Raw genomic sequence first — 130,345 nt, forward strand, 5'->3', positions numbered from 1 at the left:
TCTGCACACGGTGACAGTCTGAACATACATCTGTACATACGAATTGGGAACAGCCGCTGGCCTCTCGGCCCCTCTGGTTTGCTCCACCATTTAACAAGATCATGGCAGATCTGATTGTAACCTCAGCTCCCAATGAACATTCCCAATGAACCCCATAACCTTTGATCCCCTAGCTTATCAAGATTCTATCTATTGCTGTCTTAAAAATACTCAAACACTCTGCTTGCGCTGTTTTGACAAAGAGAGTTCCAAAGACCGATGACCGTCTCAGAGAAAATAAATCCTCATCTCTGCCATAAATGGGGGGAACCCCTTATTTTTAAACAGTGATCGCAGTTAACAGTAAACTCTGCTTCCACCTTTTCTGTTCTAGTCATCAGCCCTGTTTCTCTGTCTCATATTTCGATTCTGAACTTTCTTCCTGATCAGCTCCACTTTCTTTGATACCATCCTCCTGAATTCACTGAAAATCACCCCAGGGATTCTCTCTCCAGGCTCCATTCCCCCTGATACCATCCTCCTAAACTCACTGAACATCACCCCAGGGAGTTCGCTCCACCTCCTCAGAGATTCCTTCAGACCCTCCCAGTTACAGGAATATCAGCAGAGATTTCTGTTCAGGCCCCAATATTTTCCAACATTTTCCTTCTAATGCGGTGCCAGTTTTCCTTTAACATACCCTCTGTAAGGCAGCAGTCCAGAATAGATTTTAAATTTAAGTAGCAAGCAAGCAAGTTTACCACAGCACCTACTCGATAGTGGAATTCCAAAGGCAATCCTCCACCTTTGGTTGCTGGATATAGCAAGTGTCTGCTAAAGTGGCTGGAGTCTTCCCCAGTGTTGTTTTACAAAGTCCTCTTAAGTTTTACATGGCCCACCAACATAGCCTTCCATTCCTCTTCATGTATGTTCCTCTGTCTTCCATCGTTCTATATGCCTTTCAAAATTTACTTTTCTCATGATATAAAAATGTTTCATGTTGCAAATATGGCCAGTACCTTTGGGAAAATAAATACACTGCTTGGCCTTGCTTATCTTCCTTCACTTTTCTAAAAATTCGAATTTCCTTCATACTGTACATGCTAAGACCTCATCCATGTTTACTCAGTAGCATTTAAAAAACCTTTTCCCCCTAATTTCTTTTGATAATTTCAAGCTTGCTGTCTATCTGACTCTAATTCAATTAAATCACACAGACAGAACCATCTATACGCACACCCATAAACTTGCTTTACAATACACCACAATAATATAATGAAAAGATCTGTCAGTTTCACGACACTGCTGAACTGTCTGCTCTGTAAGCTTGGTCAACGATAGAGTCCTTGAGAGACGCCAGGTGGAATTCTATTTGCGAAATATCGACTCTAAATGAAAATATTGGTGAATATTGTTGGGTTGTCATTTTGGCAGATTAATATGATTTTATTGTGTTGATTTCATTGTTATTGTAACTGTTTCCCTTTTGTACAGTATGTGTTGTATTGATTCCGAGATTATTTGGCTCAGTTTTCTTACATTCCCAACTCAGAAATGCAATACATGTCCAGTTGCATAAAATAGATGGACTTCACTTTAATTGGTCCACAATTGGTAATGTTTGCTTGTTGATTTCATGAGAATGAAGCCTTGCCATCTCCCTAATCATCAAATGATGGCATCAATCAAAATTGGTTACAACCAATGACGTTTACTATATTGTTATGGATGGTTAATCGGTATTTTGAATCAATTGATTGTGTGCGTCTGCCTGTCTGTGCGTCTGTTCCAGTGTGTCTGGCTGTGTGTGTATCAGTGTGTCTGTCTGTGTGTCTGTGTGTGCGCCTGTTTGTTCCTATGTGTATGTCTGTCTGTGCATGTATCTGTGTGTCTGTGCCTTTGTGTTTGTGTGTGTGTGTGTGTGTGTGTGTGTATGTGTGTGTATGTGTTTGTGCCTGCCTATGCCTTTGTGTGTGTGTTGCTTGTGCGTATTGTCTGTGTGCCTGTGCCTTTGTGTTTGTGGGTAGTCTGTGTGTGCATGTGTGTGTGTGTGTGTGTGTGTGTGTGTTTCTGTGTGTGTTTGTGCGTGTGTTGGCCAGTCTGTATTTGTTTGTTTTATTGTTTTGTGGGTGTTTTTGTGTGTGGATGTGTTTGTGTATGAGTGGACTGATATAGTCGGGGATTATGACAACTTGGATATTTTAGCATAACTTTTTATATCAGAAGACTGAACCCTTTAATTCAGGTAAAATGCCATTCAAATGATGTAACGTCTTCATTACTGCTTTTTCTTAATACCAGTTGTATAATATCCACAAATTAAATGGAGCTTCACACGGTGCAATGGTGTGCTCCAGTTCTATTAATATATTCAGAGAATTGATTTCTATTCGCTGCTTTGAATCGTATATTTCTCAGGAATTTGATGTACTACGCAGTTGAATTATTTTTATTCTCGTTTTATTTGAAATTAATATTTATATGACTGTGTGGGAACTTACTGGATAACAGCAGGGCTGACAACGTTTGGGGAACATTTCCATCAGATCAAAGTGCACAACCCGGAACTGTGTCAGCAATGGGAGTAGAAAAGGAGGAGGGTGAGGAAGAGACTTTGGCCGTTGTTGGGTGATGTCAAACGACCAACTTTTCTGATAATGTCGGAACGCACTCACCATTTATGCCACAAAGACGGGGTACAGCAAAGGAATCAAGGGCTATAGAGATCAGCCGGGAAATTAGTGTTGAGGCCCAGGATCCGCCATGATCTTATGAAATAGCTGAGCAGGCTCGCGGAGCCTTTTGGCAGGCTCCTGTTCGGATTTCTTATCTTCTCATTCACTTCCGATACCAGTCAAGACGATGACGGGTTGCAAGCATCGTGGTAGTATGGTCGAGTGGCCTAAGGCGCTGGGCACAAGTTCCAGCCACTCAGCCACACTGCCACGATGCTTGCAGCCCGTCATCGTCTTGACTGGTTTCGGCAGTGAATGAGAACATAAGAAATCCGAACAGGAGCCTGCCAAAAGGCTCCTCGAGCCAGCTCAGCTACTCCATAAGATCATGGCGGATCCTGGGCCTCAACACGAATTTCCCGGCCGATCCCTGTAGCCCTTGATTCCTATTTCCGTTCATCTGCAAGCATTCACGGAATTTGCTGTCGGATTTGTGAAAACAAAACTGAGCCAATTTGGTGATATCTTTGTTTTCTGAATGTTTGCCTGTCCTTGGGTCTCTGTCACTCTCTGTCTTATATGTATGTGTGTGTTCCTGCGTGTGCGTCAATGCGCTTCAGTTCCCCACTTTTACCAATCAAAACTTTATTTATATTAGTTAGGTAGCTTCATATTAAAATCGTACAAACAAAAAAGAGCAGCTTTAAAACATGTAAGAGGGGAATTCCGGCTCTACTTGTTTTTGAATGGAGACTGCTCAGCCCCTAAGTGCCCGTATGTTACAAAGTGGGGGGGATGACTGACATTTGCATTGAGCAACATTAAAACAGACAGAAACCGAGTTATTGTGGTCAAGGAGTTAAGGCAATGGACACACGGAGAGAATAAATTTGTAAATACAAATAGTCCAAACTGAAATTCCTCAGGCCTTAGGAACTGTTTCTACTATGGTCATACCTCAGAACGAACAGGAAAGTAAAAGTTCAATCCCAAATGTTATAATCACCTGGAAAGGCTGAACAGCCTGAAGCTCTTTACTCTAGAAAGGGGAAGGGTGAGCGCTGATCTTATAGAAATGGAATGTTTTGTCCCTGTTTTGTCAAGGATTCTACCTGCTGAATCTGATCAAACAAACAATGAAAAAATTAGAAACATAGAATGAAATGTTTACATTGAGGTGTAGTTCTTAAGATCACATTTTTTTCATTTGCTGGATCAGCATTTTTATCGAACTGTCCCTCTGTCATTAAATTCCAACACTGACTACACTTCAAAAGCACTCCATCGTCTCTGCAGCACTTTCTGTTGCCCTGAGTTCGTGAAAGGCTCTGTTTAAATGCAAGTATTTTATTCTCTTCTTCTTTTCCATCTTTCAATCTAAGTTATCAATCATATGGAATGAAGTGTATCTGTTCTTTTCGGTGTCTAACCAACTCTCTGTCTCTATCGGTCTCTCTTTGTCTCCGTATATCTGCGTTCGTCATCACAGTTTCTCTGTCTCTGTCAAGGTCTCCTTTTCCTCTTTGCAAAGTGTGAAATTCTGAGACAGTTTGAGGGTGTTGATGGTGAGAGGCTGTTTTTCCCCTGGCTAGAGCGCCTACAACTGGGCTCACTTTCTGCGGATAATGTGTCAGCCATTTAGCACTGAGATGAGGAGACATTTCTTCACTCAAAGGGTTGTGAATCTTTGGAGTACTGTAGCCCAGACATCAACAGATCCTTAGTCAATGAGTACATTGAAGGTTAAGATGGATAGATTTTTTGATTCAACGGAAATAAAGGAATATCAGGATGGGGTAGAAAATTGGTGTTGAGGCTGGGGATCCGCTATGATCTAAGCAAGTGACAGCGCAGGTTCGAGGCGTCTGAAGGCTGCTTCCTGCCCTTTTCCTTACTGTCTATATTTCAATGGAAATACCAGGTAAGGTAAAAGGCGTCCATTGTGTTATCGTAGCCGAGTGGTCTAAAATGCTGTGTTAAAACCGCTCTTTCTGTGGGGGCGTGGGCTCGACTCCCACTGTTTCAATGAGCTGGTAATCGCGACGTGTCATGAAGTCTTTAGACGGGGAAGCTTCATTTGAAGTGGAGTGTGCTGTATTTTATTTTGATGGGAAGAACAAGGAGAGACAATACAACTATGATTTCTGTGGGGGAACGGGAGCCTGTGTGGAACCAGTTGATTCGCTTTTCCAGAGAGCTGGCACGAACACGACGGGGCGAATGTCCTCCTGCTCTGCAGTAGCCACCTATTGTTTTATATGAATGACGCTAACATAGTTGTGGCCGAGTGGTTAAGGCGATGGATTCGAAATCGTTTGGGACCTTTCCACGTAGGTTCGAATCCTGCTGACTACGTTTCCTCATCGTTTCCAATTTCAACCGGAGTAAGTTATTGGTAAATTGTAGAAAATGAGCTCTCCCGCATTTGCCTATTTCCGTTCCTCTGCCACATCTCTCAAGGAGCGTGGAAATCTCAAAAGGCTTTGGGATTCTGGGAGACTAAAGCGAAAGAGGACGTGGAGGGATTTGAAAACAAGCAGAATTTTAAGCTAAAGATAGCACTTGACCAGGTGCCAATGTAGGTCAGAAAGCACAGGGGTGATAGGGGAATGGGACTTGCTGCGAGTTGAGAAACGGGCAGCAGTGTTTTGAATGACTTCAAGTTTACAGAGGATAGAATGTCCACTCACATTCCAGAACTCACATCTTGGTGGATCAGCGCTGCCCTGTTTCCGAGATCAATACTGATCCTTTATTAGGTGTCATTCTCTGAACTATACACAGTGCTGCAGTAAAAGCAGCCCCATTCCCATCCATATTGTGTCTTGTACCAACATCGTTGTAGCCAGCGCTTTGCAACCGATCACAGCCTTTCTCTTTCATTTTTTTACCTTCCAGCCCGACAGCTACATTTTTCTCGACCTGCTGCACATGTGACATTTTCATTTCTGATGCGGAGCTTCAGTTCCAACTCCACTGATTCGGGCAGAGCTATAACGCATTTTCTGTTTTCAATCAGTAACTTAATAAATTCGTTTTCACAAGATGATTAAACTGCTAGCTTCAGACAGGGATGCAAACACAGGCCGCAGCGGCAAAAGCGCCGAATCCTAACCACTGGACTATCAAGGAAGCTGCTTGCTGCGCTTGCATCTTGGGATATCCACGCAGCTTTTGTCATTTTCTTCATTCTGGACCATTTGCTACTAGCTGGAACATGAAATCGACAGTGTGGTGAAATAGTACCAAAGCTGCTGAAATGCAAATTTCAATTTCCAAAACCCACCAACCTAATCACCGCGGCTGCTGTGAAACTCACAAGGCAGCGTACGGCAGATTCATCACTAAAAGCAACTGATAGACATCAAATTCTTCCACTTTCACGTCACATTTTTTAACTCGTATTCTCCATCTCAGACATTTTCAGTTCCAAAAGATACAAAAGGAATCTTTCCAATTTCCCTTTTCTCTCTGAACTATTTTAATATGAAGCTACAAAACTAATGTGAATGTAGTTTGGGATGGTAAAAATTCGTTCACCTGCTTGTGGAACTGAGCCGCATTGATACATTCCGGATCCTAACCACTCGCTGTGCAACATAAATCTGGGAGCTTTATTTCCTGTTGCCTCTCATCTCCGACTAAAATGAATCACTTCACATTCCTTACATTAAATTTCAGATGCCACTTGTCCGCCCAAGTGGATTTGTTGAAGAGCCCAAAAGGGCAATCGGCTCCAACTGGAAATGGAAGACTGAGAATGAAAGAAGAGAAATGACGGGTTTTGTTGATCCCAGGGGAAAGAGACTCCAGGATAAAAATAAAAGCAAAATACTGCGGATGCTGCAAATCTGAAACAAAAACAGTAAATGCTGGAAAAACTCAGCAGATCTGGCAGCACCTCTGGAGAGAGAAACAGAGATAACATTTCGAGTCCGTGTGAAAAGTCCGCCTGAAGAAGGGTCATACGGACTCAAAACGTTAACTCTGTTTCTCTCTCCACAGGTGTTGCCAGGTCTGCTGAGTTTTTCCAGCATTTTTTGTTTTTGTTTCAGACTCCAGGATCAGTTCGTTGTGACTGTTCGCACAACAAGAAAACAACATTCCCTAATGAAGGCCAACCCCGGGCGGTAGGAGAGGGAGCGCCGAATAGCAGCATGCTCAGTTAAAACATCGAAGACTTGTTCAGCCAATAAGAGCAATCAGTGTGTTGGGCATGAACATGAAGTGAACAGTGAGGGGAAATAGAGCCACAAGCTGCGGATGTACAACTTTCAATTTCCAAACCCACCAACAGAATCAATGCAGCTCCTCTGAAACTTTCAATACAAATTTTAATCTTTTATAAAGTGCCGTTCCAAGAACTATCCACAGATCTAACCAGAGCTTTGTGTAGCTGCAGCAAACCCTTCCCTCTTTTCTATAACAGCCTCTGTAACAGGTTGCACAGCGAGGTGAATTAGAGTGTATCGAACGACTGAGAAAAATGAGGATACGCTTGATCTGATTAAACTTCTTTTCGAAGTTCGGTATGAAATCAGCCCATAAGTATATATTTTTGGTTCAAAAACTATATCAGAATTTAAAGTTCAACTCTTCATGTCATTGGGTCAGGGAAACTTTGTTAATGATCACACAGTGCGCATGGGCACTGCAGAAACCCCTGCGCCTCTTTCAATATTGGTTTTCTTTATTCAGGTTTTTCAAAAGGGAATTGGACAATGACTTGAAAATGAGAAAAATGAGGAATATTGAAAAGGAGAAGGATACTAGGGCTGATTGGAAAGCTCTTTGCAAAAAGCTGACATAGACATGATGGGCCGAATCGCCTCCTAATGATGACATTGTCAAATCAGTCACTTTCCAGCATTCCTAATGATAGCAGCTGAATTTCATTTCTTCACAACAAAAACCCAAAGTGCTGCTGCATGGCCGCGCAGGTTACCGTTTCAGCCAAGCCCACTGAGGGTTCCGCAGCGCAGTGTTTCTCTCGTGTAATGGCCTAATAGGCAAATAGTTTCCCGGTTCGAAACCCGATACAAACATTACCGAAATCTCCTTGTTTAATTGCACTTGCGTGTTAAATAGCTTACCCTTACGGCCCCGTGGCAATTGCTCTTTTCGAAATACTAAAGAACATCCCACAAAATAAAATCAAGGCGACAATTCATCACTCCCGATGCAGTAAAGTTTGTTAATCGCTTTCAACTATAACTCGACAGACATATCAACAGTTCATTCAGTTAGTAAAATAAATGAATCTGTTTATTTATGCAGGTTAACATGCTTACTCGTCGTCTCAAAGGTGAATAATAGTAATGTGTTCTCCTAAAGACAGACGCAGGTGATACTGTAATTGAAACTGAAGAAATGGCAGACACGCTACATCATCACTTTATATCGGTCTTCAGCAGAGGAAAAGTAAAAACTACCAGCGTGTCGAGGAAACCGAGGCTCAGTGCAGGTCGGATGAAACCCCTCCTTTCTTATTCAGTAGGGAAAGAAGAGACATGAACGGGATTTAGGCGCCAGAATGTAAAATATGCCAAGAGCCTATTTGAAAGAAGAGCAGGGGAGTTCTCTCCGCTTCCTGGTCAATGTTTATCCCTCAATCAACGTCACAAAGACACATTCTCCGCTCATTATGACGTTGCTGTTTGTGGGATGAGCGATGACTGGCTGCAGTGTTTGCTACATTACAACAGTGACGATACTTCACAATGTTCTTCATTGACTGGAAAGCGATTTGAGACGTCCGTTGGTTGGGGAATGTGCTATACAAATGCAAACCAGTCTTTATTTACTTATCATAAACCCCAGTCCTCTGGTGATCCTCGAGAGTGGAACATTGTGACGAGATTTTGGAAAACGTTGGTTCGCAGGTGGAAAAATGGAGGAGGAACCAAAACAGAAACCCAGTTTCCAGTTCTGTGAATATTTACAAACTGTTTGGGAACCGGAATCAGGGGGGAATGAAGGGTGAGCTGTCCGATTGACCAGGGCCTATCCGGAATGTTAAGCCATACTGTCATGCAGCAGCACTCTGGGTCTCTGTTTCGGTGAAATGGAATTCAGCTGGTAGTATCAGGAATGCTGCAGGCAGACTCATATAACATAAAATGGAAAAGCACCATCTGTCCATTCAATGGCATAAGGGGCCCTTCCATAATCCTATCTCTGTCTGCTTTTTAAAGGAGCAAACGAATTATTCTTAGGTTCCTTCCCTCTTTTAGTAATCCTGTTATTATTCTGAATATCAATTAAATGCAAAATTCGCTTTTGAAAAAGAAGTTTCTGCAGATTCCATGCCTAGTTTACTTTAATTAACATTGTTTCCCTCACCCAATACCATGAAGATTTAGACTTGTGTTCCTTGCATAGTTCTGCATAGGAACATTATTTACTTTTCTATTGATTTCATATCGAATTTACAAAAGTGCTTATTTTTCTGATCAAACATCTCATTATTTCTGAGTTGATTTATATATTCTAATTATATTTTCTCCACAACCCACTAATCGAAGGTGTTATATCACAGAGGGAAATGATTATCACAATTGAACAGAGCCCTGCCAAGACCAAATGCTGACATAGTTTGTTTCGTTCATTTGGTTTAAATACATTTGTTCTTGGAATAAAATCTTACAGAGTATGTATTCATTTAGGAAAAGGGGCAGTGTTGAACTACCAGAATGTTTGGAGGATTCTAATGGTTAGGCTGAGAGGTCATGACTCTTGTTACAGGAAGACAACTTTTGGTTTCCACTTGGTGCCTCAGTTTGTTTTGAATTTCATAATGCAGAAGGCTCGGTTCAGCAAATGTCTCAGGCAGCAATGCTTTCTGCTCAATCATTAGGAACACCCTTCTACTCCTCAGCAGATGTAATTCAACAAATGTTTCTCAGCAGTTTTAAATGTTATTCAACGTTCAGTATTAATATATTTGATATTGATGCCCTCTGTTGACTTGAGACTTTCTGAAATATGCAACAACATCGAATTGCAAACTTGACTGGCAAACAAATGAATGCCAGACACCAGGTAATGCACTTGATATGGGTCTGATTTGAGATTTAGCACAACAGTCAGCATTTCAACAAAATCAAAGAATTTTACAAGGAACAGGCTTGAGAATGATGCATTAATTAGATCTGGTCCCTCTTTATGACCACATATTACAAAGAGACATCTTTGACATGGTGAGTAACTGTTAAGCTGCATTGAAAGATACATTAATTTCTGTTGTTGCCTGAACGAACTGCAAATGTGTGAGCATCGATTTCCACTCAAGTGTGTCATGAAATCTCAGCACGCACTGATTTTGCTGCCTTCATTTTATGACTTCGGTAAGAGCAATTGCAACATCGGAGATTCAGGTCAGCTTCAATGATGCAAATTATCCTCACTATCTAATGAAGAAGTTTTCATAATGTTTCTGCGCGGTTTTGAACCGGGGACCTTCCCCATATTAAGGGAACGTGACAACAACTACACTGCAGAAAATGCTATGACTTTACCAAGCCTTTTTGGAATGCTAAACTGCGCTGTAACGCAGCAGCAATCTGGATCTCTGTTGCGGAGAAATGGAATACAAATACAGCTGCTATTCTCAGGAACGCTGTAGCGAGACTGATGTAACAATGTAATTATAAAATGGCCGTGCACCATGTATCCATGCAATGGCAAAAGACGCCCTTCCATCATCCGATCTCAGGCCCCTTTTTAAACGAGAAAACTAATTAATCACAATTTGTTTCTCTCGCTTAATAAACCTGTTATTTTTCTCCCTTTTATTAAATTGCTCAATTCCTTTTTGAAAATGTCGTTTCTGCAGAATCCATACTTAGTTTGCCTTAATTTACAAGGTTCACATAACAATTTGGACTTGGGTCCCGAATATACTATACCAGATGAACATGATGTAATTATGCAATTGATCTCATATCGAATTTATGAAAGTGTTATACTTTCAACCTTACTATTATTAGAATCGTATTACTTTTGCTCCACAGCCCTTCAATCGAGGGTGCGATATTACAGAGGAAAATGTTTGTTAAGTAGTTCAACAGAGCCCTGCCAAGGTCACGTGCTTCAATTGTTCGTTTACTTCATTTGGTTTGAAATAATTTTGTTCCTGGACCGGGATCTTACAGAGGATAAATATTTGTTTGGGAAACAGGGCAGTGCTGAGCTACCAGAATGTTTGGAGAGCTCCAATGGTTGGACTGAGAGGCCATGTCACTTGTTGCAGGAAGACAACAGTTGGTGCCTTAGCTTTTTTTCAATTTCAAAATGTAGACGTGTCCATCCAGCAAAGGTCTCCGGGAGCATTGCTTTCTGCTCAATTATTAGGAACATCCATCTTATCCTCGGAAGATGAAATTAAATAAACTTTACTCAGTATTTGTTCCGTTATTCTCTATTTAATATTTAATTTTTTATCTGTTATTGATGCCTTCATTTGAATTGAGATTCTGAAATATACAGCAACCTCAAATTGCAAACATGACTGATAGATGAAAGAATGCCAGTCAGCAGGCAATGCAAATCATATGGTGCTCGTTTGAAATTGAGCGCAGTTAGCTTGTAAACAAAATGCAAGAATTTTACTGGGAACAGTTTTGAGAATAATACGTTCATTATATTTGATTCCTTTTTGTTCTAGGTCATAAGCCTTCTTGCGCCTCAATCGCGTCCATGTTGAACACAGGAGGGAAGCCAGCAGGTCTGCACTGCGCCTCGGTTTCCGCGACTTCCTTGGTCGTTTTTCCTGAAACTCTATTCTGAATACCGATTATTTAAAGGAGTGATTCTGTACCAGCTCTGCCATTTCCTCTGGTTCAATTACAGCATCGCTTGCGCTTGTCTTTATGAGCGCACTTTAGTATGAGACATCTTTGAGGTGGTGAGTAATGATGTAAATCTGCATCGAAAGCCCACTAAATTCTGTTGCTGACCGGATGAACTGCTAAAATATGTGCTGAGTCAAAAAACGAACATCTATTTCTACTCAGTATGTCATGAATTTTCAGCGCTTCTGATTTTGCTGCATTCATGTTAAGGCCCAGATAAGAGCAAAAGTAACATGCCTGTAGCATGCGAGATTCAGTCAACATTCAACAATAAACCTAATGACGCAAATTTCCCTCTCTCAAAATTAGCGAGCTTGGATTAGGTTTCTACCCAGTTTCAAACCAGAGGTCTTTCACATGAAAGGTGAACGTGATAACCACTACACCAGAGAAACACTGGGCAACTGCTGTGGCAGTGAACCTGCCCAGAACTGTGCTGTCCCGCAGCAGCTCTCTGGCTTTTTGTTTGGGAGAATTGGAATTCAGCTGCTTTAATTAAGAATGCTGCAGATAGACTCATATAATGATGTCATCAAAAAATGGCATAACACCATGTATCCATACCATGGCCCTTCCATTGTTCTGCCTCTGTCAGCTTTTTAAAAATGAGAATGAATTAAACTCAGTTTCCTTCTCTCTTTTAGCAAACCTGTTAATTTTCTGAATATCAATTAATTGCATAATTCCCTTTGGTAGAAGGAGTTTCTGCAGGTTCCATGCCCAATTTGCCATAAATAACATTGTTTCCCTCAGCCAATGCCATGAAGCTTTAGACTCGTGTTCCTTACATAGCTATGCATATGAACATTATTTACCTTTTCTCTTAATTTCACGTCGAATTGACGAAAGTGCTCATTTTTCTGATCAAATATCTCATTATTTCTGAGTTATTTGCACAATTACATTTGCTCCACAACTCGTTATTCGAGGGAAATCATTGATACAGTTAGACAGAGCCCTGCCAAGATCACGTTCCATTCATTTGATTTGAAAAAATTTTGTCCTGGGAATGAAATCTTACAGAATACATATTTGTTTAGGGAATAGGACAGTGTTGAGCTACCAGAATGCTTGGAGGATTCCAATGGTTAGACTGAGAGGTCATGTCACATGTTACAGGAAGACAACTCTTGGTTTCCACCTGGTGCCTCAGTTTGTTTTAAATTTCATAATGCAGAAGGTCCAGTAAATGTCTCAGGCAGCAATGCTTTCTGCTCAATCATAAGGAACATCTTTCTCCTCCTCAGCAGGCAAAATTCAACAAACTTTACTCAGCAGCATTTTTTTCAGTTATTCAGCATTCAGTATTATTATTTTTAAATTTGTTATTGACGCCCTCGGTTGACTTGAGAATCTCTAGAATATACAACAACATCGAATTGCAAACTTGACTGGCAAACAAAAGAATGCCAAACACCAGGACGCACTTGATATGGGTCTGATTTGAGATTTAGCTCAACAGTCAGCATTTCAACAAAATCAAAGAGTTTCACAGGGAATAAATTTGAGAATGATGCGTTCATTATATCTGATCCCTCTTTGTCTGCCGTTATGAGCACACATTATCTTTGAGTTCTGATGAATAGTCATCCAGACTCGAAACGTTTACTGCATTCCTCTCCGCAGGTACTGTCAGACCTGCTGAGTTTTTCCAGCTATTTTTGTTTTTGTTATCTTTGACATTGTGAGTAACTGTACTAATCTGTGTCAAAAGGCAGTTTAATTCCTATTGTTGACTGAACGAGCTGCTAATATGTGAGCGCAGTGAAATACGAACTTCTATTTCCACTCAAGTGTGTCATGAAATCTCAGCACATCCTCAGTAAGAGTAAATGCAATTTGCCTGCAACATAGGAGATTCAGCTGTGCTTCAAGGATGCAAATCACCCTCACGATTGAATAAGGAAGTTTTAATAATGTTTCTGCCCAGTTTTGAACCGGGGACTGTTCGTGTGGTCGATAGACATGATAACTACTACAGAACCTGCCGTAACTCCAACGAGCCTACCTGGAACCGTAAAATGTCCTACCGCCATGTATCCTTACAATGGCATAAGAGGCTCTTCCACCATCCGACCTCTGTCCCCTTTTTAAACGAGCAAACTAATTAATCACAATTCGCTTCTCTTTCACTAAATCTGTCTTTTCCTCTGTGTAATTAAATTGTTCAGCACCCTTTCAAAAAGGTCGTTCCTGCAGAATCCATGCCCAGTTTGCCTTAATTCACAAGGTTCACATGACGATTTGGACTTGGGTTCCGAATATACTTTACCATATGAACGTGGTGTAATTATGCAATTGATCTCATATCAAATTTGCGAAAGTGTTATTTTTTTCAACCTTACTATTTTTACAATCGTATTACTTTTGCTCCACAGTCCTTCAATCGAGGGTGCAATATTACAGAGGAAAATATTTAAGTAGTTCAACAAAGCCCTGCCAAGGTCATGTGCTTCAATTGTTCATTTACTTCATTTGGTTTGAAATAATTTTGTTCCTGGATCGGAACCTTACAGAGGATAAATATTTGTGTAACAAACACGGCAGTGCTGAGCTACCAAAATGCTTGGAGGTTTCCAATGGTTGAACTGAGGGTCCATGTCAGGAAGACAACTGTTGGTTTCACCCTGGTGCCTCAGCTTGTTTTCAATTTCAAAATGTAGACGATTCCGTCAAGCAAATGTCTCTAGGTGGAATGCTTTCTGCTCAATCATGAGGAACATCCTTCTTATCCTTGGAAGATGAAATTAAACAAACTTTACTCAGTATTTGTTCCATTATTCTCTATTTAATATTAATATTTTATCTGTTATTGATGTCTTCGTTTGAACTGAGACCCTCTGAAACATACACCAACCTCGAATTTCAAACATGATCAATAGACGAAAGAATGCCAGTCAACAGGTAATGCAAACCATATTGTGCTCATTTGAAATTGAGCACAATTAGCTGTTAAACAAAATGCAAGAATTTTGCTGGGAGCAGTTTTGAGAATGATGCGTTTCTTATATTTGACCCTCCTTTGTTCCAGGTGATAAGCCTTCTGGGGCCTAAATCATGCCCATGTAGAAGACAGGAGGGAAGCCAGCAGATCTGCACTGCGCCTTGGTTTCCACAACTGCCTGGGTCATTTTTCCTGATACTCTATTCTGAATCCCGATTATTTGAAGGATTTGCAGACCAAATGAACTGCTAAAATGCGTGCTGGGTCATAAAATGAACACCTCAGTGTGTCATGAAATTTCAGCATTTCTGATTTTGCTGCATTCATTTTAAGGCCCAGGTAAGAGCAAAAGCACCATGCCTGTAGTATGCGAGATTCAGGTAACATTCAACAACAACCCTGACATGCAAATTTTCCTCTCTCAAAATTGGTAAGCTTGGATAATGTTTCTGCCCAGTTTCGAATGGGTGAGGCGAGAGTGATAACCACTACACTACAGAAACATCAGCCAGTCACGACTGCAGTCAGCCTATCCGGAATGTTAAACTGTGCTGTCATGCAGCAGCTCTCCAGCTCTTTGGATGGGAGAAATGGAATTCAGCTGCTATAATTTGGAATGCTGCAGACAGACTCATATAACAATGTCATCATAAAATGGCATAACACCGTGTATCCATACCATGGCCCCTTCATCGTCCTGTCTCTGTCAGCTTTTTAAAAGAGCAAATGAATTAATCTCAGTTTCCTTCTCTCTATTAGTGAACTTATTATTTTTCTGCATATCAATTAATTGCACAATTCCCTTTTGAAAATGGAGTTTCTGCAGATTCCATGCCCAGTTTGCCTTCATTAACAACGTTTCCCTCATCCAATCCCATGAAGATTTAGACTTTGTTCCATACGTAACAACACAAGTGAACATTATTTACTTATACCTTGATTTCATATCGAATTGATGGAAGTGCTTATTTTTCTAATCAAACATCTCATTATTTCTGAGTTATTTACACAATCTAATTACAGTTGCTCCATGACTCATTAATCAAGGGTGTTATATCACAGAGGAAAATGATTGTTACAGTTAAACAGAGCCCTGCCAGGATCACATGCTGAAATAGGTCGTTTTGTTCAGTTGGTTTAATATAATTTTGTTCTGGGAATATAGTTTTACAGAATATATATTTCTTCAGGAAACAGGGTCGTGCTGATCTACCAGAATGTTTGTAGGATTCCAGTGGTTAGACTGAGAGGTCATGTCATTTGTTACAGGAAGACAACTCTTGGTTTCCACCTGGTGTTTCAGGTTATTTGAATTTCAAAACGCAGAAGGCTCGTTCCAGCAAATGTCTCTGGCAGCAATGCTTTCTGCTCAGTCATTAAGAACAGCCTCTCCTCCTCAGCAGACGAAATTTAGCAAACTTTCCTTGGCAATTTTAAACGCTATTCAATATTCAGTATTAATATATTTGATATGGGTGCCCTTGGTTGGATTGAGAATCTCTGAAGGATACAACAACGTTGAATTGCAAACTTGACTGGCAAACAAAAGAATGCCAGACACCAGATAATGCATTTGACATGGGTCTTATTTGAAACGTAGCACAACAAGTCAGCATTTCAACAAAATCAGCAGGGAACAGGCTTGAGAATGATGCGTTAATTAGATCTGATCCCTCTTTTGTCTGTCTTTATGAGCACACATTACAATGAGACATCTTTGACATGGTGAGTAACAGTGTTAAGCTGCATCCAAAGACCCATTATTTTCTGCTGTTGACTGAACGAACTGTGAGCGCAGTGAAATACGAGCATCTATTTCCATTCAAAAGTGTCTTGAAATCTCAGCATTCATTTTATGACCTAGGTGAGAGCAAATGCAACATCAGAGATTCAGGTAAGCTTCAACGATGAAAATTATCCTCACCATTTAATGAGTAAGTTTTAATAATGTTTCTGCCCGGTTTCAAACCAGGGACCGTTCGCGTATGAGGTGAACGTGATAACCGCTGCACTACAGAAACAGCCATGGTTAACTAAGCCTGTCTGGAATGCTAAACTGCGCTGTAACGCAGCAGCAATCTGGGTCTCTGTTGCGGAGAAATGGAATGCAGTTGCTATTCTCAGGAACGCTGCAGTGAGACTGATGTAACAATGTAATCATAAAAGGGCCTCGCACCATGTATCCATGCAAAGGCATAAGAGGCCCTTGCACCATCCGACCTCTGTCCCCTTTTTGAACAAACTAATTAATCACAATTTCCTTCTCTCTTTTAATATACCTGTTTTTCCCTCCTTTCATTAAATTGCTCAATACCTTTTGAAAAAGTAGTTTCTGCAGAATCTATGCCTAATTTGCCTTAATTCACAAGGTTCACATGACGATTTGGACTTGGGTTCCTAATATACTTTATCATATGAACGTGATGTAATTATACAATTGATCTCATATCGAATTTGCGAAAGTATTATTTTTTCAACCATACTATTTTTACAATCTTATTACTTTTGCTCCACAGCCCTTCAATCGAGGGTGCGATATTACAGAGGAAAATGTTTGTTCCGGAGTTTAACAGGGCCCTGCCAAGTTAGTGTACTTCAATTGTTCGTTTACTTCATTTGGTTTGAAATAATTTTGTTTCTGGACCGGAAACTTACAGAGGATAACTATTTGTGTAACAAACAGGGCAGTGCTAAACTACCAAGCTGTTTGGAGGTTTCCAATGGTTGGACTGAGGGTCCATGTCACTTGTTGCAGGAAGACAACTGTTGTTTTCACCCTGGTGCCTCAGCTTGTTTTGAATTTCAAAATGTAGACGTGTCCGTCAAGCAAATGTTTCCGGGTGCAATGCTTTATGCTCAATCATTGGGAACGTCCGTCTTATCTTTGGGAGATGAAAGTGAACAAACTTTACTCATGAAATGTGCCATGAAATTTCAGCGTTTCTGATTTTGCTGCATTCACTTCAAGGCCCAGATAAGAGCAAAAGCACTATGCCTGAAGCATGCGCGATTGAGGTAACATTCAACAACAAACATGACATATGCAAATTTTCCTCTCTCAAAATCGGCGAGTTTGGATAATATTTCTGCCCGGTTTCAAACCAGGGACTTTTCGCGTGTGAAGCGAACGTGATAACCACTACACTACAGAAACATTGCCCAGTATGCTGTGCTGTCACACAGCAGCTCTCTGGCTCTTTGAATGGGAGAAATGGAACTCAGCTGCTTTAATTTGTAATGCTGCAGACTGGCTCATATAACAATGTCATCATAAAATGGCAAAACACCATGTTTCCATAGCATGGCCCTTCCATCATCCTGTCTCTTTTAAAAGAGCAAACGAATTAATCTCAGTTTCCTTCTCTCTGTTAGTGAACTTATTATTTTTCTACATATCAATGAATTGCATGATTCCCTTTTGAAAATGGAGTTTCTGCAGATTCCATGCCTAGTTTGCATTCATTAACAACATTTCCATCACCCAGTGTCATGAAGATTTAGACTTTGTTCCTTATTTAGCTACGCAAATGAACATTATTTACTTATCTCTTGATTTCGTATTGAACTGACGGAAGTGCTTATTTTTCTGATCAAACATCTCATTATTTCTGAGTTATTTACACAATCTAATTACATTTGCTATACAAGTCGTTAATTGAGGGTGTTATATCACAGAGGAAAATGATTGTTACATTTAAACAGAGCCCTCCCAGGACCACATACTGCAATAGGTCGTTTTGTTCTGTTGGTTTAATATAATTTTGTTCTGGGAATATAGTTTTACAGAATATACATTTTTCTTCAGGAAACAGGGCAGTGTTGATCTACCAGACTGTTTGGAGGATTCCAATGGTTAGACTGAGAGGTCATGTCACTTGTTAGAGGAAGGCAACTCTTAGTTTCCACCTGGTGCCTCAGTTTGTTTTGAGTTTCATAATGCAGAAGGCTCGGTCCAGCAAATGTCTCAGGCAGCAATGCTTTCTGCTCAGTCATTATTAACACCCTTCTCAACACACTTTACTCTGCATTGATTTTACGTTTTTCAACATTCAGTATTAATATATTTCTATTTGGTATTGATGTCCTCAGTTGACTTGAGATTCTCTGAAATGTACAATAACATCGAATTGCAAACTTGACTGGCAAGCAAAAGAAAGGTACTGCACTTGATATGGGTCTAATTTGAGATTTAGCACAACAGTCAGCATTTCAACAAAACAATCAAATAATTTTACAGAGGACAGGTTTGAGAATGATGCGTTAATTATTTTTGTTCCCCCTGTGAGCACACATTACTATAAGACATCTTTGACATGGTGAGTAACTGTTAATCTGCATCAAAAGACACATTAATTTCTGTTGTTGACTGAACGAACTGCTAATATGTGAGCGCAGTGAAATACAAACATCTGTTTCTACTCAAGTGTGTCATTTTGCTGCATTCATGTGATGTTATGACCTTGGTGCAACATAGGAGATTCAGGTAAATTTCAACGAGGCAAATTATCCTCATTATTTAATGAGGAAGTTCTAACAATGCTTTTGCCTGGTTTCAGACCGGGGACTTTTTGCGTGTTAGGTTACATTACAGAAACCGCCGTGGCTGCAGTGAGCCTGTGTGAAATGTTAAACTGTGCTCTTACGCAGCAGCACTCTGGGTCTCTGTTTCGGAGAAATGGAATTCAGCTGCTATTATGGGAACACTGCAGCAAGGCTGATATAACAATGGAATGATAAAATGGCCTCGCACCATGTATCCAAACAATGGCAAAAGAGGCCCTTCCATCATCCGATCTCAGACCCCTTTTTAAATGAGAAACTAATTAATCACAATTTGCTGCTCTCTCTTAATAAACCAGTCTTTTTTCCTCCCTTTCATTAAATTGCTGAATTCCCTTTTGAAAAAGCAGTTTCTGCAGAATCCATGCCTAGTTTCCCTTAATTCACAAGGTTCACATGACAATTTGGACTAATGTACTTTATCACATGAACTTGGTGTAATTATGCAATTGACCTCATATCAAATTCATGAAAATGTTATTTTTCTCTGATCAAACATTTCATTATATCCGAGTTGATTTATACAATCTTATTACTTTTGCTCCAGACCCCTTCAACCAAGGGTGCGATATTACTGAGGAAAATGTTTGTTCCGGAGTTTAACAGAGCTCTGCCAAGATCACGTGCTTCAATTGTTCGTTTCCTTCACTTGGTTTGGAATAATTTTGTTCCTGGACCGGGATCTTACAGAGGATAAATATTTATGTATCAAACAGGGCAGTGCTGAGCTACCAGAATGTTTGGAGGTTTCCAATGGTTGGACTGACCAGGAAACCTGACAAGTGAGCCTTCAAAATCACTGATGATCATCTCTTTACCTGTTACTGCCCTTCCATTCACTGGCACTGCTGACAGGTTTCTCACACAAAATGGTTTGTTTGGTTAACCTTTGGTCACCGGCCATTGAGCCCAGGCCGTGATGGAGAAAGCATTGACTCTGAACCACCCAGGGTCCACCAACACCAGCTCTGTGCTGCCCTGTCCATCATTCTTGTATCAGTTAATCTATCCTGCCTTGCTCTCTATCACAGACCTTCCCTTTTGTTCTTTTCATGGAGTGACTCCTGACTTTTCAATCAGAAAATGCTGAAAATAGCAGGCGGAGAGAGAAACAGAGTTAATGTTTTTTTCTTAGTCGTCCATGGGATGTGGGCACTTCTGGCTAAACCAGCATTTATTGTTCATCCTTAAATTGTCCATTTTTTCACGGGGCAGTTAAGAATCAGCTACATGTAGGCTAGTCCAGGTAAGGACAGCAGATTCCCTTCTCGAAAGGACATTAGTGAACCAGATGGGGTTTTACAGACTTATAATTCCAGATTTTTATTGAATTCAAATTTCACCATCTGCTGTGGTGGGACCACCAGAGCATTACCCTGGGTCTCTGGAATACCAGTCCGGTGAAAATACCACTGTGCTACATCAAAACTGGTAAATGTTAGCGATCTAACAGGTTTGAAAGATACAGAGGAGAGCAGGAAGAAACAAAAGGGAAGGTTTGTGATAAGTTGGTAGGAGCAGGAGAGATGGAGGGGGCAGCGGACTGGTATTGTCACTGGACTAGTACTCCAAAGGCCCAGGTTAGTGTTTGAATCCCACCATGGCAGGCGGTGAAATTTGACTTAAAAGTCTAAATGATGAAACCATCAATTGTCCTTAAAAAACCCACATTTCACAATTTTCCTTTCAGAAACCTGCTGTCCTTACCTGGTCTGTCTGACATGTGAGTCTGGACACACAGCAATGTGATTGACTCTGAAATGTCTCAGCAAGCCACTCAGTTCTCAGGAGCAATTAGGGATAGCCAATAAAATGCTGGCCCAGCCAGTACCGCCTACATCCCATGAATAAATTAAAAAAAACACAAGGGATGATGGTGCCATTCTGTCTCAATCAGTTCTCTCTGCTCTCACTTCTGTCCCACACTGAAAACTCTCAATCCTTCCCCTCTGTTACCTGGAACAAACTTTTCATTGAACAAGCCCACACAAGTCACACAAGAAAAGAAATCTTCACTGTGACTTGGATAATTTCAGTTGCAGTTCCCTAATTTCCCTCATGTAATCTTATGAATTAGACCATTTTCATCTGGATCCCATCGGATGTGGACCCGATGCTATCAGTCCTCCAGGAAGTGACTATTCTAATTCTGTGACTCTGAGCAGTTCTGTTGGTGCAGGGGCTTGAGTCGAACTTGCCACTTTTAAACTGTCATAAGAGCATAAGAAATAGGGACAGGACTAGGCCATTTGGTCCCTTGAGCCTGTTTCGCCATTCAATAAGATCATGGCTGATCATCTTGGTGTTTCAATTTCCGCATTCCCATCTAACCCTGATAACCTTTGATTGCCTTGCCTAACAAGAATCTATCTACCTCTGCCTTAAAAATACTCAATCGTCATTCATCACATATCAGACCCGCACCTACAAACTTCTGTCCCGCACTTCCAGTGAAGCAAAGGGCAGTTTGCACTCCAAGCCCAATAACTGTGATGTTATCTGATGGAGACAGACTCCCTTCCAATGCAGTGACACTACTGGAGGAATGGAAAGCTGGGGTTAACTCCTGAAAACAGCAGCAATGTTTAAAGTTAACAATATCCGAGTGGAGCTTGAACACAGGATCCTGAGATTAAGAAGCTGATGTCGCGCCGGCTTAAGCAGCCGGGCATGCATGAATCAGGCTTCATATCGCAAAATACAGGGAGACAAATGTTGGTTTCCAACCAGCGTCTCAGTTTGTTCTGAATTTCAAAGTGTAGAATGTAATTGACTTGATAGAAGTTTACAAAATTATGAGTGGCATGGACAGAGTAAATAGTCAGAAGCTTTTTCCCAGGGTGGAAAAGTCAATTACTAGGGGACAAAGATTTAAGGTGAGAAGAGAAAACTATAGAGATGCCGGGGCAAGTTTTTTACGCAAAGGGTAGTTAGTGTCTGAAATTCTCTGCCAGAAGCAGGTACGATAGTGGTGTTTAAGAAGCAGCTTGAAAAACACATGAATAGGATGGGAATAGAGGGATATGGACCCCGGAAGTGCAAAATGTTTTAGTTGACGGGCAATATGATCGGCACAGGCTTGGAGGGCTGAAGGGCCTTTTCCTGTGCTAACTTTTCTTTGTTCTTTGCTCTTGTTCTTTGTAATTGACCTACAAAAGCCCCAGGGTGCAATGCATTCCTCTCAATCATCAATAATATCATTCTCATGTTTCACTACATTGCTGCACCTCTTTCCAAACATTGCAATCCATTTTCAAGGCTTGTTTCAGGATTTCATATACAACATTGATATTTTAATGTTGGTGTGTAAAAATGTCAATCTGCTTCAACAACCCATACATTTCTGTTGCAGGCTGTAAGAAATGCTAATGTGTCGGCTGTGTGACAGTCAACACTTTCATCACTTTATGTGCTCTTAGTGCCATGCACTTACATCACTTCTCGTTTTGTGGACTGTATTTTAAGCGTTTGGTTAAAAAGGTTCTCAAGACATGAATAGTCTGTTGCAAATGTAAAAGGATTTTAGCCTCTTTCACAAAAGTGAAAACGTTCGTGCAGAATAAGTTTCCACAAGTTGTATCAGTTGAGGTTCTCAATTAAAGCTCAAGAAAGTTTCACTCACTCAAGTTTTCTGTGAACACTGCTTGTGGGTTGATTGATTGGAATATAACCTCCTTGTGTTTTCCTGAGTCTGTGCTCAGTGTATTTGGAGGTTTGGACCGGGTTGCAGTATCTTGCATCCCAGGGATGGGCAGTAACCTGTTGATTGAAGCTGCTATCGCTGCTTTCAGTTGGCAGCGGGTGATTGGAGTGTGCAGGGCAAAATCCTAAACAAAAACAAAAACAGAATTACCTGGAAAAACTCAGCAGGTCTGGCAGCATCGGCGGAGAAGAAAAGAGTTGACGTTTCGAGTCCTCATGACCTGCTGCTTGTCCCTGTCTCACTCACTGTGGAGCAGGGAAGACAGAATCATTGATGCGTTTGTTGCCCCATCTGAAACGTAGCTTTGACCAACTGTTAGTGATGGAGGTCATGCTGCAGGAGCCTTTAATAATCTTACACAAATCAACATCAATCAGCCAGAATGTGCAAGTTTGAGGGAGGCTTTCTGAGCCATCAGAACTGGAAATGGGAGCAAGTGGAAGATTCTGTCTAGTTTCAGTGTGTACAGACTGTAGCGGGGAAGAGCTAATATCACATGGCTGTTCTTATATTCAGTTAATATTTAACAATAAAGGTGAATCATTGCTCAGACTTAAATGCGTTTTGATAATGTTTCTGCCTGGTTTCAAACTGGGGGCCCAGGAACTCTAGTTCCTATTTATTATGATTGATAATCACTGTCTATCGATAAACCTGTAGCAGACCGATATACTCTGCATTTTAATTGGATGTGTGCACCGCTATAAGCTGGGTTGTGGACTGTAATGTCTTCACTCTTCTCTGGTGATTTTCTCCAGAAAGGCTAGTGTGGATAGAATCACTTGGTCTGCAAGATACGGTCACTGTGAGGATGATAATGGAACAATTTTGTGCCAAAGTTCAGTGACACCCGATCACTTACCAAGTGATTATGTAAAAATCTAATTCAAATAATCACAGCCACTGCTGGTGAGGGAGGGAAGTAGCAGAGGCAGCTGATCGGATTGTCTCAAACTTAGTGACAAAGAAGCTCCATGAGCTCCACACACTTGTTGTTGGAGGTGAGGGTGGAGGAGATAGGGGAGGGAGAGCACTTCAAAATGAACTAACTTAGGTTTGAGATATTAAAAAGACTCAAGACACTGTATATTTAACACAAAGCTGATCTATTTGACCTTTATCTACAATATCAGCCCAAATAACTGGGCTGGAGTTTATTATCATCAGAAAACAGACCCCAATCCTGGATATGTTTAACAGCAAAATCCAATAATTGTCATTACTTGTGAACTTGCTGGTGTCTCTGCAGTGTAGATAAAACAGCAAACCCCTTCCCACATTCAGAGCATGTAAATGGTCTCTCCCCAGTGTGAACTCGCTGGTGTGTCAGCAGGTTGGATGACCGGGTAAAACCTTTCCCACATTCAGAGCATGTAAATGGTCTCTCCCCAGCATGAGCTCGCTGGTGTCTCAACAGGTTGGATGACTGAGTGAATCCTTTCCCACACACAGAGCAGGTGAACGGCCTGTCCCCAGTGTGGCTGTTCTTGTGTACAGTGAGTTGAGACAACCACCTGAATCCAGTCCCGCAGAGAGAGCACCTGAATGGTCTCTCGTCAGTGTGAACACGTTGATGGCGCATCAGTTCCGTGGAACCTCTATAGTACTTCCCGCAGTCCGGACATTTAAAAGGTCTCTCGTCAGTGTGAACTCGCTGGTGGGTCCGCAGGTTGGATGACTGAAGGAATCCCTTCCCACACTTAGAGCAGGTGAATGGCCTCTCCCCAGTGTGAACTCGCTGATGTATCAGCAGATAGGATGAACTCGTGAATCCCTTCCCACACTTGGAGCAGATGAATGTTTTCTCCCCAGTGTGAGTGCGGCAATGACGTTCCAGGTGAGACGAGGATTTGAATCCCTTTCCACATTGCCATGGTTTTATCCTGTTGTGATGGCATTTATGTTCTGACAGGCCAGAAGATTGGTTGAAACCTTGTCCACACACAGAACACGAGTACAGTTTCTCCTCACTGTGAGCGGTGTTTTTTCCTTCCATGTTCAAAATTCAGTGATATTGAGGTTACGATAAATTGGGTGACTCTGTCAGATTCTGATGTGATGTTTAGTTTGAGTTGCCTGACTGCAAATCCTCCCCTTCTAATACCCTGTGAAATTGATTTAAAACAAAGTGAGTGAGAGAGAACCTACAAAAATACAAAGGCAGGTTGTGAAACTGAGCAGAATGAATCTGGTAATTTATGGACTGGCACCAGGGAAAAGTGACCATGAAAACTGCTGGATTGCCATAAAAACCCAACTGGTTCATTAATGTCCTTCAGAGAAGGGAATCTGTTACGTGGTCTATGCCCACTCAGGACTCTGTCCACAAATTTCAAAATTGTGCCTGAACACTAAGGTCTGGATCATTTATATGTATCAGGAACAGCATGGGTCCGAACACTGACTCCTAGGGAACCCCACTCTTAACCTTCGTCCAGTCTGAAAAACATCCATTAACCATGACTCTCTGTTTCCAGTCAGCCAATATTGTACCCATGTCGCTTCTGTCCCTTTTATTCTATGAGATATAAGTCTGTTGCATGGCACTTTATCTAATGCCATTTGGAAGTCCAGGCACACCACTTTAACAGCATTAGAAAGAACAAAGAAAAGAACAAAGAAAAGTACAGCACAGGAACAGGCCCTTTGGCCCTCCAAGCCTGCGCCAAACATATTGCCCATCAACTAAAACATTTTGCACTTCCGGGGTCCGTATCCCTCTATTCCCATCCTATTCATGTATTTGTCAAGCTGCCTCTTAAACACCACTATCGTACCTGCTTCCACCACCTCCTCTGGCAGCGAATTCCAGACACTCACTACCCTCTGCATAAAAAACTTGCCCCACACAACTCGTTTATAGTTTTATCCTCTCACCTTAAATATATGTCCCCTACTAATTGACTCTTCCACCCTGGGAAAAAGCTTCTGACTATCTACTCTGTCCATGCCACTCATAATTTTGTTAACTTCTATCAAATCGCCCATCAACCTCTGCCGCTCTAGTGAGAACAATCCGAGTTTCTCCAACCTCTCCTCATAGCTAATAACCTCCAGACCAGGCAGCATCCTGGTAAATCTCCTCTGCACCCTCTCCAACGCCTCCATATCCTTCTGGTAATGTGGCGACCAGAATTGCACACAATATTCCAAGTGTGGCCTAACCAATGTTCCATACAGCTGCAGCATGACTTCCCAGCTTTTATACTCAATAACCCTGCCAATGAAGGCAAGCATGCCATATGCCTTCCTGACTACTTTATCCACCTGCGTTGCCACTTTCAGTGACCTGTGGACCTGTACACCCAGATCCCTCTGCTCGTCAATGCACTTAAGGGTTCTGCCATTTACTGTATAATTCCTGCCTGTATTAGACCTTCCAAAATGCATTACCTCGCATTTGTCCGGATTAAACTCCAGCTGCCATTTCTCCGCCCAAGTCTCCAAACAATCTATATCCCATTGTATCCTTTGACAATCCTCTTCACTATCTGCAACTCCTCAACCTTAGTGTCATCTGCAAACTTACTAATTAGCCAGTTACATTTTCCTCCAAATCATTTATGGATACATTACCCTGAACAACGCTCTCTGTTACCTCATCAAAAAGCTTAAGCAACTTAGTTAAACACAATTTTCCCTTAACAAATCCATGCTGGCTTTCCTTAATTAACCGACATTTGCTCAAGTGACTATTAAGTTTGTCCTGAATTATCATTTCTGGAAGCTTCCCCAGCACCGAGATTAAACTGACTGGTCTGTAACTGTTGGGTTTATCTTTGCACCTTTTTTTGAACAAAGATATAACGTTTGCAATTTTCCAGTCCCTGTGTCAGCAACTCTGAATCTCAGGAAGGCTGGAAAATTATGGCCAGCACTTCCACAATTTCCACTCTCATTTCCCCTCAGTATCCCTGGATGCATCTCATCCAGTCCTGGGGTTTTGTCAACTTTATCAGACAGCCTATCCAATATCTCCTCCTTATCAGTTTTAAACCCCACAAGGGTGTGAATTATCTCCGCTTTCACAATCACCTGTGCAGCATATTTTCCCTTGGTAAAGGCAAATGCAAAATATTCATTTAATACCTCAACCATGACCCCTGTCTCCATGCCTAAATCACCTCTTTGGTCTCTAATTGCCTCCACTCCTCCTTTTACCACTCTTTTACTATTTACGTGCCCATGGAAAACTTATTGATTTATTTCCATGTTTGCTTTCAGTCTCTTTTCATGCTCTCTTTGCTTTTCTTATTTGGTTTTCCAAATCCGTCTGAACCTTCTCTATTCAGCTTGGTTCTTGGTTTTATTATCCAGCTAATATGTGTCATAAGCACACTTTTTCTCCTTTATCTCAATCTCTATCTCTTTCCTCATCGAGGGGGCTGTGGATTTGTTTACCCTACCTTTCCCCTTCATGGGAATACATCTTTACTGTGTCAGAACTCTCTCTTCTTTGAAGGCAGTGCATTGTTCAGTTACAGTTTCACCTGCCAACTTTTGATTCATAAGACCATAAGAGGTAGGAGCAGAAGTAGTCCATTCGGCCCATCGAATCTGCTCGAGGTCATGGCTGATCTGATAATCTTCAACTCCACTTTCCTGCATAGCCCATGATCCCTTAAATGTTAAAAATTTGTCAATCTCAGCCTTGAATATACTTAACGACCCAACCTCTACAGCCCTCTGCAGTAAAGAATTCCAGATTCACTACCCACTGAGAGAAGAAATTCTTCATTGTCTTAAATGGGTGACCCTTTACTCTGAGATTATGCCCCCTGTTCCTAGACTCTCCCATTCAGCATCTAACCCGTCAAGACCCCTAAGAAGCTTATATATTTCAATAAGATCGCCTCTCACACTTCTAAACTCCAATGAGCACAGGCCCAGCCCACTCAACCTCTCCTCATAAGAAAATTCCTCCATACCCGGGATCCACCTTGACAGCCTTCTCTGGACTGCCTCCAATGCCAGCATATCTTTGCTTAGAGAAGGGGACCAGAACTGTTCACAGTATTCTAGGTGTGGTCCAACTAGTGCCTTATATAGTTTGAGCAAGAACTCCCAATTTTTAAACTCCAGTCCCTTTGAAATTCCAACTTACCTGGGTCAGATCCATTCTTACCCCATTGAAGTTGGCTTTCCCCCAGTTAATTATTCTTACCCTTACTTGAAATCTTTGCACACAGGTAGAACAGATAAGTTATTTACCTTCCACGTTAAAAGTTTGATGATCTTCAGGTCCTGACGAATCAAATGACTCTGTCATATCTTGATGTGATGTTTGGTTTGATATTCCCGTCCGTCAATCCTCTGCCTCTAATACCCTGGAAAAGAAATTTCCAAAATCCATGACTGTCAGTCCAGGAGAGACATTGAGAGGAAAAATACATTTCTCTTGGTTTGAGTTTGGTGTGTGTAAATCCTCCTCTTTTAACCCCCTGTAAAAAGAGTTTTCAAAATCCATCCCTGTCAGTCCAGGATAGACATTCACAATATTCTCTCCTCCTGCTGACAGGGAAAGGGACGAACGCACATGTGGGGGTGGGGGGTGGGGGCATTTTAGTGATAGCAACCATAACATGGTACAATTTAAGCTTGTTTTGGACAAAGAAATAGACAAGTTGCAAAAAAAATGTTTTGAATTGGGGGAGAGCAGATTTTAGTAAAAGAAGGCAGGATCTGGCCAAGGTAGACAAGGAATAGCTACTTGTGGGGAAATCTACAGAAGAGCAGTGGGGGGCGTTTGAAAAGGAAAATGGGAAAGGTACAGGCTCAACATGTTCCCTCTAGGGTGATAGGAAGGAGTAACAAGCCCAGAGAACCATGGATGACCAGAGATATTCAGGATACGATGAGAAGGAAAAGAGAGGCTTTTAGCAAGTACAAGGGAAGCAAATCAGTGGAGGCATTAGTGGAATAAAGAAAGTGCAGGGCGGAGCTTAATCACAGAATCACAAAGTGCAGAAGAGGGCCTTCGGCCCATCGAGTCAGCGCCAACACGTGAGAAACACCTGACTACCTAATCCCATTTACCAGCACTTGTCCCATAGCCTTGAATGTTATGATGTGCCAAGTGCTCATCCATTTTAAAGGATGTGAGGCAACTCGCCTCCACCACCCTCCCAGGCAGTGCATTCCAGACTGTCACTCTGGCTCCACCCATAGATTTCTCCCTTGGTCCATAATGGGCCCAACCCTTTTCCTGGTTATCCTCTTCCTATTGATATACTTATGGAATATCTTCCCTGCCTTTCCAGCTAGAGCTTTTTCATACCCAGTTTGCTCTCCTAATTGCTTTGGGAGTGTCTTGGGCTACAGGAAGATATAGACGGGATGGTCAAATGGGCAGAAAGTGGCAGATGGAATTTAACCCTGAGAAATGTGAGGTGATACACTTTGGAAGGAATAATTTGACAAGGAAGTATTCAATAAGCGGCATGACACTAGAAAGTCCTAAGGAACAAAAGGGCCTTGGCACGTGTTCATAGATCTCTGAAGGTGGAGGGGCATGTCAGTGGGGTGGTAAAAAAGGCAGATGGGGCATTTGCCTTTTTCAATTAAGGCATAAATTACAAAAGTAGGGAGGTTTTGTTGGAGTTGTGTAGAACCTTAGTGAGGCCACAGCTGGAGTACTGTATGCAGTTCTGGTCGCCACATTATAGGAAGGATGTGATTGCACTGGAGGGGATGCAGAGGAGATTCACCAGCATGTTGCCTGGGATGAAACATTTAAGTTATGAAGAGAGGTTGGATAAACTTGGGTTGTTTTCATTGGAGCAGAGAAAACTGAGGGGCGACCTGATCAAGATGTACAAGATTATGAGGGGCATGGTCAGGGTGGATAGGGAGCTGCTGTTCCCCTTAGTTGACGGATCAGTAATGAGGGGACACAAGTTCAAGGTGAGGGGCAGGAGGTTTAAGGGTATGTGAGGAAAAAGGTTTTTACCCAGAGGGTGGTGACGGTCTGGAATGTGCTGCCTGGGAAGGTGGTGGAGACGGGATGCCTCAAATCCTTTAAAAGCTAGAAATCTCTTCTTGGGCCTCCACCAATCACTGGCCCCTGTCGAGCTCTCCTGCCCACCCCCTTCTACCAGCTTAGATTTCATCCCATTTCTATATGTCTTAATTCTGATGAAGGGTCATACAGACTCGAAATGTCAACTGTATCCCTCTCCGCAGAGTTTTTCCAGGTATTTTTGTTTTTGTTCTAGATTTCCAGCATCCACCGTATTTTGCTTTTATCCTTTAAAAAGTACCTGGGTGAGCACTTGGCACGTCATAACATTCAAGGCTACGGGCCGAGTGCTGGTAAATGGGATTAGGTAGGTGGGTAGATCAGGTGCTTCTCACGTGTCTGTGCAGACTCGATGGACCGATGGGCCGAAGGGCCTCTTCTGCTCCGTGTGATTCTGACTCCAGCCGCACGTTTCCCACTGGAAAGATGGCGGCGGCGCATGCGCCCTGCTGCACATTGTCCCCTATACAAATGGCGGCCGTTTACTTGGGGCTCTCTCCGAAGGCAAAGCGGGCCCCACCTGTCGCCGCCTCGTTCGATGCAACCGCAGGACCGGTAGCTTCTTATTCACGGTTTCAGACCTCTACTGGTGTTTATGAAGATCCCCGCCATCTCCGCCGCGTCCATTCCTCCCCACTCACCGGCTCCCTCCACTCGCCTGTTCCCGATATTTCTCAATCCTTCCGTCAGCTCCGGACTCTGGACTGCGCATGCTCCGATTTGAGCTCACATTGCGCATGTTCGTGTCGCTGCCCGGTACCGCCCCTGCGCAAGGATCTTCACTAATGGCCGGGCCGGCAACGCCCACATCCCTTGAATGAATTAAAAAAATAGGGTCCATTCCGTCCCGCGGCGAATGCTGGGTAAATATGCTGCCATTGAAATGTGATTTTGTTCAGCAGAAAATTATGTTTTGTGACCCGATGCTGATTGGAACCACAGATCCAAGATATAAAATTATCATAAAAGCAAAATTCTGCAGATGCCAAAAATCTGAAACAAAAACATAAAATGCTGGAAAAACTCAGTAGTTCTGACAGCAACTGTAGAAAGAGAAACAGACTTGATGTTTCGAGTCTGTATGACTCTTCTTCAGTTCTGAAGAAGAATCACATGGACTTGAAGTGTCAAGTCTGTTTCTCTCTCCACAGATGCTGTCAGACCTTCTGAGTTTTTCCAGCACTTTCTGTGTTTGTGTTATATAAAATTATTAAGTCCATTGATACGGCAACCAAAGTGCACTGGCCCTCCACCATAGCTCTGTCCCGGTATAATTAACAGCAGAACATGTTAATTGTGAGCTCACTGGACTCTCAGGAGGCGGTTTGAACAAGTGACTTTTCTTCCCATACACAGAACATTCAAACTCTGTGTTGTCAGTAGAAATGTAGCAATTTTGGATCAAAGCCTCTGAAGGTTTAAGACTGGTGTGTAAACAGGTGGGCAAAGTGCGTCAACCCCTTTGCACAAATGCAGTGTCTGAATGGTCTCTCTCAGGTGTAACTGTGTTGCTGTGTCAGCAAATGGGGTGACCAAGTGAATCACTTCTTCTGAAGAAGAGTCATACCGATTTGAAACATTAACTCTGTTTTCTCTCCACAGATGCTACTAGACCTGCTGAGTTTTTCCAGCATTTTATGTTTTTATTTCAGATTTCCAGCATTCGCAGTATATGGCTTCTATATGAGTCATTTCCACATTGAGCTGGTGAATGACCTTTTCATGATTTTACCTATGATTTTCCAGCTCAAACTGGGTTCTCAAATCCTTCTGATAATCACAGAAACACAGAATTGTAATGGCACAAAAGGAGGCCATTTGGCCCAACGTGCCTGTACTGGCTATCCAAATGATCATTATGACTTAGTGCCATTCTCTGCCTTTTCCCTGTAGCCTTGCACATTGTTTCTATTCAGGTAATCACCCAATGCCTTCGAATGCCTGGATTGAGCCTGCCTCCACCACGCTTCCAGGCAGTACATTCCAGACTTGAACCACTCGCTCAGTAATTTTTTTTTATCAGATCACGTTTGCTTCTTTTGTAAACCATTTTAAATCAGTGCCCTCTTGGTCTCGATCCTTTTATGAGCAGGAACAGTTCACCCCCAGCCCCCAATCTACTCTATCCAGCCCCCTTGTGATTTTGAACATCTCTATCAAATCTCCTCTAACCTTCTCCTCTCCAAGGAGAATAGTTCCAGCCTCTCCAATCTATCTTCATAACTGAAGATTCTCATCCCTGGAACCATTCTTGTAAACCTCACCTTCACTCTCTCCAATGCATCACATCCTTCCTATCCTGTGGCACCCAGAACTCTACACAATACTCCAGGTGAGGTCTAGCTCGTGCCTTATATACATTCAGCATAATCTCCATGCTCTTGTACTCTATGCCCCATTAAAAGCCCAGAATACTGTATGCCTTATTAACGGCTCTCTTCACCTGTCCTGCCACCTTCAATTATTTATGCACGTATACACCCAGGCCCAACTGCTCCTGCACCCTCTTTAGAATTGTACCCCTTATTTTATATTGCCTCTCCATGTTCTTTCTACCAAAATACATCATCTCACACTTCTCCACATTGAATTTCATCTGCTATCTATCTGCCTGCTCCACCAACTTGCCTATGTCCTTTTGAAGTTCTATGCTGTCTGCCTCACAATTTACAGTGCCTGCAAGCTTAGTATCATCTGCAAACTTTGAAATTGTCCCCTGCACACCAAGATCCAGATCATTAATATTGGTCGCAAAAAGCAAGGGTCCCAATACCGACTTCTGGGGATCTCCACTAGAAACCTTCCTCCAGCCAGAAAAATATCCATTGACCATAACTCTCTGTTTCCTATTACTCAGCCAATTCTATTGTCCTTTTTATTCCATGAACTATAACCTTTCTCACAAGTCTGTTGTGCAGCACTGTATTGAATGCCTTTTGAAAGTCCATAAACACATCAAGAGCATTACCCTCATCAACCTTCTCTGTTACCACTTCAAAGAACTCCAGCAAGCTTGTCAAACATGATTTCCCCTTTAGAAATACTTACTGGCTCTTCCTAATCAACCCACATTCTTCCATGTGACGACTAATTCTATCCCAAATAATTTTCTCTGGAAGGTAAACCACCAACGAAGTCAAACTGACTGGTCTGTAAATGTTGGGCTTATCCTTACCTTTTTGAGCAAGGGCATAATGTTTGCAATTCTCCAGTCCTCTGCCACCTCTCCTGAGTCAAAGGAAGATAGAATGATTATGGCCAGTGCCCTTGCAATTTCCACTCTCACTTCTTTCATTATCCTTGGATGTATCTCATCCAGTCCCTGTGCCTTGTCAACTTTAAGTACCAACAGTTCAACCAACACTTCCCCCTTATCAATTTTGTGCCCTTCCAATGACAGAGGTTCCCCGTCTGTCACCATGGCCTGTGTAGCATTTGTTTCCCTGATAAAGTCAGATGCCAAATATTCATTTAACACCTCACCCTGCATCTATGTGTAATCCACCCTTTTGGCCCCTAATCGACCCTACTGCTCCATTTACTATCCTTTTATGTAGCTATAGAAGACTTTGGCATTCCTCTTTATGTTGGCTCCAGTTTATTTCGCATGACCCCTCTTTTCTTCTCTTATTTGCATTTTTACCTCCCTTCTGAACCTTCTGTTGTCTGATTGGTTCACAATTGTATTATCAATCTGACACCTGTCATCGGCACACTTTTTCTCCTTTATCTAAACTTCTATCTCATTTTTCATCCAGGGAGCTCTGGATTTATTTGCCCTACCCTTCCTTTTTGAGGGAATATACCTCGAACCATTTCTTCTTTGAAGGTAGCCTATGGTTCAGCTACCTCTTCCCACCAACCTTTGGTTCCAGTCTATTCAGCCCAGTTCTGTTATTGCTGTAATGAAGTCGGCCCTCCCCCAGTTAATTATTCTTACTCTGGATTGCACATTGTCCTTTTCTACCATCATCCTAAACCTTATGATAGAATGATCATTGTCTCCTGAATACTTCCCCACTGACACCTGATTAACTTGGCTCACATCATTTCCAAGAAAGAGTGCTTCCTTACTTGTTCGGCTGGACACATGCTGTAGAAAATTTGCCTGAACACACCCTAGGAACTCTTGCCCCTCTCTACCCTTTACACTACCACTATCTCAGTCTATATTCAGGAAAATAAAGTCTGCCATTATAACTACTCTATAATGTTTGCACTTCTCTGCTGTTTCCCTGCAGATTTGGTCCTCTACATCCTTCCCACTAGTTGGTGGTTGATAGACTACACTGAGCAATGTAATTGCACCCTTTTTGTTCCTTAGCTGTAGCCAAATTGATTCTGTCTTTGAACCCTCTGGGACATCCTCTTTCTCCAGCACTGCAATGCTTTCCTTAATCAGTACAGCCACCCTTCCTGCTTTTCTTCCTGCCCTATCTTTCCTGAACACATTGTTCCCAGGAATTTTTAACATCCAGTTCTGCCCTTCCCTGAGCCAGCTCTCTGTCATCGCCACAACATAACATGGCAATCTGCGCCGATACTCAGCAATCTTATCTACTATACTCCATGCATTCACATACATATAGTGTAACCCTGATTTTGAGTGCGTTACTTTCTCCCTCACTCCCTTTTTGCTATTCTAGTGTTATCTGTCTCTCCCAGTATTTTGTGCACCTTGGTATCACTCTCTTATATTCTGTCCTGATTCCCACACCCCTGCTGAATTAGTTTGAAGCTCCTGCCACCACCACACCCCCCGCCCCCCCCCACCAACAACAGGACAAGCAAACACATCTCAAGGAGCTCAGTCCCGGCTCTGTTCAGCTGCAACACTTCCGGCTTGTACAGGTGCCATCTTCCCTCAGAACCAGTCCCAGGAATCTAAAGCCCTCCCTCCTGCAACATCTTTCCAGCCACACATTAATCTGCCTTAACCTCCTATTTCTATATTCACTTGCACATGGCACTGGAAGTAATATGAAGAATACTACATTTGAGGTCCTGCTTGCTAATTTTCTACCTAGCTCCCTAAATTCTGTCTACAGGACAACATCTCTCTTCCAACTTAAGTCATTGATACCAACGTGGACCACGACCTCTGGCTGTTCACCCACCCCCCCCCCAGAAGAATGTCCTGCACCCACTCGGTGACATCCTTGACCCAGGCACCAGGAAGGTAACATACCATCCTGGAGTCATGTCTGCAGCCGCAGAAACACCTCTCTGTTCCCTTAACTAATGAATCCCCTATCACTATTGCTCTTCCTTCCTTCTTCTTCCAACTGCTCTTGTAGCTGGTGTATGGAGAAGATCATGTCTACTGTAGAACTACCAGCAAGAAACATTACTGTGCTTCTCCATAGACTCGGTCTGCAAAAAGATAAAGTCTTTAAAGCATGACCCTAGTGAAGGTCTTCCTAGTGACGCTAAGGAGTGAGATGGCCCTGTAGTCACAATCCCTTCTGTCACCTTTTGTTTTTGGTTATTGTGATGATTTTTTTGTCATGCACATGGAATGGTTCCTACCTCCCGACAGAGAAGTGGGTGCTAACAGTAGATGGGACTTTCCGTGCTTGAGCAGTTCAGCTGGAATTCCATTAGGCCAGGTGACTTTCTGTTTGCTGAACAATCAATGGCCTTTTCAAGCTCAAGTGATGAGGTTTCCTTGTACATCTAACCATGACAGGAAGTTACTTGAGAGTCAAACAGAAACTAGGAGATGTCCATCTCATTGGTGTACAGATCAAAGTAATATTCAACTCAGCAGGACATGTGATTTCTTCTGTAGGTGAGCACTTCACCATATGATTTCAGTGGGAGGCAACTTTGGTGATGGTCGGACAAGTGCTCTGTTCATCCAATCACTACATAGCACATAGATTTCCTATGTTACAGGCTGGTTGAGTTTCTTGACACAGGTCGATCCAGTGTTTATTTGATGTTATGACCAATGCAGTTGGTAAAGCAGAGTTATTTAAAAATCCCAGAGGGGAACTTTAAACAACTGTCATAACCTATTATTTTAAGTGTTATGTTTGAAGTGCGACCTTAAATTCAGGAATCAGACCATCAGTTCTCGAGGTTTTACATTAAACTAATTGAAACATTTATTAATTTACACGGATTAAAACATATACACATGACTACAAATTACTACTGTTATAGCTTTTAACAAATTCCCAAACTAATCTCCATTAAGGCAGCGGCAACCCATAGACTTAACCAAACACCAGGCAAAGCATTTTCACCTTATGAATTCAAAATGAGGTTCTTTTCACTGTGGAGCCAGTTGGAGGCTTGAAGCTGCCTTTTGACCTTACATTGCCTCTATCTGCACACCCAAAAACTACTGAAGTTATACCTACCAGCCCCATTGAATGTTAATTCTCATTGTATCAACAACCTCTTTGAACTGCACCTTTTAACAATGACACCCCTTTCATAATACCAATTTTATGAGTAATATGAACATATTGCTTGGTAGCTGCTAGAAAAGTGTAATTTTCACCCACTTGTTTAATGATCTATTCAAAAAATGCAAATGCATGCTCTCTCTCTCTTGCATAACAAAACTAGTACATTTCAAAGCACCCAGACTAGCTTTTATCCAATTAAGACATACCCACAGACTAAACCTCTATTTAAAAGAAAAATATTTTCCAAAATATTATAGAGACTAATAGCTTCTTGACATTGAACAGTATTTCCCTGTCTTTTACACGACTGTCTAGGCGACATTCAAGTTACAGAGGGTTCTAGCTGTTAGCTCTATGTTGTGCATCAGGTAGGCTTTGCTTATTTACTTAAATAACAGTTGTCATCTCTGCTGAGTTGGTCTCAAACCAGTCTTTGTTGTGGGTTCCACCTTTACCAAATGTTGCTGCTGCTGTGTCAGAAATGATTGAACTCAGCGACTTCCAAACTTCATCAATGTCAATGTTGATTGATGAAGCTTTTATTGATGTGCCTTGTAAAATATTTTACTGTTTTGATTCTTCTTTGATAGCTTAATTTCATAACAGAGGTGTCACTGTGAAGAATGTGAAAGTCAGTAAGAATTATCAGCAAGGATTAAACAGCATTTTCTAATTGGAGATGTTAATCAGTGAAACCTTTCAGACACTGAATTGTAGATTTTGTACCAAAGACCAATTTAGGATTGAAGTGAAAGTTCATTATTTTATTGTAAACGAGTTCCAGTTGAGAGGGGAAAGATCACAGATGGGGCTTTTAAAAAGGGACACTGCAGCCACAAAAATCAGTGACATCTCCAGAATATTAAACTCCAGCCAATTATAGGGGTTGTTACCATAAGCAGGAACAAACCTGATACAGAAACATAGAAAATAGAAGCAGGAGTGGGTCATTCGGCCCTTGAACCTGCTCTGCCATTCAGTATGATCATGGCTGATCCTCTATCTCAACACCATCCTCCCAATCTCTCGGCATTCCCCTTGATACCTTTAGAGTCCAGAAATCGATCTATTTCCTTCTTAAATATATTCTTTAACTCGGCCTCCACAGTCTTCTGTGGCAGAGAATTCCACAGGTTCACCACCCTTTGAGTGAAGAAGTTTCTCTTCATCTCATTCCTAAATGTTTTACCCAGTATCCTGAGACAGACCCCTTGTTCAAGACACCACCCCCCTCTCCCCATCCCAGCCAGAGAAAACATCATCCCTGCATCCAGTCTGTTCAACCCTGTCAGAATTTTACATGTTTCAAGAAGATCCCCTCTCATTCTTTTAAATGCCAGTGAATACAAGATTAGTCAGCTCAATCTCTCCTCATACAACAATCCTGCAATCCCAGGAATCAGTCTGGTGAACCTTCGTTGCACTCCCTCTATGGCAAGTATATCCTTTTTTAGGTAAGGATACCAAAACTGCACACAATATTCCACAATACTATCAATCTTGGATGTGATTAACAGCAGCAATAACAACAGAATCCAACCCCTGCAGTCACTGATGAATTTGCCTGTGTCTCAGCAGGCTGGAGGACCTTGTGAATGCTTTCCCACATGAGGAGCAGGTGAAAGGTCTCTCTCCAGTGTGAGTGCGCTAGTGCGCAGTGAGGGTGGATGACTACCCGAAACTCTTTCCGCAGTAATTGCAGCTGAAGGGCCTCTCCTCAGTGTGAATTCTCTGCTGTAACATCAGGTAGGTTGTCTTTGTAAATCCCTTCCCACACACGGAACAGAGGAACAGTCTCTCCCCAGTGTGACTGTGTTGATGGATTTCCAGCCAAGATGATGAAGTGAACCTTTTCCCACAGTCTGCATATTTCCATGGTTTCGCCATGGTGTGGCTGTCCTTGTGTCTCTCCAGGTTGGACAATAAGTTGAAGCCTCACCGACACACAGAACACGTGTATGGTTTCTCCCCGCTGTGAATGGTGTGAATTTCTTTCAGGCTGTGTAATTGGTTAAAGCTCTTTCCACAGTCAGTTCACTGGAACACTCTCACTCGGGTGTATGTGTCTCGGTGCTTTTCCGTCACACGGATGTTTGACATCTTTTCCACAGACAGGAGTGGCAAACATTTCTCCTTGCTCATTCAAAGGTTCATGATATTCAGGTCCAGAATAATCAAAATCAAGATGCTTGTTTAGATTTTCCATCTACAAATCCTTCGCTTCTAACACCTGCAAAAAGAGTTTACAAAATTAATCATTGTAAGTGTAAGCAGGGTGTAGAAATTCAGAGTAGACAATTCCAGTTTTTTTTAAATATCCTTTCTAGTGATGTTGGCATCGCTGGGAAGGCCAGCATTTGCTACCCATCCCTGATTACCCTTGAACTGAGTAGCTTACTAGGCTATTTTGATGGGCATTTAAGAGTCAATCACATGTAAATCAGACCAGGCAGATTTCTGAAAGGTCATTACTGAACCAAATGGGTTAATACAATGCTCAATGACAGTTTTATGGTCACCATTACTGAGACGAGCTTATAATTCCAGATTTATTAATTGAATTTAAATTCCACCAGCTGATGTGAGGGGATTTGAACCTTTGTCCCCAGAGCATTACCCTGGGCCTTTGGATTACTAATCCAGTGACCTTACCACGACATCATTGCTTCCCCTTGATGGAATATATTTTCCTCTTGTTCCCCAAAACTGTAAATCCACGTCCCATACACAGTCCCACCTCCATGGACTAGAATCTGAACCCATCACACCATCTCCAACATTTCTTTTCTCAACTCCCAGTTTTTTCCCTCCCTGCAATCTGGCTAAATTCCACTCTCTGCAGATGAATAAAGTCAATCATTTTCTTTCCTGCTCACTGGGACCCTGAAGCCCCGCCCACTCTCTGTTGTTTCACCAACATGGCCGCACGTAAAGCATAAAGTCCCAGAGCTGCAAACGCGGGACCTGCAGGTTCTTGTTGGGGATTTGGGGCCTCCAGCGGGTGTTTCTGAATCCTCCCCGCCCACCTCCCAGGGTTTCCTTCCTTCCCACAGATCAGATTCCTCATTGATTTGAGCCCAAAGTGCAACCTCTTATTTACTGTCCCCCCCCTCCCCCATCCTCTGATGTGAACCGTCCTCCACTCGCTGACCCAGGATGGCGGCCGTTAACCTGGGCCTGTTCCCGGGAGGGAGAAGCCCCGCAGCTGCAAACCAGGAGCTGACAATTATTCCTCAGGGTTTGCGGATCCACAAAGTGTTTCCAAATCCTCCCTGTCCAGCCGCTGGCTTTATCACTCCCTCCTCCCGGGCCTGTCACCGCGGGGTAAACACGGGGCCTGGGGCCTACCACAGAAGTTGATCCAGTTCCCAGTCCAGCCACAGTTTCCATTCCTACCCTGTGCTCACAATCAAAAATAAAAATACCTGGCAGCATCTGCGGAGAGGAACATAGTTAACGTTTCGAGTCCGTATGACTCTTCAACAGAACGAAGAAAAAATAGAAAAGAGGTGAAATATAAGCTGGTTTAAAAGGGGATGGGACAGTTAGAGCTGGATAGAGGGCCAGTGATAGGTGGAGATAGCCAAAAGATGTCATAGACAAAAGGACAAAGAGGTATTGAAGGTGATGATATTATCTAAGGAATGTGATAATAGGTGACATTAAGGGTAGAAAGCGGAATGAGCAAGGTACAGATAGCCCGAGTAGGGGTGGGGTGGGGTGAAGGAATCAAAATAGGCTAAAAGGTAGAGATAAAACAATGGATGGAAATACATTTAAAAATAATGGAAATAGGTGGGAAAAGAAAAATCTATATAAATTATTGGAAAAAAGAGGGATCGGAAAGGGGGTGGAGATAGAGGGGAGAGTTCATGATCTAAAATTGTTGAACTTAATATTCAGTCCGGAAGGCTGTAAAGTGCCTAGTCGGAAGATGAGGTGTTGTTCCTCCAGTTTGCGTTGATCTTCACTGGAACAATGCAGCAGGCCAAGGACGGACATGTGGGCATGAGAGCAGGGTGGAGTGTTGAAATGGCAAGCGACAGGGAGGTCTAGGTCATGCTTGCGGACAGACTGAAGGGGTTCTGCGAGGCGGTCACCCAGTCTACGTTTGGTCTCTCCAATATAGAGGAAACCGCATTGGGAGCAATGAATGCATTAGACTAAATTGAGGGAAGAGCAAGTGAAATGCTGCTTCACTTGAAAGGAGTGTTTGAGCCCTTGGATGGTGAGGAGAGGGAAAGTAAAGGGGCAGATGTTGCACCTTCTGCAGTTGTATGGGAAGCTGCCATGGGAGGGGGTTGAAGTGTAGGGGGTGATGGAGGAGTGGACCGGGTTTTCCGGAGAAAACGATCCCTGTGAAATGCCACCGGCAGGGGGTTGGGGGTGGGGGCGCGGGGTGTGGGTGGGGGGGGGGGGGGCTGAAGGGAAGATGTGTTTGGTGGTGGCATCATGCTGGAGTTGGCAGAAATGGCAGAGGATGATCCTTTGAATGCGGAGGCTGGTGGGGTGATAAGTGAGGACAAGGGGGACCCTATCATGGTTCTGGGAGGGAGAGGAAGGTGTAAGGGCAGATGCGTGGGAGATGGGCCGGACAAGGTTGAGGGCCCTGTCAACTACCGTGGGTGGAAAACCTCGGTTAAGGAAGAAGGAGGACATGTCAGAGGAACTGTTTTTGAAGGTAGCATCATCATAACAGATGCAACGGAGGCGAAGGAACTGAGAGAATGGGATGGAGTCCTTACAGGAAGCGAGGTGTGAGGAGCTGTAGTCGAGGTAACTGTGGGAGTCGGTAGGCTTGTAATGGATATTGGTGGACAGTCTATCACCAGAAATTGAGACAGAGAGGTCAAGGAAGGGAAGGGAAATGTCAGAGATGGACCATGTGAAAATGATGGAGGGATGGAAATTGGAAGCAAAATTAATAAATTTTCCAGGTCCAGACGAGAGCCTGAAGCAGCACCGAAGGAATCATCGATGTACCGGAGAAAGAGTTGTGGGAGGGGCCGGAATAGGACTGGAACAAGGAATGTTCCACATACCCCATAAAGTGTCATGGCCGGGTTACCCGGGCAACCGGCCGCCGCCATCTTGTGCTGAGGGTTTTCCATCCGGGTCTTTAGTGAAGGACAATGAGCTGGAGTCAGTTTGAAAACTGTTCAGAGGAAGGTCTGAAATCAGATTTACATCCAGATCCCTGTAAGGACAATAAAGTTTACATCAATTATGTGTTTAAAATGAAATCAGAATGCTGGAAATACTCAGTTCTGAAGAAGAATCATATTGGATTGGAAATGTTAAATCTGTTTCTCTCTCTTCACAGAAGCTGCCAAACCTGCTGAGGATTTCCAGAACTTTCTGTTTTTATTTCAGATTTCCAGCACTCACTGTATTTTACTGAAATTATTGTGTTTCTTTGCAATTTTGTTGCATATCTAGTTAAGAGTAAAATAAATGTTACCATTTAAATGTACAAATCAGTGATATTTATTTGTGTAACTGAAACTCAGATGCTCAGGAACAATGTCAGAAATCACTTGACAGAAAATATAGTGGAAATCTGGAATTCTGTTGAGATTTGCTCAATTGAAAATTTAAAAACTGAGATTGCTGGACGTTTGTGAGGCAAGAGTATTAAGGGTTATGGAATCAAGGGAGATGGATGGATTTAATGTAGAAATCAGGCACCTACATACTGGAGCTCAGTGTCTGAGGTTGGACTAATTCTGGTTTTGTTTTGAGGGTGGTGTAGGTTTCCCGTTTGTTCTGTAAATTATCTTCAAGCCTGTGGGTAATTTTCTCAAAGTGAGATGCAGAGAGGAAATTGGAGGAAAGTTTCGTGCAATGACACAGCCTTGTCTGATCCCAGTCTTCACTGTGATAGGGTCTGTGGTGGTTCCATTGATGAGGATCACAGCTTTCATGACATTGTGGAGTAGGCGGAGGTTGGTGGCAAATTTCTGAGCGCAGCTAAATTTGAGGCGGATGCTGCTTAAAACTTCATGTTTGACAGTGTAAAAGGCTTTTGTGAGGTCGCAAGAGTCTAAGTACAGCAGTTGGTGCAGTTCCTTGCAATTTCTTGGGTTTCCCCTGCAGTGAAGGTGAAGCCTTTCGATGGGGGAAAACTGCACTGCGATTCTGGAAGGAGCTCTTCAGCCATTGGGAGGACGCAATTGAGGAGGATCTTTGCAATGATCTTCACTGTAGCAGACAGCAGGGAGACTCCACTGTAATTATCGCAATGGGACTTATCTCCACTTTTGAACACAGTCACAGTGTCCCAGAGATCCCCTGTCATGCATCCCTCTTCCCAGGTGAGGGATATGACATTGTGCAGCTGTGCCAGGAATGTAACTCTGCAGCGTTTCAGAATTTCAGCAGAGATTCCATCTGCTCCAAAATGTTAATGTTGAAATTGTGCTGCAATGGAATACAAGCTTTAGGTTGGTAAGCACAGCTATCCCCAGAAGGGGAACGATTAGGGAATCTTTGCAACTGTATATAAAGTAGTTTACTTTGGGTGTCTGGGAGACTCTGTTACTTGACTCTGCTGTCTTGGAAATAAACCTGTTTTAAGGTACAGGCTCACTTCAGACTCATTCTTCTTCAGCATACAGTTATTGGAATTAATAAGGGGAATCTGGAATTGATAGTTTTCACATACACTTGCTCTCCTGGTTCTTCCAGGAAGTGGAGGTTGAACGTTTGGGAGATGCTGTCATAGTTCTGGTTGAATTGTAGATATATAAAATCCCTCTCCTTCTCCCTCTGCCCTCCCTCTCTGTTTCTCGCTCTCTCTGTCTCTATCTCTCTCTGCGTCTCTCTTCCTCCCTCCATCTCTCTCCCTTTGTCTCTCCCTCCCTCTTTCTCTCTCCCTCCGTCTCTACCTGTCTGTCTGTCTCTCTCCTTCTGTCTCTCTCTCCCTCTGTCTCTGTCTCCCTCTCCCACTGTCTCTGCACATAGATGCTGGATCTTGTGCATGCCCAGACTGCGTGGCAGGTTGCCTTCCCTGAAGGACATTAGTGAACCAGTTGGGTTTTTATGACAATCCAGCAGTTTTCATGGTCACTTTTTCCTGGTGCCTGCCCCACAAATTACCAGATTCATTCAGCTCAATTTCACAACCTGCCTTTCTGTTTGTGTGGGGTCTCTCTCACTCCTTTTTTTCTGTTTTCAATTTCACAGGGTATTAGAAGGGCAGGATTTGCAGTCAGGCAACTCAAACCAAACATCACATCAAAATCTGACAGAGTGACCCAATTTATTGTAATGTGAATATCATCATTGGATTTTGAATATGGAAGGAAAAAGCACCATTCATGGTGGGGATAAACTATACACATGTTGTGTGTGTGGATGGGACTTCAGCCAATCATCTGACTTGTCAGAACATAAATGCAGTCTCAATGGGCAGAAACCACTGAAATGTGGGGACTGTGGGAAGGGATTCGATTACCCATCGAAGCTGGAAACTCATCGGCGCAGTCACACCCGGGAGAAGCCATTCATCTGCTCCGAGTGTGGGAAGGGATTCACTACCTCATCCCACCTGGTGAGACACCAGCGAGTTCACACTGTGGAGAGACCATTCACCTGCTCCAAGTGTGGGAAGGGATTCAATCAGTCATCCAACCTAGCGTTACACCAACGAGTTCACACTGGGAAGAGGCCATTCATCTGCTCCCTGTGTAGGAAGGGATTCACTTATTCATCCACCCTGCAGACACACCAACGAGTTCACACTGATGAGAGACCTTTTAAATGCACAGACTGTGGGAAGTGCTATAAAAGTTCCGTGGACCTGATGTCCCATCAACGTATTCACACTGACGAGAGGCCATTCAGGTGCTCTCACTGCGGGACTGGGTTCAGGAACTCATCTCAACTCACTGTACACCAGCGAATTCACACGGGGGAGCGACCATTCACTTGTCCCCAGTGTGGGAAGGGTTTCACTCAATCGTCCAACCTCCTGACATACCAGCGAATTCACACTGGGGAAAGGCCATTCACCTGCTCTGAGTGTGGGAAGATGTTCACTACCTCATCCGGCCGGCTGAAACACCAGCGAGTTCACAAGTCACTACAGTGATTGGATTTTTCTGTTAATCACATTTGGAACTGGAATTGGGGTCTGTTTCTGCTGATGTTAATAAACTCCATCCCAGCTATAGGTGTTAATATAGTTGATAAATGTAAAAAAAAAATCAGTTTTGTGTAAACACACAGTGTGGTGAATCTTTATAGTATTTCTAATGCAAGTTAGTTCCTTTTGAAGTGCTCTCCCTCTCCCCTGTCTCCTTTATCCTCACCTCCAACAACAAGCATGAGGATCTCATGGAGCTTCTTTGTCACTAAAATTGAGACAATCCAATCAGCTGCCTCTGCTGTTCCCCTCCTTTCCACTAGCCCACTGGGCCAAATTGTGTCTAAAGTTCCTCCTTGTCTGAGCCCTGAACTCCCATCTTTTTCCATGCAGCCTTCACACACACCAGTGAGTTCACACTGGAGAGAGAGGGTTTAAATATTTAGACTGTGACAAGAGCTTTAAAAACCCTATATTCACTGATGATGCACCGGTGCATTCACTCCGGATCCACTCCATTCACCTGCTCTCAGTGTGGGCAGAAGTTCAGGTGATTGTCTGTCCTGCAGCAACACCGGTGAGTTCACACCGAGGAGAGGTCATTCACCTGCTCCGTGTGTGGGGAGGGATTCCCAGTTCATTCAACCTCTTGACGTACCAGCTAGTTCACACTGACGGAAGATCTTTTAAAAGTCTGGATTGCTGAATATGTTATGAAAGATCTGTGGAGCTGACATGTCATCAACATGTTCACACTGACAAGAGACTGATCAGGTTCTCTCACTGCGGGACTGGGTTCAGGTGATCATATGAACTCAGTGTCCACCATTGCACTCACGCTGTGGAGAGACCATTCACCTGCTCCGTTTGTGTGAAGAGATTCACTCGGTCATCCAACCTGCTGAGAAACCAGTGAGTTCACAGGTGACAGCAGAGGTTGTATTCTGCTCTTATTGCTGCTGTTAATCACATCCAGGACTGAATCATGTTAACAAAACATAAGAACTAGGAGCAGGAATAGGCAATTCAGCCCCTCGAACTTGCTCCGCCATTCAATACAATTATGGCTGATCTCCTTTCAGCTTCAACTCCAATTTCCCGCCCTCTCCTCATAACCTTTCAACCCATTACTAATTAAAAATCTGTCTGTCTCCTCAAATTTAATCAGCGCCCCGGCATCCACTGAACTCTGAGGTAGTGAATTCCATAGATTCACGACCCTTTGAGAAAAATAATTTCTCCTAATCTCTGATTTTAATCTACCACCCCTTAGCCTAAAACTATGGCCTCTCATTCTACAATGCCCCGCAAGGGGAAACATTCGCTCCACGTCTACTCTGTCTATCCCCTTTAGCATCTTATATACCTCAGTTAGATATCCTCTCATCCTTCTAAACTCTAGTGAGTATAGGCCTAAACTGCTCAATCTCTCCTCATAAGACAAGCCCCGCATCTCTGGAATCAATCTGCTGAGCCTTCTCTGAACCACCTCCCAAGCAACGACATCCTTCCTCAAGTAAGGGGACCAAAACTGTGCACAGTACTCCAGGTGCGGTCTCACCAATGCCTTGTACAGTTGCAACAACATTTCCCTATTTCTATACTCTATTCCTTTCGCAATAAATGCCATGTTCATTCTGACACTTGGGGTTTGCTTCTACTGATGTTAGTAATCCCTCTAACTGGGCTGAAGCTTAATGCTCTGGATAAATGTCAAATAAATCAAAGCAAAATACTGCAGATGCTGGAAATCTGAAACAAAAACAAAAACAGCAGGTCTGACAACATCAGAGAGGAATACAGTTAACATTTCGAGTCCGTATGACTCATCAGAACAGTTCTGATAAAGAGTCATACAAAATCAAAATGTTAACTGTGCTCCTCTCCACAGATGCTGTCAGACCTGCTGAGTTTTTCCAGCTATTTTTGTCAAATAAATCAATGTTGTTTGAAACACGTTGTTGTAGATGTTTCTCTTTCCCACCTGAGTGTTTAACATCAGCTGGCTGGAACTCAGAAAGGACAATCTGGGGGAGGATCATACGGCAAGAACAGAACGTCGGCCTGGACACAGTCCTTCAGGGTCACACTGAGGACAAGCGGCACTTTGGTCTTTCTCATCTCTCTTCAACTGACAGCAAAGTCCGTGTGTGGGTTAACCATTTTAGGTAATTTTGTGAAATTGTGCATTAAAATAACAGATGGAAGAGTTCATAGGAGCTGGTTAACTGCTGGGATAATTATGCCTGTACCCACTTATGTCCTGTACACAAAAAGCAGGACAAGTCCAACTCGGCCAATTACTGCCCCATCAGTCCGCTCTCAAACATAAATAAATGAATGGAAGGGGTCATCAACAATACTATCAAGCAGCACTCACTGAGCAAGAACTTGCTCATTGACGCCCAGTTTGGGTTCCGCCAGGGCCACTCAGCTCCTGACCTCATTACGGCTTTGGTTCAAACATGTTCAAAAGAACTGAACTCTCGAGGTGAGATGAGAGTGACTGCTCTTGACATCAAGGCCGCATTTGACAGAGTGTGGCATCAAGGAGCCCAAGCAAAACTGGAGTCAATGAGAATCAGGGGGAAAACTCTCCACTGGTCGAAGTCATACCTAGCACAAAGGAAGATGGTTGAGGTTGTTGGAGGTCAGTCATCTCAGTTTGAGGACAACACTGCAGGAGTTCCTCAAGGTAGTGTCCTAGGCCCAACCATCTTCAGCTGCTTCAGAACTTCCTTCCATCTTAAGGTCAGAAGTGGAGATGTTCACCAATGATTGCACAATGTTCAGCACCATTCGCAACTCCTCAAATACTGAAGCAGTCCATGTCCAAATGCAGCAAGACCTGGACAATATCCAGGCTTGGGCTGAAAAGTGGCAAGTAACATTCACGTCACCCAAGTGCCAGGCAGTGACCATCTCCAACAAGGGAGAATCTAACCATTGCCCCTTGACATTCAATGGCATTACCATTACTGAATCCCCCACTCTCAACATCCTGGGGGTTACCATTGACCAGAAACTGAAGTGGACCAGCCATATAAATACTGTGGCTACAAGAGCAGCTCAGAGATTAGGAATCCTGTGACGAGTAACTCACCTCCAAACTCCCCAAAGCCTGTCCACCATCTACAAGGCACAAGTCAGGGGTGTGATGGAATACTCCCCACTTGCCTGGATGAGTGCAGCTCTCTCAACATTCAAGAAGCTTGACACCATCCAGGACAAAGTGGCCCACTTGATTGGGACCACATCCACAAACAATCACTCCCTCCACTACTGATACACAGTAGCAGCAGTGTGTAGCATCTACAAGATGCACTGTAGGAATTCACCAAGGCTCCTTTGACAGCACCTTCCAAACCCATGACCACTACCACCTAGAAGGACAAGGGCAGCAGATAGATGGGAACACCACCACCTGGAAGTTCCCCTCCAAGTCACTCACCATCCTGATTCGGAACAATATCGCCGTTCCTTCACTGTCGCTGGGTCAAAATCCTAGAATTCCCTCCCTAACAGCACTGTGGGTGTACCTACACCACATGGACTGCAGTGGTTCAAGAAAGCAGCTCACCACAACCTTCTCAAAGGGAAACTAGGGATGGGCAATAAATGCTGGCCCAGCCAATGAAGCCCACATCCTCTGAATGAATAAAAAAGAGACAGACACTTGATCTCCAGATAAAGAAGGAGCTGCAATGTGTTTCCAGTAATTCCCTGTTTTATTAATGTGTGTGGGAGAGACATCAGGAGAACTAAAAACACCCAACTCGGAACACCCATGGCAGTGTGATCCCGACAGTTACTCTGGGATCACTCCCGCTGTGGAGTTCCACCACTGACCCTGCTGAAGGTTGTGGGCTCAGGGAGTGGGGTCTCCAGGAGTGGACTGTAAGAAAGCTGGATTTCAGTATCCTGACTAATATATGGTGACAAACCAGAGGAATCCTGACTGAGGAGCTGTTTGGGATTTTACCTGTCAGTGTAGGTCTAGGGGTGAATGATTCTTGACTCCTTGAACTGTCTGACACTGAAAACACTTTAGAACAAGATGGATTCAGTGTCCAGGAGAATAGGGACAAATTTCACCCACAATTGAGGGAGAATTGTTAGAGAAGTGAAGCGATCTTTGGAAAAGAAGGTGGTGAACAATTATAGGAATAATAGTGACAACTTTTCCAGCTCCATCAGGAGTGAGAAGATGGTTAAAGATAGTTTTGAGTCACTGACAGTCAGTTCAGGACAGATTGAAGCAGATTGCCAGGCTATGACAGCTTTTAAATGACTATTTCACATCAGTCTGCACTCCGGTGTATGATGTTCAGATTCCAGCTGTGGGATGTGCTGTTGACAGTAACATCATCAATATTAAAGTAGAAAGTGAATGTCATCCTGGATAAAATAGGAAATCTCAAACTAGATGGTGCTCCAGGTCCAGATGATACTCACCCAAGGCAGCTTATAGAGATGGGACGGCTGCTCTTTGAGCCCCTTGGCCGAATCTTCAACAGCTCAATAGAGTCGGGGATTGTTCCCTGAGATTGGAAGGCAGCTCATTTAGTTCCCACTTTCCGAATTGGAGACAAATCAGAGCCAGGGAATGATAGGCCCATCAGTGTGCTATCGATGACAGGGAAGATGCTTGAAGGGATCCTAAGAGATGCTGTTTCTGATCACTGGGGAAGAGAAGGAGCCATGAGAGATCCTGAACACAGCTTCCGGAAAAGGTCACAACTTTGCAAACCTGTTTGTGTTTTGTGGAGAAGTTGTTGTGTTTGTGGATGAGGGGAATCGGGTTGACATTGTCCATCTTAGGGTGTAATCCAACAACAACACCTTGTATTTACACAGAGGGTTGTGGAGCTGGAGGAAGTTACAGAGACTCAGGAGTGTCAAACTCATTTTCCATGGTGGCTCTGATCTGATATCCTGGCACTGGAGGAGAGTCACATTGAGCAGAAGTTATTAAAATGGAACTAGATACAGATAAACTATATCAGTATTTACTGACATTTCCATTTATTTACTGCTCTTGCTGCTCCCGACACCTGACACCTCTTAGCTTCAAGCATCACATCAACACTTGGAGCAAATGACTGGGCTGAGGCCTGTCTCGGATAAAAACACAAGGACCACTTGTCATCACAGAAATTTACAGCACAGAGGAGGCCATTGAGCCCATCATGTATGTGCTGGCCGAAAATTAGTTATCCAGACTAATCCCACTTTCCAGTTCTTGTAGCCCTGGAGGTTACACCACTTCCAGCTGTATATTGGAGTGTTTCTTAAATGTGATGAGAGTTTCTGCCTCTACCACCCTTTCAGGCAGAGAGTTCCAGATCCCCATCCACCCTCTGGGTGAAAACATTACTCAGCTCCCCTCTAATCCTCCATCAATTAGTTTAAATCTTTGCCCCATGGTTATTGATCTCTCTGTTAATGAAATAGGTGCTGTCTGCTCTATCTGCGCCCCTCATAATTTTAGACATCTCAATTAAATCTCCCCTCAGCCTCATCTGTTCCACAGAAAACAGTCCCAGTCTATACGATCTTTCCTCACAGTTAAAATTCCCCAAGCTGGGCAACATCTAGATAAATCTCTTCTGTACCCTCTCCAGTGCAATCACATCCTGTAATGTGGTGACCTGAACTGTACTCAGTACTCTAGCTGTGGTCTAACTAGTATTCTTTATAGTTCTAGAATAACCGCTCTCTCACCTTCCATTAACTTCAATGTAATGGAAACTGACAGTTGGAACCTGTCAACATTTGAAAGATATTTACAAATGATTCAAGGGTTTCTTACAGTTGGGATCTTTCTCTGTTCTGTCCACCCGAGGTATTAGATAACAGACTTTCTCCTGGGAATATTGAGCTGGAATATTGGGTCGTGATGTGTTTCCTTGTCCATCTTGTTGACTCTAAATATGGAATCTTGTGGTTTCAGACACCAGATAATCAAACTCACAACAATAGATTGTCTTTTCCTGACTTTATTAACAGCACTGCAATCATACAGAGTATAGTTCCCCGATCCGGGGAACACGGGTAATGTTAGGGTAGACTCCTCGTTGTTCGAGTATGTCCAAGCTGTCAATGATTGCATTGTTTTCTGTGGCTCATCTCATGACTGAAGAGTCCAATATGGGATTGACATGGACATCCACAGAACTGGCAGTACATGGTGTCGTTGTTGATGCCTGGGGGATCTTCTGCAGTTGCTCCACCTCTGGGCATATCAGATGTTGTGAGTCTGCCGTAGATGATCCTTGAAACATGTTGAACCAAATTTCAGTGTTTGCCTCCACATGGGCCGATCGGCTGCAATGTTTTCCTTGGAGAGGTGGTCTGCAATGCACAAGTTTGTAAGGCTCTTTTTTAGGGTGTCCTTGTACCATTTGTACTGACCACCTTGATGTTGTTTACCCTGAGACAGTTCCCCATTGACGATCTGCTTGGGAATTCTGTCATCATCCATGAGGGGGACATGGCCCGGCCATCCAAGTGGAATTTTTGGGAAGGTCGTCTCCGTGCTGTTGAGCCCAGCATGATGGAGACCTCATTGTTTTGTGATTTTGTCCTGCCATCGAATTCTCATGATTGACCTCAGGTGTCTTTGGCAGAAGCATTCCAGAGTTTTGATGTGGCTCCGTTAGCAGACCCAGGATTCTGCTCCATACAGCATGGTGGTAAGGACAATGGCCTGGGAGAGTCTGAGTTCAGTCTTCAGATTAATGCCATGCTGCTTCCAGACAAAAACAGAAATAATACAGTGGATTCAGAGCTCAATTACATGGGATTACAGAGGATATAAGGCACAGAAACAGGCCATTCAGCCTAACCAGTCTATGATGGTGTTTATGATCCACTCGAGCCTCCTCCCATCTTTCCTCATCTAAATCCAACACTGTGACCCTCTACTCCCTTCTCCCTCTTGTGCTTATCTCGTTTCCCCTTAAATACATCTATACTATTCACTTCACCCACTCCCTGTGGTAGCGCATTCCACATTCTCACCACTCTCTGGGTGAAGAAGTTTCTTCTGAATTCCCTGTTGGATTTCTTGGTGACTATCTTATATTGATGGTCTCTCTTCCCCACAAGAGGAAGCATTGTCTCTGTATCCTCTCTGTCAAAACCTTTCATCATTTTAAAGGCCTCGATTAGGTCACCTCTCAGTCTCCTTTATCCAAGAAAGAAGAGACCCAGCCTGTCAATCCTTTCCTCATATATAAACACACACATTTCTGGTATCATTCTTGTCAAACAGCGCGCCCCTTCGGCTGTTCACAACAGACAAAGTGCTGACCATAATAAACCGGCCCAGGCTTGCAAATCTCAGAACAAAGTGTCCAACATGATAAGTGACTCTGCAGTTGGACAGCACTTGCTAAACAAATCTGATTGTGCTAACAATGACGCTGACAAACAATTTTTAAAATTATCAGTCATGCTCACAGTATAGCTCACTTACACATGCTAGAAACTCATGTATTCAAACACAGGGTCCTGTCCTTTGCAAACGGAAAAAGCATGTCCACATGCTGCGCTTTTTCAACAAAACAAAAGCCTAGGGACAGTCATTCCCTGGTTCATTTCCCATGACCAATCAGAGTTGACCTGCCTGGTTTGAATTTAAACAAAAGCTTGGCAGTTAATTACTGCCTGGTGCATTTTCTATGGTAACACCTCTACCAATCAGAGTCCTCTTGCCAACCAATCAGCCCCTCTTCTCATGTAGTATAAATCATTGTTCCATTTACAATTGGTATTCTTACAAATCCGTCCTGATGAGTGCAGGATGAAAAACTTCAACAGGATGTCTCTTTTTTCAGAAATGTTCAATAAAATTTCACCAATAATGATCCTGGGTGTGTTATCCTTCCCTGGATGCTAAGGCTAGGAGAGACATAATAACATAAGAAATAGGAACAGGAGTAGACCATTCGGCCCCTTGAGCCTGTTCCACCATTCAATAAGATCATGGCTGATCTTCTTGTGTTTCAATCCTGATAACCTTTGATTCCCTTACCTAACAAGAATCTATTTACCTCTGCCTTAAAAATATTCAGTGATCCCGCCTCCACCGCCTTCTGAGGCAGAGTTCCAAAGTTGCACAACGCTCTGAGAGAGAAAAAATTCTCATTTCTGTCCTAAAAGGGCGACCCTGATTTTAAAACAGTGCCCCCTAGTTCTGGACTCACCCACAAGAGGAAACATCCTGTCGACGTCCAGCTTGTCAGGGCCGTTCAGGATCTTGTAAACTTCAATCAAATCACTCCTCACTCTTCTAAACTCCAGTGGAAACAAGCCCAGTCTGTCCAACATTTCCTCATATGACAACCCACTCATTCCAGGTATCAATCTAGTAAACCTCCTTTGAACTGTCTCCAATGCATTTGTATCCTTTCTTAAATAAGTAGACTAAAACTGTATACAGTATTCGAGGTGCAATCTCACTAATGCCCTGTATAACTGAAGCGTGAAACCCTTACGTTTCTGTTCAATCCCTCTCATAATAGAGGATAGCATTCCATTAGCCTTATTAATTACTTGCTGTACCTGCATACTAACTTTTTGTGACTCATGTACTAGAATACCTAGATCCCTCTGCACCTCAGAATTATGCAGCCGTTCTCCATTTAAGTAATACTCTGCTTTTTCGTTCTCCCTACCAAAGCGAGCTTCACATTTTCCCACATTAAATTCCGTTTGCCAGATCGTTGTCCACTCACTCAACCTACCTAAATCCATCTGCAACCTCCTCATGTCCTCTTCACAACATACTTTCCTATCTATCTTTATGTCCTCTGCGAATTTAGCTACCATGTATTCACCCCCTCATCTAAGTCATTGATGTAAATCGTAAAAACTTATGACACTCTGGGAGGTACAGGGAGCTGAGAGTAACTGAAGGTATGAGAACTGAAATAATCTAGAGTTAGAAAGGAGAAAAGGTTCAGTTCTGGACATGATCCTCAGCATTAACAACTGAATCCAACTTTTCTGGTAACATGTGAACTCGCTTATGTTTCAGTAGATCAGATGACCGAGTAAATCTCTTCTCACACACGGAGCAGGTGAATGGCCTCTCCCCAGTGTGAACACGTTGGTGTCTCAGCAGGTTAGATGACTTAGTGAATCCCTTCTTACACACTGAACAGAAGAATGGCCTCAACCCCATATGAATGCGGTGGTGTCTCAGCTGTTGGGTTGAATCAGTGAATCCTTTTCCACACAAGGAGCAGGTGAAGAGCGTTTCCCTAGTGTGAATGTGCTGGTGTCTCACCAGATAAGATGAACAAGTAAATCCCTTCCCACACACAGAGCAGGTGAATGGCCTCTCTCCAGTGTGACTGCGCTGGTGTCTCACCAGATGGGATGAATGAGCGAATCTCTTCCCACACGTGGAGCAGGTGAACGGCTTCACACCGGTGTGAACTCGCTCATGTATCTCAAAGTAGGACAAACGAGAGAAACTCTTGCCACACACGGAGCAGATGAACGGCCTCTCCCCAGTGTGAACCCGCTGATGTGTCCACAAGTTGGCTGACTGAGTGAATCTCTTCCCACACATGGAGCAGGTGAACGGTCTCTCTCCAGTATGAACTCGCTTATGTATCAGAAGTTGGTTTGAACGAGTAAATCCCTTGCCACATATGGAGCAGGTGAACGGTCTCTCTCCGGTGTGAACCCGTTGGTGTATCAGAAGGCTGGATGACCGAATGAAACTCTTTCCACACACGGAGCAGATGAATGGTCTCTCCCCAGTGTGACCACGCTTGTGTGTCAGAAGGTGGAAAGAATGAGTGAATCTCTTTCCACACATAAAGCAGGGGAACGGCCTCTCCCCAGTGTGAATGCACTGGTGTCTCAGCAGATCAATACTTCTTTTAAAGGTTTTCTCACATTCGGAGCATTTAAAAGGTCTCTCATCTGAGTGAACCAGTTGGTGCTTAGTGTAGCTTGAAAACTGAGTGAATGCCTTCCCACACTGGGAGCAGCTGAACGGCCTGTCCTTGGTGTGAACTTGCTGGTGCTCAGTGAGATGCACTGACTCGCTGAATGACTGCCCACAGTGAGAACAGCTGAACGGCCTCTCGTGTGTGTGAAGGAGCTGGTGCTCCGCGAGGCGGGAGGACAGCCTGAACCTCTTCCCACAGTGGGAGCAGCTGAACGGTCTCTCATCAGTGTGAACTCGCTGGTGTTGGACCAGTTCCTCAGAGATTTTAATGCTTTTCCCAGAGTGAGAGCATTGAAGAGGCTTCTCATCAAAGTGATCAAGTTGGTGTGCCAGCAGGTTGGATGAACACATGAATTTCTTCCCACACGCAGAGCAAGTGAATAGCCTCTCACTGTTATGAGCTCGCTGTCGTGTCAGCATGTTTACCAGCTGTATCAATCCCTTCACACAGGAGGAGCAGGTGAACAGCCTCTCACCTTTCCAGCTGAGACGGTAGATTAAATCCCTTCAGATGTACAAATCTTCAGGTTCCAATGAACCAGTTAACTCTGTCAGACGTGAGGTTTGATTTGATATTCCTGTCTGCAAATCCTCCTCTTCTATTAGCCTGTAAAATAAGTTTACAAAGAATTACACAGAGTATACATTACACAAACAGGCCATTCGGTTTATCTAGTCTGTACTGGAGTTTCTACTCCACATGAATTTCCTCCCATTCTGTCAACCTAATCTCAGCTTTTTCAGTTGATCTTCTAATTCCTTTTCTCTCATGTTTTCATCCAGTTTCTTTTTGAAAGTGTCTCAGGTATTTTTCACAGCCACTTACTGTTCCATATTTTAATTGCTGCCTCAGGAAAGAAGCATCTCCAGTTTTCCTGTTGGATTTATTTGTAACTATTGTCTACGCAGGACCTCCAGCATTGGACAGACCAACAGGTGGAAACATTCTGTCCACATCGACATGCCCATCCTAATGAGGATTTTAAAGACCTAAATAAAAGCGAAATACTGCGGATGCTGGAAATCTAAAACAAAAACAAAAATTGCAGGAAAAACTCAGCAGGTCTGACAGCATCTGTGGAGAGAAAGACAGAGTTAACATTTCGAGTCAGTATGACCTGAGTTCTGAAGAAGTCATATGGACTCGAAACATTAACTCTGTCTTTCTATCCGTTGATGCTGTCAGACCTGCTGAGTTTTTCCAGCAATTTTTGTTTTTATTTTAAAGACCTATGTCAGACGAGACAAATATTTCTCTTGGTTTGAGTTTGCTGTGTGTAAATCCTCCCCTTCTAACCACCTGTAAAAGGAGTTTCCAAAATCCATCCCTGTCAGGCAAGGAAATTCACAGCATTTTCTCCTCCTGATGACAGGGACACGGATGACCGCGCATGCGCACCGCTGCACACTGATCCCAGTAAAGATGGCGGCCGTGAACTCCGCCATTTTACTGAGAACCGCGGACTGCAGCTGCCCCCACGACCGTTCGCTGCGACCGCGGGACCACTGCAATTTATTCGGATGTCGAAGACGCCTGTGGATCTGTATAAAATCTCACTGCCCACTCCACCGCCTCCAATCCTCCCCATCTACCGGCTTCAGTTACGCGCCTACACTCGGAAATTGTCATCTCCTTTGACCAGCTCTTGCTGCAGGAAGCAACTGTGCATGCTCCCCTAAAAGCACCCACAATGCTGGACTCACACCCAGTATTGCGCCTGCGCAAGGTCTTACTGCAGCGAGGCTAGGGCACATTCTGCCCCGCCGCGAATGCTGGGTAAAATCCCGGCCATTGAGCACCGATATTGTTGAACAGAAAATCGTGTTTTGTGATCGATTGGAGTCATAGGGTCAAAATGTGACATTATCACATCAATTGAAACAGCAGCCAATGTGCACGGGTCCTCCACCATAGTTCTGTCCTGGGTGTAATTAATAGAAATTAACACTTCAACAATTAAATTCAAACTCACTGGAGTCTCAGAACGTGGGGGAAAGAAATGATTGTTTTCCCAAGGCTCAGAACACTTAATATGTCTCTTTCTAGAAAGAAAGCGCTGATTGGTGAATCAAATTCTTTGAACTTTCTAAATTGGTGAGAAAACTAAGCAAATCCTTTCTCACTCGTGAAATATCTGAAAGGTCTCTCTGAAGTCTGACTGCTATTGTGTCAGTAAATGGGATGACTGACTGAATCCCCCTCCGCTTCCAGATGGTGATTATCTTGTCATGCTGTGACTTTACTCATCAGTTTCCAGCTGAGACGGGGATCTCAAACCTTCTTGCAATGAGCTCCACCTTCTCAGCACTCTCCAGTTCAGGAAAAGAAAAATACTGTGGATGCTGGAAATCTGAATGAAAAGCAGAAAGTGCTGGAATTTTCAGCAGATCTGATTGTGTCTGTGGAGAAAGAAACATAGTTTACTTCTATTTCAGTCTGTGACCTTTCATCAGAACCACATTGTTTCTGTGCATCGCTCTGATTTTCAGTCCACTGAAGCAGCCACTGAAAACTGCCCTCGACTTCACTGGAAGTACAAGGGACAAGTTTGTAACTGTGGTCTAATGTACAATGCATAATGGTATTTCAAAAGAGAGCCTATGTACCAATAAATATTTACATTAATTAACCAAACTTCTTAACCTTGAAGTCTGCTTAAAACGTTTACCTTTTTAACAAAGTCAGGACAATACAGCTCATACACACTATGTCGCCAGATTTCTAGCCAAATGAGTGCACCTGCCATTTTATAGCTTTCTCTCTCTCTCCCTCTTCTATGCAGACCATGTTAAACAAACATGTGTCACTCTTTGAACTAAAACAAAAACAGAATTACCTGGAAAAACTCAGCAGGTCTGGCAGCATCGGCGGAGAAGAAAAGAGTTGACGTTTCGAGTCCTCATGACCCTTCGACAGAACTTGAGTTCGAGTCCAAGAAAGAGTTGAAATCATATTTCAACTCTTTCTTGGACTCGAACTCAAGTTCTGTCGAAGGGTCATGAGGACTCGAAACGTCAACTCTTTTCTTCTCCGCCGATGCTGCCAGACCTGCTGAGTTTTTCCAGGTAATTCTGTTTTTGTTTTTGTTTTGGATTTCCAGCATCCGCAGTTTTTTTGTTTTTATCACTCTTTGAACTGCCATTTCTTGAGGTGTTGTGGCAATTTCAAAAGCCTAGAATGTTAATAACCTTATCCTCACAACCTTAATTTTCCCCAAACTAAAGATTATCTGTAAAATATTCATATGAACCATGAACAAGATGGTTCTGAAAATATGCGTTTCATTGTTTCAACACTTCAAAATGATGATTGTTTTCCTATGTAACTGCCTATGTTTGTTCAATTAAATATTTGTAAAAGATAATGGTGGAGAAAGATTGAGAGTTTTTAGTGAAGTGAAATGGGTCAACAGAAAAGCAACACATTTCCAATCAGAGCAGAAATAGATGACAGATACATAATGTTCTTCCAACTGTAGTTTCATCACGAGTTCCACTACCATCGCTTTTGCCATGCATCCTCATCCCCTTTGTTATTTAATCTATCCCAATCACAAACTTCTCTTTTATTATTTCCCCATCCCCCACTTTCTGTGCCTGTGAACTTGTCCTGATGAAATTCAGTGTCTTGGACCATTAACTGTTTCTGTCTCAACAGACTTGGTCTGACCTGCTCAGTATTCCCAGCATTTCCTTTTTGTGAATTAGACTGAGAGATGTATGATCAGTTCCCCTTGGTCAGGGATGTTTGACACTGATTTCCATAGTGCTGTGATCATAATATTTGATTTACAAGTGAAATTCTTGGTTTCATCCGATGTGGAAATGTTGTGTTTCAATTGCAAAGGGCAGATGATCAGGCCACTGGACTAATAACCCGGATGCACGGACACAGGGCAGTGGGAGAAATTTATTCAATAGGTCTGAATTTCAAAACTAGCCTCTGTAATGGTGACCATGAAACTATCATCGATTGTCATGAAAACCCACCTGGTTCTCTAATTTCCGACAGGGGGTGAAATCTCCTGTCCTTATCTGGTCTGACCTACACGTGACTCCCTGCCCACGGTGATGTGGTTGACTTTTTACTGCTTTTTAAAATGGCCAATCAAGCCACAAAGTTCAATGAAAATTAGGTTTTGGTCATAAATGCTAGTCTTGACAGCGACCCTACATCCCATGAAACAATAGTTTAAAAAGTGCATTTTGTTACATTTGTTTTCGAACAGGGTGACAGTAATTGTTGCCTCATTCCTTAATAGCTCCTTCTTTAACTTCTTTAAACTGATTACATTAAGCGAGAGAAAAATGTTCCATAGTGACTCACAAACAAAACACTACAGACGCTGCAAATCTGAATTTCAAAGAGATATAGTTGGAAACACTCAGCAGGCCAAATAGCCTCGATGGAGAGGGCAGCAGAATCAATGTTTAAGGTGAGTGAACCTTTATCAAACTTGAAGAATTTAGAGATGTAATTGTTCACAAACAAGTACAGAGTCAGGGCAAAGAGAGGGGAAGAGAAGGAAAAAACATTGTTAATAGACGGCAGGAGTGATTAAATGACAAAGGGGAGGATAATGTCAGACAAAATTGTCTGATATGAGACAATACACTAATATGACAAGTGAACAAATAAAATTCAGATCCAGAGGGAGTATGAATACCGTCAGCAGAATCATTACTAGCACCTGCAGTCTGAAGTAATGGGAGTGGTGATTATGATCAGTGCAGGAGACTGAGGACAGAGAGGTCAGACCAGGAATGGGGTGGAGAATTAAAATAGAAAATGACTGGATGCTCAGGAATACATTTGAAGATTGAATGGTGATGTTCCACAAAGCAGTTACCCAAACTTGATTTAGTCACCTCAGTATGGAGGGGATCACATCATGAGCAGTGAATATGTGATCCTAAATTGGAAGAAGTACAAGTAAATTGCTGTATCACCCAGAAAGTGTATTTGTGGCCCTGGAACGCGGGAACTGAGGTGAAAAGCTGGTTGTTACATCTGCTGTGCTTGTGTCAAATGTACTTGAATACTGCCAGAACTGGCAGGTTATACCTATCAAGAAAGATTGAACAAGCTGGAGATGTTTTCTCTGGAGAGTGACAGATGACCTGATCGAGTTTTTAAGGTTATAAATGGGGTTGACAGGGTAGGCAAGTTGAAAATGGTTCCAGTTTGAGATGGATGAAAATAAATATAAGTTTATTACCAACAAATCTAATGTGCAATTCGAGAGAAACTCCTTTAACAGGAGATAGAATCAGAAAATGCTTCAAATCCTCACCTGAGGCACTGTAAGCTGCAGGGCGATGGGCCGGGTGCAGGAAGGTAGGATTAGAAAGGGCACCTGGGTGTCCTCGGGCTGGCATGGACAAGATGGGCTGAATGGCCTCCTTCTGTACTGTAACTTTTCTATGGTTCTATGTCTGGCAACGTCTGTGGATTCGGAAACATAGTTAACATTTCAGCTTTGTGCACTGACACAGTACATTTCTGATGAAAGATTGCAGACCTGAAATGTAAATTATATTTCCCCTCTGTGGATGCTCCCAGCTCTGCAGAAAATTCCAGAATTTTCTATTTTTATTTCAGATTTACAGCACTTGAAGTTTTTTTTTTACCAGGAGAATGTTGAGAATCTGGAATTCATCACCGGAAGTGTTTGAAATCCCCATCTGATCTGGAAACTCACAGGTAAATCCACATGAATAGATCATTCACCAGCTGAATGTGGAAATGGATTCACTCAGTTATCCCATTTTCTGACACAGCAGGACAGTCACACCGGAGAGTGACCATGCAGATACTGCACACGTGTTTCTTTTTATTTGTTTGTGGGATGTTGGTGTCGCTGGCTAGACCAGCATTTATTGCCCATCCCTAATTGCCCTTGTTCAGAGGGCATTTTTTAAAGAGTCAACCACATTGCTGTGGGTCTGGAATCACATGTAGGTCAGACCAAGTGAGACAGCAGATTTCCTTCCCTAAACGACATTCATGAACCAGGTGGGTTTTTACAAAAATCGACAATGGTTTCATGATCATCATTCGAGTTTTAATTCCAGGGATTTATTCAGTTTGCTCACCTATTCACACCTCAGCTTCATAAATTCAAAGGATTTTATCCACAATAGGTATACTCTTACAGGGAAGGCATGGTTTAAATGTTCCATGTATGGAGAAAAAAAATCACTTGTTCACCCCAGCTGCTGAAACTCCAGTGAGTTCACACTTAACCATAGTGGTTTGTTCTGCTGTGAATTACACCCAGGACAGAACTGTGGTGGAGGGCCACTTTGTTTGCTGTATCAATTAATTTAATAATTTTATATATTGGCCCTATGGCTGCAACGTCATCAGATCACAAATCATAATGTTCTATTGAACAATGTCATCGTTCAATGGCGTGGGTCTTACCCAGCATCCTCGACGATACAGAATGTGCCCTATACTCACTACAGGAAACGCCTGCGCAGGCGCAGTGGTGGACTGTGAATGGAGCATGCGCACTGCGGGTTGGAACTGGCGCATGTGCAGTTTGGGTGCTGGAACTGCAGTGAGGTGGTCACCTGGACTCCGAAATCAGTGAATTACGGTTGATTATACGGGCTTAACGGAGGCGGCGGAATGGGCGCAGAGGCTTCATAAACACCCAGTGGAGGCTTCGGACCAAGGTTAAAAATCTATCAGTCCCGCATTTAGTCCAGGTAGGGCAACAGCCGGGGAACTGAACCTGATCACGGGCCCGAGTTAACGGCCGCCATCTTTATAGGGGGCAATGTGCAGCGGGGCGCATGCGCAGTCTTCTCTGTCCCTGTCAGCAGGAGAGAATGTTGTGAATTTCTATCCTGGACTGAAAGGGATGGATTTTGGAAACTCCTTTTACAGGGGTTTAGAAGGGGAGGATTTACTTTTAGGTGGTGGAGGTTGAGGGTTTGGGCGGTTTTGTCAAAGTTCAGGTCGGGTTTAAGGCACATAAAATTTCCCTCCTCCTTCTCACCCTGTTTCCCGCACCCTCCTTCCACAGAGGTCAGAGTCTTCAGTAGGTCCAGAATGTCTGGCAGGTTCCCTTCCCTGAAGGCCATTAGTGAAATAGATGCGTTTTTACAAGAATCAAACAGTTTTTTTCCTCATGCTGTCCACACAAATTACCAGATACATTCAGCTCAATTTCACAACCTGCCTTTTGTTTTTGTGAGCTGCCTCTCACTCCCTTTTTTCTGTTTTAAATCAATTTCACAGGGTATTAGAAGGTGAGGATTTGCATCCGGAAAACCCCAACCAAGTAACTCATCAGGATCTGATGGAGTCGCCCAATTTATCCTAACTTTAATATCATCGGATTTTGAACATGGAGGGAGAAAGCACCGTTCACAGTGAAGAGAAACTGTACACGTGTTCTGCAACCTTCAACCAATCATCTGACCTGTCAGAACATAAATGCAGTCACAATGGGGAGAAACGATGGAAATGTGGGGACTGTGGGAAGGGATTCAATTATCCAGTTGAGCTGGAAACTCATCGTCGCAGTCACACTGGGGAGAGACCATTCACCTGCTCTGAATGTGGGAAGGGATTCACTCTGTTATGCAACCTGTTGGCTCACCAGCGAGTTCACACTGACGAGAGACCTTTTAGGTGTCCAGACTGCGGGAAGTGCTATAAAAGTTCCGGGGAACTGATGCGCCATCAACGTGTTCACACTGATGAGAGACCGTTCAGGTGCTCTCACTGTGGGATTGGGTTCAGGCAATTATCTGACCTCACTGTGCATGAACGAGTTCACACTGGAGTGAGTCCATTCACCTGCACAGAGTGTGGGAAGGGATTCACTCGGTCATCACGCCTGCTGACGCACCAGCGAGTTCACACCGGGGAGAGACCATTCACCTGCTCCAAATGTGGGAAGGGATTCACTAATTCATCTACCCTGCTGAAACACCAGCAAGTTCACACTGGGGAGAGGCCATTCATCTGCTCCGAGTGTGGGAAGGGATTCACTCGGTCAACTGACTTGCTGGAACACCAGCGAGTTCACACTGGGGAGAGACCATTCAGCTGCTCCAAGTGTGGGAAGAGATTCACTCAGTCGTCAACTTTGCTGACACACCAGCGAGTTCACACAGGGGAGAAGCCGTTCACCTGCTCCGTGTGTAAGAAGGGATTTTCTCACTCATCCACCCTGCTGAGACACCAGCGAGTTCACAAGTAACTACTCTGATTGGATTTTGCTGTTAATCCATTTGTTCATTGGAGTCTGTTTCTGATGTTAAAGAAGTCATGCTCAGTTACAGTGATTAATATTCTGGACTAAAGTCAAACCAGCTTTGTGTTAAACACACAGTGTGTTGGATCTCTTTAATATCTCTAATTCATATTAGTTTCTTTTGAAGGGCTCTCCATCTCCCCTGCCTCTCCCATTGTCACCTCCAAAATGATGGAGGAGCCTTGAATTCTTTGAGGATGTAATAAGCAGTGTCGATAATGGGGAACCAGGAGATGTACTGTGTTTGAATTTACAAAAGGCCTTCAATGAACTGTCACATTAAAGGTTACTGCACAAGATAAGAGCTCATGGTGTTGGAGGTGATATATTAGCATGGAAAGAGGATAGGCTAACAGGAAAGAGTGAGTTGGGATAAATGGGTCATTTTGAGGTTAGCAAACTGTAACTAGTGGAGTGCCACAGGGATCAGTGTTGGGGCCTCAACTATTTCTGATCTATACTAATGATTTGGATGAAGGGACCAAATGTATTATAGCTAAATTTGCTAATGATATAAGGATAGGTAGGAAGGCAAGTTGTGAGTAGGATACAAAGAGTCTGAAAACAGATATAGATAAGTTAAGTGAATAGGCAGATGGTGTATAATGTGGTAAAATGTGAGGATGTCCGCATTGGCAGGAAGAATAGAAAAGCAGAATATTATTGAAATAGTGAGAGAAAGACTGCAGAATGCTGCAGCACAGAGGAACCTGGGTGTCCTTGTACATGAATCATGTAAAGTTAGCATTCATGTACAGGAAGTCATTAGGAAGGCAAATGGAGTGTTGGCCGTTATTGCAATGGGAATGGAGTATAAAAGTAGGAGAATCTTGATGCAATTGTACAGGGCATTGGTGAGACTGCATCTAGAGTACTGTGTACAATTTTGGTCTCCTGACTTAAGGAGAGATATACTTGCATCAGAAACGGTTCAGAGAATGTTTACTAGGCTGATTCCTGGAATGAAGGGGTTGTCTTATGAAGAAAGATTGGGCCTGTATCCATTGGAGTTTGGAAGAATGAGAGGTGATCTTACTGAAACATACAAGATTCTGAGGGGATTTGCAGGGTAGATGCTGAGAATATATTTCCTCTCATGGGGAAATTGATAAGTAAGGGACACTGTTTAAAAATAAGGGGTCTCCCATTTAAGACGGTGATGAGGAGGGGCATTAGTCTCTAGAATTCTCTTCCACAGAGAGTGTGGAGGCTGAGTCATTGAATATTTCAAGGCTGAGTTCGACAGATTTTTGACCTACAAGGGAATCAAAGGTTAATGAGATTGGGGACGGACTGGAAAGTGGAGTTAAGACCACAATCAGATCAGCCATGGTGCAGCCTCAATGGGCTGAATGGCCTATCTCTTATGGTCTTGCCTACATGACCAGTACATTCTTATCTCCCTGCAGGCTCCAGCTTTCTATCTCACTACCAAGCACACACCCATTTGTTTTTTGTGCAAACTTCTTATTCATATCCCTACATTTAAGTCTGAATCAGTGATATAAACCAGGAATGATGGACCCAGCACTGAGCCCTGTGAAACCCCACTGGAAACAGCCTTCCAGTCACAAAAAAAACACCATCAGCCATCGTGCATCACTTCCTACTATTGAGTCAACTTTGCATCCAACTTGTATCTTGCCCTGGGGTCCCATGAGGTTTTATTTTTCTGCCCAGTCTGCCATGTGGGACCTTGTAGATGTGAGAGAATGTTTCCATTTGTGGGAAATCCAAAACTAGGGGACAGAAAAGCAAGATAGTTACTGATAAATCCTGTCGGGAAATAAGGAGATATGTGTTTACACAGAGACCGGTTATAAAGTGAACTCATTACCACAGGAAGTGGTTGTGGCAAAAAGCTGAGATAATTTCAAAAGGAAACTAGACAAGAGAAAACGGAATAAAAAGATAAACTGAAAGACTAAGCTGAGGTAGATGGAATGGAAGGTGAAGCTTGTGGAGTGTAAAGACCAGCAGTGACGAGTTGGGAGGAATGGCCTGTGTCTATTCTGTACATTCTGTGTAATTCTGTGTAAACTCTTTTTACAAGGTGTTAGGAGGGGAGGATTTACAGGTGTGAAACTAAAACCAATTATAAAGATCTGACAGAGTCACTCGATTCATCAGGGCCTGAATATCATCGGCCTTTGAACATGGAAGGAGAAATGTTTGTCCATGGGACAAGATTTCAAACATCAGTGTGACCAGAAAAGCACCGAGACACACACACCTGAGTGCGAGTGTTTCAGTGTTCCGGTACACAGCCTGAAAAGAATCACACCACTCACAACAAGGAGAAAATATACATGTATATATACATGTGTTGTGTGTGTGGACGAAGCTTCAACTGATCTTCCAAGTTGGAGAGGCAGAAGGACCATGGAGAAACCATGGAAATGTGGGGACTGTGGGAAAGGATTCAAATGCCAATTGCTGTTGGAAATCCATCGACACACTCATACTGGGGAGAGACCATTCCCCTGCTTCTTGTGTGGCAATGGATTCATTAATTCATCTGACCTTCGGATACACCAGCGAGTTCACACTGGAGAGAGGCCATTCACCTGCTGTACCTGTGGGAGGAATTCACTCAGTCAGCCCACCTCATTTTCACCAACTGGTTCACACAGATAAGAGAGCTTTCAAATGTCCTGACTGTGAGAAGGGCTTTAAAAATAGGTACCAGTTGCTGACACACCAACAGCAGGGAGAAGCAGTTCACCTGATCCGAGTGTGGGAACAGATTCATTCATCCAACTTTCTGATACCCCGGTGATTTCTCACAGGGAGAGGCCATTTGCCTGCTCTGTGTGAAGTAAGAAATTCTCATGATTATCCTGCCTCACTGCACACCAACTGGTTCACACTGATCAGAGGTCTTTTAAATGTCCTGACTGTGAGAAGAGCTTTAAAAGCAGGCATGAATTGCTAGCACACCAACGTACACACATGGGAGAGGCCATTCACCTGCTCTGAGTGTGGGAAGGGATTCGTCCATTTATCCAATCTCCTGAGACGCCAGCAAGTTCACACTGGGGGAGGTTGTTTACTTGCTAAGAGTGTGGGAAAGGATTCACTCAGTTATCCAACCTGGTGAGACACCAGCAAGTTCACAAGTGACAGCTGGGGTTAGATTCTGCTGTTTTTCCTGCTGTTAATCACACCCAGGACTGAACCATCTTCATTCTGAGAGTTGGTGTTTCTTTCTTCTGATGTTAATAATTGAACTGAAGTTTAGTATTCTGGTTATATATTAAATAAATCAGCTTTGTTTTAAATATATTGTTGTAGATTTTTGTCTTTCCCACCTGAGTGTTTACCATCACCTGGCTGGAGCTCAGAAAGGACAATCCGGGGGAGGATCATACGGTAGGAACAGAACTTCAGCCTGGACACAGTCCAGGAGCACGATGACCATCCACATCTTGTCCCTGTTGGATAAAATCAAACACCGTTTATTCTCCTCATTATGACCCTTTCATTTTGTACAGTTTACACTGATCTCCACTTGGCCTAAATAGCCAAGTGGTTATGGTACTGGGTTTGTAACCCCAAGATCAAGAGTTCAAATCTCACAATGGCAAACTATGAAACAATGTAACTTCATCTGAAACAGATGGAAACAGGTTTACTCAAAAGAGTATCAAGAGTTCAAATCTCATAATGGCAAACTATGAAACAATGTCACTTCATCTGAAACAGATGGAAACGGGTTTGTACTCAAAAGAGTTACACTGATCTCCATGGTAACACAGATATTGTATTTCCTTCCCTCGTTTCCAATTTGCTAATATAAGATTTATTTCTCCCAATCTATTTAGATCATCAAATGGATTTTCTCAGGTAGCCCCCCCAACCACCGGCCCCCACCCCAGACCAACTCCGTTTAACAATGTTTTTAACATTTTAACGTGACTTCATCTCATTGAACAGTTAATGTAATGGGTGGGTTGGTTCTCCCTGGAGGTGTTGTGATGGGCAGCATCATCATCTCCACTGCCTGTGGCAGGGAGGGTGTTAAAGTTTGTTGGAGGTTGTGGAGAAACTGGTCCTGAGTCTGTCGATTAGCCATGGGGAGTGCCACCTGGGGGGGGATTCACAATCTGGATTGGTTGACTTGTCATGAGCTGAACTGGGCTGTGACTGGGTGAGTGAACAGGAGTGGAGTGAATGGTCATTAAGACACCAGGCAAGGCAGTGACCCAGTCATTGACCTTGACCAGTTCATTAGCTCCCCTCATGACAACTTTTTTCAGTGTCTTTTCTCCCGAGTGATTAAAGCTCCCGACCATCCCACTGGACTCTGGGTAATAGGGGATGTGAAAATGTTGTTCCACACCCACAAGATGACAGAGCTGCTGCATTACTTCTGCTCTGAATTGAGAACCATTATCACTATCCTTTTCAGAAAGCTCCATCTGGTAAAAATCTTTTCCCACAAGCTTTTAGTTGTTGCGACTGCATCATTTTTACAGACAGGGAAAGCTTCAATCCACCAGCCAACATACATATAACTATCAGGATATACCATTCCCCTCCTTTACTGTGGGTTGTGGGCCTGTCTATATTTCCCACGACACAATTCAGATGGGTTGTGCCCATTGGGACCTTGCATTTCGCAGGGCCAGATTAATTTGGATACAGGTGAGACACAGGTTCAGGCAGTAATGGACATCCTCAGCCATCAGGAGTAATTATGTAACATATTGAGGACTTGAAACAGAAACACTCTCCTAATTTGATTCATAAACAAAATTAATTCTTTTCTAAGCCATCAAGGTGTGACCTAAATCAAAAATAGAGCCATCCTTGTGATAGAAAACCTCATTGTGTAAGTTGAGTGAATCCTTACTTGCTGTGAGGGATGAGGGAAAGTCTTTGCTATAGTGTACGGCCTCTTTGACCACAGTCATATCAGGGTCAGAGTCCTGACAAGTTTTAAAATCAGGTTTAACTGGAGACTGTTGTCCTGGTGCCAATGATTGTGTTTTGAGGGGATCCCAAGGAAACGCCTCTGGAGCAGCTTTCCTGGTGAGTCATTCGGCCTGGTTATTACCGTCACCCTCTTCACTAACTCCTGCTGCTGATGTACATTCACCATACAAATAGCAACTTGTCCCAGTCACTTACCAGCAAGATCCCAAATCTTCGAAGTTCAGAGTGGTAGGTGAGTGATTTCCTTTCTGCTCTGGAGAAGCTGTGTTTTTTTTGCCAGAGATGTAGGTTTTCCCTGAGGGAGTTACAACCAAAGGATATTTTCAGAATAGTTGGAGATTCCATCAGTAACAGATTGAAGGGCTGTGATCACAATAACCTCAGACTTCTGGGCTGAATATTGCGATGGGTATCTAATAAAGGTACTATATATATATATATATATATATATATATATATACAAAGGTACTATGGCTGTCAAGAAGCAAAGCCACAGTCCTCGTCTGATACAGTCCTTGTTTCTAAAACCGAGACCCATCCACATAAACCCCACTGGAGCTTAACAGTGGTGTGGCCTTAATACGTCCATTGTATACTGCCTCTTTCATGTGACAACAATGTGGGGTTCTTTCATACTGCAAGATCCGAGCCAATTGGTATTTGTGATATTACAGGATATTAATACATTTGCTTCTTAACTCCATAATTCATCGACTTGGTCATTCCAGGGATATTCTCTTAACTTGGCCCTTTCTTAATAATGTCACTGTGGTATATGGGGTATGTAGAATGATTCAATTAAACTCTACCAGGTACTCTGTGTGCTTAATTCTTATTTGAAGGCAATACACCTGCGGATGCTGAAGATCTGAAATAAAAACAGAAGGTTCTGGAAAAACTCAGCAAGTCTGGCAGCATCCATGGAGAGAGAAACAGAGTTAATGTTTCTGGTGAAATATGAGTCTTCTTTGGAACTGACGAGAGGTAGAAACGTGATGAGTTTTATGCTGTTAAAAAAATGGTGTCAGGTCAAACAAAAGAGAAGGTCAGGGTGGTTTAGAGGGCGGGAGACATTAAACACCATAGATGTAATTGAATGAAAGGTAATGGTTGTGATAAAGAAACAAGACACAGTAAGTTTTACTGTCAGAATAAAGGATGAAAATCTGTCCATTTCAGTTCTGAAGGAGAGTCGTATTAGACTCAAAATGTTAACTCTGTTTGTCTTTCCAATGACGCTGCCAGACCTGCTGAGTTTTTCCAGTACTTTCTGTTTTTATTTCAGTGAATCCTTTATATCTACTAAATTCACAGGGATGGGTGTGTCTAAGAAGCGTCCACCTGAAAAGCCTTTTCCATTCACCACTTGCATTACTACAGCAGATATACATTGTTCTGACCTTGCCAGCAGGGCTGTGGAATTAATTGGATGGATCTTCAAAAAAGCGAGCACAGGTGTGATGAGCTGAATTAAATTCTATCTGTGATGTACCATTCTATAAAAGAGTGAACATTCAGTATCAGGGATCGAAACGCAAGGAGAGAGGAAGCAGTGACTTTGAGATTTAACCCAGCCAGTGTCAGCGCCTAGAGGGGAGGAGGGAGAGGGGAATCAGTGGAAAAGATTTAAAAGTTCAGCGCATTCCCACAGGACAGCAGAAGTTTAAATCACTTTGAAAAATGGAACATAGCGATGCACAGAATTTATATGTGTTTTTAAATTAATTTATTTCAATTGGGTAACAAAATTATTTTCTATTCTGTCTTTCGAATGTTAAAGGCGCTGCTGTTACCCAACATTAACTGCGAGTGTGAATGTGCGCTATTCACTCCACAGGAGCCCAATGCGCAGGCGCCGTGCTGACCTTTCTGGAGCATGCGCAGTGCCACTTTGATCGGAGCACTGAGTGTGGGAGAGGCTTTTGGAAATGGGTGAGAGCGGGCGGGGCGGAGGGAGGAATGGAGCCGGGGAGGGGTGGGGAGTGAGGGGAGGCTTCATAAACACCCGATGTAAGCCTCAAGCCAGAAATGGGGTTTGCAGGTCCCGTATTTACAGCCCTGGGGCTTTTATCCTGGGAACAGGCCCAGGTTAACCATGGAGAAGAAAAGAGTTGACGTTTCGAGTCCTCATGACCCTTCGACAGAACAGTTCTGTCGAAGGGTCATGAGGACTCGAAACGTCAACTCTTTTCTTCTCCGCCGATGCTGCCAGACCTGCTGAGTTTTTCCAGGTAATTCTGTTTTTGTTTTGGATTTCCAGCATCCGCAGTTTTTTTGTTTTTACCCCAGGTTAACCATTATTAGAGGCTTACAGATTATTAGAAGTTACACAATAGCAGAGAGGTGATTGGGGAGGGAGGCGGAGAGCAGAGCGCATGAGCGTCCATCTCGGTGACGTAACGTAATGGGCGAGGCTTCAGGGTCCCAGTGACCAGGAGAGAAAACGATTGGCGCGTTGATTTTATTCCCACTCTGCAAACAGGAGCTAGTGACAGGCTGGGATGAACATGCACCATCTTTAGAGGAGCAGTGTGCTGCAGTGCGCATGTGTGACCATCTTAATACAATAAGAATAAGAATATCAGAATTAGAAGCACAAGTGGGACATTCTGCCAATCTAGCATGCTTGGCAATTCAAAAAGATCTTGGCTGATCTGATTGTTCCTTGAAATCCACTTTCCTGCTCCCCCTCCCCAACCCTTGACTCCCTTGTACATCAAAAACTCAGCCTTGACTTTTTCCAAAATACTCCCCAGCCTGCACTCCTCCCCGGGGAAGACAGTTCCACAGAGTAACAATCCTGAGAGAAAATATTTCTCCTCACTTCAGTCTTAAATTGCCCCCCCCCCCCTTATTTTTAAACCTACTTCGAGGTTCCACATCAGGGAAAACATCCTTCAGCATCCAACCTGTCTAGCACCCTCAGAATCTTACATGTTTCAGTAAGATCACTTCTCATTCTTCAAAACTCCTATGAGTACGGGCCCAACATGCTCAACGTTTCCTCAAAAAATAAACCCCCTAATCCCAGAGAAACCATCTAAAGCCGAGAGAACCTTCTCTGAACTGCTTCCAATGCAAATATGTCCCTGCTTAACTAATCCTGGGCCAGGCAGCAGGAGGAGAGAATGATGTAAACTTGTGTGCTGGACTGACAGGGATGGATTTTGGAAACTCCTTTTAGAGGGAGTTAGAAGGACAGGATTTGCGCACAGCAAACTCAAATCAACAGGAAAGTTGTCTCCACTGAAATTCAAACCTTGACTGAATATTATGACATTTATAATCTGTGTAGGGAGTTAGAAAATATGAACAACAGAGGGCGCTGGTGAGAAGTGACTGAAGCATTCTGGGAGAAGTCACTGCAGCCACTGCGACTCAGGAGGGAATCGAGGAGGACCCACTGTCAAAGAACGGAATAGACCCAAACATTACATTGCTGTCGTGTTTCCATCCCTCCCTCCTCCTCAAACCTAAAAAAAAGAGAGTAAGAGGCAGTGCCTTCAGGAGTGCACCAGACCTGTGAGGGACACTCTTCTGAAAGTGGATTTTAAAGAAAAAGCAGCTGATTGGTGAGTAAGTCCTGGGAGCAGACTCAGAGGGAGGAGCACCAGAGTGGTGACCTCGGGGCATAGAGTAACTAAAGCCAAAACTGAAAAAGTAACATCACAGGAAAGCTGTGACCTGATTGGTTGGTAGGAAATCTGCACCAAATTTGAAAAAAAAACTGCAAAGCTAATTAATAAATTAATTAACTAAGTCGAGATGGCTGGGCAGGTGATGTGCTGTAGCTGTATGATGTGGAAGCTGGCAGATCCCATTGCAAGCCGCAGTTACCACATCTGCAGCTGGAGGAATTCCAGCTCAGAATTGATGAGCTGGAGTCCGAGCTCCAGACGCTGCGGCACATCCGGGAGGGGGAGAGTTACTTGGACGCTTTGTTTCAGGAGGCGGTCACACCTGGTAGATTAAGTACCTCAAGCAGGGTCAGTGGTCAGGGTCAGCAGGGTGTGACTGCAGGTGAGGCAGGTAGAGGGATCCTGTGTTCAGGAACAGAGGAGCCTCAGCTCTTGACCTTGTCCAACAGGTACGAGGTACTTGCTCCCTGTGTGGGTGAGGAACAGGGCTGTAGAGAGGATGAGCCAGCTGACCATGGCACCGTGGCACAGGAGGCCATTCAAGAGGTGGGAGCAAAAAGACAAGTGGTAGTTGTAGGGGATTCTATAATTAGCGGAATTGACAGCATCCTTTGTAAGCAGGATCGAGAGTCCCGCATGGTATGTTGCCTGCCCAATGCCAGGGTGAGGGACATCTCTGACTGGCTTGAAAGGATATTGGAGAGGGAGGGGGAGGATCCAGTCGTTGTGGTCCACGTCGGGACAAATAACGTAGGTAAGACTAGGAAAGAGGACCTGTTTGGGAATTATCAGGAACTAGATTAAAAAACAGGTCCTCAAGGGTTGTAATCTTCGGATTACTACCCAAGCCACGTGCAAATTGGCATAGGGACATGAGAATAAGGGAAGTAAACACGTGGCTAAAGGAGTGGTGCAGGAAAGAGGGGTTCCATTTCATAGGGCACAGTATTGGAACAGGAGGGTCTCTACCTGAACCGATCTGGGACCAATGTTCTAGTGAAAAGGGTAAATAGGGTGGTCAACAGGACTTTAAACTAAAAAGGTGGGGGGGGTGGGTGTGGAGGGAAGGGTAAAACTCAAAGAAGTATGACTAATGGGAAACAAAGCAGCAGGTTAGCATGTGGGGAGGTGGATTCAACTTTATGGAAAATTATGAAAAACTGAAAAGAAAGGAGAGCCCAGGAGAGGCTATTAGATTCTCCAGAACACAAAATAGGACAGAGAGTTCGAAAAGGGCTAGGAATCTAACTTCAAGCACATCAGATAAAGGGATGACAATGAGAAAGGGTACGGGAAATACAGGACTGAAGGTGTTGTATCTGAATGCACGCAGTATATGAAATAAGGTAAAAGAGCTTGTGGCGCAGATTGAAATTGGCAAGTGTGATATGGTGGGCATCATGGAGACATGGCTGCAAGGGGATCAGGACTGAGAGCTCAATATCCAAGGATATACATCCTATCGAAAAGATAGGCAGGTTGGCAGAGGGGGTGGGGTTGCTTTGTTAGTAAGAAATGAAATTAAATCAATAGCAAGAAACAACGTAGGGTCAGGTGTAGAATCTGTGTGGGTAGAGTTGAGGAATTGCAAAGGTAAAACAACCATAATGGGAGTTATGTACAGGCTTCCGAACAGTAGTCTGGATGTGGGGCACAAGATACACCAGGAGATAGAAAAGGCATGTAAGAAAGGCAAGGTTACAGTAATCATGGGGGATTTCAATTTGCAGGTAGACTGGGAAAATCAGGTTGGTAATGGATCCCAAGAAAAGGAATTTGTGGAATGTCTACGAGATGGCTTTTTGGAGCAGCTTGTGGTGGAGCTCACTAGGGAACAGGCAATTCTAGATTTAGTGATGTGTAATGAGGCAGATTTGTTAAGGGAGCTTAAGGTGAAGGAACCCTTAGGAGGAAGTGACCATAATATGATAGCATTTACCCTGCAATTTGAGAGGAGAAAGCTGAAATCAGATGTAACGGTATTACAGTTGAATAAAGACAACTACAGAGACATGAGGGAGGACCTGGCCAGAATTGACTGGGACCTGAGCCTAGCAGGAAAGACAGTGGAACAGCAATGGCAGGAGTTTCTGGGAGTAATTTGGGAGACACAGCAAAAATCTATCCCTAGGAAGAAGAAACATACTAAAGAGATAACGAGGCAACCATGGCTGACAAGGAAAGTCAGGGACAGCATAAAAGCTAAAGAGAAAGCATACAATGCGGCGAAGAGCAGTGGGATACCAGGGGATTGGGAAGCCTACAAAGACCAACAGAGGACAACTAAAAAAGAAATAAGGATGGTAAACTAGCCAGTAATATAAAAGAAGATTGCAAGAGTTTTTTTAGATATATAAAGGGTAAGAGAGAGGCAAAAGTGGGCATTGGGCCACTGGAAAATGACGCTGGAGAAGTAGTAGTGGGGAACAAAGAAGTGGCGGAGGAACTGAATAGGTACTTTGTGTCAGTCTTCATGGTGAAAGACACGAGTGACATCCCCAAAGTTCAAGAGAGTCGGGGGGCAGAGGTATGGTGGCCATTACCAAGGAGAAGGTGCTAGGAAACCTGAAAGGTCTGAAGATGGATAAATCACCTGGACCAAATGGTCTGAAGGAGATAGCTGAAGAGATAGTGGAAGCATTAGTGGTGATCTTTCAGGAATCACTGGAGTCAGGGAGGGTCCCAGAGGACTGGAAAATCGCTAATGTAACCCCCCCGTTTAAGAAGGGAGTGAGGCAAAAGAAGGGAAATTACAGGCCGATTAGCCTGACCTCAGTCGTTGGTAAGATTTTAGAGTCCATTATTAAGGATGAGGTTTCAGAAAACTTGGAAGTGCATGGTAAAATAGGGCAAAGTCAGCATGGTTTCATCAAAGGGAGGTCATGCCTGACAAATCTGTTAGAATTCTTTGAGGAGATAACGAGCAGGTTAGACAAAGAAGAGCCAATGGATGTTATCTACTTGGACTTCCAGAAGGGCTTTGACAAGGCACCGCACAGGAGGCTGCTCAGAAAGATAAGAACCCATGGTGTTAGAAGCAAGGTACTAGCATGGATAGAAGATTGGCTGTCTGCCAGGAGGCAGAGAGTTGGGATAAGGGGGTCCTTCTCAGGATGGCGGCCAGTGACTAGTGGAGTTCCGCAGGGGTCAGTGTTGGGACCACAACTTTTCACTTTATACATTACTGATCTAGATGAAGGAACTGAGGGCATCCTGGCTAAGTTTGCAGATGATACAAAGATAGGTGGAGGGACAGGTAGTATTGAGGAGGTGGGGAGGCTGCAGAAGGATTTGGACAGGTTAGGAGGTTTAGGCAAAGAAGAGGCAGATGGAATACAACGTGGGGAAGTGTGAGGTCATGCACTTTGGTAGGCAGAATAGAGGCATAGACTATTTTCTAAATGGGGAGAGAATTCAGAAATCTGGAGTGCAAAGGGACTTGGGAATCCTAGTCCAGGATTCTCTTAAGGTTAACTTGCAGGTTGAGTCGGTAGTCAGGAAGGTAAATGCAATGTTGGCATTTATTTCGAGAGGATTAGAATATAAAAGCAAGGATGTGCTGCTGAGGCTTTATAAGGCTCTGGTCAGACCACATTTAGAATATTGTGAGCAATTTTGAGCCCTGTATCTCAGGAAGGATGTGCTGGCCCTGGAGAGGGTCCAGAGGAGGTTCACAAGAATGATCCCAGGAATAAAAGGCTTAACATATGAGGAACGTTTGAGGACTCTGGGTCTATACTTGCTGGAGATTAGAAGGATGAGGGGGGATCTGATTGAAACTTACAGAATACCGAAAGGCCTGGATAGAGTGGACGTGGGAAAGATGTTTCCATTAATAGGAGAGACTAGGACCTGAGGGAACAGCCTTAGAGTAAAGGGAAGACCTTTTAGAACAGAGATGAGGAGAAACTCCTTTAGCCAGAGAGTGGTGAATCTATGGAACTCATTGCCAAAGAAGGCTGTGGAGGCCAGGTCATTGAATGTATTTAAGACCGAGATAGATAGGTTCTTGATTGGTATGGGGATCAAAGGTTACAGGGAGAAGGCGGGAGAATGGGGTTGAGAAACTTATCAGCCATGATTGAATGGCGGAGCAGACTCGATGGGCCGAATGGCCTAATTTTTGCTCCTGGGTCTTATGGTCTTATGAAGATTGCCAGATTTTTCTCTGACTCTTGTTTCTGATATCTTTCCAGCTGCAGACTCCAGCAGGAGATTTTAAATTTGGAAACAGTGAAATTGTTTCAGAGGTATGTATTATTGAGCATTCATCTACCATTTGGAGCTCTTAATGCTGTGCTGTGATTCCATAGCTTTGGGGCTGGTGTGGATCCTTTACTGTGGATCTGAATTGCTGTTTCACCTCTGCCACTCTGCCATTGTCTAACTTCCTTTGCCTCTAATAATGGATGTATTTCACCATATTTGGTATTTTACTGTTATTTCTGCCAACCGTGTCTACATGAGGTCTCCACTGCTGCTCTTACTCCTGGCTATACACCTCTGATTTACCAGCTTTATCTTCCCGTGGTCAGGAATTGTTTTTCCTGCTCTAGAGGTCATTTCTCTCCCACTTCTGAGCTTATATTGACCATCAAATTCTGCTTCATTTGTATTCCCTGTAATTCATTCTTTACACCCTGAAACATTGACCCCTTTTCTCTCTCCACAGTTACTGCCTGACCTGAATATTTTGAGCATTTGCTCTTTATATTTCATATTTCTAGCAGTTGCAGTATTTTGTTATTATGTTATTTCAGGCATCGCTCACAGAACTGAGTTTAGAAACACAGACAGACCGATTAAGAGCTGGTTTCTATCGGGCTGTGTTGATTGCAGCAGTTGGTCTCTAGCCTCTGGGGTTGGTCCTTTTTCACCAAGTCATGGAATCATTGAATGATGACAATACAGATGGAGGCTATTTAATCTGTCATGCCCATGCAAGAGCAAATCAACTAGTCGCAGTCTGCTGCATTTTCCTTGTAGCTGAGGATTTTTTTTCTCTTCATGGCCTTATCCAATTCCGTTCTGAAAGCCTTTGTTGCATCAGTTTGAGCTGGAGTGGAGATGGAGGAGAAGCTGCTGGGTTTAACCCCAAGGACTTTGGAACCCAGTCGGACCCAGCAATCTCCAATGTGAAATTGTCGAGAGAGGTAGATTCCAGGACAGATCAGGTTGCTAAACAGACACTGTCCATACAATCTAAAGGGATATTGTTTTAGGAACAAATATTTCTGTGGATGCTTTTAATCTATTTAACACAAACATATTTAAAAATTTATTCTTGGGATTTGGGTGTCATTAACAAGACCTGTAACATATATTGCCATTCCCCAGTTACCTGTGGGGAAGATGATGTTTGACCTTCTTGAACCGCTGCAGTCTGTGTGGTGAAGATGCTCCAACAATGATGTTAGGTAAGAAGTTATTCACCCAGCAATGGTGAAGGAATGGTGATATATGTCCAAATCAGCAACAATAATTTGTATTTATATAGCACCTTTAATGTCTTAAATGTTCCAAGGCATTTCACAGAAATGTTATAAAGTAACATTTGACACCGAGCCTCACAAGGAAGTATGAGGGCAGGTGAACAAAAGCTTGTTCAAAGAGGTAGGTTTTAAGGAATATCCTAAAATAGGAAAGCGAAGTAGTGAGCAGGAGAGATTTAATGAGGAATATCCAGAAGGAACTGCAAGAACAGCCACTGGAGGTAGAATGATCCATATCGGCCAGAATTAGATGAGAGCAGATATCTTGGAGGGTTGTGTGTTTGGAGGAGATTACAGAGATAGGGAGGGGCATGACCAGGGAGGATAACAAGGATGAGAATTTTCAAGTTTAGGTGCTTCTTAAACGGGAGCCTTTGTAGGTCAGTGAGCACAGGGAGGATGGGCGTCTTGGTGTGATTAGGCACACGGGCAGCAGAGTCTGGAACAACCTCAATATTACTGGGAAGTTGAATGTGAGAGGGCGGCAACAGGGCAATAAGTCCAGAAATAACAGAGATAGGGATGATCACAGCCACACAAGGATTTGAAAACAAGGACGACATTTTTAAAATTTTTGTGCTTCTTCAACAGGAGCCTTTACAGGTCAGTGAGAACAGGGGATATGGGTGAACAAAACTTACTGCAAGTAAACACACGGGCAGCAGAGTGTTGTATCACCTCAAGATTACAAGGAGGGTGAATGTGGGTGGCCAGCCTGGGGTCTGATAGGATAGTTAAGTCTTGAGGAAATAAAACAATGGATGAGTGTTTCAGAAGCAAATGATCTGAGACGAGGGTGGAGTCGGGTAATGTTACTGAGGTGGAAATTGGTGGTCTTGATGATGATGTGGATATGTGGTCAGAAGCTCATCTCAGGGTCAAATACTACACCAAAGTTGTGAACTGAACTGTCTGGTTCTGCCTCAGACAGTTGCCGGGGAGAGGGATGGCGTTGGTGGTTAGGGACTGGAGTTTGTAGCAGGGACTGAGGACAATGGCTTTGGTCTTCCCAATATTTAAATGGGAGGAAATTTCTGCTCATTTGATCAAGGTGATGTGTGATTTGGAGGGGATCTTGAAGTTGATGATGTTCACATACACCTGCCACCCTGGTCTTTCTGGTTGGTGCAGGTTGAGGTTTTTGGAATTTTTGTCAAAGTTCTGGCCAAGTTGTAGACATACCAAATCTCTCTCCTTCACCCCCTGCCTCTCTTGCCCCTCTCACATTCTGTCCTCCTGTGGAGGCTGGGGTCTTGTGAGACCCAGACCGGGTACCAGGTTCCCTTTCCTGAAGGACATTAGTGAATCAGTTGGTTTTTTATGACATTCCAGCAGTTTTCATGGACAGTTTTCCCTGGTGTCAGGCCCACAAATTACCGGATTCATTCAGCTCAATTTCACAATCTGCCTTTGTGTTTTACTGGTTTCACTCTCCCTCCCTTTTTATGTTTTAAATCAATTTCACAGGATATTAGAAGTGGAGGATTTGCAGTTGGGAAACTCAAACCAAACATCGCAAGAGGATCTGACGGAGTCGTCCAATTTATTGTAACCTGAATATCATCGGATTTTAAACATGGAAGGAAAAAGTACCATCCACAATAGAGAGAAACCATGGAAATGTGAGGACTGTGGGAAGGGATTCAGTTACCAGTCTAAGCTGGAAACTCATCGACGCACTCACACTGGGGAGCGGCCGTTCACCTGCTCTGAATGTGGGAAGGGATTCACTCAGTCGTCCACGCTGCTGACACACCAGCGAGTTCACACTGGGGAGAGACCATTCACCTGCTCCAAATGTGGGAAGGGATTCATTAATTCAACCAACTTGCTGACACACCAGCGAGTTCACACTGGGGAGAGGTTGTTCAGCTGCTCTGAATGTGAGAAGCGATTCACTCGGTCAGCTGACCTGCTGACACACCAGCGAGTTCACACTGGGGAGAGGCCATTCACCTGCTCTGAATGTGGGAAGGGATTCACTCTGTCATCTGACCTGCTGACACACCAACGAATTCACACCGGGGAGAGGCCATTCACCTGCTGCATGTGTGGAAAGGGATTCACAAGATCAACCCATCTACTGAGACACCAGCAAGTTCACACAGATGAGAGACCTTTTAAATGCTCGGACTGTGACAAGTGCTATAAAAGTTCTGGGGACCTGATGTCCCATCGACGTGCTCACACTGACGAGAGACCATTCAGGTGCTCTCACTGTGGGACTGGGTTCAGGCGATCATCTGACCTCATTGCACACCAGCGCATTCATACTGGGGAGAGGCCTTTCATCTGCTCAAAGTGTGGGAAGGGATTCACTCAGTCATCCAACCTGCTGAGACACCAGCAAGTTCACAATGGGAAGAAACCATTCACCTTGCCATTGTGTGGAAAGGGATTCACTCAGACAGTCACCTTTCTAACACCCCATCAAGTTCTCACTGAGTGACAGAAGGGATTCACTCAGCCATCCTATTCGCTGAAACAACAGCAAGTTCACAGTGTGGAGGGACATTTAAATGCCCATATCATGGGAAATCCTGCAAAGGTTCCTGGGAAGTGATATCCAATCAAAATGTTCACATCGCCAGGAACTGTTCAGGTGCTCTCACTTTAGAACTGGGTTCAGGATTTTATCTCAACTCACTGTACACCATAAACTAGTGAGTTCATAGTGGGGAAAGGCCGTTCACCTGCTGTGGGAAGGGATTCGCTCACTTATCCCACCTGCTAGTCACTAGTGACTTCACAAGTAACTACAGTAATTGAATTTTGCTGTTAATCACATCCAGGACTGAACCATGTTCATTGGAATCTGTTGATGCTGATGTTCATCAACACCAGCCCTGTTATGGGTGTTAATATTGAGGATAAATGTCAAATAAATCTGCACTGCATTAAATAGAGTATCAATTCTTTTTAATATCTCTAACTCACGTTAGTTCCTTTTGAAGGTTTGTCCCTCTCCCCTGTCTCCCCCATCCTCAACTCCAACAACAAGTATGAGGAGCTCATTGAGCTTCTTTGTCACTAAGATTGAGACAGTCTGATCAATTGCCTCTGCTGCTTCTCTCCCTCTCACTATCCCACTGGGCCATACTGCCTCTAAAGTTCTCCCTTTCCCGAGCCCTGAACCTTCATCTTTCTCTAGTTTCCCTCCCATTTCCTCTCATGCCCCCCCAGGGATCATGATGTCCATGAGACCGACTCCTGCTCCATTAACCTTATTTCCTCAAAACTTCTGACCACCCAACTTCCCCATGTATGCTGACTTTGTTAATGGTTCTCTCTCTTTAATTACTACCCCTCTTTCCTTCATATCTGCCATCATCACCCCCTCCTCAATAAAAACAATCCTTCACTTCAGTCATTGTAAACTACTGCCCCTTCACACCACCTTTTCCTCCTCAAGGTCATTCTTACCTCCCAAATCCATGCCCCTCTTTCCTAGAACTCAACCTTTGAATCCCTCCAGTAAGATTTCTGTCTCTGCAACAGTCTCCAAACAACCCTAATTAAAGTCACAAAGTACATCTTATTTGAGTGTGACAAAGGTAAACTACCCATCACTGTCCTTCCTGGCCTGCTGTCTCTCATTGATCAAACCATCCTCCTGCAATGTCTATGCACTGTTGTCCAGCTGGAAGGGACTCCACACTCCTGATTCCTTTCTTACCTATCTAATTGTCGTCAGAAGATAACCTGTAGAAACTGTGATTGTTTGAGTTATATTTTTGCATACTCGCTCACTTAGTAAGTGCTCAGGTGTCACTGAACTTTGACAAAATGTTCTGTTATTACGCTCACAGTGACTACATCTTGCAAACCAAGTCTCTCTAATTACACCAGACCTTCTGCATATAATCCAAAGAGAAGAGTAAAAATTTACAGTCCACCACGCAAGCTCTTAGTGGTAAAAAAAAAATCTGATACTTCCCATTAAAATGCAAAGCATTACTGACCAGCTGTCATATTTATTGAAACAGACGCATTGCTAAGATTGGCTAACAGATCCATTGTTGGAAGATGTGGATTGGGAGATGGATTTTGGCCTTTCTTATTTTGCAATCCTTTTGTGATCAGAATCTCCTCCTCACTTCCCCAGATGCGGACAAAGAAAAACTAAGACTTGGTCTCCAATGGCGGCCGCGTCACCCACAATCCCATGCATCTCAGAAACCGCTTTATCTGCCACGGCTTGGCAGGCAGTTACGCCCATGCTCGGAGATCCTAAACAAAAACAAAAATACGAATTTCGAAACAAAAACAAAAAAACCTGGAAAAATTCAGCAGGTCTAGCAGCATCTACGGAGAGGAATACAGTTAACGTTTCGATTCCGAATAACCCTTCAACAGAACTAAGTAAAAATAGAAAAGAGGTGAAATATAAGCTAGTTTAAAGGGGGTGGGACAAGTAGAGCTGGATAGAGGGCCAGTGATAGGTGGAGATAACCAAAAGATGTCACAGATAAAAGGACAAAGAGGTGTTGAAGGTGGTGATGTTATCTGAGGAATGTGCAAATTAAGGGTAGAAAGCAGAGCAAGCAAGGTACAAAAACAGAAATACCTGGAAAAACTCAGCAGGTCTGGCAGCATCGGTGGAGAAGAGCACAGCTGAGGTTTAGTGTCCTCATGACCCCAAGGTACAGATAGCCCTAGTGGGGGTGGGGTGAAGGAATCAAAAAAGACTAAAAGGTAGAGATAAAACAATGGATGGAAATACATTTAAAAATAATTGAAGTAGGTGGGAAAAGAAAAATCTATATAAATTATTGGAAAAAAAGTTGGGGGGACGGGGGGGGGTGGTGGAATCGGAAAGGGGTTGGGGATGGAGGAGGGAGGTCATGATCCAAAATTGTTGAACTCAATATTCAGTCCAGAAGGCTGTAAAGTGCCTAGGCAGAAGATGAGGTGCTGTTCCTCCTGTTTGTGTTGAGCTTCACTGGAACAATGCAGCAAGCCAAGGACGGACATGTGGGCATGAGAGCAGGGTGAAGTGTTGAAATGGCAAACGACAAGGAGGTCTGGGTAATGCTTGCAGACAGACCGAAGGTGTTCTGCAAAGTGGTCACCCAGTCTGCGTTTGGTCTCTCCAATGTAGAGGAAACTGCTTTGGGAGCAACAAATGCAGTAGACTAAATTGAGGGAAGTGCAAGTGAAATGCTGCACTTGAAAGGAGTGTTTGGGTCCTTGGATGGTGAGGAGAGGTGAAGTAAAGAGGCAGGCGTTGCACCTTCTGCAGTTGCATAGGAAGGTGCTGTGGGAGGGGTTTGAGGTATAGAGGGTGATGGAGGAGTGGACCAGGGTGTCCCGGAGGGAATGATCCCTGCGGAATGCCGCTGGGGGGGGGGGGGGTGGTGGTGAAGGGAAGATGTGTTTGTTGGTGGCATCATGCTGGGGTAGGTGGAATAGCAGAGGATGATCCTTTGAAGGCGGAGGCTAATGGGGTGATAAGTGAGGACAAGGGGGACCCTATCATGTTTCTGGGAGGGAGGAGAAGGCGTGAGGGTGGATGTGCAGGAGATGGGCCGGACACGGTTGAGGGCCCTGTCAACTACCATTGGTGGAAAACTTTGGTTAGGGTAGAAGGAGGACATGTCAGAGGAACTGTTTTTGAAAGTGGCATCATCAGAACAGATGCGACGGAGGCGAAGGAACTGAGAGAATGGGATGGAGTCCTCACAGGAAGCGGGGTGTAAGGAGGTGTGGGAGTCGGTAGGCTTGTAATGGATATTGGTGGACAGTCTATCACCAGAAATTGAGACAGAGAGATCAAGGAAGGGTAGGGAAGTGTCAGAGATGGACCATGTGAAAATGTTGGAAGAGTGGAAATTGGAAGCAAAATTAATAAATTTTTCCAGGTCCAGATGAGAGCATGAAGCAGCACCGAAGTAATCATCGACGTACTGGAGAAAGAGTTGTGGGAGGGGGCCGGATTAGGACTGGAACAAGGAATGTTCCACATACCCCATAAAGAGACAGGCATAGCTGGGGTCCATGCAGGTACACCTTTTATTTGGAGGAAGTGAGAGGAGTTTAAGGAGAAATGAGTTCCATGGGGCAGGAACAGGCTGATACAATTGATCTGCCGGGACAGTCCTGTTTTTGGATTTTGGGTAGGAGGTAGAAGCGGGCTGTCCGAGGTTGGGAGACTATCAGGTTGGAAGCTGTGGAAGGAAGATCTCCAGAGGAGATGAGGTCAGTAACAGTCCTGGAAACAATGGCTTGATGTTCAGTGGTGGGGTCATGGTCCGGGGGAGGTAGGAGGAAGTGTCTGCGAGTTGACGCTCAGCCTCTGCAAGGTAGAGGTCAGTGCGCCGGACAACAACAGCACCACCCTTGTCAGCGGGTTTGATGACAATGTCCGGGTTGGACCTGAGAGAACACAGTTCTTGCTTTTATCTTAGTGTTTAATTGACTGCCACTCCTCTTCAAGGAATGCCCACCTTGAAGAAATATTGTTCTTCTCTCCGTCAGGATTTTCGTATCTTTCTTGCCTTGTTCACCTTCATTGCTTTCCATTTCTCTCCTGGTGTTTGACAAGGTGTTTACTAAAACCCGCTTTCACAGCCATATTTCCTTCCTCAGTGACTGTCTCTGTCTCAGATTAGTCCACGTGGATTTCAACTAAAGTTCCATCCCTTATGTTTCGAACCCACCCAGGATTACAGGTATCTCCTGGACATACAGTGCTCCTCGGACTGCTGTTCTCGTCGCATCCTGAGATCCACACTCAGTGCCATGCGCCACCATATGAACACACTCAACCTCTCCCTCCAGCAGCACCGTCGGACCCTTTTTCAAAGCTGCGCATGCCCCAAGTTTCATTTTATTCTTCGTCTCATCCGACGCCTCAACAAGAAACTTTGTTTCTTTCTTTTAAGTGTAAAGGAACGCAAGCTCCAACAACTCATCAACACCAACACCCATCCAGGACCCTCCACCCCTGCCTGTCCCTCTGTCCCCATCCCGTCTTCCAATCCCAGCCCCGGCCGTGTATTCACCATACCCCCTGACCTTCCCTCCGACGCTGAATGTTCAGTGCTCAGCAAAGGACTTAGTTTCATACCCTTACGCCCTCATCTCAAGGAATTTCAGGCTCGGCACGATGCTGAACTCTTCTTCAGCTGCCTTCTTCTCCGTGCTCACTTCATTGGGCAGGAGTCCTCTCCCCGTTGAATGGATCCTTTTACCCACCTCCGATATTCTCCCTCCACCTGGACCCCTCCCTCTGGATTCTTACCTTCTCTTGATCTTTTCATTGAGAACTGTCGGCACGACATTAGTCATCTCAATTTCTCTGCTCCTCTCATCCACTCTAACCCATCTCTCTCTGAACTTGCTGCACTCCGTTCCCTCAGGTCCAACCCTGATATTGTCATCAAACCCGCTGACAAGGGTGGTGCTGTTGTTGTCTGGCGCACTGACCTCTACCTCGCAGAGGCTGAGCGTCAACTCGCAGACACTTCCTCCTACCTCCCCCTGGACCATGACCCCACCACTGAAAATCAAGCCATTGTTTCCAGGACTGTTACTGACCTCATCTCCTCTGGAGATCTTCCTTCCACAGCTTACAACCTGATAGTCTCCCAACCTCGGATGGCCCGCTTCTACCTCCTACCCAAAATCCACAAACAGGACTGTCCCAGCAGATCAATCGTGTCAGCCTGTTCCTGCCCCATGGAGCTCATTTCTTGCTATCTTGATTCCGTTCTCTCTCCCCTTGTCCAGTCCCTTCCAACCTACATCCTTGATTCCTCTGACACCCTAAATCATATCAACAATTTCCAGTTCCCTGGCCCTAACCGCTTCCTCTTCACCACGGACGTCCCATTCCTCTACACCTCCATCCCCCACTGGGATGGCCTGGGGGGTCTCCGCTTCTTCCTCGAACAGAGGCCCGAGCAATCCCCATCCACCACTACGCTCCTCCATCTGGCTGAACTTGTTCTCACATTGAATAATTTCTCCTTAAACTCCTCTCACTTCCTCCAAATAAAAGTTGTATCCGCATGGGCCCCAGCTATGCCTGTCTCTTTATGGGGTATGTGGAACATTCCTTGTTCCAGTCCTTCTCCAGCCCCCTCCCACAACTCTTTCTCCTGTACGTCGATGATTACTTCAGTGCTGCTTCATGCTCTCATCTGGACCTGGAAAAATTTATTAATTTTGCTTCCAATTTCCACCCCTCCATCGTTTTCACATGGTCCATCCCTGACACTTCCCATCCCTTCCTTGACCTCTCTGTCTCAATTTCTGGTGATAGACTGTCCACCAATATCCATTACAAGCCTACCGACTCCCACTGGTACATCGACTACAGCTCCTCACACCCTGCTTCCTGTAAGGACTCCATCCCATTCTCTCAGTTCCTTCGCCTCCGTCGCATCTGTTCTGATGATGCCACTTTCAAAAACAGTTTCTCTGACATGTCCTCCTTCCTTAACCGAGGTTTTCCACCCATGGTGGTTGACAGGGCCCTTAACCACGTCCGGCCCACTTCCCACGCATCCGCCCTCATACCTTCTTCTCCCTCCCAGAACCATGATAGGGTCCCCCTTGTCCTCACTTATCACCCCATTAGCCTCCGCATTCAAAGGATCATCCTCCGCCATTTCCGCCTACTCCAGCAATGATGCCACCACCAAATACATTTTCCCTTCACCACCCCCCCCCACCACCCCGTGGCATTTCGCAGGGATCGTTCCCTCCGGGACACCCTGGTCCATTCCTCCATCGCCGCCTACATCTCAACCCCCTCCCACGGTACCTTCCCATGCAACCGTAGAAGGTTACAACACCTGCCCCTTTACTTCACCTCTCCTCACCGTCCAAGGGCCCAAACACTCCTTTCAAGTGAAGCTGTATTTCACTTGCACTTCCTTCAATTTAGCCTACTGTATTCATTGCTCCCAATGCGGTTTCCTCTACATTGGAGAGACCAAACGCAGACTGGGTGACCACTTTGCAGAACACCTTCAGTCTGTGCGTAAGCATTACCCAGACCTCCCTGTCACTTGCCATTTCAACACTCCACCCTGCTCTCATGCCCACATGTCCATCCTTGGCTTGCTGCATTTTTCCAGTGAAGCCCAACGCAAACTGGAGGAACAGCACCTCATCTTCCGACTAGGCACTTTACAGCCTTCCGGACTGAGTATTGAGTTCAACAATTTTGGATCATGAACTGTCTGCTCCATCCCCACCCCCTTTCCAATTTCTCCCCCCCCCCCCTTTTTTTTCCAATAATTTATCTAGCTTTTTCTTTTCCTACCTACTTCCATTATTTTTAAATGTATTTCCATCATTTGTTTTATCGCTATCTTTTAGCCTATTTCGATTCCTTCACCCCACCCCCACTAGGGCTATCTGTACCTTGCTTGTCCTGCTTTCTACCCTTGATTAGCACATCCTTAGATAATATCACCACCTTCAACACCTCTATGTCCTTTTGTCTGTTATATCTTTTGGTTATCTCCACCTATCACTGGCCCTCTATCCAGCTCTACCCTCCCCACCTTAAACCAGCTTATATTTCACCTCTTTTCTATTTTTACTTAGTTCTATTGAAGAGTCATACGGACTCGAAACGTTAACTGTGTTCCTCTCTGCAGATGCTGCCAGACCTGCTGAGTTTTTCCAGGTATTTTTGCTTTTGTTTTGGATTTCCAGCATCCGCAGTTTTTTGCTTTTATGCTCGGAGGGTCCTGGTCTCTTTGTTTGAGGTTGTTCCCGGAGAGAAGCCGGAAGCTGCGGATAGTGAGAGTGGAGAATGTTCATTGTTTAATATTCGGCTCTGGGGCCGCACTCGGAATTTGTAAACCCCGCCCCTCGGGGTTTAATAACCCGCTCTCGACAGTGACCTCTCATCTGACAGCTTACAATGCCCGGCTGATTGAAGGCAGCTCCGGCCCAATAGGTGCGGAGGTAGGTGTGGAGGATCAAACAAGGAGCGGCTGATCCTCTAAGCAATCGGAGTGAATGAGGGGCGGGGCTGAGCCTGGACCTCCCTGATTGGCTGAAATTCCTCATCATTTTGAAAACTGATTTGTCTAAAATTCCAGTGCCCTGTGTAAAATATTAAAGATGATTTGTTGTTGTGAGCTGCATTATTTGGTAGAATTTGAGTGAAGGAGTGGGATTAATCCACAGTCTGAGTTTGAGGACAAGAGGAGAGAATCTGGAGAGGAGAAAAGAGTAAGTTGGAGACTGGACACTGAATCTGGAACAATGAGCAGAGAGGGAGAGGAGTGTGTGGGACAGAGATGTATAGAATTGTGAGAATGAAAGGGGGGGGGGGGGGAATGTTCCATAGAAACTGGAATTGTCTGTTCTGAATTTCTATACTGTATTTACAGTGATAACTTCTGTAAACTCCATTTACATGGGGTTAGAATGGGAGGATTTGCTGGCAGGAAACTCAAACCAAAAATCTCAACAGGATCTTATTCAATCACTTCATTCATATATGGTCAGTTTCCAATTAGGGAAGGAGAAATAATTAGATAAAAGCAAAATACTGCGGATGCTGGAAATTTGAAACAAAAACAAAAATAGCTGGAAAAACTCAGCAGGTCTGACAGAATCTGCGGAGAGGAATACAGTTAATGTTTCAAGTCCATATGATTTTTCTGATGAAGAGTCATATGGACTCGAAATGTTAACTGTATTCCTCTCCGCAGACGATGTCAGATCTGCTGAGTTTTCCAGCTATTTTTGTTTTTGAAGGAGAAATAATTGTTTTGCCTGTGCATTTAAATTATCATTGAAATTGGAAAAGCACCAAGACACGTGTATCAAAGTGAGAGTCTTTCAGTGAACTGTGTGTGGGAAGAGCTTTAACCAGTTTCACAGCCTGATTAAACCACAACAGTCAAAGTGTGGAGAAACCACACAAGTTGTGTGTGGACAAGGCTCCAATCGATCATCCAACCTGGAGAGACACAAAGAAACTTGCACCATGGAGAAATCAGGTATGAGAGATCAGAAAGAAACAAGAGAAAGTTGCAAGTCAGGGCTAGGACAACTGAAAACTTCAGAGACAGCAAGGCCAGGTGGGCTAGTGGAAGGAAGGGAAGCAGCAGAGGCAGCTGATCGGATTGTCTCAATCTTAGTGACAAAGAAGCTCCATGAACTCCTCACATTTGTTGTTGGAGGGGAGGATGGGGGAGACAGGGTAGAGTGAAAGCCCTTCAAAAGGATCGAACTTGTGTTAGAGATATTAAAAAGAGACACAATACACTGTACTTAACACAAAATGATTTATTTGACTTATATCAACAACTTAACTGCCATAATAAAAATTGAAAATGCTGGAAATTGTCAGCAGGTCTGACAGCGTCTGTAGAGAGAGAAACAGACTTAATGTTTCAAGTCTATATGACTCTTCTTTAGAGCTAAAGAGAAGTTGAAATGTGATGGAATTTATACTGTTTAAGCAGGGTGGAGCAGGTAAAGCAGGTTAGGTCAGCGACAGTTGGAGGCTCGGAAAGATAGACAAATATGTCATGGACAAAAGACAAAGGGAGTGTTAATGGCAGTGGTGAAGACTAAAGAACGTGCTGATAGTGGCACAAAGGTAAGAAAGCAGAATGTGTGAATAGCAGGACAAGAGTCAGCACTCTGTGAAAGAACAACATAGAAACAAGTGACAGATGGCCCTGTTGGGGGAGGGGGGGTGCCATAACTGGGCTGGAGTTTATTAACATCAGCAGAAGCAGATTCCAATGAACAGAGTTTATTGTCACATAGTCCTGTATGTGGTTAACATCAAAATTCAATCACTGTTGTTACTCATGAACTCGCTGGTGTTTCAGCAGGTCAGGTGACCGAGTGAATCCCTTCCCACACTTGGAGCTGATGAAAGGTCTCCCTCCAGTGTGCACTCGCAGGTGTGACAGCAGGCTGGATGACTGAATGAATCCCTTTCCACAGTCAAAGCAGGTGAACGGCCTCTCTGCAGTGTGAAGTCACTGATGTATCAGCAGGACGGATGAGCAAGTTAATCCCTTCCCACAATCCATGCAGGTAAATGGTCTCTCCCCAGTGTGAGTGCGCTGGTGTAAAGTGAGTTCATCTGATCGCCTGAATCTAGTGCCGCAGTGAGAGCAGCTGAACGGTCTCTCCCCAGTGTGAATTCGTCGGTGTGTCAGCAGGCTGGATGACTGAGTAAATCCCTTCCCGCACTCAGAGCAGGTGAATGGCCTCTCCCCAGTGTGAGTGCGTCGGTGTGTCAGCAGGTGGGATTTAACTGAGAATCCCTTCCCGCACTCAGAGCAGGTGAACGGCCTCTCCCCAGTGTGAACCCGCTGGTGAGTCAGCAAGTCAGATGACCGAGTAAATCCCTTCCCACACTGGGAGCAGGTGAACGGCCTCTGCCCAGTGTGAATGTGTCAATGACTTTCCAGCAAAGACGGGGTTATGAATCCCTTTCCACAGTCCCCACATTTCCACTGTCTCTCCCCACTGTGAACAGTGTTTTGTCCTTCCATTTCAAAATCTGATAATATTCAGGTTACGATAGATTGGGTGACTTTGTCAGATCCTGATGTGATGTTTGATTTGAGTTTCCTGGCTGAAAATCCTTCCCTTCTAATACCCTGTGAAATGGATTTAAAATAGAAAAAAGTGTGAAAGAGAACCCACAAAAGCAGGTTGTGAAATTGAGCTGAATGAATCTGGCAATTTGTGGCACCACCAAAAGTGGCCATAAAAGCTGCTGGATTGTAATAAAAACCCAACTAGATCAGTAATGCCCTTCAGGAGGGAACCTGCCATGCCTGGTCTGGGCTCACATAAGACTCTGGTCTCCATAGGAGGAGACTGATATAGAGAGAGAGAGACAGTGACAGAGAGAATCACAGAATTCTTACAGTACAGAAGGATTCCATCATGTGTGCACTGGCTCTCCGAATGACCATTTCATCTAGTGCCTTTTTCCTACCTTCTCCCATAACCCTACAGAGAGTTTCTTTTCAAAAAATCCATCTAATTCCTTCTTGGATCCTTTTACTGAACCTTCCTCCAACACAATCTCAGGCAGTGCATTCCGGACCCTAACCACTTGCTGTGTGAAAAAGTTTTTTCTCATATAGTTTTTGCTTCTTTTACCAATCAGCTTAAATCTGTGTCCTCTGGTTCTCAATCCTTCTGCCAATGGGAACAGTTGCTCTCTATCTATTCATGCTTTTTAACACGTCAATCAAATCTTCTCTCAGCCTTCTTTTCTCCAAGGAGAACCATCCCAACTTCTCTAATCTATCTTCATAAGCGAAATCTCTTATCCCTGGAACCATCCTTGTAAACCTCCTCTGCACTCCCTCCAGTGCCTTCACATCCTTCCTGAAATGCAGTGCCCAGAATACTCCAGCTGAAGTCTAACTAGTGTATTACACAAGCTCAGCGTAACCTCCTTGCTCAAGTATTCTGTACCCCTATTAATAAACCCCAGGATACCTTGTGCTATTAACTGATCTCTTAAACCATCCTGCCGCCTCTAATGATTTATGCACACAGACACCCAGGTCCCTTATGCTCCTGCACCCAGATCTCTCTGCACTTCAGAGTGCTGCAATCTCTCTCCATTTAAATAATATTCTGCTTTCTATTCTTTCTGCCAAAGTGCACAAGTTCACTTTTCCTACATTATACTACATCTGCTTGTCCACTGTCTTCTATATAAGTAGTTGAGGTTCTATATAAATAGTATATTTTTATACTTACATAAATATACTTACATATAAATAGTTATATAAATATGTGAGGCTCCAGCACTGATGCCTGATGCACTCCACTCGTCACAGCTTGTCAACCTGAAAAAGACCCACTTATTGCTACTCTCTGCTTCCAGTTAGCTAACCAATCCACTATCCATGCTAATGTGTTATCCCCTACACCATGAGCTTTTTTTTTTGGGTCGTAACCTTAGTGGCATATCACCAAATAATGCTATGGGTATTGGTGAATGGAGCTGTAGAGGGCAATTGAAGCAGGAAGTGAGGAGGGGAAACCATATAAAAGTTCACTAATGACCTTTAGGGAAGGAAATCTGCCATTCTTACCTTGTCTGGCCTACACAAGATTCATGACCACAGCAATGTGGTTGACTCTTAACTGCTCTCAAATGGAAATTAAGGATGGGCAACAAATGCTGGCACTGCCTGCAATACCCATCCCAGGAAAGAATAAAGAAAAGTAGTGACAAATGGATACTCTTCAGACTATCCAGTTCTCTTCCAGGGTCGGTGTTCTGACCATTGCTCTTCTTAATATAATGGAATGATCGGGTTTCGCTATATGGGTTTAAGTTCAAAATATCTGGATGATTTTACAATAGGAAATGGGGAGAACAGTGAAGAGGAATATAAGTGACTCAGTGTTAATACACAAGTTAGCAACTGGGGGAGGTAACATGTCAGGTTAAATTTAATGCAGAAAATATAAGGTGATATATTTCCTGAATTAAAAAGCTAAAATATTCACCAAATGCTTATGGTTCAGAAGGGCTGGAGAAACAGAACAGTTAAGACATGGAAGACTCTAGTTTACATTTTCTTATTGATAAACACACTGTTGAAGTTAGTGTCAGCAACTTTAACACCTTCTTAAGAAATAAAGAAATGAGCAGATTCACTGTCCTCTACTGTACCTTATATTGTCCCATCAATCCGAGTAAACATCCAAGTCCCAAGTGTCCACAGTCACTTACACAAGGTCAGCCCACTGGATGGAGACTTGGGCACCCTGAGCTTGATCTCCGGTGTCTCCAGTCCCTGACTGCCCTGTTCCATCAGAATTCCTTCACTTTTATACCCTGTAGTGATCCAGTTCTGGCCTCTGACTCCTTGTCTTCTCTGTTGAATTTTGGCAGGGAGTGAGGTAAGGAGAGCTGGAATTTCTCTAATCTGTGATTTACAAAAACACATTCCCTGGTTTCAAGCAGTTACTTTTCTTCAGTAATTTTCTCATTCTCCCTAAACTCCCCTGCCTATTCTTAATTTTGTTATTTCTTATAGTTTTACAATTACAGGTATAAACATCACACATGATAATCGAATCTATCCTCACTTTGTTTACGTTTCAATTGTGGTTCATAACAGACAAACTCTGTCCTTTCCCCTGATCTGATTAGAGTTTCCAATGAGTCGGTTCTGTGGAATGGAATGTCTTATCAGTGTTTCCATGGTGACCTGTCTGCAGTGAAGAGCCTGTTTGAGTTTCTAACTCTGACTAAACTTTTCTATGCCATAATACACATTATATCAGACATTGGATGTCAATGTATTTTAGTCATGTTGTGTTAATATCCCTAAAACCTACAAGGAATTCAGAGACACAAACCTTTAACAGTGGGAGGACATGTTGGTAAAGTAGTTAAAAAGCCCATGGGATCCTGGGTTTTATAATTTGGGGTGTAAAATTCAAAAGGACAGAGGTCATGTTAACCTGTACAAATCATTGGTCAGGCTGCAGTTAGAATATTGAGTCAAGTTTTGGGGATCTTACACCAGGAAGGATGTCAAGGCCATGAGAGGGTGCAGAAGAGATTCACAGAGAAGACCCAGGGAAGAGAGGCTTTAGTTATCGGGAGAGATTAGAGAAACTGGGTCTTTTTTCATCAGAACAAAGGCTGACTGGAGATCTGAGGGAGAGGTTCAAAATTTCATCAGATAAATGAGGAAAATCAGTCAGTGAGTTGGTAACTAGAGGACATCAAATTCAAGTCATCACCAAAAGAATCAGAGCCAGGGATGGAATTTGGAGCAGACTGCACAACAATGTTCAGGACACTCACTGTCCCTCTGGCTCTCTGTCTACACTGTCCTATCAAACACTCCGAGGGCAGGTACACGGGTGGGTTACTGATACCTCCCCGGGGTATCCAGGCCTGGAGAGACACCCTGGAAGGTATGGGGAGCTGGGACTTCTCCATGAGAGTAAACAAAGGTCTGAGAACTGGAACAATCCAAAGTAATGATGAGGTGCTCGTTGTGGCTAAGGGGTGCATTCTCCTGTCTGAGCCAGGAGGTTGTGTGTTCAAATCCACCTCTAGAATTTGAACATAAAATCCAGGCTGACATTCCACTGCAGTACAGTGGGAGTGCTACACTGTCAGAGGTCCCGTTTTTCAGATCAGGCAGAACAGGCAGGTTTAAGAGATCCATTGATGCTATTTCAAAGAGCCGGGGATTTCTCCCCAGAGTCGTGGTCAATATTTATCCCTCAATCGACATCACTAAAACAGATTATCTGGGTATTATCAATTTGTTGTCTGTGGGATCTTGCTGTGTACAAATGAGCTGCTGTATTTTCTACATTTCATCATTGACTGCACTTCAAAGGAATTTCATTGGCTGTAAAATGCTTTGAGACATCCTGATGTCATGAAAGGCTCTGCAGAAATACAAATCTATCTTTAACAGAGGAGAGAAGGCTCAGAAATGGAACAGTCAAGAACAGGATTTCAATTCGTCTCCTCTTATCCTGAAGAAAACAAATACTCCACACACGATGTGTTTGACACCAAGCTGATTTATTTGACATTCATCCAGAATATTAATCTCCAGCTTAGTTATAGGGGTTATTAACATCAGCAGAAACAAACACCAACTGTTGGAAAGAAAATGGTTCAGTCCTGGATGTGATTAACAGCAGCAATAACAGCAGAATCCAACCATGCAGTCAGTTGTGGACTCGCTGGTGTCTGCGCAGGTGGGATGAATTAATGAAACTCTTCCCACACACGGAGCATTTGAATGGCCTCTCCCCAGTGTGAACTCGCTGGTGTCTCAACAGATGAGATGACTGAGTGAATCCCTTCCCACAGTCGCAGGTGAACGGTCTGTCCTGAGTGTGAATTCGCTGATGTTTTAGCAGAATGGACGAGTGAATGAATCCCTTCCCACACTCGGAGCAGCTGAATGGCCTCTCCCCATTGTGAACTTGCTGGTGCGTCAGCAGGTTGGATGACTGAGCGAATCCCTTCCCACACACAGAGCAGGTGAATGGCCTCTCCCCAGTGTGAATACGTTGGTGTGTCAGCAAATCTGGTTTTCTTTTAAAACTCTTCTCACAGTCAGAACATGTAAACGGTTTGTTATCAGAATGAACAAGTTTGTGTGTCTGAAGGCAGGATAACCGAGTGAATCCCTTCCCACACACGGAGCAGGAGAATGGCCTCTCCCCAGTGTGACTGCATCGATGAGCTTCCAGATGGGATGGGGAACTGAATCCCTTCTCACAGTCCTCACATTTCCATGGTTTCTCCATGGTGTTGGTGTCCTTGTGTCTCTCCCGATTGGATAATCAGTTCACACTTTAACCACACACACAACACATGTAGTTTCTCCCCACCATGAAAGGTGTGATGTTTGTTTCAGGCTGTGTAACTGGTTAAAGCTCTTTCCACAGTCAGTTCACTGGAACACTCTCACTCAGGTGTATGTGTCTCGGTGCTTTTCCAGTCACACTGAAATCTTTTTCTACAGACAGACATTTCTCCTTCCAAATTCAAAGGCCGTGATATTCCAGTCCTGATGAATTGAATGACTCTGTCAGCTCTTGGCATGATGCTATGTTTGAGTTTCCTGTCAGTAAATCCCTTCTGCAAAAGATGTTTACAAAAGCAATCACTAAGGACAGAATAAAATTCAGAACAAACATTTCTCTTGGTTTGAGTTTGCTGTGTGTAAATCCTCCCCTTCTAAGCCCCTATAAAAGGAGTTTCCAAAATCCATCACTGTCAGTCAGGATACAAACTCTGAATTCTGTTAGTTGAAAAGGAAGAATGAACAGGATTACAGGGAGAAGGCAGGGTAATGGCACGAGGTGAATTGCTCATTCAGAGACCCAGCACAGACACGATGGGCCGATGGGCTGACTGCCCTCCTGTGCTGTAACAATTCTGTGAAATTCACAACATTCTTTCCTCCTATTTCCTGGCCCAGGATGATCGCGCATGCGCCCTGCTGCCCATTGCCCCTTATAAAGATGGCAGCACCTATGTGCCCTGCTGCCCATTGCCCCCTATAAAGATGGCAGCGCCTATGTGCCCTGCTGCTCTTGCCCTCTATAAAGATGGCAGCACCTATGTGCCCTGCTGCCCATTACCCCCTATAAAAATGGCAGCGCCTATGTACCCTACAGCTCATTGCCCTCTATAAAGATGGCAGCACTTATGCGCAATGCTGCACATTGCTCCCTATAAAGATGGCAGCCGCCTATGTGCCTTGCTGCTCATTGCCCCCTATAAAGATGGCGGCTGCCCACGCACCCTGCTGTTCATTGCCCCCGATGAAGATGGGACCATTAACCCAGAACTGTCACTGGGGGAAAGCCTGGAGCTGCCGCCCCAACCGGTGCAAATATGGATTTGGGGTTTGCAGACGACTGAAAGTGTTTGTCAAGCTTCCTCACCCCCCCGTCGCTGCCTCAATCGCCCCCAGCCCCCGCCGTCTGCTCAGTGGCTGTGGAAACGAGAAACCAGTGCCTGTCTATAACAAAAACAAAAATAGCTGGAAAAACTCAGCAGGTCTGACAGCATCTGCGGAGAGGAACACAGTTAACGTTTCGAGTCTGAAAGACCCTTCATCAGAACTCAGGAAAAATAGAAAAGAGGTGAAATATAAGCTGGTTTAAGGTGGGGTGGGACAGGTAGAGCTGGATAGAGGGCCAGTGATAGGTGGAGATAACCAAAAGGTGTCATAGACAAAAGGACAAAGAGGTGTTGACGGTGGTGATATTATCTACGAAATGTGTTAATGGTGACATAAAGGGTAGAAAGCAGGACGAGCAAGGTACAGATAGCCCTAGTGGGGGTGGGGTAGGGGGAAGGGATCGAAATAGGCTAAAACATAGAGATAAACAATGGATAGAAATACATTTAAAAATAATGGAAATAGGTGGGAAAAGAAAAATATATATAAATTATTGGAAAAAGGGGGATCGGAAAGGGGGTGGGGATGAAGGAGAGAGTTCATGATCTAAAATTGTTGAACTCAATATTCAGTCCGGAAGGCTGTAAAGTGCCTAGTTGGAAGATGAGGTGCTGTTCCTCCAGTTTGCGTTGAGCTTCACTGGAACAATGCAGCAGGCCAAGGACGGACATGTGGGCATGAGAGCAGGGTGGAGTGTTGAAATGGAAAGCGACAGGGAGCTCTGTGTCATGCTTGCGGACAGACCGAAGGTATTACGCAAAGCGGTCACCCAGTCTGTGTTTGGTCTCTCCAATGTAGAGGAAACCGCATTGGAGCAGCGAATGCAGTGGACTAAATTGAGCGTCTGTCTATTCCTATCACTCGCACTGCGCATGCTTCAAACCCTATTCGAAACTGGTCTCCTGTGGATAGGGGACATTCTCCACAGCGGGGAATGCTGGGTAAATGTCCCGCCATTGGAGCCCGCAGTTTTTTGAACAGTCATTTTGTTCTGTGATGGGGTGGAGATTCGGTCCGGAGGGCCAAGAATAAAATTAGGAACAAAAATATACAGAAACCCAAGTGTATGGATCCTCCATTATCCACCACAAACCACAAAGAAAGGGAATGGGAGTTAGTGAAGAATCAAGAGTCCCCTAAATAGCAGAAATAACAGCAGAATCCGACCCTTACAACAGTGTGTGATGTGAACTCACTGTTGTCTCAGCAGGTCGGATGAACGAGTAAGTTTCTGCTCAAACACAGAACATTCAAACAGCCTGTCTCCAGTAAGAAGGTACTGATTATGCATCAAATCATTTGCTCTTTTAAAAAAGATATGTTCACAGGTGGGAAAGCTGAGTAATTCCTGTTGCACACATGAAGGTTCAGAACCGTTTCTCAGTGTGACTGTCCTGCTGTGTCAGTGAGTAGTGGGTTAATTCCTTTTCTCATGCAGCTGGTGAACACCCTCTCCCTGGTAGGACTGGATCGAGTTTCCAGCTCAGGTGGGCACCTGAATCTGCCCACAGTCAAAATCAACAACAGCCTGCATTCATTTAGCAGCCCTATCATCGTTAAAAAAATGTTCCAAAGCCCTTCACAGGAACATTGACAGACCCACAAAGAGTTCTGATGAAAGGTCATCGACCTGATACATTAATTCTGTCTCTCACTCCACTGATGGAACCTGAACTTCTGGATATTTCCTGAATCCTCAACATTTTGCTTTTATTCCCATGTTAAGACTTTTGATCGCTGACATATCTGAACTTGTATCTCCAATTTGGTCACCAAAACACTGATATCATGTTTGCACAATAAAGATTGAAATGCATGGATTTTATGAGGTTCTGCAGGCAAATTTTAAGGAGCTGGAAGGAGACTCACAAGCAGAAGGTTGGACAGTAACCTGATTCCTCCCAGTGTCATGTGCTAGTAAGTATAGAAATAGGAGGATAGAGCAGATCAATGCAAGACTGAATAAATGGTGCAGGAATTAGGGTTTTAGATTCCTGGGAGATTATGATGATTCTGCAGGAGGTGGGATCTATTCAAATCTGATAAGTGGCAGATCAATGTCCTTGTGGTAAAAGCAAAATACTGTGGATGCTGGAAATCTGAAATAAAGACAAAAAATGTTCAAAAAACTCAGCAGTTCTGGCAGCTTCCATGGGGAGAGAAACAGATTTAATATTTCAAAACAAATGAATGTTCAACTTGAAACATTAACTCTGCTTCTTTACATAAGAACATAAGCACTAGGAGCAGGAGTAGGCAATTCAGCCCCTCGAGCCTGCTCCACCATTCAATACAATCATGGCTGATCTAATTTTGGCCTCAACTCTAATTTCCCATCCTCTCCCCATAACCTTTCAATCCATTACTAATTAAAAATCTGTCTATCTCCTCCTTAAATTTATTCAGCGCCCCGGCATCCACTGCATTCTGAGGTAGTGAATTCCACAGACTTACGACCCTTTGAGAAAAGTAATTCCTTCTCATCTCTGACCTAAATCTGCCAACCCTTAGTCTAAAACTATGGTCTCTCATTCTACAATGCCCCACAAGGGGAAACATCTGCTCCACATCTACTCTGTCTATCCCCTTTAGCATCTTATATACCTCAGTTACATATCCTCTCATCCATCTAAACCCTAGTGAGCATAGGTCTAAACTGCTCAATCTCTCCTCATAAGACAAGCCCCGCATTTCTGGAATCAATCTAGTGAACATCCTCTGAACCGCCTCCAATGCAACTACATCCTTCCTCAAGTAAGGGGACCAAAACTGTGCACAGTACTCCAGGTGCGGTCTCACCAATGCCTTGTAGAATTGCAAAAACACCTCCCTATTTTTATACTCTCTTCCTTTCACAATAAATGCCAAAATTCCATTTGCTTTCTTTATTAATGCTGTGCCTGCATACTAGCTTTCAGCGATTCATGATTTTCTCCAGATATACTGCCAGGCCGGCTGAGTATTTCCAGCACTTTCTGTTTTTATTTCCAATGTCGTTGTCGGATGGTTTACCAGCACCATTGAGGAGGAGAATGGGAAACAGGAGGTAATATTAGAAATAAAAAACAAAGTGCAGAAAGAATTAGGAGACACAGATAGGACTTGAGTAAGAAATAGTGGGCAATGAAGAGGGTTAAAGTAAGAGGGAATGTAATCAGTTCGGGTTTACAGTGAACACTATGTAACATGTATGTGAACACACGGAGTGTGGTAAATAATGTTGGGGAGCTGCAGGTGCAGATAGCCAAGTGGGAACGTGATGTTATAATGAAAGCAGAGACCTGCCTTAAAATGAGCAGGTCTGAGCACTAAATATTCCTATGTGCAAGGTGTTCTGGAAAGATAGGGGAGAAAAGAAAAGAGAAGGGGTAGCAGTATTTCTTAAGGAGAATAGTACAGTGTTGGAAAGAGTGGCAGTTCCAGAGGAGTCAAGGACAGAATCTATCCGGTTAGAGCGAAGGAACAATAGAGGTTCCAGTACACTACGGAATGTGTTCTATAGGACACCAACCAGGGGGAAAGATCTAGAGGAACAAATTTGCAAGAAAATTAGAGACTGGTAGAATGGGTGGACATGGAGAGATGAAAGTTAATTCAGAGTGTGAGGTGATACATTTTGGGAGGAAGAGCATGGCAAGGCAATATAAGCTAAAATGTAAAATTCCAAAGGGGATGCAAGAACAGAGTGAAGGGGGGTATATGTGCACAGATCACCAAGGTAGCAGGGCAGGCTGAGAAAGTGGTTAATAAAGTAAATGGGTTCCAGGGCTTTATAAATAGAGACATGGCGTATAAAAGGGTCACAGCTCTGGAGAACCTTTATAAAACACTGGTTCGACCTCAACTGGAGTATTGTGTCCAACTCCAGGGGCTACAACTTATGAAGGATATGAAGGCCTTAGACAAGGTGCAGAAAAGATTTACAAGAATGGTTCCGGGGATATGAGAATTCAGTATGTGGAGAGATTGGAAAAGCTGGGGCAGTTCTCCTCAGAGAAAACATGGTTGAGAGGAGATTTGACAGAGTTGTTCTAACTATGAGGGGTCTGGAGAGAGTAAATCTCCATAAGACCAGAGGTGTCACAAAGACAGAAATTCCCATAGGCAACAAAAATGACTTAAATGGCCAGTTCCGTGGACACCAACACTGGTCACACATCAGACAGCTCAGTCCTGAGAAGGTCCAGAGAATACAATGTAATCAGTTCAAGCTTCTCTGGTATAAACCAACCCCACAGTCACTGACACCAATCTCCTCCTGTCTGATATAAACTAATCCCACAGTCACTGGCACCAATCTCCTGTTGTCTGATATAAACCAACTCCACAGTCACTGACACCGATCTCCCCTTCTCTAAGATAAACCAACCCCACAGTCACTGACACCAATCTCCTTGTGTCTGATATAAACTAACCCCACAGTCACTGACACCAATCTCCTGCCGTCTGATGTAAAGCAACACCACACCAATCTCCCTTTCTCTAAGATAAAGCGACCCCACACTCACTGACACCAATCTCCTGTCTGATATAAACCAAATCCACAGTCTCTTGACACCAATCTCCTCCTATCTTATATAAACCAAACTCACAGTCGCTGACCCCAAACTCTTTCTGCCTGATAAAAAACAACCCCACGGTCACTGACACGAATCGCTTCCTGTCTGATCTGAATCAAACCAACAGTTACAGCAACACATCTCATCCTGTCTGATATAAACCAGCCCCACAGTCACTGACACCAATCTCCTCCTGTCTGACATAAACCAAATCCTCACTCACTGAGATCAATCTACTCCTGTCTGATATAAACCAACATCACAGTCACTGACACCAATCTCTTCCTGTCTGATATAAACAAACCCCACAGTCACTGACACCAATCCCCTCTTGTCTGATATAAACCAACCCCACAGCCACTGACACCAATCTCCTCCTGTCTGATATAAACCAACCTCACAGTCACTGACACAAATCTCCTCTTGTCTGACATAAACCAACCCCACAGTCACTGACATTAATCTCCTGCTGTCTGATATGAACCAACTCCATACTCACTGACATCAATCTCCTTCTGCCTGATAAAAACCAACTCCACAGACACTGACACTAACTCATCCTGTCTGATATAAACCAACCCCACAGTCAGTGACACCAATTTCCTCCTGTCTGACATAAACCAAATCCTCACTCACTGAGATCAATCTACTCCTGTCTGATATAAACCAACATCACAGTCACTGACACCAATCTCTTCCTGTCTGATAAAAACAAACCCCACAGTCACTGACACCAATCTCCTCTTGTCTGATATAAACCAACCCCACAGTCAATGACCCCAACTCATTCTGCCTGATAAAAAACAACATCACGGTCACTGACACCAATCTCCTCCTGTCTGACATAAACCAAATCCTCACTCACTGACATCAATCTCCTCCTGTCTGATATAAACCAACCTCAAAGTCACTGACACCAATCTCCTCCTGTGTGATGTAAACCAGCCCCACAATCACTGACACCAATCTCCTCCTATCTGGTATAAACCAACCCCACAGTCACTGACACCAACATCCTCCTATCTGATATAAACCAGCCCCACAGTCACTAAACCCAATCTCCCCTTCTCTAAGATGAACCAAACCCACAGTCACTGACACCAATCTCCTCCTGTCTGACATAGACCAACTCCACAGTCAGTGACACCAATCTCCTCCAGTCTGATATAAACCAACCTCACAGTCACTGACACCAATCTCCTCCTGTCTAATCTAAACCAACCCCATAGTCACTGACACCAATATCCTCCTGTCTGATATAAACCAACCCAACAGTCATTTACACCAAACTCCTCCTGTCAGATCTAAAACAACCGCACAGTCACTGACATAAATCTCCTGCTGCCTGATATGAAACAACTCCATACTCACTGACACCAATCACCTCTTGCATAAAATAAACCAACCCCACACTCATACACACCAATCTCCTGCTGTCTGATATAAACCAAATCCACAGTACCTTGACACCAATCTCCTCCTGTCTGATATAAATCAACCCCACAGTCACTGACACCAAATCCTCATGTCAGATGAAAACCAACCACCATAGTCACTGACACCAATCTCCTCCTCTCTGATATAAACCAACCCCACAGTCATTGACATTTATCTCCTGCTGCCTGATATGAACCAACACCATAATCACTGACACCAATCGCCTCTTGTCTAAAATAAACCAACCCCACACCCATTCAATCCAATCTCCTCCTGTCTGATATGAACCAAATGCACAGACTGTTGACACCAATCACCTCCTATATGATATAAACCAACCCCACAGTCACTGACACCAAGTACTCCTGTCTGATGTCAATCAGCCCCAGAGCAATGACGCCAGTATCCTCCTGTCAGATATAAACCACCCCCACAGTTACTGACATTAATCTCCTGCTGCCTGATATGAACCAACTCCATACTTACTGACACCAATTGCCTCCTGCCTGATATAAACCAACCACACAGTCACTGAGACCAATCCCCTCTGGTCTGATATAAACAACGCCACAGTCAGTAACACCAATGTCCTCCTGTCTAATCAAAACCAACCCCACAGTCACTGACACCAAGTCCTCCTATCTGATGTCAACCAGCCCCAATTGTCACTGACACCAATATCCTCCTGTCTGATATAAACCAAATCCACAGTCTCTTGACACCAATCTCCTCCTATGTGATATAAACGAATCCAACCCCAAAACTGCTGCTGTCTGATATAAACAAACCCCACAGACACTGACACCAAGTCCTCCTGTCTGATGTAAACCAGCCCCAATTGTCACTGACACTAATCTCCTCCTGTCTGATATAAACCAGCCCCACAGTCAGACATTAATCTCCTGCTGCCTAACATGAACCAACTCCATACTCACTGACACCAATCGCCTCTTGTCTAAAATAAACCAACCCTACACCCATTCACTCCAATCTCCTCCTGTCTGATATGAACCAAATGCACAGACTGTTGACACCAATCACCTCCTATATGATATAAACCATCCCCACAGTCACTGACACCAAGTACTCCTGTCTGATGTCAACCAGCCCCAGAGCAATGACACCAGTATCCTCCTGTCAGATATAAACCAACCCCACAGTTACTGACATTAATCTCCTGCTGCCTGATATGAACCAACTCCATACTTACTGACACCAATTGCCTCCTGCCTGATATAAACCAACCACACAGTCACTGATACCAATCCCCTCTGGTCTGATATAAACAACGCCACAGTCAGTGACACCAATGTCCTCCTGTCTGATCAAAACCAACCCCACAGTCACTGACACCAAGTCCTCCTGTCTGATGTCAACCAGCCCCAATTGTCACTGACACCAATATCCTCCTGTCTGATATAAACCAAATCCACAGTCTCTTGACACCAATCTCCTCCTATGTGATATAAACGAATCCAACCCCAAAACTGCTGCTGTCTGATATAAACCAACCCCACAGACACTGACACCAATCTTCTCTGGGCTGATATAAACAAACCCCACAGTCACTGACACCAAGTCCTCCTGTCTAATGTAAACCAGCCCCAATTGTCAATGACACTAATCTCCTCCTGTCTGATAAAAACCAGCCCCACAGTCATTTGCACCAACCTCCTCCTGTTGATATAAACCAACCCCACAGTCAGTCATTAATCTCCTGCTGCCTAACATGAACCAACTCCATACTCACTGACACCAATCGCCTCTTGTCTAAAATAAACCAACCCCACACTCATTCACACCAATCTCCTCCTGTCTGATATAAACCAAATCCACAGTCTCTTGACACCAATCTTCTCCTATATGATATAAACCAGCCCACAGTCACTGACACCAATCTCCTCTTGTCTGTTATAGACCAACTCCACAGTCAGTGACACCAATCTCTTTCTGTCTGATATAAACCAACCCCACAGTCGCTGACACCAATATCCTCCTGTCGGATGTAAACCAAACCCACGGTCACTGACACCAATCTTCTCTGGTCTGATATAAACCAAACCCACAGTCACTGACACCAATCTCCACCTGTCCTATCTAAACCAACCCCACAGTGACTGACACCAAATCTTCCTGTCTGATGTAAACCAGCCCCATAGTCACTGACACCAATCTCCTCCTGCCTGATATAAACCAACCCCACAGTCGTTGACATTTATCTCCTGCTGTCTGATATGAACCAACACGATAATCACTGACACCAATCGCCTCTTGTCTAAAATAAACCAACCCCACACCCATTCAATCCAATCTCCTCCTGTCTGATATGAACCAAAAGCACAGACTGTTGACACCAATCACCTCCTATATGATATAAACCATCCCCACAGTCACTGACACAAAATCCCCCTGTCAGATATAAACCAACCCCACAGTCACTGACACCAATCTCCTCCTGTCAGATCTAAACCAACTCCACAGTCACTGACACCAAGTACTCTTGTCTGATGTCAACCAGCCCCAGAGCAATAACACTAGTATCCTCCTGTCTGATATAAACCTACCCCACAGTCATTTACACCAACTTTCTCCTGTCAGATATAAACCAACCCCACAGTCACTGACATTAATCTCCTGCTGCCTGATATGAACCAACTCCATACTTACTGACACCAATTGCCTCCTGCCTGATATAAACCAACCACACAGTCACTGATACCAATCTCCTCTGGTCTGATATAAACAACGCCACAGTCAGTGACACCAATGTCCTCCTATCTGATCAAAACCAACCCCACAGTCACTGACACCAAGTCCTCCTGTCTAATGACAAACAGCTCCAATTGTCACTGACACCAATATCCTCCTGTCTGATATAAACCAAATCCACAGTCTCTTGACACCAATCTCTTTCTATATGATATAAATGAATCCAACCCCAAAACTGCTGCTGTCTGATACAAACCAACCCCACAGACACTGACACCAATCTTCTGGTCTGATCCTCACTGACACCAATCTCCTCTTGTCTGTTATAGACCAACTCCACAGTCAGTGACACCAATCTCTTTCTGTCTGATATAAACCAACCCCACAGTCGCTGACACCAATATCCTCCTGTCGGATGTAAACCAAACCCACGGTCACTGACACCAATCTTCTCTGGTCTGATATAAACCAAACCCACAGTCACTGACACCAATCTCCACCTGTCCTATCTAAACCAACCCCACAGTGACTGACACCAAATCTTCCTGTCTGATGTAAACCAGCCCCATAGTCACTGACACCAATCTCCTCCTGCCTGATATAAACCAACCCCACAGTCGTTGACATTTATCTCCTGCTGTCTGATATGAACCAACACGATAATCACTGACACCAATCGCCTCTTGTCTAAAATAAACCAACCCCACACCCATTCAATCCAATCTCCTCCTGTCTGATATGAACCAAAAGCACAGACTGTTGACACCAATCACCTCCTATATGATATAAACCATCCCCCTGATATAAACAGACCCCACCGTCACTGACACCAAGTCCTCTTGTCTGATGTAAACCAGCTCCAATTGTCACTGACACTAATCTCCTCCTGTCTGATATAAACCAGCCCCACAGTCACTGACATTAATCTCCTGCTGCCTAACATGAACCAACTCCATACTCATTCACACCAATCTCCTCCTGTCTGATATAAAGCAAATCATCAGTCTCTTGATACCAATCTCCTCCTATATGATATAAACCAGCCCCACAGTCACTGACTGCAATCTGCTGCTGTCCGACATAAACCAACCCCACAGTCATTGACACCAGTCTCCTACTGTCTGATATAAACAAACCCCACAGTCACTGACACCAATCTCCTACTATCTGATATAAACCAGCCCCACAGTCACTGAACCCAATCTCCCCTTCTCTAAGATGAACCAACCCCACAGTCACTGACACCAATCTCCTCCTGTCTGTCATAGACCAACCCCACAGTCACTGACACCAATCTCCTCCTGTCTGATATAAACCAACCCCACAGTCACTGACACCAATCTCCTCTGGTCTGATATAAACCACTGACACCAATCTCCACGCGTCTTATCTAAACCAACCCCACAGTGACTGACACCAAGACTTCCTGTCTGATGTAAACCAGCCCCATAGTCACTGTAACCAATCTCCTCCTGTCTGATATAAATCAACCCCACAGTCATTGACATTTATCTCCTGCTACCTGATATGAACCAACTCCATAATCAATGACACCAATCGCCTCTTGTCTAAAATAAACCAACCCCACACTCATTCACTCGAATCTCCTCCTGTCTGACATGAACCAAATGCACAGACTCTTGACACCAATCTCCTCCTATATGATATACACCATCCCCAAAGACACTGACACCAAATCCCCCTGTCAGATGTCAACCAACCCCACAGTCACTGATCCCAAACTCATTCTGCCTGATAAAAAACAACATCACGGTCCCTGACACCAATCTCCTCCTGTCTGACATAAACCAAATCCTCACTCACTGACATCAATCTCCTCCTGTCTGATATAAACCAACCTCAAAGTTACTGACACCAATCTCCTCCTATCTGATATAAACCAACCCCACAGTCACTGACACCAATCTCCTCCTGTCTGATATAAACCAGCCCCACAGTAAATAAACCCAATCTCTCCTTCTCTAAGATGAACCAACCCCGCAGTCAGTGACACCAATCTCCTCCTGTCTGATATAGACCAACTCCACAGTCAGTGACACCAATCTCCTCCTGTCTGATATAAACCAACCACAGTCACTGACTCCAATCTGCTGCTGTCTGATATAAACCAACCCCATAGTCACTGACACCAATCTCCTTCTGTCTGATATAAACCAACCCCACAGTCACTGACACCAACTCATCCTGTCTGATGTAAACCAACCCCACAGTCACTGACATCAATTCATCCTGTCTGATATAAACCAACCCCACAGTCACTGACACCAACTCCTCTTGTCTAAGATAAACCAACCCCACACTCACTGACACCAATCTCCTGTCTGATATAAACCAAATTCACATTCTATTGACACCAATCTCCTCCTATCTGATATAAACCAACCCCACAGACACTGACCCCAAACTCATTCTGCCTGATAAAAAACAACATCACGGTCACTGACACCAATCTCCTCCTGTCTGACATAAACCAAATCCTCACTCACTGACATCAATCTCCTCCTGTCTGATATAAACCAACCTCAAAGTCACTGACACCAATCTCCTCCTGTCTGATATAAACCAGCCCCACAATCACTGACACCAATCTCCTCCTATTTGATATAAACCAACCCCACAGTCACTGACACCAATCTCCTCCTATCTGATATAAACCAACCCCACAGTCACTGACAACAAATCTTCCTGTCAGATGCAAACCAACCCCACAGTCACTGACACCAATGTCCTCCTGTCTGATATAAACCAACCCCACAGTCACTGACACCAACTCATCCTGTCTGATGTAAACCAACCCCACAGTCACTGACATCAATTCATCCTGTCTGATATAAACCAACCCCACAGTCACTGACACCAACTCCTCTTGTCTAAGATAAACCAACCCCACACTCACTGACACCAATCTCCTGTCTGATATAAACCAAATTCACATTCTATTGACACCAATCTCCTCCTATCTGATATAAACCAACCCCACAGACACTGACCCCAAACTCATTCTGCCTGATAAAAAACAACATCACGGTCACTGACACCAATCTCCTCCTGTCTGACATAAACCAAATCCTCACTCACTGACATCAATCTCCTCCTGTCTGATATAAACCAACCTCAAAGTCACTGACACCAATCTCCTCCTGTCTGATATAAACCAGCCCCACAATCACTGACACCAATCTCCTCCTATTTGATATAAACCAACCCCACAGTCACTGACACCAATCTCCTCCTATCTGATATAAACCAACCCCACAGTCACTGACAACAAATCTTCCTGTCAGATGCAAACCAACCCCACAGTCACTGACACCAATGTCCTCCTGTCTGATATAAACCAACCCAACAGTCATTTACACCAACCTCCTGCTGTCAGGTATAAAACAACTCCACAGTCACTGACATTAATCTCCTGCTGCCTGATATGAACCAACTCCATACCCACTGACCCCAATCGCCTCCTGCCTGATATAAACCAACCCCACAGTTACTGACACCAATCGACTCCTGTCTAAAATAAACCAACCCCACACACATTCACATTAATCTACTCCTGTCTGAAATAAACCACATCCACAGTCTCTTGACTGAAACTCCTCCAAATGATATTAACCAACCCAACAGTCATCAACCCTAAAACTGCTGCTGTCTGATCTAAACAAACCCCACAGTCACTGACACCATATCCTCCTGGCTGATGTAAACCAGGCCCAATTGTCACTAACACCAATCTCCTCCTATCTGATATGAACCAAATGCATAAACTGTTGACAACAATCTCCTCCTATATGACACCAAATCCTCCTGTCAGATGTAAACCAACCCCACAGTCACTGACACCAATCTCCTCTGATCTGATATAAACCAACCACCATAGTCACTGACACCAATCTCCTCCTGTCTGATCTAAACTAACCCCACAGTCACGGACACCAATCTCCTCCTGTCTGATCTAAACTAACCCCACAGTCACTGACACCAATCTCCTCCTGTCTGATGTAAACCAGCCGCATAGTCACTGACACCAATCTCCTCCTGTCAGATATAAACCAACCCCACAGTCACTGACATTAATCTCCAGCTGCCTTATATGAACCAACTCCATACTCACTGACACCAATCTCCTCTGTATAAAATAAACCAACCCCACACTCATTCACACCAATCTCCTCCTGTCTGATATAAACCAAATCCACAGTCTCATGACACCAATCTCCTCCTATATGATATAAACCAGCCCCACAGTCACTGACACCAATCTCCTTCTGTCTGATATAAACCAACCCCACAGACACTGACACCAATCTCCTCCTGTCGGATGTAAACCAAACCCACAGTCACTGACACCATTCGCCTCCTGTCTAAAATAAACCAACCCCACACTCACTCACACCAATCTCCTCCTGTGTGATATAAACCAGCCCCACAGTCACTGACTGCAATCTGCTGCTATCCGACATAAACCAACCACACAGTCATTGACACCAGTCTCCTGCTGTCTGATATAAACAAACCCCACAGTCACTGACACCAATCTCCTCCTATCTGATATAAACCAGCCCCACAGTCACTGACAACAAATCTTCCTGTCAGATGCAAACCAACCCCACAGTCACTGACACCAATCTCCTCCTGTCTGATATAAACCAGCCCCACAGTAAATAAACCCAATCTCTCCTTCTCTAAGATGAACCAACCCCGCAGTCAGTGACACCAATCTCCTCCTGTCTGATATAGACCAACTCCACAGTCAGTGACACCAATCTCCTCCTGTCTGATATAAACCAACCACAGTCACTGACTCCAATCTGCTGCTGTCTGATATAAACCAACCCCATAGTCACTGACACCAATCTCCTTCTGTCTGATATAAACCAACCCCACAGTCACTGACACCAACTCATCCTGTCTGATGTAAACCAACTCCACAGTCACTGACATCAACTCATCCTGTCTGATATAAACCAACCCCACAGTCACTGACACCAACTCCCCTTGTCTAAGATAAACCAACCCCACACTCACTGACACCAATCTCCTGTCTGATATAAACCAAATTCACATTCTATTGACACCAATCTCCTCCTATCTGATATAAACCAACCCCACAGACACTGACCCCAAACTCATTCTGCCTGATAAAAAACAACATCACGGTCACTGACACCAATCTCCTCCTGTCTGACATAAACCAAATCCTCACTCACTGATATCAATCTCCTCCTGTCTGATATAAACCAACCTCAAAGTCACTGACACCAATCTCCTCCTGTCTGATATAAACCAGCCCCACAATCACTGACACCAATCTCCTCCTATTTGATATAAACCAACCCCACAGTCACTGACACCAATCTCCTCCTATCTGATATAAACCAACCCCACAGTCACTGACAACAAATCTTCCTGTCAGATGCAAACCAACCCCACAGTCACTGACACCAATGTCCTCCTGTCTGATATAAACCAACCCAACAGTCATTTACACCAACCTCCTGCTGTCAGATATAAAACAACTCCACAGTCACTGACATTAATCTCCTGCTGCCTGATATGAACCAACTCCATACCCACTGACCCCAATCGCCTCCTGCCTGATATAAACCAACCCCACAGTTACTGACACCAATCGACTCCTGTCTAAAATAAACCAACCCCACACACATTCACATTAATCTACTCCTGTCTGAAATAAACCACATCCACAGTCTCTTGACTGAAACTCCTCCAAATGATATTAACCAACCCAACATTCATCGACCCTAAAACTGCTGCTGTCTGATCTAAACAAACCCCACAGTCACTGACACCATATCCTCCTGGCTGATGTAAACCAGGCCCAATTGTCACTAACACCAATCTCCTCCTATCTGATATGAACCAAATGCATAAACTGTTGACAACAATCTCCTCCTATATGACACCAAATCCTCCTGTCAGATGTAAACCAACCCCACAGTCACTGACACCAATCTCCTCTGATCTGATATAAACCAACCACCATAGTCACTGACACCAATCTCCTCCTGTCTGATCTAAACTAACCCCACAGTCATGGACACCAATCTCCTCCTGTCTGATCTAAACTAACCCCACAGTCACTGACACCAATCTCCTCCTGTCTGATGTAAACCAGCCGCATAGTCACTGACACCAATCTCCTCCTGTCAGATATAAACCAACCCCACAGTCACTGACATTAATCTCCAGCTGCCTTATATGAACCAACTCCATACTCACTGACACCAATCTCCTCTGTATAAAATAAACCAACCCCACACTCATTCACACCAATCTCCTCCTGTCTGATATAAACCAAATCCACAGTCTCATGACACCAATCTCCTCCTATATGATATAAACCAGCCCCACAGTCACTGACACCAATCTCCTTCTGTCTGATATAAACCAACCCCACAGACACTGACACCAATCTCCTCCTGTCGGATGTAAACCAAACCCACAGTCACTGACACCATTCGCCTCCTGTCTAAAATAAACCAACCCCACACTCACTCACACCAATCTCCTCCTGTGTGATATAAACCAGCCCCACAGTCACTGACTGCAATCTGCTGCTATCTGACATAAACCAACCACACAGTCATTGACACCAGTCTCCTGCTGTCTGATATAAACAAACCCCACAGTCACTGACACCAATCTCCTACTATCTGATATAAACCAGCCCCACAGTCACTGAACCCAATCTCCCCTTCTCTAAGATGAACCAACCCCACAGTCACTGATACCAATCTCCTCCTGTCTGTTATGGACCAACTCCACAGTCACTGACACCAATCTCCTCCTGTCTGATATAAACCAACCCCACAGTCACTGACACCAATCTCCTTCTGTCTGATATAAACCAACCCCACAGTCACTGACACCAATCTCCTCTGGTCTGAGAAAAACCACTGACACCAATCTCCACGTGTCCTATCTAAACCAACCCCACAGTGACTGACACCAAGACTTCCTGTCTGATGTAAACCAGCCCCATAGTCACTGTAACCAATCTCCTCCTGTCTGATATAAATCAACCCCACAGTCATTGACATTTATCTCCTGCTGCCTGATATGAACCAACTCCATAATCAATGACACCAATCGCCTCTTGTCTAAAATAAACCAACCCCACACTCATTCACTCGAATCTCCTCCTGTCTGACATGAACCAAATGCACAAACTCTTGACACCAATCTCCTCCTATATGATATAAACCATCCCCACAGACACTGACACCAAATCCTCCTGTCAGATGTCAACCAACCCCACAGTCACTGATCCCAAACTCATTCTGCCTGATAAAAAACATCACGGTCACTGAGACCAATCTCCTCCTGTCTGATATAAACCAACCTCAAAGTTACTGACACCAATCTCCTCCTGTCTGATATAAACCAGCCCCACAATCACTGATACCAATCTCCTCCTATCTGATATAAACCAGCCCCACAGTCACTGACACCAATCTCCTCCGGTGTGATATAAACCAGCCCCACAGTAACTAAACCCAATCTCCCCTTCTTTAAGATGAACCAACCCCGCAGTCAGTGACACCAATCTCCTCCTGTCTGATATAGACCAACCACAGTCACTGACTCCAATCTGTTGCTGTCTGATATAAACCAACCCCACAGTCACTGATACCAATCTCCTTCTGTCTGATATAAACCAACCCCACAGTCACTGACACCAAACTCATTCTGCCTGATAAAAAACAACATCACGGTCACTGACACCAATCTCCTTCTGTCTGACATGAACCAAATGCTCACTCACTGACACCAATCTCCTCCTGTCTGACATAAACCAAATCCTCACTCACTGACATCAATCTCCTCCTGTCTGATATAAACCAACCTCAAAGTCACTGACACCAATCTCCTCCTGTCTGATATAAACCAGCCCCACAATCACTGACACCAATCTCCTCTTATCTGATATAAACCAACCCCACAGTCACTGACACCAATCTTCTCCTATCTGATATAAACCAACCCCACAGTCACTGACATTAATCTCCAGTTGCCTTATATGAACCAACTCCATACTCACTGACACCAATCTCCTCTGTATAAAATAAACCAACCCCACACTCATTCACACCAATCCCCTCCTGTCTGATATAAACCAAATCCACAGTCTCATGACACCAATCTCCTCCTATATGATATAAACCAGCCCCACAGTTACTGACACCAATCTCCTTCTGTCTGATATAAACCAACCCCACAGTCACTGACACCAATCTCCTCCTGTCGGATGTAAACCAAACCCACAGTCACTGACACCAATCTTCTCTGGTCTGATATAAACCAAACCCACAGTCACTGACACCAATCTCCACCTGTCCTATCTAAACCAACCCCACAGTGACTGACACCAAGTCTTCCTGTCTGATGTAAACCAGCCCCATAGTACTGACACCAATCTCCTCCTGCCTGATATAAACCAACCCCACAGTCATTTACACCAACCGACTACTGTCAAATATAAACCAACCCCACAGTCATTGACATTTATCTCCTGCTGCCTGATATGAACCAACACCATAATCAGTGACAACAATCGCCTCTTGTCTAAAATAAACCAACCCCACACCCGTTCAATCCAATCTCCTCCTGTCTGATATGAACCAAGTGCACAGACTGTTGACACCAATCACCTCCTATATGATATAAACCATCCCCACAGTTACTGACACAAAATCCTCCTGTCTGATCTAAACCAACCCCACAGTCACTGACACCAAGTACTCCTGTCTGATGGCAACCAGCCCCAGAGCAATAACACCAGTATCCTCCTGTAGGATATAAACCTACCCCACAGTCATTTAAACCAACCTTCTCCAGTCAGATATAAACCAACCCCACAGTCACTGACATTAATCTCCTGCTGCCTGATATGAACCAACTCCATACTTACTGACACCAATTGCCTCTTGCCTGATATAAACCAACCACACAGTCACTGATACCAATCTCCTCTGGTCTGTTATAAACAACGCCACAGTCAGTGACACCAATGTCCACCTGTCTGCTGACAACCAGCTCCAATTGTCACTGACACCAATATCCTCCTGTCTGATATAAACCAAATCCACAGTCTCTTGACACCAATCTCCTCCTATATGATATAAATGAATCCAACCCCAAAACTGCTGCTGTCTGATATAAACCAACCCCACAGACACTGACACTAATCTTCTCTGGTCTGATGTAAACAAACCCCACAGTCACTGACACCAAATCCTCCTGTCTGATGTAAACCAGCCCCAATTGTCACTGACACTATTCTCCTCCTGTCTGATATAAACCAGCCCACAGTCACTGACACCAATCTCCTCCTGTCAGATATAAACCAACCCCACAGTCACTGACATTCATCTCCTGCTGCCTAACATGAACCAACTCCATACTCACTGACACCAATCGCCTCCTGTCTAAAATAAACCAACCCCACATTCATTCACACCAAACTTCTCCTGTGTGATATAAACCAAATCCACAGTCTCATGATACCAATCATCTCCTATATGATATAAAGCAGCCCTACAGTGACTGACTGCAATCTGCTGCTGTCTGACATAAACCAACCCCACAGTCATTGACACCAGTCTCGTGCTGTCTGATATAAACAAACCCCACAGTCACTGACACCAATCTCCTACTACCTGATATAAACCAGCCCCACAGTCACTGAACCCAATCTCCCCTTCTCTAAGATGAACCAACCCCACAGTCACTGACACCAATCTCCTCCTGTCTGTTATAGACCAATTCCAGTCACTGACACCAATCTTCTCCTGTCTGATCTAAACTAACCCCACAGTCACTGACACCAATCTCCTTCTGTCTGATGTAAACCAACCCCACTGTCATTGACATTAATCTCCTGCTGCCTGATATGAACCAACTCCATATTCACTGACACCAATCTCCTCCTGTCTGACATAAAACAACCCCACAGTCACTGACAGTAATTCCTGCTGTCAGATATAACCAACCCCACAGTCACTGACACCAAGTCCTCCTGTCTGATGTTAACCAGCCTCATAGTCACTGACACCAATCTCCTCCTGTCTGACATAAACTAACCCCACAGTCACTGACACCAATCTGCTCCTGTTTGATGTAAACCAACCCCACAGTCACTGACACCAATCTCCTCCTGTCTAATATAAACCAACGCCACAGTCATTCACAACAACCTCCTCCTGTCAGATATAAACCAATCCCATAGTCACTGATATTTATCTCCTGCTGCCTGATATGAACCAACTCCATACTTACTGATATCAATCGCCTCTTGTCTAAAATAAACCAACCCCACACTCATTCACTCTAATCTCCTCCTGTCTGATATAAACCAAATCCACAGACTCTTGACACCAATCTCCTCCTATATGATATAAACCAACCCCACCATCACTGACCCCAAACGGCTGCTGTCCAATATAAACCAACACCACTGTCACTGACACCAATCTCCTCCAGTCTGATGTACACCAGCCCCATCATCACTGACACCAGTCACATCCTGTCTGATATAAACCAAACCCATAAGCATTCACAACAATCACCTCCTGTCGGATATAAACCAAATCCACAGTTTATTGACACCAATCTCCTCCTATATGATATAAAACAGCCCCACAGTCACTGACCCCGAACTGTTGCTCTCCGATATAAACCAACCCCACAGTCACTGACACCAATCTCCTCTTATCGGAGATAAACCAACCCCACAGTCACTGACACCAATCTCCTCCTGTCTGATATAAACCAATCCTACAGTCACTGAAATTCACCTCCTGCTGTCTGATATGAACCAAGTCCAAACTCACTGACACCAATCACATCTTGTCTAAGATAAACCAGCCCCACAGTCACTGACACCAATCTCCTCCTGTCTGATATAAACCAACGCCACAGTCACTGACATTTTTCTCCCACTGCCTGATATGAACCAATTCCATACTCACTGACACCAATCTCCTCCTGTATGGAAGAAAACCAACCCAACAGTCACTTACACCAAGTCCTCCTGTCTGATGTAAACTAGCCCCACAGTCACTGACATCAATCTCCTCTGGTTGATAAAAACCAACCTCACAGTCACTGACACCAACTCCTCCTGACTGCTCTAAGCCAACCCTACAGTCACTGACACCAAGTCCTCCTGTCTGATGTAAACCAGCTCCATAGTCACTGACACCAATCTCCTGATGTCGGATATAAACCAACCCCACAGTCATTCACACCAACCTCCTCCTGTCAGATATAAACCAACTCCACAGTCATTCACACCAACCTCCTCCTGTCAGATATAAGCCAACCCCACAGTTACTGACATTAATTTCCTGCTGCCTGATATGAACCAACTCCATACTCACTGACACCAATCGCCTCTTGTCTAAAATAAACCAACCCCACACTCATTCACTCCAATCTCCTGCTCTGATATAAAGCAAATCCACAGGCTCTTCACACCAATGTCCTCCTATTTGATATAAACCAACCCCAGAGTCACTGACCCCAAACTGATGATGTCTGATATAAACCAACCCCAAAGTCACTGACACTAATCTCCTCTGGTCTGATATAAAGCAACCCCACAGTCACTGACACCAATCTCCTCCTGTCTGACATAAACCAATCCCACAGTCACTGACAACAATCTCCTCCTGTCAGATATAAACCAATTCCACAGTCACTGACATTAATCTCCTGCTGCCTGATATGAACCAACTCCATACTCACTGACACCAATCTTCTCTAGTCTGGTATAAAGCAACCCAATAGTCATTGACACCAAGTCCTCCTGTCTGATGTAAACTAGCCCCACAGTCCCTGACACGAATCTCCTCCTGTCTGATATAAACCAATCTCACAGTCACTGACACCAACTCCTCCTGTCTGATGTAAACTAGCCCCACAGTCACGGACCCCAAATTACTGCTTTCCGATATACACCAACCCCACCGTCCCTGACATTAATACCCAGCTGCCTTATATGAACTAACTCCATACTCACTGACACCAATCGCCTCCAGTCTGATCGAAACCAACTCCACAGTCACTGACACCAAGTCCTCCTGTCTGATGTAAACCAGCCCCATCGTCACTGACACCAATCTCCTCTGGTCTGATATAAACCAAACTCCACAGTCATTGACACCAATTACTCCTGTCTGATGTAAACCAGCCCCATAGTCACTGACACCAATTTCCTGATGACGGTTATAAACCAACCCCACAGTTATTCACACCAACCTCCTTCCGTCAGATATAAACCAGCCCCACAGTCACTGACTCCAATCTGCGGCTGTCCGATATAAAGCAATCCCACGGTCACTGACACCATTCTCCTGCTGTCTGATATAAACGAACCCCCACAGTCATTCACACCAATCTCCTGCTGTCTGATATAAACCAACGCCACAGTCATTCACACCATCCTCCTCCTGTCAGATATAAACCAACCCCACAGTCACTGACATTAATTTCCTGCTGCCTGATATGAACCAACTCCATACTCACTGACATCAATCGCCTCTTGTCTAAAATAAACCAACCCCACACTCATTCACTCCAATCTCCTCCTGTCTGATATAAAGCAAATCCACAGGCTCTTGACACCAATCTCCTCCTATTTGATATAAACCAACCCTAGATTCACTGACCCCAAACTGCTGCTGTCCGATATAAATCAACCCCACAGTCACTGACACCAATGTCCTTCTGTCTGATATAAACCAAATACACAGTCACTGACACCAATCTCCTCCTGTCCAATATAAACCAACCCCACAGTCATTCACACCAACCTCCTCTTGTCAGATATAAACCAACCGCACAGTCACTGACATTAATTTCCTGCTGCCTGATACGAACCAACTCCAAGCTCATTGACACCAATTGCCTCTTGTCTAAAAGAAACCCATCCCACACTCATTCACTCCAATCTCCTCCTGTCTGACATAAACCAAATCCACAGACTCTTGACACCAATCTCCTCCTATATGATATAAACCAGCCCCACAATCACTGACCCCAAACGGCTGTTGTCCAATATAAACCACCCCAAAGTCACTGACAACAATCTCCTTCTCTCTGATATAAACCATCCCCACCGTCAATGACACCAAATCCTCCTGTCAGTTGAAAACCAACACCACAGTCACTGACACCAATCTCCTCCTGTCTGATGTAAACCAACCTCACTGTCACTGACACCAACTCCTCCTGTCTGATGTAAACTAGCCCCACAGTAACTGACACCAATATCCTCCTATATGTTATAAACCAGCCCCACAGTCACGGACCCCAAACTACTGCTTCCCGATATACACCAACCCCACCGTCCCTGACATTAATCTCCAGTTGCCTTGTATGAACTAACTCCATACTCACTGACACCAATCGCCTCCAGTCTGATGTAAACCAACTCCACAGTCACTGACACCAAGTCCTCCTGTCTGATGTAAATCAGCCCCATCGTCACTGACACCAATCTCCTCCTGTCAGATATAAACCAATACCACATTCACTGACATTAATCTCCTGCTGCCTGATATGAACTAACTGCATACTCACTGACACCCATCGCCTCCAGTCTAAAATAAACCAACCCCACACTCATTCACACCAATCCCCTCCTGTCTAATATAAACCAAATCCACAGTCCCTTGACACCAATCTCCTCCTAAATGATATCAACCCGCCTCACAGTCACTGACTCCAATCTGCTGCTGCCCGATATAAACCAACCCCTCAGTCACTGACACCAATCTCTTCCTTTCTGATCTAAACCAACCGCACAGACACTGACACCAAGTCCTCCTGTCTGATGTAAGCCAGCCCCATAGTCACTGACACCAATCTCGTCCTGTCTGATATAAACAACCCCACAGTCACTGACACCAATCTCCTCCTGTCTGAGATAAAACAACCCCACAGTCATTGACACCAATTCCTCCTGTCAGATGTAAACCAACCCCACAGTCACTGACACTAATCTCCTCTGGTCTGATATAAAGCAACCCCACAGTCACTGACACCAATCTCCTCCTGTCTGACATAAACCAACCCCACAGTCACTGACACCAATCTCCTCCTGTCAGATATAATCCAATTCCACAGTCACTGACATTAATCTCCTGCTGCCTGATATGAACCAACTCCATACTGACTGACACCAATCTTCTCTAGTCTGGTATAAAGCAACCCAATAGTCATTGACACCAAGTCCTCCTGTCTGACGTAACCTAGCCCCACAGTCCCAGACGCCAATCTCCTCCTGTCTGATATAAACCAATCTCACAGTCACTGACACCAACTCCTCCTGTCTGATGTAAACTAGCCCCACAGTCATGGACCCCAAACTACTGCTTTCCGATATACATCAACCCCACCGTCCCTGACATTAATCTCCAGCTGCCTTATATGAACTAACTCCATACTCACTGACACCAATCGCCTACAGTCTGATCTAAACCAACTCCACAGTCACTGACACCAAGTCCTCCTGTCTGATGTAAACCAGCCCCATCGTCACTGACACCAATCTCCTCTGGTCTGATATAAACCAAATCCACAGTCACTGACACCAATCTCCTGCTGTCTGATATCAACCAACCCCACACTCATTCACACCAATCTACTCCTGTCTGATATAAACCAACGCCACAGTCATTCACACCAACCTCCTCCTGTCAGATATAAACCAACCCCACAGTCACTGACATTAATTTCCTGCTGCCTGATATGAACCAATTCCATACTCACTGACATCAATCGCCTCTTGTCTAAAATAAACCAACCCCACACTCATTCACTCCAATCTCCTCCTGTCTGATATAAAGCAAATCCACAGGCTCTTGACACCAATCTCCTCCTATTTGATATAAACCAACCCTAGATTCACTGACCCCAAACTGCTTCTGTCCGATATAAATCAACCCCACAGTCACTGACACCAATGTCCTTCTGTCTGATATAAACCAACCACACAGTCACTGACACCAATCTCCTCCTGTCTGATATAAACCAACCCCACAGTCATTCACACCAACCTCCTCTTGTCAGATATAAACCAACCGCACAGTCACTGACATTAATTTCCTGCTGCCTGATACGAACCAACTCCAAGCTCATTGACACCAATTGCCTCGTCTAAAAGAAACCCACCCCACACTCATTCACTCCAATCTCTTCCTGTCTGATATAAACCAAATCCACAGACTCTTGACACCAATCTCCTCCTATATGATATAAACCAGCCCCACAATCACTGACCCCAAACGGCTGTTGTCCAATATAAACCACCCCAAAGTCACTGACAACAATCTCCTTCTCTCTGATATAAACCATCCCCACCGTCAATGACATCAAATCCTCCTGTCAGTTGAAAACCAACACCACAGTCACTGACACCAATCTCCTCCTGTCTAATGTAAACCAACCTCACTGTCACTGACACCAACTCCTCCTGTCTGATGTAAACTAGCCCCACAGTAACTGACACCAATCTCCTCCTATATGTTATAAACCAGCCCCACAGTCACGGACCCCAAACTACTGCTTCCCGATATACACCAACCCCACCGTCCCTGACATTAATCTCCAGTTGCCTTATATGAACTAACTCCATACTCACTGACACCAATCGCCTCCAGTCTGATGTAAACCAACTCCACAGTCACTGACACCAAGTCCTCCTGTCTGATGTAAATCAGCCCCATCGTCACTGACACCAATCTCCTCCTGTCAGATATAAACCAATTCCACATTCACTGACATTAATCTCCTGCTGCCTGATATGAACCAACTGCATACTCACTGACACCCATCGCCTCCAGTCTAAAATAAACCAACCCCACACTCATTCACACCAATCCCCTCCTGTCTAATATAAACCAAATCCACAGTCCCTTGACACCAATCTCCTCCTAAATGATATCAACCCGCGCCACAGTCACTGACTCCAATCTGCTGCTGCCCGATATAAACCAACCCCACAGTCACTGACACCAATATCTTCTGGTCTGATGTAAACAAACCCCTCAGTCACTGACACCAATCTCCTCCTTTCCGATCTAAACCAACCGCACAGACACTGACACCAAGTCCTCCTGTCTGATGTAAACCAGCCCCATAGTCACTGACACCAATCTCCTCCTGTCTGAGATAAAACAACCCCACAGTCATTGACACCAATTCCTCCTGTCAGATGTAAACCAACCCCACAGTCACTGACACTAATCTCCTCTGGTCTGATATAAAGCAACCCCACAGTCACTGACACCAATCTCCTCCTGTCTGAGATAAAACAACCCCACAGTCATTGACACCAATTCCTCCTGTCAGATGTAAACCAACCCCACAGTCACTGACACTAATCTCCTCCTGTCCGATCTAAACCAACCCCACAGTCACTGACACCAAGTCCTCCTGTCTGATGTAAACCAGCCCTATAGTCACTGACACCAATCTCGTCCTGTCTGATATAAACAACCCCACAGTCACTGAAACCAATCTCCTCCTGTCTGAGATAAAACAACCCCACAGTCATTGACACCAATTCCTCCTGTCAGATGTAAACCAACCCCACAGTCACTGACACTAATCTCCTCTGGTCTGATATAAAGCAACCCCACAGTCACTGACACCAATCTCCTCCTGTCTGAGATAAAACAACCCCACAGTCATTGACACCAATTCCTCCTGTCAGATGTAAACCAACCCCACAGTCACTGACACCAATCTCCTCCTGTCCGATCTAAACCAACCCCACAGTCACTGACACCAAGTCCTCCTGTCTGATGTAAACCAGCCTCATAGTCACTGACACCAATCACCTCCTGTCTGATGGAAACCAACCCCACTGTCATTGACATTAATCTCCTGCTGCCTGATATGAACCAACTCCATATTCACTGACACCAATCTCCTCCTGTCTGACATAAAACAACCCCACAGTCACTGACAGCAATTCCTGCTGTCAGATGTAACCAACCCCACAGTCACTGACACCAAGTCCTCCTGTCTGATGTTAACCAGCCTCATAGTCACTGACACCAATCTCCTCCTGTCTGATATAAACTAACCCCACAGTCACTGACACCAATCTGTTCCTGTTTGATGTAAACCAACCCCACAGTCACTGACACCAATCTCCTCCTGTCTAATATAAACCAACGCCACAGTCATTCACAAGAACCTCCTCCTGTCAGATATAAACCAATCCCATAGTCACTGACATTTATCTCCTGCTGCCTGATATGAACCAACTCCATACTTACTGATATCAATCGCCTCTTGGCTAAAATAAACCAACCCCACACTCATTCACTCCAATCTCCTCCTGTCTGATATAAACCAAATCCACAGACTCTTGACACCAATCTCCTCCTATATGATATAAACCAACCCCACCATCACTGACCCCAAACGGCTGCTGTCCAATATAAACCTACACGACGGTCACTTGACAACAACCTCCTCCTCTCTGACATAAATCATCCCCACAGTTCCTGACACCAAATCCTCCTGTCAGATGAAAACCAACACCACTGTCACTGACACCAATCTCCTCCAGTCTGATGTAAACCAGCCCCATCGTCACTGACACCAATCACATCCTGTCTGATATAAACCAAACCCACAAGCATTCACAACAATCACCTCCTGTCTGATATAAACCAAATCCACAGTCTCTTGACACCAATCTCCTCCTATATGATATAAAAAAGCCCCACAGTCACTGACCCCAAACTGTTGCTCTCCGATACAAACCAACCCCACAGTCACTGACACCAATCTCCTCTTGTCTGATATAAACCAACCCCACAGTCACTGACACCAATCTCCTCCTGTCTGATAGAAACCAATCCTACAGTCACTGACATTCACCTCCTGCTGTCTGATATGAACCAATTCCAAACTCACTGACACCAATCACATCTTGTCAAAGATAAACCAACCCCACAGTCACTGACACCAACCTCCTCCTGTCTGATATAAAGTAACCCCACAGTCACTGACACCAATCTCCTCCCGTCTGACATAAACCAACCCCACAGTCACTGACACCAATCTCCTCCTGTCTGAGATAAAACAACCCCACAGTCATTGACACCAATTCCTCCTGTCAGATGTAAACCAACCCCACAGTCACTGACACTAATCTCCTCTGGTCTGATATAAAGCAACCCCACAGTCACTGACACCAAGTCCTCCTGTCTGATGTAAACCAGCCTCATAGTCATTGACACCAATCACCTCCTGTCTGATGTAAACCAACGCCACTGTCATTGACATTAATCTCCTGCTGCCTGATATGAACCAACTCCATATTCACTGACACCAATCTCCTCCTGTCTGACATAAAACAACCCCACAGTCACTGACAGCAATTCCAGCTGTCAGATATAACCAACCCCACAGTCACTGACACCAAGTCCTCCTGTCTGATGTTAACCAGCCTCATAGTCACTGACACCAATCTCCTCCTGTCTGATGTAAATCAGCCCCATCATCACTGACACCAATCTCCTCCTGTCAGATATAAACCAATTCCACATTCACTGACATTAATCTCCTGCTGCCTGATATGAACCAACTGCATACTCACTGACACCCGTCGCCTCCAGTCTAAAATAAACCAACCCCACACTCATTCACACCAATCACCTCCTGTCTAATATAAACCAAATCCACAGTCCCTTGACACCAATCTCCTCCTAAATGATATCAACCCGCCCCACAGTCACTGACTCCAATCTGCTGCTGCCCGATATAAACCAACCCCACAGTCACTGACACCAATATCTTCTGGTCTGATGTAAACAAACCCCTCAGTCACTGACACCAATCTCCTCCTTTCTGATCTAAACCAACCGCACAGACACTGACACCAAGTCCTCCTGTCTGATGTAAACCAGCCCCATAGTCATTGACACCAATCTCGTCCTGTCTGATATAAACAACCCCACAGTCACTGACACCAATCTCCTCCTGTCTGAGATAAAACAACCCCACAGTCATTGACACCAATTCCTCCTGTCAGATGTAAACCAACCCCACAGTCACTGACACTAATCTCCTCTGGTCTGATATAAAGCAACCCCACAGTCACTGACACCAATCTCCTCCTATATGTTATAAACCAGCCCCACAGTCACGGACCCCAAACTACTGCTTCCCGATATACACCAACCCCACCGTCCCTGACATTAATCTCCAGTTGCCTTATATGAACTAACTCACTGACACCAATCGCCTCCAGTCTGATGTAAACCAACTCCACAGTCACTGACACCAAGTCCTCCTGTCTGATGTAAACCAGCCTCATAGTCACTGACACCAATCACCTCCTGTCTGATGTAAACCAACCCCACTGTCATTGACATTAATCTCCTGCTGCCTGATATGAACCAACTCCATATTCACTGACACCAATCTCCTCCTGTCTGACATAAAACAACCCCACAGTCACTGACAGCAATTCCTGCTGTCAGATATAACCAACCCCACAGTCACTGACACCAAGTCCTCCTGTCTGATGTTAACCAGCCTCATAGTCACTGACACCAATCTCCTCCTGTCTGATGTAAATCAGCCCCATCATCACTGACACCAATCTCCTCCTGTCAAATATAAACCAATTCCACATTCACTGACATTAATCTCCTGCTGCCTGATATGAACCAACTGCATACTCACTGACACCCATCGCCTCCAGTCTAAAATAAACCAACCCCACACTCAATCACACCAATCCCCTCATGTCTAATATAAACCAAAACCACAGTCCCTTGACACCAATCTCCTCCTAAATGATATCAACCCGCCCCACAGTCACTGACTCCAATCTGCTGCTTCCCGATTTAAACAAACCCCTCAGTCACTGACACCAATCTCCTCCTTTCTGATCTAAACCAACCGCACAGACACTGACACCAAGTCCTCCTGTCTGATATAAACCAGCCCAATAGTCACTGACTCCAATCTCCTCCTGTCTGATATAAACCAGGCCAATAGTCACTGACTCCAATCCCCTCCTGTCTGATATAAACCAACCCCACAGTCATTCACACCAACCTCCTCCTGTCAGATATAAACCAACCCCACAGTCACTGCCATTTATCTCCTGCTGCCTGATATGAACCAATTCCATACTCACTGACACCAATCGTCTCTGTCTAAATGAAACCCACCCCAAACACATTCACTCCAATCTCCTGCTGTCTGTTATAAACCAAATCCACAGAGTCTTGACACCAATCTCCTCCTTTCTGATATAAACCAGCCCCACAGTCACTGATCCCAAACTGCTGCTGTCCGATATAAACCAACCCCACAGTCAATGACACCAATCTCCTCCTGTCTGATCTAAACCAACCCCACAGTCACTGACATTAATCTCCTGCTGCCTGATATGAACCAACTGCACACTCACTGACACCAATCGCCTCTTTTCTCAAATAAACCAACCCCACATTCATTCACACCAATTTCCTCCTGTCTGATATAAACCAAATCCACCGTCTCTTGACACCAATCTCCTCCTATATGATATAAAACAGCCCCATAGTCACTGACCCCAAACTGTTGCTCTCCGATATAAACCAACCCCACAGTCACTGACACCAATCTCCTCCTGTCTGATATAAACCAATCCCACAGTCACTGACATTAATCTCCTGCTATCTGATATGAACCAACTCCATATTCAGTGACACCAATCTCCTCTTGTCTAAGATAAACCAACCCCACTCTCAATCACACCAATCTCCTGCTGTCTGATATAAACCAACGCGACAGTCACTGACTCCAATCACCGCTTCCCTAATATAAACTATCCCCACAGTCACTGACACCAATCTCCTCCTGTCAGATATAAACCAACCCCACAGTCACTGACATTAATCCCCTGCTGCCTGACATGAACCAGCTTCATACTCACTGACACCAATCGCCTCTTGTCTAAAAGAAACCCACCCCACACTCATTCACTCCAAACTCCTCCTGTCTGATATGAACCAAATCCACAGACTCTTGACACCAATCTCCTCCTTTATGATATAAACCGGCCCCACAATCACTGACCCCAAACGGCTGCTGTCCAATATAAACCATCCCCACAGTCACTGACACCAATCTCCTCCTCTCTGATATAAACCATCCCCACAGTCACTGACACCAAGTCCTCCTGTCAGATATAAACCAACACCACAGTCACTGACACCAATCTCCTCCTGTCTGATATAAACCAACCTCACAGTCACTGACACCAACTCCCCCTGTCTGATGTAAAGTAGCCCCACAGTCACTGACACCAATCGCCTCCTGTCTAAAATAAACCAACCCCACACTCATTCAATCCAATCTCCTCCTGTCTGATATGAACCAAATCCACAGACTCTTGACACCAATCTCCTCCTATATGATATAAAACAGCCCCACAGTCACTGACCCCAAACTGTTGCTCTCCGATATAAACCAACCCCACAGTCACTGACACCAATTTCCTCCAGTCTGATATAAACCAATCCCACAGTCACTAACACCAAATCCTCCTGTCAGATGAAAACCAACACCACAGTCACTGACACCAATCTCTTCCTGTCTGATATATACCAACCTCACAGTCACTGACACCAACTCCCCCTGTCTGATGTAAACTAGCCCCACAGTCACTGACACCAATCGCCTCCTGTCTAAAATAAACCAACCCCACACTCATTCACACCAATCTTCTTCTGTCTGATATAAACCAAATCCACAGTCTCTTGACACCAATCTCCTCCTATATGATATAAAACAGCCCCACAGTCACTGACCCCAAACTGTTGCTCTCCGATATAAACCAACCCCACAGTCACTGACACCAATCTCCTCCTGTCTGATATAAACCAATCCCACAGTCACTGACATTAATCTCCTGCTGTCTGATATGAACCAACTTCATATTCAGTGACACCAATCTCCTCTTGTCTAAGATAAACCAACCCCACTCTCAATCACACCCATCTCCTGCTGTCTGATATAAACCAACGCGACAGTCACTGACTCCAATCACCACTTCTCTAATATAAACTAACCCCACAGTCACTGACACCAATCTGCTCCTGTCTGATGTAAACCAACTCCAAAGTCATTCACACCAATCTCCTCCTGTCAGATATAAACCAACCCCACAGTCACTGACATTAATCCCCTGCTGCCTGACATGAACCAGCTTCATACTCACTGACACCAATCGCCTCTTGTCTAAAAGAAACCCTCCCCACACTCATTCACTCCAAACTCCTCCTGTCTGATATGAACCAAATCCACAGACTCTTGACACCAATCTCCTCCTTTATGATATAAACCGGCCCCACAATCACTGACCCCAAACGGCTGCTGTGCAATATAAACCAAACCCACAGTCACTGACACCAATCTCCTCCTCTCTGATATAAACCATCCCCACAGTCACTGACACCAAGACCTCCTGTCAGATATAAACCAACACCACATTCACTGACACCAATCTCCTCCTGTCTGATATAAACCAACCACACAGTCACTGATACCAACTCCTCCGGTCTGATGTAAAAGGGCCCCACAGTCACTGACACCAATCCACTCCTGTCTGATATAAACCAATTCCACATTCACTGACACCAACTCCTCCTGTGTGATGTACCCAGCCCCATGGTCACTGACACCAAACTCCTCCTGTCTGATATAAACCAAATCCACAGTCATTCACAACATACACCTCCTGGCTGATATAAACCAAATCCACAGTCTCTGAACACCAATGTCCTCCTATATGATATAAAACAGCCCCTCAGTCACTGGCCCCAAACTGTTGCTCTCCGATATAAACCAACGCCACAGTCACTGACACCAATCTCCTCCTGTCTGATATAAACCAACCCCACAGTCACTGACACCAATCCACTCCTGTCTGATATAAACCAATTCAACAGTCATTGACACCAACTCCTCCTGTGTGATGGAAACCAACCCAACAGTCACTGACACCAGGTCCTCCTGTCTGATGTAAACTAGCCCCACAGTCACTGAGACCAATCTCCTCCTGTCTGATATAAACCAATCCCACAGTTACTGACATTAATCTCCTGCTGTCTGATATGAACCAACTCCATACTCACTGACACCAATCTCCTCCTGTCTGAAAAAACCAACGCGACAGTCACTGACTCCAATCACCGCTTCTCTAATATAAACTAATCCCACAGTCACTGACACCAATCTGCTCCTGTCTGACGTAAACCAACTCCAAAGTCATTCACACCAATCTCCTCCTGTCAGATATAAACCAACCCCACAGTCACTGACATTAATCCCCTGCTGCCTGACATGAACCAGTTTCATACTCACTGACACCAATCGCCTCTTGTCTAAAAGAAACCCACACCACACTCATTCAATCCAATCTCCTCCGGTCTGATATGAACCAAATCCACAGACTCTTGACACCAATCTCCTCCTTTATGATATAAACCAGGCCCATAATCACTGACGCCAAACGGCTGCTGTCCAATATAAACCAAACCCAAAGTCACTGACAACAAGCTCCTCCTCTCTGATATAAACCATCCCCACAGTCACTAACACCAAATACTCCTGTCAGATGAAACCCAACACCACAGTCACTGACACCAATCTCCTCCTGTTTGATATAAACCAACCTCACAGTCACTGACAACAACTCCCCCTGTCTGATGGAAACTAGCCCCACAGTCACTGACACCAATCGCATCCTGTCTAAAATAAACCAACCCCACACTCATTCAATCCAATCTCCTCCTGTCTGATATGAACCAAATCCACAGACTCTTGACACCAATCTCCTCCTATATGATATAAAACAGCCCCACAGTCACTGACCCCAAACTGTTGCTCTCTGATATAAACCAACCCCACAGTCACTGACACCAACTCCTCCTGTCTGATGTAAACTAGCCCCACAGTCACTAACACCAATCGCCTCCTGTCTAAAATAAACCAACCCCACACTCATTCACACCAATCTTCTTCTGTCTGATATAAACCAAATCCACAGTTTCTTGACACCAATCTCCTCCTATATGATATAAACCAGCCCCACAGTCACTGACTCCAAACTACTGCTGTCCGATATAAACCAACCCCACAGTCACTGACACCAAACTCCTGCTGTGTGATATAAACCAACCCCTCAGTCATTCACACCAACCTCTTCCTGTCAGATATAAACCAACCCCACAGTCACTGACACCAAGTCCTCCTGTCTGATATAAACCAGCCCAATAGTCACTGACTCCAATCTCCTCCTGTCTGATATAAACCAACCCCACAGTCACTGCCAATTATCTCCTGCTGCCTGATATGAACCAATTCCATACTCACTGACGCCAATCGTCTATGTCTAAATGAAACCCACCCCAAACACATTCACTCCAATCTCCTGCTGTCTGATATAAACCAAATCCAGAGTCTTGACACCAATCTCCTCCTTTCTGATATAAACCAGCCCCACAGTCACTGATCCCAAACTGCTGCTGTCTGATCTAAACCAACCCCACAGTCACTGACACCAAGTCCTCCTGTCTGATGTGAACCAGCCCCACAGTCACTGACACCAATCTCCTCCTGTCAGATATAAACCAACCCCACAGACACTGACATTAATCTCCTGCTGCCTGATATGAACCAACTGCATACTCACTGACACCAGTCGCCTCTTTTCTAAAATAAACCAACCCCACATTCATTCACACCAATTTCCTCCTGTCTGATATAAACCAAATCCACAGTCTCTTGACACCAATCTCCTCCTATATGATATAAAACAGCCCCACAGTCACTGACCCCAAACTGTTGCTCTCCGATATAAACCAACCCCACAGTCACTGACACCAATCTCCTCCTGTCTGATATAAACCAATCCCACAGTCACTGACATTAATCTCCTGCTGTCTGATATCAACCAACTTCATATTCACTGACACCAATCTCCTCTTGTCTAAGATAAACCAACCCCACTCTCAATCACACCAATCTCCTGCTGTCTGATATAAACCAACGCGACAGTCACTGACTCCAATCACTGCTTCCCTAATATAAACTATCCCCACAGTCACTGACACCAATCTCCTCCTGTCAGATATCAACCAACCCCACAGTCACTGACATTAATCCCCTGCTGCCTGACATGAACCAGCTTCATACTCACTGACACCAATCGCCTCTTGTCTAAAAGAAACCCACCCCACACTCATTCACTCCAAACTCCTCCTGTCTGATATGAACCAAATCCACAGACTCTTGACACCAATCTCCTCCTTTATGATATAAACCGGCCCCACAATCACTGACCCCAAACGGCTGCTGTCCAATATAAACCATCCCCACAGTCACTGACACCAATCTCCTCCTCTCTGATATAAACCATCCCCACAGTCACTGACACCAAGTCCTCCTGTCAGATATAAACCAACACCACAGTCACTGACACCAATCTCCTCCTGTCTGATATAAACCAACCTCACAGTCACTGACACCAACTCCCCCTGTCTGATGTAAAGTAGCCCCACAGTCACTGACACCAATCGCCTCCTGTCTAAAATAAACCAACCCCACACTCATTCAATCCAATCTCCTCCTGTCTGATATGAACCAAATCCACAGACTCTTGACACCAATCTCCTCCTATATGATATAAAACAGCCCCACAGTCACTGACCCCAAACTGTTGCTCTCCGATATAAACCAACCCCACAGTCACTGACACCAATTTCCTCCAGTCTGATATAAACCAATCCCACAGTCACTAACACCAAATCCTCCTGTCAGATGAAAACCAACACCACAGTCACTGACACCAATCTCTTCCTGTCTGATATATACCAACCTCACAGTCACTGACACCAACTTCCCCTGTCTGATGTAAACTAGCCCCACAGTCACTGACACCAATCGCCTCCTGTCTAAAATAAACCAACCCCACACTCATTCACACCAATCTTCTTCTGTCTGATATAAACCAAATCCACAGTCTCTTGACACCAATCTCCTCCTATATGATATAAAACAGCCCCACAGTCACTGACCCCAAACTGTTGCTCTCCGATATAAACCAACCCCACAGTCACTGACACCAATCTCCTCCTGTCTGATATAAACCAATCCCACAGTCACTGACATTAATCTCCTGCTGTCTGATATGAACCAACTTCATATTCAGTGACACCAATCTCCTCTTGTCTAAGATAAACCAACCCCACTCTCAATCACACCCATCTCCTGCTGTCTGATATAAACCAACGCGACAGTCACTGACTCCAATCACCACTTCTCTAATATAAACTAACCCCACAGTCACTGACACCAATCTGCTCCTGTCTGATGTAAACCAACTCCAAAGTCATTCACACCAATCTCCTCCTGTCAGATATAAACCAACCCCACAGTCACTGACATTAATCCCCTGCTGCCTGACATGAACCAGCTTCATACTCACTGACACCAATCGCCTCTTGTCTAAAAGAAACCCTCCCCACACTCATTCACTCCAAACTCCTCCTGTCTGATATGAACCAAATCCACAGACTCTTGACACCAA

The 130,345-nt window shown here is 44.2% G+C and overlaps 4 protein-coding genes, 2 long non-coding RNA genes, 2 other non-coding genes and 1 pseudogene across 10 annotated transcripts; 2 read left to right on the plus strand and 7 right to left on the minus strand.

Annotated features, from left to right (window-relative positions):
• Window positions 1-16,398: 16,398 nt before the first annotated feature.
• trnam-cau lies at window positions 16,399-16,471 on the minus strand. Its single transcript has one exon. It is a non-coding gene; the product is annotated as a tRNA-Met (tRNA).
• A 1,060-nt stretch (window positions 16,472-17,531) lies between these two features.
• trnav-cac lies at window positions 17,532-17,604 on the minus strand. Its single transcript has one exon. It is a non-coding gene; the product is annotated as a tRNA-Val (tRNA).
• A 6,512-nt stretch (window positions 17,605-24,116) lies between these two features.
• On the minus strand, window positions 24,117-30,390 carry LOC121270641. Its single transcript, XR_005941591.1, has 3 exons — window positions 30,252-30,390; window positions 27,925-28,040; window positions 24,117-24,818 (listed from the first exon to the last, which is right to left on the minus strand). It is a non-coding gene; the product is annotated as an uncharacterized LOC121270641 (long non-coding RNA).
• Window positions 30,391-38,356: 7,966 nt separating this feature from the next.
• LOC121270298 (zinc finger protein OZF-like) lies at window positions 38,357-54,626 on the minus strand. Its single transcript, XM_041175607.1, has 4 exons — window positions 53,396-54,626; window positions 42,202-42,351; window positions 41,193-41,305; window positions 38,357-38,380 (listed from the first exon to the last, which is right to left on the minus strand). Exons 1-4 carry the CDS (start codon window positions 54,624-54,626, stop codon window positions 38,357-38,359), a joined length of 1,518 nt encoding a protein of 505 aa, XP_041031541.1.
• Window positions 54,627-60,768: 6,142 nt separating this feature from the next.
• Window positions 60,769-62,654, plus strand: LOC121270299 (zinc finger protein 239-like). The gene is made up of 3 exons (XM_041175608.1): window positions 60,769-60,923; window positions 61,459-62,416; window positions 62,610-62,654. The coding sequence occupies exons 2-3, from the start codon at window positions 61,568-61,570 to the stop codon at window positions 62,652-62,654; spliced, it is 894 nt and encodes a 297-aa protein (XP_041031542.1). The 5' UTR covers window positions 60,769-60,923; window positions 61,459-61,567.
• A 1,482-nt stretch (window positions 62,655-64,136) lies between these two features.
• On the minus strand, window positions 64,137-67,709 carry LOC121270586. Its single transcript, XR_005941579.1, has 3 exons — window positions 67,616-67,709; window positions 65,794-65,916; window positions 64,137-64,221 (listed from the first exon to the last, which is right to left on the minus strand). It is a non-coding gene; the product is annotated as an uncharacterized LOC121270586 (long non-coding RNA).
• Window positions 67,710-69,323: 1,614 nt separating this feature from the next.
• On the plus strand, window positions 69,324-79,435 carry LOC121270587 (zinc finger protein 774-like). 3 transcript variants are annotated; one of them, XM_041175958.1, is made up of 4 exons: window positions 70,933-70,992; window positions 75,255-75,308; window positions 76,396-76,475; window positions 78,018-79,435. In XM_041175958.1, the coding sequence occupies exon 4, from the start codon at window positions 78,127-78,129 to the stop codon at window positions 78,997-78,999; it is 873 nt and encodes a 290-aa protein (XP_041031892.1). In that variant the 5' UTR covers window positions 70,933-70,992; window positions 75,255-75,308; window positions 76,396-76,475; window positions 78,018-78,126; the 3' UTR covers window positions 79,000-79,435. The 3 variants fall into 3 exon arrangements, with proteins under 3 accessions (XP_041031894.1, XP_041031892.1, XP_041031895.1); XM_041175960.1 differs by lacking the exons at window positions 70,933-70,992; window positions 76,396-76,475 and adding an exon at window positions 69,324-69,352; XM_041175961.1 differs by lacking the exon at window positions 76,396-76,475 and having other exon boundaries at window positions 70,954-70,992.
• Window positions 79,436-88,194: 8,759 nt separating this feature from the next.
• On the minus strand, window positions 88,195-88,942 carry LOC121270301 (annotated as a pseudogene).
• Window positions 88,943-93,064: 4,122 nt separating this feature from the next.
• Window positions 93,065-94,152, minus strand: LOC121270216 (zinc finger protein 239-like). The gene has a single exon (XM_041175531.1). The coding sequence runs from the start codon at window positions 93,816-93,818 to the stop codon at window positions 93,231-93,233; it is 588 nt and encodes a 195-aa protein (XP_041031465.1). The 5' UTR covers window positions 93,819-94,152; the 3' UTR covers window positions 93,065-93,230.
• Window positions 94,153-130,345: the final 36,193 nt, after the last annotated feature.

The sequence above is a fragment of the Carcharodon carcharias genome, chromosome 27, assembly GCF_017639515.1.
Source record: "Carcharodon carcharias isolate sCarCar2 chromosome 27, sCarCar2.pri, whole genome shotgun sequence".
Taxonomy (NCBI): domain Eukaryota; kingdom Metazoa; phylum Chordata; class Chondrichthyes; order Lamniformes; family Lamnidae; genus Carcharodon; species Carcharodon carcharias.

Bases quoted from the DNA above. Each gene is read 5' to 3' on its own strand.
- LOC121270216 (XM_041175531.1), bottom strand. From the start codon at position 93,818: ATGGAGAAACCATGGAAATGTGAGGACTGTGAGAAGGGATTCAGTTCC.
- LOC121270298 (XM_041175607.1), bottom strand. From the start codon at position 54,626: ATGCTGACACGACAGCGAGCTCATAACAGTGAGAGGCTATTCACTTGC. The intron at 42,352-53,395 runs GTAAGAAGGGAT...TGTCTGCTACAG, and splicing joins GCCATTCTTCTGTTCAGTGT to TGAAGATCATTGCAAAGATC. The intron at 41,306-42,201 runs GTACTTAGACTC...TCCTCTGAACAG, and splicing joins AAGGAACTGCACCAACTGCT to TTTTCAAACTGACTCCAGCT.
- LOC121270299 (XM_041175608.1), top strand. From the start codon at position 61,568: ATGGAGGGAGAAAGCACCGTTCACAGTGAAGAGAAACTGTACACGTGT. The intron at 62,417-62,609 runs GTTCACAAGTAA...TTTCTTTTGAAG, and splicing joins CCCTGCTGAGACACCAGCGA to GGCTCTCCATCTCCCCTGCC.
- LOC121270587 (XM_041175960.1), top strand. From the start codon at position 78,127: ATGGAAGGAAAAAGTACCATCCACAATAGAGAGAAACCATGGAAATGT.